General features: G+C 38.8%; 2 protein-coding genes across 2 annotated transcripts; one reads left to right on the top strand and one right to left on the bottom strand.

Moving 5' to 3' along the window:
• Nucleotides 1–40,662: 40,662 nt before the first annotated feature.
• LOC131069171 (urea-proton symporter DUR3) lies at nt 40,663–133,239 on the top strand. The gene is made up of 3 exons (XM_058004528.2): nt 40,663–41,064; nt 41,409–41,647; nt 131,964–133,239. The coding sequence occupies exons 1-3, from the start codon at nt 40,663–40,665 to the stop codon at nt 132,919–132,921; spliced, it is 1,599 nt and encodes a 532-aa protein (XP_057860511.1). The 3' UTR covers nt 132,922–133,239.
• A 6,876-nt stretch (nt 133,240–140,115) lies between these two features.
• On the bottom strand, nt 140,116–142,813 carry LOC131069160 (uncharacterized). Its single transcript, XM_058004514.1, has 4 exons — nt 142,170–142,813; nt 141,353–141,938; nt 140,267–141,103; nt 140,116–140,160 (listed from the first exon to the last, which is right to left on the bottom strand). The coding sequence occupies exons 1-4, from the start codon at nt 142,811–142,813 to the stop codon at nt 140,116–140,118; spliced, it is 2,112 nt and encodes a 703-aa protein (XP_057860497.1).
• Nucleotides 142,814–144,179: the final 1,366 nt, after the last annotated feature.

The raw sequence follows: 144,179 nt of genomic DNA, 5'->3' as shown, positions 1-144,179 counted from the left end.
TCCCCCATTCAGAATCCATACTAGGATCGATTTTCCACCAGATGATTAAATTTTGACTAAGTGTTGGGATTTTTCTTGACTACCTTCGTTTTTCCACTGGGAGTGTGATAAGGTTGCGGATGACTTTTATGATGATTCCTGACATGAATCGATTTTCCACCAAGACTTTTGTGACGAGATTTTGTGGATTTTTATGCGGATATTCATTCCAAACCCTAGGCGAATTTCCACTAAGAATGATTTTGATGATTTTGTGTCCGGATGAATGTCCAGACAGGGGTCGATTTTCCCCCAGGAGGATTTTTGTGCTAAGTTTAAGTTGGAATTTTCATTCCAGACCCAAATCGATTTTCCCCTGGACCCATTTTGTGCAAGTTGATGAATAATTTTGATAGAGATTTTTATCCCTACATGGTTCGATTTTCCCCCAAAGGGGATGTTTAATGATTTTTAATGAATTTTGTTGGGATTTTTATCCCAATGAAAATCGATTTTCCCCTATTGGTCATTTTTTATCTAAATTTTAGAATCTTTCAATAAAGTGACCCACATTTAATTGTTTATTTTAAAATGTAACGATTATTTAAAAATAAAAAACAATTAATAAATGATTTGCAATGAGCATTTAATAATTTACACCTTCTAGAAGCAAATAGGTTTTCTGCGAGGCAAGTATAAGTACACGTTTTTTATCCCACATTGCTTGTGTGGTGAAAGTTCAAGGTGAAAACAAGTTTAAAAGGAGGAGGCCAGCATTATTATATTATTATTCTTGCCAAGTGTGTTGTTGATTTGGGCGAATTTTCTCTAGCTGGCGAATTTGGTTGAGTGTCTGGTTGACACCATTGAGACTTGAAGTCCATTTCCTTGTGCATTTTCCTCCATTTCCTAGTTGGGCGATTTGTTTTGGCTGCCATTGGAGAGTGTTGGAGCTTCATTTTCAGACTTGTACGATTTTCCTAGAGGTGGCGCCATTTTGGAGGAGGGGAGATTTTGGTTTGGAGGAGATTTGCCTTCATTTTTGAGTGAATTTCTTCATCATTTGTGATGCCTTGGCTGGGAGATTGCTGTCAGACACTTTCAGACCTGAGTTGTGATGCCATTATTACGATTTTCTACTTCCATTGCTGGCTGGAAAATTGATTTTCAGACATACATTTTATTTCCAGCCCATTTCCACCTAAGGCAATTTTGCCTAGAGGCTGATTGGAGGCATTTTTCAGTGCATTTTCAGAGCTATTCATCGCTGTTGCAGGTCTAAGACTCCATTGTAGGGCGGCTGTCCTTAGAAAACTCCATTTCCAGCCACTTGTCATTTTTGGTGATCTTGTTTGGAAGGCGTTTTTGATCATTTTCAAGGATTTTTACTACTTTGCAAGGTGCTAGTAAGTCTGAAACAATTCATTTTCAGACTTGTCCTCAGAAAATATTCTTTTTACCAGCCATACTTACATTCCTGGGATTGATTGTTTTCACCATTGAAATCGGTTTTCATCAAGTTTGTGCACATTTGGGTGATTGCAACATGTTTTTAGAGATTAATTTGTGAAGTTGCAGGTTGTCTTTAGATTTGGTGGCAGCCATTGTTGACCTTGGAAGGTGACTTCAGACATAGTTTTGTGTGAAAACACAACCTTTCACATCTTTCCTTAGTCATTGTTTGATCCGGTATACTCCTTTGCACTATAGTTTGAATATAATTTCTAAGTATAAGGAGGTGTTTTTAATGAATTTTATGAGAGTTTTATACCCCAACCTTGTCACATTTTGCATTCTATTGTGAAATCTATTGAGAGTGTGGATTATTTCCTGATTTCCATACCCAAATTTGTCTAAATCATTAGGAAATCAGAATTTTTGTCAGGTATACTTTCCTAAGTTCTAACTTCTAGCTTCGTACAGGTACGATGTCGAAGTCCGGACTCAAGGAAAGGAGAGAACAACGGAGGAGTGTTGAGACTGGATTCTATCCAGAATCCAAGATGTCATCTAGATGGAAGGAGATTACAGACACGAACATGCATTTCCTGAACATGAGCCAGATGTGATAGCCGATGTTCGGAATTGGAAGCCAGATTCCTTCCTAGCGTATGTGAACATTATGAAGTGGCATTTATCAAGCCGCTGGATTTCCGCAATCCATACAGTGCAGTGAGCTTATCTTGGAATGTGCACGATGTTATGATCCTCGCTCCCGAATGATCAAGACTCCTAAGGGTGCCATCATTGCCTACCTTGCTGAGGATGCGATTGTTGAGGTGTTTGGAATTCCACGTGGAGCAGACATGAAAGATATAACTAAGGATGAATATGAAGACCGATATAAGAAGAAGATGGATGCGTGCAAAACCATAGTGAACAAGGAGTGGATGATTGAGCCTAGGACTCATCATTGATGGATGGATGTTCTATTTCATCCAGGATTGTCTGAAAGGAACATTGATAAATTGGTCTAGAATTATAAGTGACAATCTGGATTTTCAGCTTAGGAATGTGGAGTGATCCAGGTCATTTGCCATGACTCCCTATTTGGTGTACCTACTTGCACGATTTGTTACATACAAGGGATTGATATGCAGAGGTGAAGTCGGGAATGGACAAGGATACTTCAGGAGTTATGAATGCTATCCACAGCTGAACATGTATTGAATTGAAGATTATAAGAGAGTGAATGATGTATTCACAATGTACGTAATGTGAATGTTGCAAGGTGGAGTCCACAGGGGGTTGTCCAAGGAGGCAACAAAGCTGATAGAGATATATGGATTGTGGTATATACAGTTTCCCACTTTCACATACCTTAGGATTCATGGGTTTCAATCCGAACCCTACAGGCTTCCCAGGTATCCTTTTGACAGAGTGATTTTGTTGGAAGTGGTGAGACAACTTTTGGAGTTTGATTCTATCCAGAAGGAAAAACATATAATGGGCATGTCATTTCCTATTTCAGTTGGGAAGACATTGGAGGTTTGCCAATCCGCCTTAGCAGCCAGCACAGCAAGTGAGGAATTTGCATTCTATCGATTTGCAACATATAAGAAAAGAGAAAGGTTTGATCCAGATAAGAAAGTTGGAAGGATCAAGGGAGAAAAGTTCATCCACAAGGTAGACAGAAGATTATTGGGCCAACCTGATGGACGAGCAGGCAGTAAAGAGAAGAATGTGGTCCAGAATGTTAGTGGATTTAATGAGGAAGTGTGGACTTTTCCTCGTTCCTGACCAAGTGTTAGATGACAGGGATCATACGCATCCACAACATGAAAATGAGATGAAGAAGGCGATTCTATTGCCTAATTGGTCGGAGCCAGAAGAAATAGATATGAATGTGTTGATGAGATAGGTCTTGAGTTTCTCCTGAGCATGGGTGGATATTCAGATGAACAGATAAGTTGATACGGGTGTTACCTTCAGTTATGAAAAGATGAAACCGGAGGAATCCTCTTCCGAAGATGATCAGAGGACTATCAATTAGGATTCATGTGGATGAGGAGAGTCAAGCTCCCAAGAGAAGGAAGAGCACACCAGGAGAAGTCAAGGCTAGAGGGAAGAAGATTGATGAGGTTAGGAAGAAACAAAAGACTATCATTCCTTCGCCTATCATTCCTTCACCACCCCTCAGTGTCTCATCAATCAAGGAAGTTGAAGTGCCAGAACAAAACAAGGGGACTGAGCAATGTTCCAACACAATGATACTACTAGAGAATGTTCAGGATTTACATGCCATAGTGACTTTTGCTCCACCTAATGAGGATGATGATTAGCTGGGATCCCCTACTGTCCTTTTGGAGGTTAGTTTGGGAAAGAATGTATACGATTTGATCATGGATAATCCTGATGATGATGATGATGATGATGTTATCTCGATATTGAGAGGGCTTGATCGAGAGATGTGTCTCGATGATGGTATGGAGATGGCCACTATTCCTGATTGGTTGATGAAGAGTATGGAGAAAAGTAAGAAGATGGTAGAGGCACAGCCTATTGATGACATTGATGACTACTTAGCTAGGAGCAATAAGGAGAGAGAACCTAAGAGAGCTGAAATTTTGTCACATAGCTAGAGATGAGACAGGAATGCAGATTGCGCAGGTGGCTGTTCCTATTGGAGGTGTGACGACAAACATTGCTACTCCCATGGATTTCTAGATTACTTCTGTTGCCCTTGGCCATACTACAAGAGAGAAGGAATTTCAGGAGGTTGGTGATAACCTTAAGGCTATCAGTGCGAGATTGGATAGAGAAATTGAAGAAAAAGAGAAGTACAAAGAAGAGAATATCAGACTTAGAGAGTACATTGCAAGGATAAGGCGTGAAAATTCCACCCTTATTTCCCCTATTGCAATTGATCATGGACTACATTCACATTATGAGGCAGCGAGAGATACACTCTTGAAGGTGGAGAAATGAATTGAAAATACAAAGAGACAAACAGACGATTTCCTTACTTAGTTTGTCCAGGCATTTGACAGGACAACAGGGCTCATATTTAGAATACAGTATTTGAAGGGAGTTTGGGAAGAATTCCGACCTATTCAGGAGAAGACTATTCCACGCCTCAAAGCTTTGAAGAAGATTCCTAAGTCCACATTAGATAGGGAGAATGTTGTGCACAATGGAGATAGATACGATTTCCATGGCTTGTATTGTTCATTAGCCATGAAGAAATCAACTTATGAGAGCGCACAGTTGAATTGTGCAGAGATGGAAAGATCAATTCATGATATTCATTTGAAGATCCTTGCCTCAATTGAGAGTTATTGGGGGTTGATGTCAGTGAGGCTAGTGGTTTACACATAGCAGAATTAAGAGACAAGATGAAATTCATGTATTTCAATCAGTTTGACTCTTTGAAGAAGAGTCAGATAGATGATTTGGTCTCTTTGTTGATTCATGTTCATAATTCGCAGAAGCTTATGCCAGATTGGGAGAACACTTTGGATGCTTGCTCGGATGCTTTGGACGTGATTGATTTACAACAGGATACCTTACCCAGCATTTCCATGGAGTTAGATTCTGTATTGGCTAGATTCTTGGAGTATGCCAGAAGAGAGAGAGATGCAGGACGAAATCTTCTAGAAGATTCCCTATTTGATGACTAGGTGTCTTTCTATTGGGCCATATGTTGGTGGTTCCATTTTTTATGTAAACCCTAATTAGGGCAACTCTAGGGTTTTGTTGGATTGATCGTGTCCCTTGATTTAGTTTTAATCTTGGCCATCCATTTTGTATGAGACTATATATATACCTCATTGCCTCTCATTTGTAAGAGAGTTTTTGTAGAATTGTTGGTATATGCTGCAGCTTTTGAATATAAATCATTGTTCGACTTGATGGTGATTTTGTCTTTCAAGTGTTGTTTTGCATTCAAGGTTCTCAATTCCTCCAAGCTAGATTAGAATTTTCTTTCATATTTGTTAGATTGAATGAAAGAATTGTTGAGTATATTTGTGTGGAATCTATGAATCCATACCACTAGCCTCTTGCTGATTGTAAGTGTGCCTTGCGTGGTCAATTGGAAATTTATGCAAACTTAACTTCGATTATTACATATCCATTGTTATGCATCAACTTGGATGGTCTCAATGCTTGATGGTAATAGTTTGAAAAATCCATGAAGTATACCCTAGATGATTGCACTAAGCTCGTGTCAAAATTTGTTCGATTTGATGGTGACACCTTGCCTAGTTTGATTCCACTAAATTTGTTTATCATTTCCTACATGTCCAGAACTACATTGCCATATCCTAAGTTATCAGCACACCCATTCCATATCATGATAAATGAAGTTGATTTGAACAATTGTGTAAGTCCCCAAGTGAAAACAACAATTCACATCGACCATTGAGTTACCCACTCGTCGAGACCTGATTGTAGAAACCTTGGAATCTTTTTAGTTGATCTTATCTGTATCATCTGAGGTGATTTTGTTCAAGAGAGGGTAAAGTGCTTTGGTATTTTATTCTGAATGTTATGTGCATAAAACACACATCAACAAGACCCCAGATGCGACCATGGATGCATGGTTGAACCACTATAAGGTGACTCCCATGGCACCCATTGGACCTCTGCCTCTTTCACCACAGTAGCAACAGGTGTTTCCACAACATGATATTATGGATTTGGACGAGGGGAGTACCCACCAAAGGGAGTTGGAGTTGGACCCTCTACATGACATGGTTGTACTGGGAGGGGAGTCTAGGGCTCCTGGGCACAATCAGCAGGTAGTGTCCGAGACTCATGGTGAGTTGGGTGGTCTCGAGCAATTTTTGGTGGATATGGAGGCGGGTGCGCGGAGGATGGTGGCCTCGATATAGGAACTGGTCCTTTGGATGACGGATCAGGCATTGGAGCACCTGATCGCATTGGCTACATGGGGATGTGCTGAAGAGTTTGTGCGATGTTTTGACTATTGGGGATGGCCTACTATGGAGACGCCTGCCATGTTGGGGGAATGGAGGTGTCAGGAGCCAGTTGGGGAGAGTAGGACACTCCTTGCTCAAGCGGGTTGAGCAGGCATTTCGAGATGGGTACTATGAGCTCAGATGGGCCCAACATTCAGCAGTAGGGGCTGAGGCTGCGCGGCTGGCAGCTATTACAGCTCGGGAGGAGTTAGCCACTCGACTCCAAATGGTAGAGGATGAGCTAGTTCAGCAGAGGGCTCAGATGATAGCCTTGGAAGATCAGTTGGACCACAAGAAGGCTGAGTGGGCAACAATGGAGACTTGCCTTATTGCAGCCTTGGAGGATATAGATAAGAAGTACAAGGAGGTTATGGAGGCAGTATTTATGGTGAAGAACGCTAGGGAAAGACAACTGTTAGTCGAGAGGGATCTACAACGACGGTCTCAACAGATCCACCAGTTGAGGGAGCAACTGGCAACATCTACCCCACCTGCGCCTTCCTCATGAGGGAGGCTCTCTTGGCTCCCAGCTCCTTGATTTATTTTGTATAGTTGTATTCTCCATTTTGTTGTGTGTCGTCCGGAGATGATTTTCCTTTTTTGGGGGGATGATGTTGTCGGGTTAATTAGTAGTTGTTGGTTGTTGTCGAGGGGTCGACAGTTAGTCGACAGTTGCCAATGGTTGTGTTGGTTAACAGATTTTGCTCTCTTTGGAATGTTGTGATATGACTCCTAGCTCGGACTAGAGAACGAACCATTAATCAACAATTGGAGAAGTTGCGTTTTATTCTGCGACTCTCCTCTGAATTTTAGAGGTACAACTCCCTCTTATGATATAAATTTGGGGTTTTTCTGGGTTTGCTTTTGACCAAAAACCAAGAAAGGCAAAACTTCTAAACTGAAGGTCCTAAAGGTGAGATAACCAACCATATAGATAATGAAAGAATCCCACTGAGCAAATCATCAACTAACCATTGTCATACAGTACTGTTGTGACCATTTCACACATTGCCCCATTAGAATGGGGACCCCCTCTTTTTTTTAGGGTTTTGCTTTTCCTTAGTTAGGTTTTCTCTCTTTGCTTGCTGGGTTTGGAGTGAGTGGGTGGTCGCCTAGGCCGGGTAGATTAGGGTTTCTTTCCGAGGGCTCGTCTTAGGGTTTCTTTCAAGCCGAGTCCAGCTTGGTTTTGGGAAGTCCTTAGTTGTCTGCCTGGAGCCCTAGGTTTGCCTTGGTGGATCTTTTCCTTTCAGGGGAATGAAGATGGATAGGATGATAGGTCTTAGGTTAGGGTAGGTCTGGATTGGTGGTTTTCTTGTCAGAATCTTGTTTTCCTCCTAGTCAGAGCCTATTAAGCGGAGTCAGTGGTCAGAGAGAGATGGAAGTGGCGATTTAAGAAGCTGATGAACAAATGCACTTGATGATGATTGAAGGAGTTTTGAAAGGATATCCAAGGTTTGAAGTGTCAGAATAATGGAAGTTAGCCTGAAAGAAGATTTTCGCTCTGTTGGTGTCTGTTTTATCATCTACCAAACATTAGGATAGGATACCCGAAGGTATTCTATCCTCTCCTGAAAAATCACTACTGATTCCAAGGTCTATATGTGCAAACAAGCGACTTTAGTGGAATAGCTTCTTGGGTAGTGTATGCTGAAATTTTCAAGGGGGACTTACGTTTGACAAGTATTTTTGAACTGTTGGACTTATATGGATTTAGCAATTTAGGCTCTTTTTTTTTTTTTGGATTTTCTGGGATTTAGACTTTCAAAAGAAAGGGAAAAAGAGATCGGGTTTAGGAAGGCTAATCTAATCCTAAGAATTTCGGAGACGGTATCAACTGGGTGCTTTCGAGAAACCAAACCTTGCTTCGCCACACTAGGGACAACTACACAAGGCCGGTGCAATCTTCAATGGGTTGTGCTTATGATTGAGATGTTGGGATGCACAGGGGTTGGGCTCAGACTAACTTTGCACGGTAGAATGGAAATCATCCATTTACCAAAAGTATGAGCGGAAATACAACATCAATTGACACTTATCAAATCCTTCATTCAAATTAACAACAATGAAAGCAAATCTAAATTAATTCTAACTAAGTGTTGAGGCAATTGAAACCATGCAAATCATTCAAATAATAGAGATTACAAAGCAGCGCACATGCAATATATTATCTCGAAATGACCTTAAGCAACAATACATCAAAAACCTCACCCTTTTCAAATGAGAGGAGGCAACCTTATATAGTTTCTCAAAAATAAATGAATGGCCGAGATCAAACAGTGATCAAGGGCCAAGATTGAAAGTCCTAAACCCTAATTAGGGTTTCCTGCAATACTATTAGTTCAAGCAAATGAAAGAGTGACAAGTGGCGTAGCTGCTAATTTTACCGAGGTGAGTGGCCACTTTCCTCTTTCAGAGATTCAACGTATCTGGACACAATGAGCTTGACCTCCTCCATGGTGACACTTGGCAAACCGCCAATCTGGAAGTCGATGAGGTCCACATCGTCGGCGCATGTGGCAAGGATGCCTTCCCACTCCATTGCTTGGGTGAGGAAGTTGTCATCGATGGAGAGGAAGTTTGCAATCTTCGAAAGATCGCCTTTGTTAATCATCCCTGAATCTCGGAAGAAGCTTGCCTGAATCCTGGCTCTCAGGTTCTCTGCTTGTAAATGCTTCTCCCTTAGGCTTTCCTTCTTCCAGATCTCTGACGCCACACGGAATACCTTGCCCAGGATCTCTCTAACACTTGCCTCTATCTCAAAACACTTGGTCTCGGATTTCTTCAGAACCTCAATCCGAGTGACCAGAGCATAGTACCACGTGCCGAAATCGTACTTGTCGCCTGTCTATATGATGCCTGCATCCACTAAGCTCCTCTTTGACATGCCTCGGATAACCTTCAGGTGAGGGAGTATTTCATTTTGAATTTCATCTACTTCTTCCCAATTGGATGCTAGATCCTGGATACGATCAATCAACAAGGAAGTTGCCTCATGTGTCGTTACTAAGTTTTCTACCAGGGTGTCAGCACGTACCAAAGCGTCTGAAATCCACTCGTTCTCTTGAGTGTACAATCCCTTCATATCATCATAGTCCTTCATTGATCCCTGTTGAAGAGGCTGTGGTGGAGTAGCCGGGACTTCATGGTTGAGCAGGCTGGTAAGATGGAGAACATACTTCTTCCACTGTTGGTTCTCTTCTACCACTTTCTTCCTCTTTTCCTTTTCATGAGCCAGCCTCGTCTTTAGAACGTTGCAGGAGTCATCAAAATATTGGATCTCTTGATCCTGGGTAGGCTTACCCATCTCTATGGTGTTAACCTTGTAATCATTTGCGGTGACATTGTCCATAGTCTTCCCTTCTTTGGGCACTGCTATCTGGACTGTCTTGAATCCGGCACTGTCTCTCTGAATCAGGGAAAACTTCCTGGCTGGTTTGGGCGGTTTAGCTATAGCAGGTTCATTCACCTTCTCCAGGAATGCTGCGGTGACCTCCTCGGTTGAGTGGGCCTCCTTGGGAACGTTGGCCTTTATCATTGCTCTCAGCCAATCCGGAATGGTTGATTGTTCTACAGTGTTCCGATCAAACTCATCATCTACCTCTCCTGGGTTTGCTGGTATGTCATCCAAGAAGATTGTAGGGGCCTCAATCTGCTCCTTGTCTGGAGTTCGGAAGACCTTCTCCACCACTTCCTCAACTGGCTGGGAAAGCACTCTTACTTCATCATCAATCACACAGATGTTCATCTCTTGCTCCCCAATTGTACTCTGATCAGGCGCAATGGAAGCAGCACTTAGGATGGAGTGACTTTCGCTGGATTCTCTTCTCTCACCTACAACCCTTTTCCCTGTGACCTTTGTGGAGCTTCCACCCAACTCCTTCCTCTTTCGAGACCTAACACTTTCTGGATTTCGAGCATCATCGGCAGAGGTACAAGGATGGACGGACAGAGTATCATCTACTCCCATTAATTCATAAGTTAAAGCCACACCTTTGGCCTTCAACTGTTTTGTCTTTTCAGACGCCCACCACCTTGAGTACTCAACCACCGACCTCATGAGGTCTGCTAGATCTGATTTTTCTCCCTCTGTCCAATCTATCAAGACTAAGGGTTCATTCTTCATCTTCTCAAAACCTGGCTGCTGAAGTTCTAGGCTTTCTTCTACCTGATCGGCAACTTTGAATACTTCCGTTGCTCTCACCATACTCAAAGGAAATCTTGACCAGAACCTCTTCCGGATCTCGAAACTATCGGCTGCATTAGCCCAGTAGTCTTCTAAATCCAGTCTGTGCTCAAACGTTGTCCCTTCGATCTTCTTTATCCTATGGAATGGATCGAAATCCTTTCTTGCCTTGTATTGATAGAAGGGATACCAGGCCAGTTCTTTCTCAGCGGTGGCTGCAGCCTGTGATGATGGACATGTTTCCAGCCCATTACCAATTGTAAGTGAGGACGTCCCTGCCTTCTTCTGCTTATCCCTTTGAATCACTATATACTCCTCCAATTGTCTCACAACCTCGAGCAACACCACTCGGTTGGTAGGGTAAGCTGGAAGCTTGTATGGAGGCCCAGAGAATCCCTGAATTCGGAGGTAAGTGAACTTTGGATATTGGATGTACCAACACCTGAATCAACCGATGAAGTCCATAGACCCTTGAGAGAGCCTCTGGTGCAGGCCACCTTGAAGGGTCCGGGTAATGTGCATCAGGAAGGTATCATTCACCCTTTTGAAATGGAACTTCTCCTCCATGTGGAGCTGGGGATAGCAATCATATACTGGAAATTGGTTCTCCTTGTTCACAACTTCTCTACAAGTGAGACCTCTGTACCTGTAGGTCCTGGCCAAAGAATAGAACAAGTAAGAACTCATGAAGAAAGTCCTATTCGCCTCCAGATTCCTTAGCTGGCTGTCTAGGTTGTCGCTGATCATACGGGCCCAGTCTATCATTTTTACTCCATTGATTATTTCATTGAAATAATACATCCAGGGTTTGAATGGAGCTCCCTGAGGATTTCTTATTATTCTATTGAGTAGGACAATCATGTCCCCAATGTCCTCCTTGAAGTATGCTCGCACTAGGCTCTTCCTCTGGAGTTTGGAGGCGCCCTTCCTCGGCTTGTCTAGCCAGGAATGGTTAACTATGGCATCATATTCCTCCAGGTGGTCGTGGTACAAACTGTCAGCTTCGTCCTTTGTCATATATACTGCGTTGTGGTGCTCAGGCATCCTGAAGGCCTCTCTGATGGCCTCATCGCTGACATTCACCAACACTCTTCCATCAGGTGCAACAATATCCTTACTGATGGGGTTGTAGTGTTTGGCACATTCAACTACTAGTTCATTGCACTGCATGGTGGGGAGGAAGCCGGCAGCGTGCACAATACCACTTTTCATCATTTTTCGCGCAATGGTGGTAGGCACAAGGTTCTCCAGACCAAACATTCGCTTCTTAAACTCCCTCAGATTGATGTGTCCGAGGTTGGTGTCGCTGATGTTCTTCCACTTTGAAGTCATCCTCGATTCTGGAGGAGCATCTTTGTCTACCTAGAATTTCATAATGTATAAGGCCTGCAGACAAACAACGGAAATTTTAAAGTTAGAAAAGGATTTGCAAAGTTTTGAAAATAACGGGGCTGCGAAATGGCTAAGTGTTGGAAAATTTTCCCCTTTTTTATTCTCATACTTAGCCATAAAAATCGAATTTTCACCTTAAAACCCTCAGTCTTAAGGTTGGTTGTGGTTACCACCAAGTGTCAAAACTTTCAAAAAAAAATTCATACTTAGCCAAAAAAAAATGATTTTCTTCAAAATTTTTTGAAAAAAAATCATTTTTTAAATTCTGGAAAATATTCAGAAAATTCACAAAAGTTGCCTTTCTCCAGAAATCTGTAAACCTTCTGCCAAAAAATATTATCCCACTTCCAGCAATATCTAGAATTTTCTCCAGATGATCTTCAAACTGACATACTTTACTCAACTCTCCTTAGTAATTTTGAACTTCTTGGTGTAATAATGAAGTTGATAATGGAGTATTTGTAGACAAGGTTAAGCAAAACCTCTAAAATCATCCAACTCATACTTCTAATTCTAAAAAAAACTTTCCATTTTGATTTAAGTTTGAAGATATTCATCAATCCTCCAATATTCCCTTTCAAAAAAACTTTCCATTTTGAATTAATATCTCAATAATTTTCCAATATTCCTTCAATATTCTTTTCCTCAAAAAAAAACTTTCCACTTTGGATTTATTTTGAAGATATTCAATAATCCCTAGATATTTTCTTCATTTTGGATTTAATTTTGAAATCTCTGTGGATTTTGTGACATCATGTTGACTTTGTTTGACCTTCCATGTGTAGGTTGATTTTTCGAATTTTATCTCCATCTTCTTCAAATTTTGGCGGACTTTGGATACCTCTCCAAGGTATGGCGGACTTTGGTGACCTCTCCTCAGGATCCTCCTAGCCTATGGCGGACTTTAGGCATCTCTCCTAGCCTATGGCGGACTTTGGAGGTTGCTCCCAACACTTGGCAAGCTTGGGCGAACTTTGTTGTTAGCTCCCACATGACCTCTCTAGGGTGTGGCGGACTTTGGAGGTTGCTCCCAACACTTGGGAAGCTTGGGCGGACTTTGTTGTTAGCTCTCACATGACCTCTCTAGGGTGTGGCGGACTTTAGGCAAGACTCCTCTTGCTTGACTTAGCACGTTGGGCGGACTTCTAGCAAGGTTTCCACATGACTATGGCAGACTTTGGTGTCTTCTCCATCTTGGGCGGACTTCTAGTAAGGTTTCCACATGACTATGGCAGACTTTGGTGTCTTCTCCATCTTGGGCGGACTTCTAGTGCTTCTCCTTATTGGGCGGACTTTGATCACTCCTCCTCCTTAGCCTCCCAACCTTGGGCGGACTTTGGAGAGTGCTCCCACATGGCCCCTTTAACCTTGGCGGACTTTAGACTTGGCACCCACATGACCCCTTTAGCCCTTGGGCGGACTTTGAGGTGTGCTCTTTCATGGCCTCCATCAAGGTGAAAATTTGGCTAAGGCATTGGGGCGGACTTTGAAGGTCCCTCTTCATGACTCTCCTAAGGCATGGCGGACTTTGGCCTTAGCTCCCACATGACCTCTCTCCCACCTTGGGCGGACTTTAGGCATCCCTCCTCTTGCTTGGGCGGACTTTGGTGGTGCTGGCCATCATGGCCTCTTCAACACATGGCAGACTTCTGGCTTGGCACCCATGTGACCCCCAAAGGCATGGCGGACTTTGAAGTGAGCACCCATGTGACCTCCCAAGACATGGCGGACTTCAGGCAAGGCTCCTTCATGGCCTCTCTTGCATTGTGGTGGGGTTTGAACCTGCAAAAATACTTCAAAAACCTTTGTTAGCCAGACTTAGCATAATTTTCAGAGAAACTTCAAAATTTCACAGTTTAATCTAATTTAACCGGATTAACTTGAAATTTGAAATCCATGCTTAGGTGGATCATCTGAAGCAGCAAAAAGCCTAAAATCTAGGGATTTAGCCTTTTAGATCGAAACTTGGAATTTTCAAGTTCCGGTCGAAGCTGGTCAGTGGTACAAGTGTAAACCCTAGGTTTGCATCCCGAAAAAGCAAAAAGCCTAAAATCTAGGGATTTAGCTTTTTTAGGTCAAAACTTGGAATTTTCGAGTTTTGGTTGAAGCTGGTCACTGGTACAAGTGTAAACCCTAGGTTTGCATCCCAAAAAGCAAAAAGCAAACATCCCTAAAAAATAGGAAAAACTTTCTAAAAATAGCCATACCGGGGATCAGGCTGAAAATGCCAAAAACGAAACTTTTTAAAAAATAGGAAAAAGCAAAAAAAGCAAACTTTCTAAAAATAGAAAGTTGTCCAAATTCATCCAAATCGATTGCGATCTTCGTCCTTTGGCCTTTCTAAGCACTCTGGTGGTGTTCACACTTCGGAATCACATAACTTGCAAAAACTAACTTTCAATCGTCAGGGCTTGAAATGCTCTGAACTGGACAAGGCTTGGTGAAACTGCAACAAAAGGTCACAGGATGCTAACAAAACCCTAGAAAGCAGGAAAATCAGAGGGTCCCCAGTAGCAATGGGGCGATGTGTGGAAAAAGGTCACAACACGCTCCTGACCCTTCCAAAGGGTCCAGAGGGAAATCCTCACTTGACCCCCAATTTTGGCCTTAGACGTACAGAATGAAGTTTTTTGAGTCAAGTGGATGGCAAGTAGACATGATGATACTAGGGAGAGATAAAGTTGATCAAGTCTGGATTGAGGAGTGGAATTGAGTGTGAAATCAACCAAGAATAGAGATTTCGCTCCTGACCCTTCCAAAGGGTCTAGAGCGAAATCTACCCTTTTTCCACTTTGCTCAAGGATTTGACCAGAATTGTAGACTTTTGGGGCATGGATGAGAGAGTTGGATGCATGTTTGCCTTAGGGAGGAGGTTTTAGACCTTGTGATGATGAAAGCTAGTCTGAGAGGAGAATTTCGCTCCTGACCCTTCCAAAGGGTCCAGAGTGAATTCTTCCTTTTTTGCCTTCCTTTGACCTTAAAACCTAGTTTGACCTTGCCTAGACCCAGTTGGATGGAGGTTTGTCTTGATTGCGATGAAAGGAAGTTGATTTGACCAAGTTTGTGTGAGAATGATTTGAAAGGAATATGAAAATCAACTTGGGAAATGATTTTCGCTCCTGACCCAAGTTGATAACTAAAAATCAAGGAAAGGGTATGTATAATCAGATTTTTGAAAGCTTATTCAAGATTTAATTTGATTCTCCATAGCAATCCTTTGTAAGGTTAGGTCTTGCACAATCTGATTTAATTCACAATAAATATCAATTTGAAAATTCGTAATTCTAGGGATTTATCACATTATTTTCAAATTAATATTTATTTATTTTCTTGAGAAGACTTAAATCCATATCTTAAGGTATTATGCTCAAACCTAACTTTAAGCCTTTTGTGTAGCTATCAAATGATGAACCCCAAGGACAGTGGATCCACTACCCGGCAGGCTCTCATCAAGGAGGATCAGAAGAATGATGAATTGGAGACCAGGATCGTGTCCAAGTGGAGCAATATCGGAGACACCAATCTAGGAAACTTCAATGTGAAGAAGTTTCGGGAAGTGCCTTACATCGGCAAGCCGTCACCTGTTGCGAAGAGGATAATTGAGAGTGGCATCATCAAGGCTGCAGGTTTCCTTCCTACAGTCAAGTGTCACGAGTTGATGATCGAATGTTCCCGACACTATGATTCACATTCGAGGACGATCGTAGCCGAGGATGGAACTGTCTTAGCCTACCTTTCAGGGGAAGCTATAAGTGAAGCCTTTCATCTCCCAAAGCAGAGAGACATGATCTACAAAAGTCTAGAAGGAGCTAGGTCTGTGTACGAGGATGATCCTGATTCTTGCCTGAACTTCATCAACAAGAATTGGTTGCTCAAAAGTCGACCTCGCCTGAACAAGATTCCCAATACACCGCACAGAATTGATTTCCAGGAAGAATTCAAAGACTTGATAACCATGCTCAATCGGGTTATTGGTGCCTCTCAAGCCTTCTTCTTCGACAAATGGATGTTCTTCTTCATACAAGTGATTGTGCAAGGAAAAGGAAAGCTCAACTAGGCTAGAATCATTAGTAATAACCTGGACGTGCAGTTGAGGAGGCTAGCCCCTACCAAGTCTTTTCACATGAGTTCATATGTCATATTCCTTAGTCAGAAGTTTTGAGTACGCAGGGCTACCACACAGAGGAGTTGTTGGAACAGGACCCGGAGAAATAAGGGCTTGTGATTCTTATATTCAACTACATCATCCACCAAAGAATGATTACAAGCTAATCAATGATACCTTCACGATGTATATCACCAGGACATTGCAAGGAGGGATTCACAATCGATTGTCTCTGTAAGCGCAGGGGCTCGTGAAGAAGCATGGTGCATGGTTCATTCAGTTTCCAAAATTCACATACATCAGAGTTCATGGATGTCCTTCACCTCCCTACATGTTGCCGAGATATCCTACAGACAGAATAATATTGCTTGAAGTGACTAGGCAGTTGGCAGCTTATGCTAGAGCATCAAGACACAAGCATGGAAATGGAATTCCCATGCCCATCCTGCCAGGAAATTCAATTGAAGTGTGTCCTAATTCTCAAGCCGCAGAAGATGCAGAGGAGTTATCTCTATATTCATTCACATCCTTTGCCTCAAGGGAGAATTTCAATCCTCATGGTCATATAGAAGAGACAGTCGGGAAGAAGTACAAGCATGAGTTTCAAGTCGAAGACTTCTGGATGAATACTCAGGATGATATAGAAGTGAAAAGAAAGATGCATTCCAGGTTACCCTTGGATCTCATCAGGAAGTGTAAAGTTTATAGAGTAGCCGATCAAGCCCAGGACAGTGGTAGATACCTCCAATCATCCTATGAGAAGGAAGATAAAGAAGTGAAGATAGATTGGAATGAGCCAGAGGTTTCGGACCTAAGAGCATTGATGGCTTCTGTGTTAGCTTGTACTCGTTGATGGGTAGACGTACAACATCAGAAGTTGAAGGAGCAGAATGTATCCATGACATTCACCCTGGAGACAAGAACAAAAGAAGGAGAGGCAAGTGTGAGTGAGAATACTTCTCATTCCAAGGGTTCAAAGAGAAAAGAAGGACCTGAGAAGAGAGAGCCTTCCAAGAAGAAACAAAAGGTGAATCCTGATCGTCCACCAAGTACATCTTCTAGGCCTGAAAAGGAAGCAAGTCAAGGAGAAGATCAAAGGCAGATAGTGTATGAAATTGATGAGTCTATGGAATCCATGGTGCAGAATGATAATCGAGGTAAAGGACAGGCACCTCAACATTCATCTAGTCAATCTCTTCAGGTTGGTGCTAACGAACAACAAGAAGAAAAGAATGATGATGAAGCAACATCTCCTTTCAGAGAAGATAGACCTCTACCTAAAGAAATACAAGTGAGGGAAAGGAAGTCTTCCATTCCAGATTGGCTAAAAGAGAGGCTGACAATAGTTGTGGTCGAAGAGGAGGAACAAGTATTCGACTTGGAAAGTCTCATAGGAAGTTCTCATGAAGAGGTCGAAAAGAAGAAGGCCACCAAGATGTCAAAAGTAATTAGAGATGAAGTAGGATCCTGAAAGGTGCAGATAGCTACACCATTGGTAGACAAGTATGAGGATGAGATTCTAGCAGAAGAATATGATCTAGATACAATTGATCTTGGCCCACTTACCTCCGAGCAGGCTATGGAAGAAGCAACTGATTTAGTGAGAACACTTAACGACAAACTCAAAGAAGAAATGGAAAAGAATAAGAAACTAGAAAGAGAGGTCAGTGCTTGGAGGAATTATTTTAGCCATCTTAATCAACCTTGGATCCAGCAATATCTCCTTTGCATGCCCTTCCCCTTGAGTCAGTAAATGAGGCAGAAATAATGAAGAGCTTAGCTCAAATCATGAGTTCTTGGATTGATGAGTCTTACAAGGTTGCCATTGAATTTGCAACAAGGATGCTGAAGACAGTCCACCGGGCTATCCAGGTTCTTGAGATCATTCATAATCTATTAGTAACTGTGGATGCATTTGCTCACACTAGAGATGTTGTCATCCCGGTCTTGCAAGTGATAAGAAGGACACCAAGATAGATTCTAGCACAAGAGAAGATAATGAATGGAGAAGCCCATAGCCTTCTGTAGTGGTCAACTTTGCTCTTGATAGAGAAAGTTCTATTCGAAGATATCAATTCCAGATGCAGGCGAGTTGAGGGAACCATCCACCCTATTCAAGACAAGGTGTTTGAGGTATTGTGTACGATCCTTGACAGAAGAATTGAGATCGAGACGGATGTAGACATCCAGGAATTGGAAGACAAGATCAAGATCATCTTTTGCAAAGAGAACACAGTCACCGAAGAGCAGCGAAATCAGATGCATTCTACTATGTTCTTGATTGACAAAAACAAAAGAGATAGAACATGGATGGGAGTCGACTCTTCTCACTGCCTTTGATCAAGTCCTTCACTTGGAAGAATGGATGAAGAATCTTCCTGAGATTCCCATTGCTGAGATTGAGGCGATCACGTCCAGATTCATTGAATATGCTAGAAAAGAGCGTAGAAAGGGGAACAAAGTTCTAGATGAGAAGTTGTTATAAAATGATGTGGCAACTTAATTCCTATTGGTCTGTCTCCTCGTTATTTGTGCCAATTCCTATTGGCTATGGATTGATAATGCTTATCTAAATGGGGACTTTTTTGTAACAAACCCTAATTAGGGTTAGGTGTCAAAATCTCCACGATCGATCTTCTTTTGATCCAGGCCATTCATTGTATTTGAGAGTGCTATATAAGCCCTCACTCACTTCATTTTAAGGAGTTGAGAGTTGAAAGAAAAAGTAAGAGAGAGAGAGTTAGAATTTTTTAGAGTCTGATATTGTCAGCAACATAGAAATAAGTAGTGAAGAGAGAAAGTTGAACATTTGTTGTTTTATTTGACTATGAGATCAATGAAATATTGAAGTTATGGTGTTTTATTGCAATCCTTGTGGCTATTTTCATGGTTGTTTATCTTCTTGAATCATTCCTAGTAGAGATAGCATTTAAAGTTTTAAGTTTGAAGGACGAATGTTGTGCTTGATCTTTGATAAGACTCATATTCCAAACCACTAGCTCCTTACTGATTGTAAGAACGCCCTGTGTGGTCAACTGGAAACATTGAGATTGTTTAAGAGTTCAATCATTGTTGGAGGCATTGATATGTATCTTACTGATAGTATCTATCCCCTTAGTGATTTGAAAATCATTGAATCCCCTTAGAATATCGCACCAATTCCAGTGGAGTTGTAACCTCTTGGCAATATTGAAATTGGTAGAGTCCTATCAAGACCAATCATCACTGAGTCATTCTTATGATTAATTTAGTTTCGCCTCCTCAAAACCTTTATCTTTTGATCTTTTTGAAACATCAGTTAGCATTAGGGGAATCCTGTTTCCTCATTTTGAAAAGTAGTCACACGAACAAGCTTTCTCTGAGAGTATGTAAGGCCCCTTGAAAAACAGTAAACACAACGACCACTGGTGCTTATCCACGAGTAGAGAACCTACATAACAGAACCTCGAAGTTTCACCGATTGATCCTTTTTTGCGATATCTTCAGTATTCGGAAACTTTACTCGAGAGGATAAGATACCTCTGGGTATTTTATTCTGTGTTTGGTCATGTACAAAATACATCAATAAGTACTCACACAAAGATGAATGCCATATAACAACAAATGAATTTGGGGAAACAAGCCTTAAGTTAACTCATCATATGAAAACTTAGAACAAGACGCATTCACATAAGAAGAACACAAAATCTACTATAGCACAAAGTCTAATCATATAGATAAACTGTTCAAAATTTCCATATTCAAGGATAAACAATAAAATCAACTTGTCTCTTAAAAACAACACAAAGTCTACTTTTATAGTCTTTCTCCCCCCTTTCTATCTACTGATTATCCCTTTTTATATCTAAATCCCCTTTTCTGTTTTCAAGAAACGGTTCGTTTTCAAAGTAACGGTCTTGAAAATGACCTTTAAAACATGATTTCAGATTAAAACAAAAATTACCAGAACTAACACTCAACTCATATTATAAATAGCTGTCAACTTCACACTCCTTCCTCGGGCATTGGATTCCAACTGGCAATCTGATTATCGATCATCTCTGCCTTCGTCTCCTCTTCTATGAGTACCCAGAGGACTGCTGAAAATTCATCTTCATCTTCTATAAGCTCCCGAGAAAGGTTGGTCAGGTCGAAAAGGATGTCATCTTGCATGTGTTCAACATCCGGCTGTACCATGTGACCTTTCCCCTTGAGTACCATCTTCTTAGACTAATCACCAGGATTTCTTCTTGCAATGATTTCCTCTTCTAGGCGTTGTTCGTGATTTCTGGCTTGCTCTGCAATCTTTTCTAATAGAGCGATAGTCTTTCTATATTCAACAAAATCGGTTTGTTGTTTCCATGCAAGAGCATGCAACCCGTGGATGATGTTTCCTTGCTGATTTTCCGGCCAATTTAGGTCTGGGTTATCGAATGGCAATTGGTTATCATGAGGCAAAACCATTTCGACAGAGGGAGTTCATGATGGCATGTGTTACTTTAGTCAGTCTTCAAAGGTGGTGCATTTAATTCTGTTGGCAGAAAAGTAATAATATCAAGAATTACTGCTCATGCCGCTATCTTGCGCATGTTCTTAATCGTTTAATCTATCATTAATGATGGTACTTCGCAAATCTCCTTTGGTTCACTTTTGGAAATTGTGCATGGCAATGGACTGACTTACAGACTGATAGGAAAAGAGCTTGAAAACCTCTGATATTCTGATACCGGTTCGTGAGGGGCATTGGGTATTGGAGAGGAATACGAAGTGAGAACTGTGAGGATTGATTGGTCGCCGCTTGATAAGCATTAACTCTTCATTCTATCACGATATCGGGTGAAAGTGAAATTTGGGAAAATCAAACATAGCTTCAACATTTTAGGATTTCATTGATAGGGCAAGTGCGATAAGGAAGAACTTCCTATGGATAGGCAATTTAAAAAAATGAAGTAGTGGGCAACAACTGGCCCTGTCTGGTGAGAAGGACTAAGGGGACGCAAAGAATTGAGAGCTTTACACAAAGACCAGTGCCTTATCCGTTGGGCTACAGAGTCAGAAAATGCAGAAGGAAACGACATTACGTGGAGGCAAGTAGAGGGGCAAAAGTGCAAACTCAAAAGGAACAAGACAAAAATGAAGCAAAAAGAAATTGAAAAAGCCACACCAAAATCGCCCAAAATATATACAAGGTCATAAGACCCTACCTCAGAATGCTTATGAATTTGTTCATGCGAAGCCATTGACTGATTGAGTAAAATAGGAGCCTTTACGAAAAAATAAATTCTGATCATAGGAAATGGTAGGAAATAATAGCCACTTGACGACTGTTCCAATGTTGAGTCTTAGACAAGAAGGGCGCAAAGACTTCTTGTATGTATACTCATGCCCAAACAACCATTCTTCATTATAAATTTTCGGACTACCTCTAACTTCTTCTTTAGCTTTGTGCAAGATCTCCATAAAGTAACCAGGCTCACCATCACTTGTAACTTCATGGGTCTTAGCAGGACACAGAAAAGAATCATCTAAACTCAAGCCTTCTTTTTCTGAACTACACAATAAATCATCCTTTACACTTGCAGCCACTGGTTGTGGTTTCAGAATGCCACACTCTACTACTATGGGATCAAATTTGTCAGGGATGGCTTCTATTCTTTTTTTGCAGATGAAATCATCACTAAGGGTACAATGCATTCCATCTACACCTTTTCCACGCTCCTTCACCTCTTTTTTATTGATTGAAACATTATTATGGGTGCCGAGAAATTGGGACAGAATCTCCTGAGTTTGCATAATACCTTTTTTATGAAGAGAGTTTCCAAGATGGGGGGACATATTACCTTTTCTTGTATATCATCTTCTTTTCCTTCCTTTTTTGGAAATCTAAATGCCAGATATTCAGGTTGCACTAAACAGATATTTGTTTGGCCAATTTCTAAACTTCTTGATCCTTTTTCAACCTTATATGATACTGAATTATCATTAAAGATGAACGTTTCCATTTCTTTAGTAGGCTTCTCAAGAACATTATTCCCTTTTTCTTCATCTATATCAAAGGAGAAAATCTCTAACTTCAGAAACAAAAATGGGGTTAGCTATAGTGTTATTCATACCTCTTCTTACATTATGGAGGCCACTGGAAGATACATTTTCTTTAACTTCAGTGATGTGACCGTCTTCATCAGCAATTCCACCCAGAACGTCACTATGTGAACATTCCAGACACCAATTTGGAATAAAGACAACATGATTTTCATCTTGTACTGATCTTTTCTCAAGGTATAAATTACTGGACTCAGTCAATGCTTGCACAAAATCTTGCCTACCAAGAACAGTGAAATTATAAGAGCCACGGTCTTCACTTTTTGGTTCTTCTTTAAGAAACCTTAATCTTTCTACTTTTGCCTGTAACTTATGAATCTCTTGCTCAAGGTCTTTGAGCAAGTAATATCTATGACACAAACCCTTTGCCAATAGTGCGGATTTATAATCTTTAGATGGATGTAACCCTTTCCTTTCAGCCTCAAAGACACTCTGTTTGAAGGAATTCCAGAAAGAAAGGAGTACCTTATCATCCTTAGCTACTATTTCTTCAATTGTTGGTGTGGGTCGTCTTCTGGATTTATTTGTTCGGCATTGAAACATTTTTCTGAGATTTATGATCAATTAGAATCGCCAGCCTCCTGTTGGAAGCAAGAAGGTACTAATTCCCCTCTGTCCCCAGCAGAGTCGCCAAATCTGTTGGTTAACAGATTTTGCTCTCTTTGGAATGTTGTGATATGACTCCTAGCCCAGACTAGAGAATAAACCATTAATCAACATTTGGAGAAGTTACGTTCTATTCTGCAACTTTCCTCTAAATTTTAAAGGTACAACTCCCTCTTATGATATAAATTTGGGGTTTTTCTGGGTGTGCTTCTGACAAAAAAGCAGGAAAGGCAAAACTTCTAAATTGAAGGTCCTAAAGGTAAGATAACCAACCATATAGATAACGAAAGAATCCCATCAGGCAAATCATCAACTAACCATTGTCATACAATACTCACACAAAGATGAACACCATATAACAACAAATGAATTTGGGGAAACAAGCCTTAAGATAACTCATCATATGAAAACTTAGAACAAGATGCATTCACATAAGAAGAACACAAAATCTATTGTAGCACATACTCTAATCATATAGATAAACTGTTCAAAATTTCCATATTCAAGGATAAACAGTAAAATCAACTTGTCTCTTAAAAACAACACAAACTCTTCTTTTTCAGTCTTCCTCCCCCCTTTCTATCCACTAATTACCCCTTTTTATATCTAAATCCCCTTTTCTGTTTTCAAGAAACGGTTCGTTTTTAGAGTAATGGTCTTGAAAACGACCTTTTAAACATGATTTCAGATAAGAACAAAAATTACCAGAACTAACACTAAACTCATATTATAAACAACTGTCAACTTCACACTCCTTCTTCGGGCACTAGATTCCGACCAACAATCTAATTATCGATCATCTTTGCCTTCGTCTCCTCTTCTATAAGTACCCAGAGGATTGCTGAAAATTCATCTTCATCTTCGATAAGCTCCCGAGCAAGGTCGGTCAGGTTGAAAGGGATGTCATCTTGCATGTGTTCAACATCCGGCTGTACCATGGGACCTTTCCCCTTGAGAACCATCTTCTTAGACTAATCACTATGATTTCTTCTTGCAATGATTTCCTCTTCCAGGCGCTGTTTGTGATTTCTGGCTTGCTTTGCAATCTTTTCTAATAGAGCGATAGTTTTTCTATATCCGACAAAATCGGTTTGTTGTTTCCATGCAAGATCATGCAACCCTTGGATGATGTTTCCTTGCTGGTTTTCCGGCCAATTCAGGTCTGGGTTATCAAATGGCAGTTGATTATCACGAGGCAAAACCATTTCGATAGAGGGAGTTCATGATGGCATGTGTTACTTCAGTCAGTCTTCAAAGGTGGTGCATTTAATTCTGTTGGCAGAAAAGTAGTAATATCAAGAATTACTGCTCGTGCCGCTATCTTGCGCATGTTCTTAATCGTTTAATCTGTCATTAATGATGGTACTTCGCAAATCTCCTTTGGTTCACTTTTGGAAATTGTGCATGGCGGTGGGCTGACTTAGAGACCGATAGGAAAAGAGCTTGGAAACCTCCGATATTCCGATATCGGTTCGTGAGGGGCATCGGGTATCGAAGAGGAATAAGAAGTGAGAATTGTGAGGATTGATCGGTCGCCACCCGATAAGAATTAACTCTTCATTCTATCACGATATCGGGTGTAAGTGAAATTTGGGAAAATCAAACATAGCTTTGACATGTTAGGATTTCACTGATAGGGCAAGTGCGATAAGGAAGGAAGAATTTCCCATGGATAGGCAATTTAAAAAAAACGAAGTAGGGGGCAATATGTTGGCACTCTCAGTCGATCGACACCCTTATAAATGTCTATGTACTTATCTTCGGGTGATGTTATGTTAGACGGAAAATGCTGTTATGGAGATACATTGTAACTCTGTGATCAATGAATATATTTGTGAATTCTCTATACATTGTGGATATGTGTATTGTTATGTTATACTTGCATTCTGTTATGTTTTGAACATGTACCCTACGGGGCAAACAACAATCATTTTGCCCTTTTAATATGTACAACCTGCATGTTTAGACTTGTACGGCTAGAATGAAGACATAGAAATCAGTATCAAAATCCTTGAAACAATCAATTCCAAAAGGTATAGCCTGGTATAGGTGAAATGTATAGCTAGCATAAGGGATTTACTGAATCTCATTAAACACTTCAAATCTTCTGATAAAAACTCTAGACAAACAAAATCAAAATCTGCAACTTCAAAAGACATCAAAATCCTTTATGTCTGCAACACCAAAACTGAAGATGAAATCACACCAACTAGATGGGGGGGTTTTGTCCCTGAAATTAGTAATATCAAAGGGTTTTTTTCCTTAAAGATTTTGGAAGAACTTAAGTTCTCTCTACAACCAAAGCAAATAACATTTTATAGTTTACGCTTGCAAATGAGCCGTCAACCTCTTTTGGTAACTTTTGTGGAGGGAAATAACAATAATTTGAAAATAATAATTCCATTATCCTCCAAAATGACCTTTTTAAAAAATAATATTTATCATGTGCAAAAGGCCCCTTTCCCTAGGTGTCCATCTTGAAACACAACTGAACACCTTTCTAACAAGCTATTACACTAAGTTGTCTTTTTTTAATATTTCAACATTAGACAACTTAAATGAATAATTAATTACCCGAGATGTGAAAGTACTATAATGATGTAACTATGCAATTTTGATCATGCCAAAGTGATCCTGAAGTCTTAGAATGATGGTCTGAAGCAACTGGGTGACTTACTAAAGATACCTTGCTCCTCCAAGAAGCTAGAAATCAATTTTGAAGTGACACAAGGCTCACCAAGACCAACTGAGCTCATTGCCAACAACATCTCTGCAAGAAACATCTTGAGCACTCCAAGAACTTTGGAGTTCTCCCCAACTCACCAAGAAGCATACAGAAAAACTCAAAATCTAGGTTAGTTGCTTACAAATCAATTTTGCTTAAAATGGGGACATTACATGAACATACCAACACCTCAAATATTATTATGTAGAAGTTTTACAAATCCCACCTTCTCAAATATTATTAGGTAGAAAGTTTACAGACCTCTAACAATGCTAGTGCTATCAATATAACTTATTCAAGAAAGAGAAGGCTAAAATTTACAATAAAGTTGACAGAAAGTATTTGAACATCACAAACTTGTCCACCATCTCAAATTATGGATCCCAGGACATTTTCATTAGTACACTTTCCAGCGATGCATCTAATTTGTAATAATATTTCCTAGTGCAAGCCTTAATGCATATTGAGGTAGATGGTACGATGTTGAAAATAATTATGTGATTTGATTTGTTTTAGCTAATTTGAAGTGTAAATAGATCGTCCTTCCATTTTTAGTGGGCCAAATTTAAGCATGGCTAAGGGGTGCTCATCAATCCATCCTTAAATCAACTTGTGAAATATGGGCTTCTAGTGATATAGATAGTTAGTAACCATCATGATAATTTCCTTGATTGACAGTTTCTCCTCTGGCTTTTTAAGTTAAAATTTTGTGTTTATAATGGAAGGGAAGCCTTACACTTCTGTAATTACTTAGGTGCATTAATAAATTTGTTCTATGCACTAATATAGTGTGTCAATTAGGATTTATTGGTTCACGCTATGTTATTGAGTACTAGTAGTAAAAATTGGGTACACGTACTAGTACTCTGTCATGCCCCTGATTATGAATCCAATAAAATAAAAATGTAATAAGTAAACATTCATTATCATAACAATGTAATAAGTAAACATTCATTATCATAACAATGTAATTAGAAACAAATATAATAAGTAAATTCAGAAAAATATATTCAATAAAAATTATATATAATAGAATTGCATTCATCCTGATTGGTAACTTGCAAAATAAATAAAGATAATTATTAAAGCAAATACTAAGTAACTTGAATACACACTAAAGGATGCGATTAGTGAATGTGAAGAGCCACGATTGAAGAAAGGGATATGTCTACTCCAAATGAAGAGATGCAATCGATCAGACTTTTGAGATATTTAATACAGAACCCGTACCCATTCAGCATCATCGAATCTTTATATCTTTTATATATATCCTATTTGGATCGCTCAATCTGAGCACCGGGCCTAATGTCAAGAATTGGTAAGAAGAAGAGTATATCGACTAAGAATCAGGCTTGAGTCTGAATCAAACTGGACATCACCATGGATCAGATCATATCAGAACTTTTATTAAATTACAGGCAGTAACTGTTGGCATATGGACACTCCAATGAGACATTGTGTGTGATTGAAGGTTTTGTCATTGATGGCAACCTTGCAATCCTATGGCACTGACAAAGCATTACTTAGGCAACCTTGCAATCCTATGGCACCGGCAAAGCATTACTCAGGCAACCTTACAATCCTATGGCACCGGCAGGACATTTTACTGGCAAAGCATTACTCAAACAAAAAGTGCACCGACATCAGCAAGATCAATCTACACCGGCACCGGCACAAAAGATGTACACCGGCATAGAAGGAAATATGTATACCGACACAGAGGCCGACAAGATTTTTGATATGTAATATTTTGTTTATTATTGTAAGCCGACTTGGCAAATTGTAAAATGACTTGTATATAAAAGAGATCATTGTAGGCATTTGTAGGATAAGGATAGGAAGCATAAATAAATTATAAGGCAGACCTAATGTGCGAATTGTAGGTCAAGGGTATATGTAAAGAACAGAGCAAGAATCGGTACTGAATCTGGCATTGAAGATGCTATTGTAAAGCAGTACAAAATATTGGATTTGTGTAAATCCTCATTGTAAGTCAGTGTGACTTCTTATTGAGCAGTGAGCTCTAGGCAGTTGGCCTTCCTGCATGTGGAGGCCCCTATTGTAAGTAATATTCTCTTATTGGCCAGTAAGTGAATATTGTGGGTCACAAATCCCACCGAGGTTTTTCCCACACCGGATTTCCTCGTTAAACATCTTGTGTTATGGTGTTCTTTTCATGTGGATGTTTTTGATTCTGTTATTTGCATTAATTCTTGCATACCGGTATACTGTTACTTTATGTTTTGCATATTCAGTTTCAAGAAAATTTCATTACCGGTCAGATACTGATTCACCCCCCCCTCTAAGTATCTGTGGGAACCCTAACAATTGGTATCAGAGCTTGGTCCTCTATTTTCAGAAGCCTAACAGCTTGAGGAAGATCTTGACACCGGTAAAGATGGAAAATCTGATGAAGCAACTTGAAGGAGCTCTTACTGACTATGATGCAGAGAAGTTGAAAAATATCAAATTAGAAGATGATTTAAAAGCAGCTCAGGACATTATTCAGGCACTTCAAGAAAATCTTTCTGTTACAAGAAACAAGAGAAGAGAACTTTGTGAAAAATTGCAAAATGAGAATGATGAAAAGGAATCACTAAATGATATGATAAGCAAATTGAAACAAGAGATCATGACAACAAAAAATGAAATGCAGGATATGACTATGAGATTTTGCAAAGAGATTGAGGACAGAAAGAAGAATGAAGAAGAATTGACCAGAAGACTAAGTGATGCAGCAAATGAGAACACAAGACTTAGCTATGAAAATGACATGTTGAAGACAGATCTGATGCATACTTAGAATGACTCAAATGAACTAATGAGACAAAAAGAAATCTTGGAAAGGGAATTGGAAACTGCAAATCAACACAGAAAAATTCAAGAAAAGCTCAGAAGAACTTGGTACCTTATTGAAGAATCAAAAACCCAAAGGTGACACTTCTGGAGTTGGATTTGAAGTTGGAGAAAGCTCCGGTACTGCAAATACCCAGGATCAAAGCAAACCGGTAAGACCCTCTAATACTTACAAATTCAATGGAAAATGCTTTAACTGTAATAAATATGGTCATAGGGCAAATGAATGTAGATCTAGGAATTATCAGAACATCAATCCTCCCACCGGTCAATGCACCAAATGCAACAAAATTGGTCATAACTCTGAAAATTGCAGAATGAATGTAAGATGTTATGTTTGTGGAAGATTTGGTCATTTATCAAATAAATGCAGAACACAAACCGGCATAGGTTATGGGAAAGTTATTTAGAAAAATAATGTAACTTGTTATGCATGTAACAAGATTGGTCATATTGCTAAATTTTGTAGAAGTAAAGGTACACCGGTAGATAACAGAAGTACTAGCTTGAAAGGTAAAGAAAAGGTTGAAGAGGTTAAGCAAGAATTTTCAAAGCAATGGATTAGAAAAGGTGATCTAAATATTGGGGTTACTCCTCCACCGGTAGAACCAAGAAATGCTTCACCGGCAGGACAATATGATGCTCCACCGGCAGGACAGAGCAATGCTCCACCGGCAGGATGTTCTTCATCAAATTGAAGAAAATTATTTTGAGGGTTTGGCAATCAAATGACACATGTACTATTATTCCCTCGGTTAGAGAAAAGAAGTTGAAAATCTTTCATTACCGGCAAATAAAGTTGAGCTAATACATTACCGACAAGCAATTAACGTGGTAGATAGCAGAAAAGACCTTATAAAATAAGTTTTTTGGCTCCATTTCATTTCACCGTGAATTCAAACTTTCAGAGAGCGTGAAGATTTCCAAGCTAAGGCATTCCGAGCAAAGAGGCAAAGCACTTCATCAATCAATCCATCCAAAGGCAGAAAAAGGTATTTATCATCATGGCATCCTCCTCTGCACCTGAATTCATAGCAAACCCTATAGTAGTCGAGGTTATAAAACGACCTAGGCCTGTGTTTCAGCTAGTTCCCAAGGTAGCTAAGAAAGATGACAACACAGGTGCTTTTTCCCAAATTCCAAAGGGTGTTGTTTATGTAGAAGACCCTAGAATGTATATTCATTGCAACATAGAGGAATTAGGTGATGAAGAAATAAAAAACATGTATAAATCTGTTATATGTGACAATGCCGGAAATGTGAAACCTGAACATAAAATTGTTGAAACCCTAGGATTCACTGAAATCCTCTGCATTCCTGAATTTCCCAAGGAAGTGGTTAGGATAGTTCTAAGCAGGGTACATGGCTCATTCTTTTGGCTTGACTTAGTGCATAAAATTACAAAGGTAGCTGTGAAAGTAGTAACAGGGTTACCTTCCACCGGTACCAGACCCGACAAAACCAAGAAGGTCTCCAATGACCTAGTAATGAAATTAACTGGTGCAACATCCGACAAAAGATCATTGAGGGTTAATGATGTGACCGATACAAATGTGAGATTCATTAGCATGATTCTAGGTTACAAAGCAACTCATGCTAATAGGTTTAACTCTGTTTCCAGTTTATGCATAAAAAGTGCTTATGACATGGTGAAGGACAACGTAAAAATTGATATCTGTGAATGGTTAAAAGATGAGTTAATTGACAATTTGGCAAAAATCAAGAAGGATAAGAAAGGAACCTTTAGATTTGGAAATTTACTTGTATGCTTAATGCTACATATAACCCAACAGGCTCCCGGTATAGGCTATAAGGATTTTGGATTCGACATACCGGTAGGAAAACAATGGTCTGACTTATTCAAAAACATGGGTGAAAACAGAGAAAATAATATCAATGAGTATTTTCAAGCACTAAAGGTCAGAATGAATAAAAGAATCAGACTATCACAGGAAATTGTCAACAAATACAAGGATGATATATGCTTTGTAATCAAAAAGGATGAGATCTGGATGGAAGTAGTCATCCCAAGAACAATCTGGGTTACAGAGATGGGGTATGAAACAGATGACCACATAGTGGAAACTTATGCCAAAGCACTTCTGGAAGCCCCCAATGAACCAAAGGAAGAAGTATTTGGTAGTGTTGAGACCATCGAAAGTCACATTCAATCTAAAAAGAGAGTAAAGAAAGTTGAGGCATTTGTGAGGAAAGGAACCAGACAAGCAAAAGCCATAAAGGAAGATGTACTAAAGAAAACTGGGATAACAGAAGATGAGTTGGCAGCCCAACAACCTGAAACTCATCTATCACCGGTAGATACTTCCTCAGAAGGAGATATGCTAGCAACTTTCAAAAGAGTTGTTAGGAAAAGAGACCCCTCACCGGTATCCACTCCTTCACCTAGAAGGACAAGACAAAAGCAACAAGCTATGAGGTCTCCGGTCAAGAAAGCCACACCAAAGAAAAAGTTGACCCCCAAAAAGAAGAAGAAGACAAACACTGACTTGGCCCCTTTTGACATATTACTGAATGAGATCACAGAGGAAGGTAAATTGAATAACATAGGGAAAATCTATGACACCCTATCAGATGATGAGAAAGGACAAGTCGAGGAGAGTGTTATATTACACATGGACATGTATAAAAAGTTTTTGATGCAAGTCCTAAATGAAATTCCTGATGAATTATATAAAAGACTTGAGGCCAGAAGGCAATGAATAGTTGAGTTGGATAAGAAGATTAAAATAGAAAAATTACTTGCAGTATACCCGGTCAACTCACCTAAGGAAATTGATGATCTGATAGCTCAGGCCAACCGGACAGTTTTTTTCCACTGCACACCGGCAAATATCACTAATGGCAGGTAGAGTTACTGAAGTTTCAAAGGAAACAGAAGATGGTTGGGATACATTCTTGGTTGAAAAAGAAAAACAAGAAGAATATAGGAATCCCAAGCCCATTCTGGTATATCAAAAGGACAAAGGGAAAGGTAAAGTTGGTGGACCACCAAGTATCAAGATTAGAGACAACTTACCCCCACCTCCTTTAAATACTCCACTGGTAAAAACAACAACTGCAGAAGATCAACCAGCAGCTGAGAGCATGGACACAGAGGATAATAATCCTAATCCTGAAGTCCTATATACTGTGAATGTTGATACTCAGAAAATCAACATAGTGGTAGATAAGGATACATCAGAAAACAAAGAGCAACCAGCAACAGAAAACAAAGAGCAACCGGCAACAGAAAACAAAGAGCAACCGGCAGCAGATTCAGAGAAAAAGATGGAATCTGGAACACAAACAGAGCAACCAACAGATTTAAAGGCTCCAGAACAGATGCCATCGGTAAGAAATGATGCAGGAGCACCAGTGCTTAAAGAGATGGAGACACAAACAGACCTACCAGAGGTCAATACTAGCATGGTCACTTCCACCGACACCCAGTTTATTGGGTCACCATCAAATGTAACAGAGGTATTGCTCGAATCTATCAAGAAAATAACTGATTATAGCTCACAAGCTTATAAAGCGATAGATGATTCAATTCTAGTTTTGAAATCAATAGCTCCCAATTGTAATATAGCCAACAAAGATTCTTTAGGCCAGTTGGATACACTTTGTAAATATATTTCTGGAAATTTTGAGCAAACAAAGGTAGAAACTGTAAAGGAAAGTGTGGAAAAAGAGAAACATAAATTCTTTGAGGAAGGAATAAAGAAGTGTAACAGGGAATTTGACACACTTCTACCGGAACTGTGCAATTTATTGAAAGAATACAAAACTCTGTATAAAGACACCTGTAAGATAAACTTTTTGACCATGGATGTAGACAAAAAGATGAGCAAGGTACAGGAAGAGATCAATAAACTTGCTGATAATTTTGTTAACTCACCTGATACATTATCAGTTTTTGAGGAAAAGATAACAAATTTTGAGGAAGAATTGCTCAAATTAGAAAGAGAGAAAGAGAAAATAATAAACAAGGCAAAATTTTTGAGATCTAAACTAAGTCCAAGATTGGACTATTTAGCATCTCTGAGTAAGGAAATCTCAGAGGCACTAACACAGGGTAGCAAAACACCAGCAGAACACTTGTAGCATCTCACCGGTACAGTATACAGAACTGAGATAGCAATAAAGGAGAGCAAGAAGCTTATGGATGGCATAAACTTAATTTTGGGGGATATTCTTCAGATAATAACTACCCAATTACAAGGTTGAGGTTATGAATTGGTACAACTACAAAATCTACTAACCTTTGTCATTGATGCCAAAGGGGGAGTAGTAGATGAGAAAATTCAAAGCACAGGGATCACATGCTCAGGGGGAGCTCTCACATTTTTGGATATCTTTTTGAAATTTCTCATGAGTGTTGCCATCAATGCCAAAGGGGGCGATTGTTGGCATATGGACACTCCAATGAGACATTGTGTGTGATTGAAGGTTTTGTCATTGATGGCAACCTTGCAATCCTATGGCACCGACAAAGCATTACTCAGGCAACCTTGCAATCCTATGGCACCGACAAAGCATTACTCAGGCAACTGTGCAATCCTATGGCACCGGCAAAGCATTACTCAGGCAACCTTACAATCCTATGGCACCGGCAAGACATTTTACCGGCAAAGCATTACTCAAACAAAAAGTGCATCGGCATCAGCAAGATCAATCTACACCGGCACCGGCATAGAAGATGTACACCGACACAGAAGGAAATATGTATACCGGCACAGAGGCCGACAGGATTTTTGATATGTAATATTTTGTTTATTATTGTAAGCCGACTTGGCAAATTGTAAAATGACTTTTGTATATAAAAGAGATCATTGTAGGCATTTGTAGGATAAGGATAGGAAGCATAAATAAATTATAAGGCAGACCTAATGTGCGAATTGTAGGTCAAGGGTATATGTAAAGAACAAAGCAAGAACCGGTACTGAATCTGGCATTGAAGATGCTATTGTAAAGCAGTACAAAATATTGGATTTGTGTAAATCCTCATTGTAAGTCAGTGTGACTTCTTATTGAGCAGTGAGCTCTAGGCAGTTGGCCTTCCTGCATGTGCAGGCCCCTATTGTAAGTAATATTCTCTTATTGGCCAATAAGTGAATATTGTGGGTCACAAATCCCACCGAGGTTTTTCCCACACCGGGTTTCCTCGTTAAACATCTTGTGTTATGGAGTTCTTTTCATGTGGATGTTTTTGATTCTCTTATTTGCATTAATTCTTGCATACCGGTATACTGTTACTTTATGTTCTGCATATTCAGTTTCAAGAAAATTTCATTACTGGTCAGATACTGATTCACCCCCCCCTCTTAGTATCCGTGGGAACCCTAACAGTAACATTCTTGTTCTTGGTGGTATGCATGGGGATGTGCTTAATATGTATGCTTAATATATGAAGCCTGATAATGTTCTTAAGCAGAATTTAATAGTAATATTAATATAGACTGCAATATGTATGACATACATACTTAATTTCATATACATTCATTACATACTTAATTTCATATACATTCATAGTACAAGAAGATATTGACATATTCTCAGTCTCAAGCTCTTAACCAGTTCTAATTCCTTTTTCCTGAGGAGTGGTGTGATGCTATTAGGGTGAGGCGGAGTAAAACCATCTCATGATAGATGAACCCCAAGGGTGAAAGAACTCATGGACCTGAAATCTGGGCTGCGGGCCCCAAGGGTGAATGGACTGAGGTTCTGGTAATCTAGGCTGCATGAGGGAGATGGTATCATTGTGCCCTAGACAAGCAAGTCTCCCATCTAGGACTAGAAATTGGAAAGGGATTAAGACTAGGCTGAATAAGGACAATACCGAACTGTACTATGAGCAACCTTAGTCATTAATTCGTAATATGGTAGATAGTAATGTATGTTTCCCTTGGGAATTGACAGCCTATAAATAGGGGACATTACATACTCAGGGTCCTACCTAGGCGTAGTTTGATAGATTAAAACCTCAGTTTCACTTTTCATTTTGGGTATGCCATTTCCTTTATCCATCTAGTCCTAGCTGTATCATTACTTTGTAACAACATTTCATATCAAAATATGCCAACAAGAAAGGAATTAAATATCATATCACTTGCATTTGTGAGCTATACCTGTGAACATGGAGTTATTAAACTTTATATCAGCGTTAATGAGATTGATTCTAGTTGATTTACATTATGCATATGTAGCAGTTGTTTGTTTATGTTTTGTGAAATCACTTTCCTTGTATTGTTAATGACTTGGCCTTTTGTCAAATGTTTGCAAAATGAAATTGAACCAGCTTCTACACTTCATGCAGCTAGTGGGAGTTGCAATCCAATTGATTGTGGTTCAAATGAAATTGAACCAAATGTTGATATTGACCCTGATGCTTTTGATGAAGAAGAATATGAATATTAAATATTGATTGTGATTTGAATTTTCATTGTGTAATGACATTTTGAGAGTTGAGTATTTTCATTTTTGCAAATTATTAATATATGAGGTATTTAAAAATTCTATTTTTTGGCAATTATGAGTATCACTGTTCTTATATATATTCCTATACTACCCAAGGAAAAAAAAATGCTGTACCTTTGTACCGGGTTCTGATTCTTGTACCTGCATCCGCACCCGAACCAACAACGTAAGATTCAAGTAGATGCCGTGATCTTGTTAAGGATTTGATTCATTTTATTTAAAATGAAAAGTTTGAGTTTTCTTATTAATAAATATCCTAAGCAATAGAATTCTTTCACTAGAAATTTCTAGTTTGCAATGCATATTCTGTTACTCTCACAGAACCATAATACCGTTCTTAGATTTAGATTATTTTCATTTTCAATAAACATATTAATAGGTCTAATCACAAGGTATCTCCACCAAAATATATGTTTGGTTTTCTTTGCGTGCCTTACCATGAAAATTATGAAAGCTTTGGGATATGTTCTTTTATCATTTTCTTCTCAAGTTGTTCTGTTAATAGACTTACATTTTCATTTAGCCACATACTTTGCCTCAATTACCACCCTCTTGTTGGTCGTTTTGGCAATTATGCTCATAACTCAGAACCACTAGCATGATCCACACGCTTTTGACTAACCATGTATCAACATACACAAATAAACAACTTTTTTCAATCGATGCAATTACTTATGCCAAAATGTCTTCAAGTTGGATGATGGCAAGGATACTGTAACATGCAACAAACTAATGCAAATTTGATTTATTAACTTTTATAATCTTTCAACTGAATAGAGGGAAAAACGACCCTGTTTTTTTTTGAACATCAATAACTGAAAAGAAACTTTATATAACTGGAAGCTTGATATAACAAGAACTATGTTGTAAGAATGAACAATAGATAAGAAAGTAATTTAAAACATTTCATTTTTAAGGATAAAGAGGGGGTTTAGAAAAGTACATTTCATCTGATTCTAACATTCTGAACTTCATAACTTTATCAACATACCAGTGAGGAGGGAAAGTATCATCAGGGCGCTTTTCTGCCCAACCACGGACTTACTAGTCCCCCGTGCCATATCCGACTGGATTGGCCCGACCCTTTGCAGAGAGGTAACGGGAAGTGGAACTCATGCCATCTGCACTGGAGGGTAATTCTACACAGATTCCTAGTCGGTCATACACTATAGGCCACCCCTAACTTGTATGACCTCTGACTGGATTGTGTATCTGGATTAACATACTGGTTGACGCTTACAGCAGTAGCCTCACCTTGTCTAAGGGTTTCTATGTTAAAGCATTCATGCTAGATCATGAAGTTAATTGTTCGTCGTCCTGCTTGGTTGGATTAAATTCCTAAAGGTATCCGAGTTCTCATGTCTGTCTCTATGCTACTGCATTCTGACTCTATGAGACTCATTAGCTGTCATAAATGTTTGGACTCAAGTTTCCAATGCTGGTTAACAGACTCAAGATGACTTATACTCTTATAATGTAATCTTCCTTTGACAGAACCCTAGATTAATTTAATACAGAGTTTATACTTGTACCCTTGAGCTAGCAACCCGCTCTCTCACGAGTACAAGGTTGAATCCAGGTTTAAAGAACATGTAGAATTCACTATACTTTATTTGAACCAATGTTCTGTACAAATTTACCAGTCTAAAGTACAATGATTGAATAGTCCGTAATTCACATAGTCTCAATGCTGTTTACACAAGAGAAGTAGCCACACTTGGCCTTTAGTAATTGGCATCCGCCATTAAGTTGCAAAAGATTAACATACGATGCCCTTTTTCACACATGGATATTACATGATTATCGTACAGTCAATACTTCTCCCTAGTCCGGCATGTTTGATTGTATTGGCCGGTACTCTACCTCATCCTAAGGTTTAAGGCCTTATTTCATTTTAGTTGAAAATTGTTCCAAGTTTCTAGTTTTATTGTAGCATGGTTTAAACTGGTAATCTTACCTTAGCATGGAAAAGTTGAGATAGGCAACCAACTGCTATCTCCCTCATCAAACACTAGCTTCTATGTTCTGTGCATATTATGAGTATTCGTGCTGCTATTATTTTGTTCAGTGAAACTATTTATTTTTGTTGAATGCCAAACTGCATTAGGAGGCTGTGAAGCTGTGTATTTCTATGCATATGACTATCTGCATTAAGAGGTGTTATAAGCTCCCTTCTCTACCGAACCTTTCACACTGAGGTGATGTTTACTAAAAGTCTAAGTGTTCCTGGGATATTTATTATGCTCAACTGCCTTAAAGAGTATTGAAATACTACTCTTGCCTGTTGTTTCTTACCAAGCTAAAGATAACTAGCAACAGTCAAATCATCCAAAATTGGGTTTAATTGAATATATGGCCGTTATCTGATCTCATCCTGAGATTTACGACCGTAATAAGATTAGATGTATTAGTTTATTTCTAATTCCACAATCTCCAACTTAATCTGAAATAGTTTTCCTTAGATTGATAAAGGAATGACCGACTATAGAGCTACTCGGTCTCCTGTACATTTAATGTTTTGTATTCTGCATTTGAAATTGTTCTTGCTACTGCTGCAATTATTAAATGCTCTTAATCAGTTCCTAATATGCCCATCTACATTTAGGAGTGCAGAAAACTATTCAAGTTTGTATTCCTTTATCCAACTAAGATAAGTTATAACTCATTCCTTTGGAAGTTATTCTTAAGATTGTGTAGACAGTTAACACTGCTGAAGTGTAATTCCCCACTTAATGAATTTCTAAATGGCCGAGTTAAATTCTAATCATTAACAGCTCAGCTATATTCTTCCTGAATAACTTAGAATATTACACACCTTTGAAATGTAAGAGTTTGTTGCAGTTCCAACACTGTTCTAAATTACAAGACTGCGTTGCTAAATAAGCATTCAAGTATTCATTTATACTATTCCCATAATTCGACCTGAATTCAACCTTACTATAGGTTTCAATGAATATATCTTAATTAGTATTTATGGGGTTCGAACCAAGAACCACCAATATAAAAGTTTTGTGTTCCACCATTCCACCACTATATATATATATATATATATATATATAAGCGTGTATTGTTGTAAATATGCATGATGCATAAGAGTTTAACTCTGCTGTGTACCAGTTATAATCCATACTGATATACACTTGCAAGTACTTGTTATTGCACATTTACAAAAATACACAACTACAAATACATTCTCATTTCTGTTTAAGTTTTACCAGTTGCCTCAGATATTAGACCTTCAATTTAAATGAGATGAGTCATACTGTTCTTATTCGAGGGTTTTTGTTTAAATTCTCTCAAATATCATAATGACTGTTGCTACAGTCTAAGGATTTTAACTGTGAAAATTTATTTCACAAATAAACATAGAGATATATGCCAAATAGAAATCCTAATTAAGAACTCAGGTAGTTGCAGGTTACCCTCTAATTTCTTAATGAAACAGAGATTCTACTGCTAAAAAAAAAGGAGCTAACAGCAGGATTTTATCAAAACAATACATATATTCCCTTTTATTGAAGAATACACAAAACCCTTCTCAAAATCCAAGAGCAGTTAAGTTATTCAGATTTAATAGAAGGAAATTGGCAAATACATGACGTATATTCACTTTAAAACTGCAGAAGGTTAAAACCTCTTACAACATTCACAGCAATTTCATTATTCTTACCACAGATTGTGCTTAGTCCAGAAAAAAGAAACAAGATATAACAGAGAACGTTTTGCATTTCCTTCTTTTCCTTTAATCTACCATATTTTGGAACTCAAATAAAAAAAAGGACGGAGAAAACAACAAATTCGTAGGGTTCAGCCTGAATACATGACCTGGTAACAGAAAACGATAGGAGTTACTGTGCCTTGCAAATTAATAATTAATAATGATACCAGGTCAGGAGTTATTAATAATGATAACAACTAACTTGGAAACCATTCGATGACTTAGAGTCATAAACCCTAAAATCTCTGAACGAACCAGCTGGGGTTACTTACGTGACGGTGGATGAAAAATTACCAAGGTCAACATGAGACTACCTGACTCAGGGTTAGGGTTTTAGATGGTGCAAGTTCTTCTTCACCTTACCTCCCGACCTAATGATACTTCCCCTCCCTTCTCAGACGGCGACGAACTCCTACACACACTTGGCCCAGTTCAAACAATTAGTCTGAAATCTTGTCATAACTTTGACATTTCAAAAATATTATTAACATAAGTAAAACATCTTAAATATCAGACATCAAGTTTCCACAATCCATAAGATATTAATCTAGAGTGCTTCCGGATTAGATCGTTTATGAGTTTTTTTGCATCAACGTTTCGGATCACACTCCGTGATCCATCATCAGGATGAATAGAGAGCATCTTCTCATTTCTGCATGCTCTCTATTCATCCTGATGATGGATCGTGGAGTGATCCGAAACGTTGATGCAAAAAAACTCATACACAATCTAATCCGGAAGCACTGTAGATTAATATCTTAAATATCATCATGATAAATATCAAAAGATCAATCTAACCGTTGTAAGTCCTCATTTCACCGTACTGGCACAAATACCATCAAGGGCATCATTACTCAGTTAAAACATGAACATCTAGGGCACATTCAATTAGTTACAACTTACAACATAAAAAATCTAGGGCATGCTTAAACATCTCACAAATATAGCATAGATAAACTAGGGCACACATATAACATGGCGTAAAGTAGCATAAAAATAACTAGGGCAAAAATGGGATGTAACAGATACGCTGAATATGGATGCCAAATTCCCAATGACTGATAGATACCAGTGATCTGCCACTCTCAGTTTGTGTTTAGGCTGATGAAAGGAAGACCTTTCATGTTGCTGGCCCTTGATTTTATTATTGTTTCTTAGCTTGATCTTGTCTATTAACCTACAAATCCAAGATATTGAGTTTCTATACAATCACATCATTATTTTATTATTGAATTGTAACTTGATCTTTTCCATTAACCTACAAATCCAAGAAATTCAATTACTATACATTCACATCACTTTCAAGTGCAGTAAATCTACCATGTTCCTCCAAGTGATCAGTCTGCCCAATCGTACCAGACACTATCATTTGGTATTCACAAAACAGACTTATGCTCCTTACAGTTTACACTATGCAGGCCTCGTAGGGATTCTCTTAGAATGCCATACCACAAGACCATTCCATCACGATGATTTCTTAATGTGCTATGTAATGGTGTTGAAATTCCAGATTTATATTGCAGAAGAAATATCAATATCTTGTTTCTAGGTATTTATCATGTTGGAATATGGGCATTGCTTCATTCCTTGATTTGCATAAAGATTTTGTTGATCTAATTGAAAGATTGGAATCAGTAGTTGATGAAGGGAATGCTATCTAATTTGACTGGGAAAAAGTTTAAAACAATAAGGTAACAACTTGACAACTCTTGGGGTTGCTTTGAAGAATCTATGCTTCAGAATGATAGCCTCCCAAAGCAATAGGGCCAAGCACCTCTGATCAAGATATATCATGAAAGAGGAGAAAAATTACTCAAGTTTCTCTATAGACAGCAGTATCTCTCCCAGATGTCATAGTGAATAGGACATCTAAAAGTAAAACATTTCTCAGTTTCCACCTCTCGGAGGAGGCAGAAATGATAGATCATGTGGTTTATGCCTTTTTCTGAATGAGGATTTTATTTTTTCACTTTGAGAAACAATTTGGTTTCCTTCATAAAGAATTGAGATAAATGAGAAGAAAAGTCATAATAAAACTTAGAAAAGAAATAGAGGATAGAATTCTTTCTAAGTTAACAAAGCTTTTAGTTTACATGTCTTAGTCTTGCTTTCCTGCATATGAAATCAATGTTTTCCATTCTATTCCACTCCATAGCAATACCAATTGCACTGCAATTTATAAGTGCATCAATACATTATGTTTACATTCCTAGTTCAGAGGCATTGATACTAACAATTTGCACTTTGGATAGGGCAGTTCACGTAGTTTTGGTGGTATTTATATATTTAGTGTATACATCGAGCTCTCAGCTGGGGAGTCCAAAGATTGTGTATGAAAAACTTCTTATGGTGGCAAGCAAAACAAGGAACTGCAGAGAACCATTGTCACATGAAGGGCAGGCATGTGGTCCTGTAAGTGGAAATAATGGAGGTTCATACCTCACCATGTTAAGTACTGGGGGCCTTGTTTTTGGCATCATAAATATTGTTGGCAACTTTGGTACTGTCTTCGTGGACAACGTAAGAATCTGATCCTTGAAATTTCACACTTGAGCATAGATTGAAGGCTTCTGAAATTTATCTTTTAATCTGAAGAATTTGGAAATTATTGTTTTCTGTGAGTAGGAATCATTATAGCAGGATATATTAACTTGTACATGCATATCAGGAATCATCTGATTTTATTCTGTACTTTACAATATGAAAGGATTATATCAGTATCATCCAAGATAGGAAACACAATTGCAGGACATCTTAACTCTTCATTGTAGGTGTTGGGTTTTGTGAAATTTATGTTGATAATTTGAATGTAAACATATTTTACTTTTTAGCACAAAATTCTCAGGATAGTCTGTATTTTGCAGGGATATTGGGTCAGTGCTATAGCAGCACGGCCATCCTCTGCCCACAAAGGTTACTTGCTAGGAGGTCTTGTTTGGTTTGCTATTCCATTTTCATTGGCAACATCATTAGGCCTTGGTGCTGTAGCTCTTGATCTTCCATTGACAGCAACTGAGGCTAAGCATGGACTGGTGCCACCTGCTACAGCAATAGCTCTTATGGGAAAGGGTGGTGCTGTGTTGCTTCTTACAATGTTATTCATGTAATTTACTAATCTCTGATTTCCTTCATTTGCTTGAGCTAATTTTGGAGGGATTGTCTTACTGATGCAGAGAGAAGAAAATTCAAAGTTGTTGCATTATTTTCTTAGCATCACAATATTCTATTAAAATGGCCATAGGAAAATTGCGGGCTGAATCAGTATAATAAAATCTTTTACTTTTCCAGCTTAACAATCACAATAACATCAATTGCACAATATCAGTAACAAGAAGAACACACGATTTACATGGAAACCCTTATCGAAGAAAACCATGGCAAAATATTGCTTATATAAAATTGTCTTACAAACTTCATAGGCACCAACCCACAGGAGACACCAATCCCCTTAATTCATAGGCACCAACCTACTGGAAACACCAATCTCCACAATTTGTAGGCACCAACCCCCACAATTGAGCGCCAACTCAGTAAGAGACACCAATTTCTTCTGAATTGGAAGGCACCAACCTCTGCAATATCTGCTCCAAAACTTCAGTTATTTTTGCTTCAATTCTGCCTTAATCTTTGCTCCAAATCTGTCTTATATCTCTGCTCAAGGTCTGCAATAAAATTGATGTGATGAATGGCCTTTATGATTGCTCAAAAATGATGTATTGATTGCACCAAGGTATGCTCCAAATTCTGACCCAAACCTGCTCCAAATCAGGCATAATGTCTGCTACAAATTTGCAATGAATTCTTCACAAGTATTTGCACATGTACTTCATATACATCTGCACTAATTCTTCATACAAGACTGCATTTATTCTTCATAAGTATTTACACATATTCTTCATATACATCTGCATTTATTCTTCATATAAGGGCTGCATATATTCTTCAATATGGATCTGAAAGACTCTTCATAATTTTCTGCTCTTAGGTCTACTCTTAATTGAACTGACATATCATTGTAATTCTGCTTGTTATTTCCTTCCACATCATCTCCTTTTATATCACGCCAAAAAGTTGCGACTTATTGAAGGAGGTTGACCTCGAAATAAAACAAATACATTTTAGTTTAATCTTCAAATCACCTATTAGGGGGAGGTCGGCCAGCATACAAATAAAGCCAATTAATAATTGACCTGGGCACCATTCATGAGGTCGGCCCATTCTAAATGAAACTTGCCTTTACTAATAAGGAAGGGGGTCGGCCTCCCTAATAATAAACTTATTTATTGGCCTTTTTTAACTTGTATCAAACTATGGTCAGCCAGCAAGAAGGTGATGATATGAATATTAATTTAAATCTCTAATTTCATTTGACAACAACAAACTAATTTTTTCTTTAACATCAATGACAACATGCATCAATGATAACCTATCTTGCTTTGACATCAATGACAACACAATATTTCCAACAGGTCCAAAGGAAAAAATTATTTTATGAAACATGTTTAATTGTTTCAAATACCAAAATTTGTATATAATATTTAATTTAAAGGAGAGATTATTTGTGAAACCGTTCTGTTTTATTTTGTGCACAAATGGCATGCTATTTTTACTTTTTATATCCTTCCTCATCAAAAGCTTTCCCCCCCAAAAGGTATATATTAAGGATTAAGTAACTTTTTCGGTCCCAGTCAAGACAGCACTCTGAGTTTGGTGTCTATGTTATAATAACTTTGAATGTTGTATTTGTCAGAAGATCTGTAATAGTGACCAATGTATCGATTTTGCTTAATTAACTCTGCCTCACGTATTTGAAGTTGTACCATGTTGAGTTCTGGGTGGCTTCTCTCACTTGTTAGACTTTTAAGTATTGTCTTGATTCTTATATTAGAAACATTGGGTTTTCATAGTCCATCAAAATGAAAATTTGAAGCTTTTTGATAAAACTGTCTGGTATTTTTCAACATTGACATTTCAGATGACACTGTGTGATCCTTTATCAGGATTATATGGGCAAGAGAATTATCTCATCTTGATGAAGGATAATGTAGCGCGATCCTAAACTTCAATGCAAATAACTTCTACACAAGTTTATCCAAAAGCTTCAAATTTTCATTTTGACTGTTATGTTTCAGATTCTAGTTGAAATTTCAATGGATGTGATAAATTTTGTGTCTTCCTGAATTTATTTGTATCCAACTGGAATACTTGTATCAAAATGGCATGGAATCTGAAAAATTTAAAAGAAATAAATTGACAAATTAACAGTTTTCTTTAATGACAATAATGAGGAAAAGATTAATTCATCACCTCATAATTAGTTTTGTTACTAGGTGAGCAAGTAGGAGAGAGTTTAAGATAGACATGGAACTGACCCAAAGTAGATATTTTCTAGTCTAAACCTTAACTATTATTACATTTTTTGAAAGACATAGAAATCTTGAGGTTTCTTTAGGTGAAAAGTAACTGATGCTACTTTTATTTAACTACATTCATGATTTTGTAAGCTTGTCTTTGATAGACAAACAATTGGTAGGATAGAGAATATGCAATATATTTATTAGAAATTGTTTTGACCCTCACAAATTTTTCCTTAACATTGCAAATTTTCCGTTTTGGTTTATAGGCATTTTGTCAGAGAGTTGATAGAGCTAGAAGGATGTAATGTCCCCATTTTTGGTCACTTCAACATTGTAGTGAGCTTCGGCTTTCCTAGTGACCATAAATCTTGTCAGAGGGATGTTTGATGTTGGTGATGAGCTCATGTGATCTAGAGGACTCTTATGCCACTTTTCAAAGTGAATCCTAACTTTTGGTGGATTCTCCAAGATTTTTGGAGAGTGTGTGTAACGCCCTGCCAAGGAACCCTAGAGGATAAGAGCATAATATACAAGAAATGCATGGATTTTTTTTTTTGAAGTAATTAAGTGTCATCATGCGTAACACATACAAGTATAACGCTCAACCTCTAGATAAAGTCATCTATTTGTTAACCAACTATGCACATGCGGGAGCCTAAACTCTAGAAACTCCAACTGAGTTAACTCAAGTCACCTCTAAGGGCTCCCTGATGTCACTACCTTAGCAACGCATCCAAGATTGGGTCAATAACTCATGTCCAACCAGGAGATGACTAAATTAACCTCCAACACTAAACCAAACACATCTACATTCATTTTAAAACACCAATTGAAATGTTCCTACGATAACAACATGATATATCAAAAAATAATAAAGATACAATAGCATAGATAGTGTCCACTGTCCGATACCAACATCGGCACACAGGAAGCAATACTTATCCATACCATATTAATTACATCCATCTCCAATTGGAGTGTTTAATACATACATGATTGATGATACAATACATGCTTCAATATACAAATGATTACATCATACAAGAAAGAGAAGATAATGAGAAGAATCCAGTGCCGAGGAAGGAGGTAGAATCCATCGATTCGTTCATGAACCAAGTCGTCCGATCCCCAATGGTGGTTGGCAATGTGTAATGACCCTACTAGTTAGAGATCACTGTCCTGCAAAACAGATTGTTAGAATACAACAAATATATATATATATAACTAATCTAACTTGCAATTAAACTTCAATTACTTAATTAACACTAATCTCAATTCTTATTTAATAAAAAGGATACGAGTGCAGTACTGGGACATGTCCTTAGGTGGCTGTGAAGCTCGCCTTCTTGGAACCCATCTTGGTTCCAAGCCATACCAGGAAATCGAAGGTTAATTCGATTCCTGTCTTGGATGTAATTTATTACAGCCAAGCCATACCAGGAAATCGAAGGTTATTTCGATTCTTGTCTTGGATGTAATTTCTTACACCCAAACCATACCAAGGAAGACCATCATATATGATCAATTCCTTGCCTTGGATGATGCATCTCATCATCCAAGTCTACCAGAGAGGACCGACCAGATCCGTCTCTTGTTGGATGAACTTTGTCAACCAAGCCATAACATATATGCATATAGATACTCAGTATATATTGCCTACTAGGGATTATCATAATCCCTCCATTAGGCTAAGGGAATTTCCTCCCTATAGCCTCCATCATATAGTCACATTATTCATATTACATTTTACGATTCATTATCATTTTCCATTCCATAATTTACGTCTACATTTACATATTCTTTAATCCTTTATATTGATCCTAGATATACATAAATATTCTGCATGGATACCTATATTTATTGCCACATACATATAAGTAAACATTTAGTAATATATATATTCATAAATATGCATTAATATATATGTGTGTGTGTGGCACACATGTCTACACACATATGTACCTTATGACTCATAACACCTCTTACCTGTACGCAGATCACAGCCTACTGTTGAAGTTCGTAAACCGTAGTCGCCGTCTGCAGATTGAAGTCCGCAGTTTAGATTGAAGTCCTTTCCTTTTTCCTATTCTCTGTGCCCCCCTTACGGTCTCTGCGGTTGTCTTGTTATGTACCCGTGGAGGGGGATGGTCGTGTCCCTCCAAGGGGTCCCTTTCGTGGGAAGGGGTGTGACGGTAGTCGTAGCCCAGGCTGCGACTCCCATCCCACCACTTCCTTTCCGAGGGAAGGGGTGTGACGGTAGTCGCAGCCTAGGCTGCGACTCCCGTCCCATCACTTCCTGCGGGGGGGGGTTGGAGGGGAAAACCCGTGGTGTCTAACTCTCGAAGAATGCACTTAATCTTAATCTTATACAAACCACATTTCATGTAATATTAAATATGTTCATTTAATAATTCATATTTCCATCTTTTAATATATTTAAATATATTAACATTTTCTAATAGTTTATTTCATATATTAATTTTATTTAATATATTAATATTATTTAATAATTCATTTCATCTTTTAACATTATTTAATATATTAACATCATTTTAATAATTGACTTTATCACATTTCAAGAATAAATATTAATATATATTAATTAAATAATTTATTTAATAAATAAATAAACTTCAAATAATCATTCGTTGTTGATCATTATATTAATCAATAGTAATACTTGCCTCATTTAGGATATATATAACAATCAAGGAGGGGACATGACACAATGCCACCCGATCATGTGGAACCTGTAGGTCCACCCCATTGTGCTCATGGAGATAGCCACACGACTTGAACAATCATATACACATGCAAGGGGAGTAATAGGCCCACACAAGAGTAAACATAAAGCAACACTCAACATGAAGCACATCAACAATGAGAACATAATCCACATCAAGGTAAAAGATGGTAAGGCCAAAACCTCAAGCAGTCAATCACATGAACCAATAATAGTGTTCTCAACAAGGAAGAGTGACATCAGAGTATCAAGAAGGAGTCCACTCGTCAACCAATCATCAGGAGGCAATAAGGCCAAAGGCCAACATATGAGAAGTCCACATACATCCATAAAAGAGTACTATCAACATGGAAGGCATATCATCTTCCAGGTGCTACTCATATCTACAGGGCAAGGTACATAGAGAACAAGAGAGGGGAGTGTCATCGCATAGCTCAAAGGGATGGCTCACACGGAATTGAGTAGTCCTCTCATATAGACGAGGAGACCCAATCATGCTAGATCAATGCCCATAGACGACCAGGCCTTCCCAACTCATCCTTAGTCTATACGAGCACTCAAGGCATGCGAGGAGCATCCACTTTATCTTGGTTCATTTTGTTAATGTGTCATTAGTTTCCACTTGATTACTAAAATTCCCAATGAGTTATCCTGGTGGCCCCTTTGTGCCCCGACATCCATTGGACACCACTCCCATCATTGGCCCTATTACCTACCTAGGCTCAAGAAATCCAAAACATGAAACTAATGACTAGATACCAATATGCAAGACATATACTTTAGCCCAAAATCCTCAATACATATCAAATAGTATTCACATTTACAATGCCATGTGCACACATAACCATAGCACACTCAATTAGTGAAAATACCACAAGAACGGATCCCAATCGATCCCAAATCAAGGTTACACACAAATCTTCGTGCCACAACATAGAATCATACTTAAACTATCACAAATCACTCTCATCAAGGTCAATTAGGCCTTAGAAAGTAACCTACAGGCCAAACAGGTGCAAACGTAAGCTACAAATTAAATCTAGTCAAATGTGCCAAGCTGCTAATCAAATGCGCCACCCTACACATTAGATGCACATCACTGCTTTGGCAGATGTGCATTAGCATGGCAGATGCGCCCTTTTGCCTTGTTAGGTTCTCAGAAGCATCAATTTGACAAAAATGGAAGGGGGAAAGCAAAATTTGAAGGACACCCATTTGAAAACTACTACATGGCGCCCCAAAAACATGATTGAAAGACTATTTCACCCATCCCACAAAAATTTGGACAACATTTCTCTTCGAAAAACCATTGTTTTCAAAAATTGATTGAATCATCTACATACACATCCAATTGATCAAATACAAATGAAAGATTGCTCAAAAACATTCTACAAGCTACTGAACACAAATCGAAACCATTTGAACTGAGCAATAATAGAGGGAGACAAGAGTTGGTACCTCAAGTTGGGAGAAAATATCAAACTGAAAGAACACACCACACATACCGCATTTGGGAGAGATTTCCGAACAGCCTATGGAGATTCCCAATCCAATTCTTTTGAGCCATCGCCCGCAAAATTTCCCCAACCCAATCTCCCATACTAAACCAACCAAGTTCCCCAAGAAGTAGGGTTTTGAGAGCAAAAACCATGGAAAGTAAAACTGTGTGAAAACGAGCTCTCAAAACTAATTATAAGCTCACTTTTGGAGTGGGAGATAAAAATAATAATAAAACCAAATTAAAACTATAAAACCTACTAACTCCAAAATGACCCCAAGGGAAAATATTCTAATCACTTTAAATTAAATACATGAGGCATGGTGCACATTGAAATATTAAGTCAACATAGCAATATTAAAATACCATTACTATATGCACATTAAATAACTACAATTCACATAAGACCAACTATGCACAACAGTCTTTACTAGTCTTTCACAAATATGCAATAGGATGACTGGACATTACCTAAATGGTAACCGATGGTACAAATATGTGCAATTAGGGGTATCGTCCAAATTAGGAATGATGGCTAGGGCTAGGTCACATGAATGGCCAATGTGCTATCTCTTGTAACCATCGTCGGGGATATGGGCACGCTCAGAACTATGGAGCCAGATGGAGTCGATGCCCTGTACCTGCATCAACCAAAACATACAATACCTAGGCATACATATATAATATAATATAATTGAAACATAAGTAATCATTCCTCAATTGGGGTCACATAGCAATATCGCCAGTAACATGATAACTCATCAAATCCATGTAACATTTGCAAATGGAACTTTTACCTAAATTTCGCTTCCAGCTCAATTAGGTAGAGCTGGGATAGTGGTTGCACTAAAAGACTAAAAGTGCACATCTGATTATGTTCAGGTTGTCATGCAAGAGAGATGCTACCAAATGAATACCATGCAAGTGTTTACAAGAAGCAAGAGTTTACAACAGTATATGAAATTTGCTCTCTTTATTCATAAATTCAATTACAAGTGTATAGTTTCCCACGCAAGCCGTGGGATTAACTTATTCTATGCTATATAAAAATAGACTATACATTTGATGAACAAGAAAGGAAAAATCATAAGAAGTGGATAGGGATCCGTTATTGTTTGGAATGACGAACCCTGAAGGTCGCTTGTTGAATTTGGTCGAATTCTCCTGTGTGTTGCTCCGCTGTCCCTGGATACCTACAAGTGAATAGAAGAGAGATGTTAGAGCCTGGGATCACTATACACATCTTATACATCAGAAAATGCATAATCCATCCTGATAGAGCATTGAACAAGTTATACAAAAAACAGAGAACAAAAAGGTAGTGCAATGTCATAAGAGTGCTATAAGATCCTCAATGGAAGCCTCTAAGCTTCATCATATTTTATTTAATATTGTTTGTTTCCTTGTGTAGATGCAGGTGATTATGTCATTTGTCTTCATTCGATGTTATTATTACAGCATGTGGAGTAAATGGGCTCCCATGAGGGTTGAGCTCAGCATGTTGTGATATTAAGGATAGATTATTATGACAAAGATGCAACAATCTTTACCCGTCTCCTACGGTAGTCACAATAAAAGAATACTTGGCGCTCATGGCAGTAAGCTGATAGGAAAGTGTGGGTCCTAGATGTCAGTACCAGCATACTATCATAAACGAGGGGCACTCATTCACGGAGACCATCCTACAAGAGAGATAAGGAAGATTGCATGATTGTCATAATAATTGTAGTTAGAGGACAAGCATGGCTAGTAACCAATAAAGTCAACCATGGTCCTATCCAAGGGTCAAAATAAATGCTTACAGTCAATACCTTAGAGTAGCGATCAAAGGTATAGATGAGAAGTCAAGAAAGTAGTTTTATTCAATGAATCACAGTGGTCAAATAGTAATGAGAGACTCAAAAGCCTAAATAGTAGCAAAATGGCAGCCAAAGCATCAATGGTTAATGAAGATCATGTTCTAAAAATGACAATACACAGTGATAGATCCTCAAAGCAGCACTTTACCTTCAAAGACAAAAGATGAAGTCATAATGCATATAGAGAACCCAAAGGGGGGTTTGAAGATGATGAAAGGCATTCATGAGCATCAATAAATGATATCACTGTTATATGATCAAAGGCAGTCCAAGAATAAGATTGCAGTTATTGTTTAATGACCAGACATACCACAGTTGTATGATTGTTTTAAAAGACTGCAAATATATAGTCATAATGCACATTTGAAGAGCAACTATAAAAGGAGGCTGCCATGATGAAGAGCCAAAAAGATGGATGATAGGGGTTCTTCATTGAATAAGGTACAGACTTCAGATAAAAAGGAGATATGAGATCAGTCATCAGAGATATCTATGACACTCCATTTGGCAAAAAGATAACAGTGAGCATCAAATCACTCCCAGATTTAAAAAAAAAAACAGTCAAAGGCAACATCCTTGAAGACATTGTGCACTCAGTTGGACGGTATACAAGAACAATCAAAGTTGTAAAAGGACAGTGAATAAAGAGATTAAGACAATCAGGTAAGATATTAGTAACATTCTTAAAGAACAATATGAGAAGAACAAAGAGCGTTTACTAGTCACATACATCATGAGGGCAAATCTGAGATATTAGGACAGCTACAGCCAAGGAGATACAGAAGACAATTATCCGCTGTTCAAAGGATATTCATGGGGTGTCTTGAAGACTACAAAGATATCAGAACAGCAGAACATTCTAAAAATAGTGCTACAGTTAACAATAAATCTCAGCCAAAGGCAGATTTGATGCAAAGATCAGAGAAATGTTTAAAGAAAGAGCTATGAACATGATCAAATCCTGATATATATGCAGTCATAGAGCAGCTACTGCAGATCAACGATACCATCTCAGTTTTGACAAAGTAAAATCATTTCAAATCAAGGGTAGATCAGTAACATTCACTGTACAAGGAAAGAATCTGTTTCAACTCATAGCTTTACCTTCAACAGTCATGAGAGAGGGTTCCAGAATCATAGTAATCAAGTTGTTGGGTTGCAGTAAAAGGTATAGGGTCTGATCAATGTCAAATTACAAGACTATCATCCACAGTTTGTGGCAATTCATATTCACTGTTACTGGGTAATTTCAGTCTGTATGCTGGGCAATTTTCCTGCAGCCTAGCGTATGAATATCATATGGTTGGTCCATCGACTGAGAGAAATAATTCTGATACAAACAGAGCAATCTTATCTCCAGAGGACAGAGAATAAATGTTACTCATAAGTGCAGCACTACAATCAAAAGTGTTCATGAGGTCAACGTCATACAAAGAGAGCAGTAAAGTCTTTTTCCTTATCATTATAGTGAGCTGCTCATAAGGGCAGTCATAAAGAGTTTTGATAAAAATCTTCAGAAAGAACAGTGCCAACTCATTCATCTTATGATAACTTTCAAAGACAGTGATAGAGCAAATGAGACTAAGAGATTGCTGTCAAAAGTTTGAAAAGCGCATTGAATCCTACAAGCCAAACAGGAGAAACAGCAAGTTATCCATATTCAAAGGTATAAGAGCTCCCACAGTCCTCACTGTTACAGTCCCTTAAGATTGCAGTCGCTAAGCAAGTAGGAGTTGAGTATATACAATAAAAGAATAAGTGCAGGCTACGGTCCTCATAGGGCAGTGTTTAAAGCTTTGATTGAGGGTTTGAAACCCTAGGGTACAAGTTAGAGGTCAAGGAGTAGTGGAAGATTCCATGAAAAGACCTTTCAAATCCATAAGATTTAGTTCTCGGTCATAAAGCAGATTTATTGACAGCAACAATAATGAATAAAAGCAGTGCTTCTAGAAACAATGAAATCATGATATGTATTGAGTTTTGATAGTGCTTATCAAAGGAGAATAACCTGGCATGATCTCATTATTCGGTAACATTCATGAAAGAATATCAAAGAGCAGTATTGTCACAATAAGAGTATTCCAGCACTTCAAAAGAAAATAGATACAGCCTAAAATGATGCATACAGTGATACAGTCCCAGCATACTGAAGGAATCACGCACAGGGGCACTGAATACAGTTAAAACATGAACAAAACCCTTTGAATGTTTCGTGTGCAATCAAAACGTCTAAGGAAAAGAGCAGTTTGTGTAGATGCACAAAAGAATGATATTGTTAAAGTTTCAGACTGTTATTTTTCGCAAAAATGAAGCTTACCTAAAGCAGCCAGTTAATAAAGTGGGAATCTGCAGATTATTTCCAGGATTCGAACCCTCAGGAGGAGAAATCTAGCCATGGTGGCATCCAACTCATAGAAAATTGTCAAAATATGCCCTTCACCAATGAGTATCGCTTGCAAATTCTTCCAGAACCTCCATTCAAGCATTCGAATGAGCAAAACCCTCGACTACACATAGAGTAACGGCAGCGCCAAGAGATTTCAACGCAAGAGAAGAATGAAGATGCCAAATGCAAGGAGTGAAGTGAAGCGCTTTAGGGTTCTGTTGTGACGTATTCACACATTGCCCCATTGCAAATGGGGACCCCTGCGTTTTGCTTTCTAGGGTTTGTTTTCTAGGTCTTTTAGGGTTTTGTCTGTTAGCCTTTAGCGTTCGAGTGTCGCCAGGGGGATCACCTGGATAGCAGGTGCTTGAGTTAGGTCAAGTTGGTGAGTGATGAAGTCTGGAATGTCCTGATCCTGAAATTTGGCTAAGTCTGGAATGTCCTAATCCTGAAATTTGGCTAAGTCTGGAATGTCCTGATCCTGAAATTTGACTAAGTTTGGAAAACTGAAGAATCCTCCAAAAACTAGATTTTGCAATATAACTCTTGGAGGTCTGAAACCACTCTCAAACATCCTGAAAGTATATATGGAATATAACTTAAAGTATAATTATATTTAAATGTTATATTCCATAAAATTATCCTCATGGAGAGTCTAAAAATGTCAAATTTCGCTCCTGACCCTTCCAGAGGGTCCAAAGCGAATTTCGCTCCTGACCCTTCCAAGGGATCCAGAGCGAAAATCAACCGAGGACTCATTTCTTGCCTCGAGAGGGAGTTGGATGATTTCAAAGATCAAGATTTTGCTTAAAAAGTGATTTTCGCTCCTGGCCCTTCCAAAGGGTCCAGAGCGAAAATCAACCTAGGACTCATTTCTTGCCTTATTTGACCAAATTTTGATTTGCAAGGCATTTTGAAGGGAAAAGTGGACATGTTTGGACTTTGGAAATGTTTGAAAACCTTGAAAAAATGATGGATTCTAGCCTGGAAGAGGAATTTCGCTCCTGACCCTTCCAAAGGGTCCAGAGCGAAATTCATCATAAACTTCATTTGCCACCTTGTTTGAGCTTGAAACCTTGTTCCTAACTTGGAAAATGATCTAATTTTGCCTTGTGAAGTGGTTTGAAACCTGAACACTGAGCAATTTGGCCTAGAATGAAGATTTCGCTCCTGACCCTTCCAAAGGGTCCAGAGCGAAAATCTTATTTGAGCTTATTTTTCACTAATTTTGGCTAAATTGTGATGTGCAGGGTCTCTTGGAGTGAAGATTGGACATCATTTAAAGATTTGGAAGCATGCGAAATGAAGATTTTTGGACAAAAGAGGAATTTCGCTCCTGACCCTTCCAAGGGGTCTAGAGCGAAATTCCCAATAGCTCTCATGTTGCAATGAAAAAGGTTAAAGCATAGGCATGAATGGAAGAAGAATAGCTTGTTTTTGCCTCTTGAAGAAGTTTCAACTTTGAAGAATGAAGGATTTTGCTTAAAACCTAATTTTCGCTCCTGACCCTTCCAGAGGGTCCAGGGCGAAAATCTCTATAGGAGGCATTTCTTGCTCAGTTTGGTCGAATTGAAATGTCAAAGACATGATGAAAGGTGGAAAGAGCATGTTGAAACCCTTAGGCATGTTTGGAAATGAAGAAAATGAAGGATTCTGCCCAAGAAAGGCAATTTCGCTCCTGACCCTTCCAAAGGGTCCAGAGCGAAATTCCTTGTAAACACATTTTTTAGCCTTCCTTGGACATAAAAATTTATTCCTAGCATGGTGAAAGGTGAAATCCCACTTAGCAAAGAGGTTTCAAGGTTAAAAATGAAGGATTTTGGTCAAAATGGTGAAAATCACTCCTGACCCTTCCAAAGGGTCCAGAGCGAATTTTCTCAAAAAGCACTTTTTTGCTATCAAATTTGGCTAAGTCAAGTGGGGGATAAGATGAAACAAAGAAGGAATTGCCCCTGGGATTAAGTTGAGATTGGAAGAAATCATCAAAAGGTGAAGGAATTGAGCCAAATGGTGAAATTCGCTCCTGACCCTTCCAGAGGGTCCAGGGCGAAAATTCTAAAACCTATCTTTTCTTCCAAAGTTTGGGCAAAGCTAAACTTAAGCATGGGTTTGAGGAGACTTTTGAATTGCCTTGAAGTGAAATTGGATTGTTAAAAATGAAAATTTTGAAGCCAAGAAAGAATTTCGCTCTTGACCCTTTCAGAGGGTCCAGGGCGAAATCTCCAAATCCCCTATTTTGCCTTGCAAAAACAGATTAAGTTTGGATGGAGTAAATGAGGAAAACCATTGCCTAACTTTGAGTGAGGGATTCAAGACAAAATGATGAAGGAGTAAGCTTAAAATGAAAAAATCGCTCCTGACCCTTCCAGAGGGTCCAGAGCGAAATCATCAAAAAATCTATCATTCAACCATGATTGATTAAGTCCAAGGCAAATTGCAAAATTGTGAAGACAAAGTCGTGGAAATTTGCAAAAATGTAGGTTGAGAAAATTTCAATTTGATCAAGTGAACAAGCTTGGATGGGTTCAAACAAGTCTTGAAGTGAACCTAGACCTTCATCACTATTGAATATTTCAAAGCCTAAGGAGAAAGGAAGCTCCATTAAGCCTCAATCAAACCTCCATATTCCCAAATTTTCGCCAAATTTGCTAAAATTAAGACATTTGGGGAGGTAAAATTAAGTTCGCATAATTTGAGGCCTTTGTAATTGAATTGATTAATTTTCAAGCCTTAAAATAAATGTAAAAATCCACCCTTAAAGCTTTGAAATTAATTCAAAAAAATGAAAAAATCAAAATGAGCGCTCAGAAATCATTATTATGCCTTTATAGGCAAGTCGGCCACCTTTTCAAGGAATTTTTATTTATTTTTACCCCTTATTTGCCATGTCGGCCTTGAAGGGATTAGGATGAGCGCCCTATATAAGGAAGGAGTATTGTTTCAAAATTCAAATCATTCATTCATTCCTCCTTATGCGAATTTGAGGAGCACATTAGAAGAGCGAAATCTAGCAGATTGGAGGCGAATTTCTTACTAAGTTGGAGGCTAAATCCCAGAATTTGCTAAATGTTGGAGGCTAAAGAAGGTGAAGCTTTTGAAGGCTAATTGAGGTGTAATTCATCCAAAGGAAGACCACAATTCAACCCTTGTCTAGCAAAATCCGGTCTTCTTTCTTCATTTTCCAAGGTTTTATAGTTAGGCTTTCAAAGGAGAAGGTATGAAGAATCATTTTGAAGTTCTTATTCAAGATTTATTTTGATTTCATTGCCATTAATTTGAAAAATTAGAATTCTGGATTTATCATGTCATTTCCAAATTAATATCTTAAATCATTCTCTTGAAAGGTCCTAAATTCTATGCTTTAAGGTTTGATGCTCAAAGACTAACTTTAATCTTTTGTGTAGGCATCAAATGGCGGTCCCGGAGTCGGAGGATCAATTACTTGGCGGACCCTCATCAAAGAAGATCAAGCCAGGACAAGGACGACCTCCTCTAGTCCAGCATCAACAAGGACGACCTCCTCCAATCCAGCATCAACAAGGATGACCTTCTCCATCTATCTTCCAGTCCAGCATTTGAAGGAAGGCATCACCAAAGTGAGCATCAACCAAGTGTTGGACAAGGTGGCATCCCAGTCATCATTCCTCCATTCGGGTTGGTCCACCTCAGCATGTCCATATTCAATGTACCTGGCTCATTAAAGGTGGCACAAACTTTGATGTACCTACCCTGGCTATCCATTAGTCGATTATTCCAGAGAAGACATGTGTCCAAATAATGCAATTATTTCATTGGTCAGAATTAAGTTTGTTGTAACAAACCCTAATTACGGTTTCATTGTAAAATCTTGGCCATTGATCTCAAATTGATCCAAGCCATTGAATGGTATTGTGGGCACTATATAAGCCCCGACTCTTCATTTGTAAAGGCTAATAGTTAGTGAATAGGAGTCAGCAATAGTTAGTCAGTAGTTAGAAGGTGAATAGTTAGAAATAGTGAATAGTCAGTTGATAGAATAGCAATTAAAGTAGAATAGAGAGAGAAGGCAAAGAGTGTTGCCAAGATGTTGTTGTAAAAGACTTGTAAAACTTCATTGAAGAAATGGTGAAATTTATGGGTCGATTCAACAATTTGCATGGTCTCTATACTTCTCATATTTGATTTCATGTTATTAGATGAGTGGAAGAAATGTGTTTGATTGATGGTGAAATTCGTATATCCATACTACTAGCAGTTTGTTGATTGCAGACTTGCCTTGTGTAGTCAACTGGAATCATTTAGCTTAAGCTTAACTTCAATTGTCGCTTCTTCACTGATATGCATCAGCCTGATGGTGTCTATGCTTGTAGCGATGATCTGAACATCATAAAGCTTTCCTTCGAAGATCGCACTAACCTTGTGGAGATGGTCCTGGGATGTCAAAACAAGACTTAGTTAGAATTTCATCAAAGATTATTCATTGCTCCTACATTCTTAGTGTCCGAATTAGATCCTTTCCTCGCCCTCATCCTTTTCCTTTTTTTTCAAAATCTAGGCTAGTGAAATCCTGTGTTCCAGCAATGTTCAAAGCAAATCAGACGTTTAGTCATCAAGTGTAAGTCCCCTTGTGATTCTAGCAAAATCACATCATACCACAAAGAGCTTATCCACGAGTAGAGATCCTACAAAACAGAACCTTGGAGCTTCTCCGATTGATCCTTCTGTGATATCTTCAGCATTCAGAAGCTTTACTCAAGAGAGGATAAGGTACCTTTAGGTATTTTATTCTGTGTTCGCATGTGCATAAAAAACACATCAACAGGTTCCAATTACCCTATATGCATCGATTATTGCTAAGGCATTTTTTGCCTTTGATTTTTATTTTTCCTCTCTTCGCTAATATTCCTTGTGGGCATGAGGGAATTTGAGCTTTTATTTTTGCTATCTCCTAGTCTTTGTAAAAGTCATATTTTACTAAGTGATTTATAAATTTATCACTTAATAATAATTGATCATATGTAAAAAATATTTATTAAGTGATAATCTATGAATCACTTAAATAAATATTATATATGAAAATTTAAAATATGAATTTAAATAAATATAATAATAAAAATATTTATTAAAGTGATTAATTAATTAATTAAATCACTTTATTAAATATGTTTCTCATTATATCTATTAATGTCTTAAGTGTAATAAATTAAATAATAAAATTATTTATCAAAGTGATTTAATTAATTTGTCACTTTATTAAATAACTTTCTTATTTTTATTTATAAGATGGAATTAAATGTAAATGAATAAAGAAAATTATTTATTAAAGTGATAAATTATAAATCACTTTATAAGATATTTTGCTTATTCATATTTATTAGTAAGTCAAGAGATATTTTTTGCATTTATGAGGAGTTGCAGGTCTGTTCAGAGATATTTAGGGGCTATTTATTGTGCAGTTAAGAGCTTTTATGGCAGGGGATAGGGTGGCTTGACTTTTTTCTCAAGCAAATCCCCTTTTAGACTTGTTTTAGGCCCTGGAAAGTGGGTTTTTTGAGGCTGCTCGACCAAGAGGAGGTGGAATCTGATTTCTATTGACTGTTTTGTAAAGCATATATATCTCCAAGTCTTCATTATTGGAGGAGTTCTTACTTGTTCACTTCTGGTAGCCTGTAATTTTCAGAGTTCTTTCTGCAGAAAGTGAAAGCTTTGTAACTCAGTTTTTTCAGATTTTGACAGATTGTAACACCTTTTTGCAGTAATAAGCAGTTCATAGCTTCCCATATTCTTCTGTTATTGTGGGTCCTTAGTGTTAGTACAGGTTCTTGTGGTATTCTTTGTCCTTGGAGCTGTATTTCATGTTGGTACCTTTATACAGGAATATAATTATTTGTAGGTTATAAGCTGTGTTCAGTAATTATCAGTCTTAGGTTGTGAAAAAAGCTTTTTCCTCTTAGGACTGTGATTATCCAGCCTTCTTATGAATCTTTGATGCAAAGATTATGAGCTATTGGGTTGTGTAGGAGAGCCTTTTATCATTGGTTTTACTGTGTGTTATTTGTTTGTGTAATTTCAAAATTATCATTTTGGTGCATCACCTTAGACTATAGGTTCATTTTTATGCATTCTTTCTTACTCTTTCCTCTGCAAGAAGTGTTAGTTTAGGTGAAGTACTTAGAAAGGGCCAGCTTACTTTGGAGGTCCACTTCGTTTTTAGGTAACCCACAACCTTGAAGTGTTCCCATGTATCAATAGGTTGTTGAAGTTCATAGCTTTAGTAAGGGTGCAAGCTTTATTGATAACAGGAACATACTTAGCTACTACATCTACCATCATTATCATCATCAGTTTTAGTTATGATCATTGAATCTCTTTAATGTAGAAAATTAAAAAAAATAACTCCTTGCTATTAAATCAACTAATTAGGCTTCACCACTTGTTCAGTCCATTCATTAATCAAATCAGCATCCATATCAACATCCCACATATAGTAGTTTTGAATCATTACGTTAGTCCATCATAATCATCAAAGGCACAATAGGTCATCACTCATCTCAATGCAACTGCATAATCATAAATCACCATAATGTAATCCAACGCATCACGGGTCCTTAACAATCACAGGACACATACACCAAACTAGGCATAACATAGGCACTCAAGGCCATACATTGAAATCAAACAAAGCATCCAGAATAAGTTCAAAGTACCACAAAATGATCCACATCCAATTGTAGATGGCACAACCACAGGCACACAACCAAATCCACATTAGGAAACAAGAATGCAGAAGAGCACTGTGGAGGGGCATTACATCCTCCCCCCCAAGGGCTAGGCTTACTCCTGGAAGCCTACAAATCAAGAACAAGTCACTTTCAGTGCAATCTAACAATCATATAGAACATACAAAAACGACCATCTGACTCGCTCACTAGTCTAGGTCCCATCACACAACTCTCTCACCATCACCGAATCATCAAGAACTAGACCCACTATTCAATCCACAAGAGCATCGTCAACTCACTAACCCCGAAAATGAGTCATAGCACGGTGCTAGGAACTCCATCTAGCCACTACTCTAACAAGAACAACACACAACTCTGAAATGTCCCCCCTCAATTTTTTCACACAATACATTCACCTGTTAGTGTTAGCATAATAAAATGATGAGAGCAATAGAAATTGGCAGTTGGACGGTGGACCAACCACTTCCACTTTCTAGCTGGATAGAGAAAAAATGGAACTAAACCACTATTTGGCAGTGTTACCAACCAATTACAAATCCAAAATAACTGAAGTAAAAGAGACAATCACTCAACCACTTATTCAGTGGGAGGATTGAAATGATAATAACAATCCACTCAACCGCTTGTTCAGCAGGAGGACAAAAGTATAATGAAATAAGATAGGCGGCAAAGCGAGCCTCTTCCACTTATTCAGTGGGTGTTGTGATACAATTCAGAAATAAGATAGCTGTTAGTACTACTAATTAGCCTTGCAATACATATCATAGATTTTCAGATCAAAGATATTGTCGTCGAAAGTTGCAAATAATGTTTTATGGACTTCACAAGCTACAAGAGACAAACTACCCCAAAAACAACCTCACACTCCAAAATTCTAAATCTGATATACTTTTCCATCAAGTTGAATAACACAGACCAACAACTTCTAACCACACTAAAATGCACATAACTCCTCCAAGACTTAGCGGAAAGACTCAAGACTGATTGCAAATGAATCCTAGGAAGGAGGCGACCTGGTTAAGACCAGCAAACAAGTGCAAACTCGCTCAAAACATTAATGCACACATTTCTAGACAACCCTAGCATGGTACAACCTTGGCATTAGGGCAATTTGCAATATAAAATCCAAAGCTTCGAATTACCCTCTGAAAATTTGCATAAGATATCGCCGAGGCCTAAGGAAAATTATTAGAAAATACCCAGATGCAAACAAAATTCACCCTTGGACTTATGATGACAAAACTACTTCAGCTCTACAACCGACCTGCAACTTGAAAACTCACAAAACACCCCAAAACACATCAAAAAACATCAAATGTTACTACATCAATGAACTCCATCTGTTCTTTAGTGTAAAGAACTGTGTCATAATCACAACTAGTTGCTATCTTTCAAGCAAGAAGCCAAGAACCAACTAGGAGGTATGCATTCCTCGAAGCAATCACTCTGAATTTCGGCAGCACTTCGTTGCAAATAAACATGGATAGTCTCAAATGAAGGCCAAGGCACTTATTTATAAACTTCTCCCCAAATCGAACTTCTTTTCCCTCCAATATGGGATTATACAACGACATTCAAATTTCCTTTAATTTGCATTTCATTTCATCCCCTCACCAAATCACCCAAGTGCTTAGACAAGTCATTTTATTAAAATGCAAATATTACATAAAGTGAGTGCCCAATATATACTCAAGGAAATGACTTTAAATATCAATATAACTTAAGCAATTCCCCTTAAATAAATCGTCCAACTTTGCCTTAAGTTATAATTTAATTTAAAACACCATTTTTCATCAAATAATAAACTTGCCAAAACAAGCTCTTAGAATATGGGGAATCAAACTGAGAGAATTGCCTTGCCAGATATAGCCACTGCATTAAGTTGCAAAAACCCTGCCAAAAATAGTACTTCCTTTAAATAGCACTTACTAAAAATAACATACTGCTAAAAATAGTGTGTTTAAAGACATTTTAACCACATTCTGAGCAGCCCTTTCAACTTACTAAAAATAATAAGTTCAAAAAAGTCTTCAGATTTGTTTGCATGTTACATCATCACGAAGCTCTCAGAAAACCCAGAAAAAACCTAGAGAAATAAGCTACCCTCGCCTCCACTTACTAAATATAGTAAGTTTGCCAAACTCTGCTGCTTGCTATGCATGCACCATTATTGCGAAGCTTTCTAAAAACCCAAAAGGAATCCAGACCCAAAACTGACAAACTGGATCCAACATGCAGGCCACCAAAAACGCTGAAACATCCTCCTAGAGGTAGGAAACCCTAATTTTTGCTCCAACTAGCCTACGGATCTCTGGAATAGGCTAATGGTCAACTAAGCTGATTACTGCTGAGAAGGGGACATTACAGTTTGCCCTCCCCAAGATTGCTTGTCCTCAAGCAACCACAAGTATGGATGCGGCAGAATCTCCTCATTCTCCCAAGCAGCATCCTCCACAGGCAAATTCTTCCATTTCACCAAATATTCTTTGATTGTCCTTCTCCTCAAAGAGCATTCTCTGAAATCAATGATCTCCTCTGTAATCAACACCATCCTTCCTCATCCAGGGGAGGTAAATCTGAAGAGACCACAACATTGTGTCCAAGTGCCTTCTTGAGGCGTGACACATGGAAGACATTGTGCACCCTACTACGCATTGGTAGTTCCAACTCGTAAGCCACTGCACCAACTCTCTTGATGACTCTGAACGACCCATAGAAATGTGGCTTGAGTTTCTCTGCTCCACTCTTCTTGAGAGTAGACTGTCTGAAAGGCTAAAGTCTAAGATAGACCATGTCTCCAACTTCAAATGAGCGCTCTACACATTGCTGATCAGCGTATAACTTTTGCTGATTCTGTGCAATTTGGAGGTTATTCTTCAAAGCCTTCAAAATATCTTGACACTGTTGCACCATGTCCGTTGCTTGAGGGGCTTTGCTATTACCAAACATCAAATCAACAAAGCTAGGGGCCTCGTAACCATAGTGTGCCATGAAAGGAGACATTTTGATGGACATGTGATAGGAAGAATTGTAGCAGTACTCTCCTAAATGTAGCCATCTCACCCATGCTTTCTGCTGCTCCGAGACATAATTTTTGAGATAGCCTTCCAACTACTTGTTCACAATCTCCGTTTTCCCATCAGTCTGTGGGTGATAACTCGTGCTTGGAGTGAGCATTGTACCACACAATCTGAAAATCTCTTGCCAAAAGGTACTTAGGAACTTGCTGTCCCTATCACTTACAATGTTCTTTGGCATCCCATGCAGTCTAAACACCTCACGAAAGAACACATGAGCAACTTGAGCTTCTGTAAATGAGCTAGTGATGGCAAAAAAATGAGCAAACTTGGTCAATCTATCCACCACAACATAGATACCGTCCTTGCCATTAGCTCTCGGCAACCCCATGATGAAGTCCATCAAAATACTTTCCCATTTTGATTGGGAATAGGCAGAGGTTGCAACAAACCAGCTGGAAGAGTGTGCTCATTTTTATTCATCTGACAAGTGTGTCACTCCTTAATGTAGCTCAACACATCATTTTTCAACCCCTTCCATGAGAACCTCTCACAAATCTACCTATAGGTCTTGAAATAACCCTGATGACTACCAAGAGGAATGTCATGGAAAGTCTGCAAGATCTTCTTCTTGAGCTTAGATTCGGGCAACAAAAAGATTCTACCCTTGTAGAGTATCAACCCATCAACCACCTTGTACCTTTCATCATGAAAAGTACCTTCTAATATGTTGGTTGCAAACTGATTTTTGGCACAATCAGCAAGCAACAAGTCCCTCCAATCAGCAGTAAGCTCACACAAAGAGCTCAAATGGGGCCTTCTTGAAAGTGCATCTGCTACAATGTTGTTCTTGCCCTTGACATACTCAATATCAAATTCGTAAGCCTGTAGCTTACTTACCGATTTCTGTTGTTTTTCATTCAAATCTTTTTGGTGCATGAAGTGTTTGAGACTATTATGATCCGTTTTGACAACAAATTTGCTCCCCACCAAGTATTGCTTGAACTTGGCCAATGCATGCATGATTGCAAGCATCTCCTTGTCATAGATAGAGTAAGTCCTCTCAACTCCTCTTATCTTTTTTCTCTCAAACACAATCGGATGCTTCTCTTGCATCAAAACAACACCAATACCTTCTCCGGATGCATCACATTGCAACTCAAATGGCTTGGTGAAATCTGGTATAGCCAAAAGTGGGCATGAGCTCATAATCTCCTTGAACTTGTTAAACACTACTTGTGCCTTTTCTAACCAAACAAAAGCCCCCTTCTTAGTGAGATCCATGAGAGGAGCAACCATCTCAGAGTAGCCCATCACAAATCTCTTGTAGAAGCCACAAAGACCCAAGAACCCCTTGAGATGTGTCAAGTTCTCAGGTGGAGGCCAATCAACTATTGCCTTGATCTTCTTAGGATCAAACTTAACTCCTTCTGCACTGATGATATGACCAAGGTAGAGCAGCTCCTTCATACCAAACTCACACTTAGACTCTTTAGCAAATGATGATTCAGACTCCAAAATGCTGATTACTTCATCCAAGTGCTTCAAGTGCTCCCTCCATGACTTGCTGAAAATGAGGATGTCATCAAAGAAGATAAGCACAAACTTCCTCAACCGTTTTTGAAAGATCTCGTTCATACAAGATTGGAAGGTAGCAGGAGCATTAGTCAACCCAAAGGGCATGGCTAGGAACTCAAAACGTCCAAAGTGACATCTGAAAGTAGTCTTCTCAATATCTGACTCTCTCATTCGAATGTGATGATAGCCTGATCTGAGATCAATCTTAGAGAAGAAAACAACTCCATGCAGCTCATCAACGAGCTCATCAATCCTGGGTATGGGGTACCGAACCTAGGACATGAACCTAAGAAGAAAACAAATCTAGATGTGGATTTCCTATCATAAAAAACACTTGCATAATTTGCATCTATATATCCTGCCAAGAAGAATTAATCATTCCTTTTATATTGCAAACCATGACTCATGGTACCTTGGATATACCTTAGTACCTGTTTTGTTGCTTTCCAATGGCACATCTTTGGTTCTTGCATGAATCTTGAGAGATAATTAACAACAAAATATATATCTGGTCTAGTGTAAGACAAGTAAATCAAACCTCCAATCATCTTTCGATAGAGAGTCACATTTACCCGAGGAGATGGATTAGACATAGATAATTAGCTAACCTAATTCCATAGGTGTAGACATGGGTTTGGAATCCATCATTCTGAATTTCTCAAGAAGTTTCTTGACATATTTTCTTTGTGATACAAGGATATGGTGATTTGTTTGCCATACCTTTAAGTGAGACAATAGTATAGTAGCCCGAGATCTATCATATCAAATACCTTCTTGTGATCATTTTTGGTTGTCTCAAGACTCTCAACCATTGTTTTTGAGCTGCCTGTGATAACTAAGTCATCAACATGTACATTAATGATCACAATATCCGCCCCCTGATCCTTGAGGTAGAGATTTGGATCATATAGATGCCTATTGAAACCATGTTGTAGCAAATGTTCATCAATTTTAATATAGCAAGATCTAGGAGCTGCTTGGAGACAATATGGGGACTTAACAAGTTTGCATACCTTGTCTTCTTTACTAGATGCAATGTATGCTTCTGGTTGGGTCATATAAACCTCCTCTTTAAGGTCTTCTTTAAGAAATATACTTTTTACATCCATTTGATACAGTTTCCATCCAAATTGTGTAGCTAAAGCAAAAATCATTCTAATTATTTTTATCTTGGTTGTGGGAGTGAATGTTTCGTCATAGTCTGTCCCTTCCTTTTGGGCATAACTCTTAGCTACTAGTCTGGCCTTGTGTTTATCTACACTACCTTAATCTTAAATATCCATTTACATCCAATTGCTTTCTTACTAGGTGGTAGATCAACAAGTTCCCAAGGCTTGTTTTTCATGATGGACTGATACTCTACATTCATAGCCTCTTTCTAAGGCTTTGATTCTAGACCTTCTTGAACATTACATGGATCAAAATTATCAACTACTGAACTCATTAGTGCTAGATTTACCTCATTGCGAGCCATGCTACTAGTCCTCGGTCCTGAAGTTGAAGTGTCTGGGACTCCATTGAGCTTTGTATCATGAATGGTAGTAGCATACCACTTAGGCATAGGTCTTGTGACATTTGTGGGTGTTGAATTAGATTGACTATCAACATTCCCATCCAAGATAAAAATAGAAGCATTATCTGGAGCAGATGATGATGTGGAAGGTGGACTTAAATCACCATTCTCATAAAAAATTACATCTCTGCTGATATATATCTTCTTAGTGATAGGATCCATAAGACGATATGCCTTGGACTCACTACTATAACCAAGAAGAATACATTTCATGGATTTTCATTAAGTTTCTTTCTTTATTGTTTAGGAATGTGCATCTAGGCGGTGCATCCGAATACACAAAGATGAGAGATGGATGGTGTTACCCCTATCTAGGCTTCTTCCGATGTGATGCCATCAAGTGCTTTGGTTGGTGCGCAATTCAAAAGATAAACCTCTGTATGCACAACTTTAGCCCAATATGAATGTCCTAAGTTAGAATCTTTCAATACGCTTCAAACCATTTCCATTATGATGAGATTTCTTCGTTCAACAACTCCATTTCGTTGAGGTGTATATGCTGCGCTCAGTTGACACCGAATTCCATTTTCCTTCAAATAGGTGGAGAAATTTGTGCTGGTGTATTGCCCCCCTCAATTTGAGTGGAGGACACGAATACAATGATTTGTATCTTTCTCCACAAGTTTGTGAAACTCGTTGAAGTAAGAAAATGCTTTATCTTTATGTTGCAAGCAATATACCCACATTTTCCTTGTGTGATCATCAACACAAAGTTGAAAATACCTAAATTCATGTGAAGAGTGTAATGTATGGAATATTAGGAATTAGTGTTTAAGATAATAAAAACATTAACTAGCCCAATTAACCCACATACATTGAAAGAGGATTGAACCCAATAGATCTAGGTTCAATCCTAATGGGAAAGAGACTGAGATTTTGATTGGATTCAACTGGTTTGTTTGATTTATCCTCTATCTAAGTTGAATTTGATTGATTGTGAAATTAGGGCAAAACAATGAATTATTGAAGCAATCTGACATAAACAGTAAGCTACAAATATCCCACCGAGCCACAAACTTGGATCTGGGCAAAAGATGTGTCGGACCTGTTCCCAGAAGTTTGGCTTGATGTTTCAAGACCAGGTAGTACAGATTTGCCCTAGCCCTTCGAATTTTCTACCGTTGAAAGATGAATCTGTTCGTCATTGTTTAATTTGTTAGATTTTCTGAGTACAACTCCGCACCTATTGCCTGCACACAGAAAGAAAGGGAAATATGTTGGGAATAGGGGTTTGCCTTAGGTCAAACCCTGGTTTTGGAATTAACCATGAAATTGAATTGACAAATGTAATGAAAGCCTGCAGTAAGGTACTTTTCTTTTGAGGGAAAGACTAAATTTGAAATGTAATGCTTGAAACCACAATGTTTACCTTGATGAAGTTTTGTTTGTCTCCACACAAAGCTTTTAGGGTTTCATGTAGGATGTCTTCATAAAACATTAATCATTAATGCCATCTTCAATGCTTGAATTTTACTTCACTTTTGCTTCAGTGCTTGATGAATGACTGATTGCTTGCTCACTTGAATTTGCTAGAGTGTAATTGAGATCGTAGGATCATTCGTTAGGTTTAAAATGAGAGGGGTAGACCTCCTTTTATACTTGACCATCGAAAATCAAATTGAATTTCGCAACAGGTCAACACAGGATTCAAATTCCTGCTCATTAATGATGATTGTTAAGAGGGTTCAATTTGGGGCCTAATTAAGAGGCCCAGGGTGTACCATGCCCCGGTCCTAGAAATCAGGACTCCAAATTGGTGATAAAACTAAGAAATTGATGAAAATGCAGAATAGATAGGTGGTGTGAGCAGAATCGGCATTACATTAAGGCCTTGGAAATTGGAACGCCAAAGTGAGGCCTAGGTGAGGACAAAATTGTAGGTGAGTACAATTTAGGACACTACATTTAGCCCCCACTTTAGTGGGAGTATGAGACTAAGCATACTCACGGTAAATTACAAAGTTGCATTGAAAAACTTCTATCAAGATATCAAAGAGACAAAACACACTAAGCCCCCAGGGACTTTAGGTTCTCACTACTCTAATATCGATATAAAAGGGACAACATAAGAGAGAAGAGAGAACACATGACTGCCCTAGCCTAGTAAGATTCCCGTCCCAATCATAAGTAGAAGAGAAGGCATAAGGATAACCACTAGTTAGAGCTTGAACACTTCCCATACACAGATACTGATTGCCCCAACTCGCCATACCTCTCATTGAGACCATAAACCTGTCCTACCAGGAGATTGTGAAGTCTGAAAAAGAGTACACCAACAGCCCACCAAGTCTGAAATGATTGACTTGAGATCTGATCTTAGGAAAATCAGCATCCAAGAAGATGAACAACTGCTACAACACAGGAAATCGTCATCCAAAACAAAACATCTGCTCACATCCAAGGCTGGAAATATCCTTTCTAATGACTCCAACTCCACATAGAACCATCCTCTGGTCAAAATATCTTCCCAATCCACTAGTTGATGAGCAAAAGGAACCATCAAATGGCTGGTAAAGAAGGGAACAACACCATCAAAACTGAAAATTTGTTCCTTATCCCTCCAAAGATCCTTCTTTCCACATGTAATAAGCTCCTTCAGACCATGTTGACGATCTCGAGCCTGGATACCCAATCGAAAGTGATTTTCAACACACTGAAAAGAAAACTCAACACATCCCCAAGTGCTAGTAAGGACGGAGTGCATACTTAAGAAATTGATGTCTCCTCTAGTGAACTTTTGAAGCCTAACCATGAAAGCTTCAACAACATTGGAGTATGGAACAAATGTTGTCCTCAAATCCAACTCCCAAAATGGACTAGTATGAGCCTTATTATCATTCAACCTAAGGAATAGGTTATCAAGCATGCAATCACCACGTTCTGGTCCTTCTTTCTCCCCTACTTCATGAGTAACAAGTCTGAAATCTTCACTCCTTGCTACTACAATGAAACCTTGTACGACAACTAAACTGTGTTTCGACAACACCTTGATGTCAAAGATATTGAAATTATTTTGATTCAACACTTCCCAAGTGGAGTCTTCATCCTCAATCCCACTTATGCATTCAGTATCAAGCAGCCTTGGAAGATTACTAATCACAAAACGTGGCACACTCATGGTTTGACATCACGTCATCCATACATTGGAAACCATACTCAGTCTCATGTTCGGTCACTTCACCACATGTATTATCATCCATCAGGAAGAGAGGGTTATCATAACTTTTCTCAATACCCAATTCAAAGAAAGGGTAATCAAGAACCTGGAAGCCATCCCTTTGCTCTTGCTCACTTCCATCTTGTTGATCCGAATCTACACATGTAACTTTAGTTTTTCTTGTGAAGTTCTCGAGATCAAACTCTTCTTGAAGACTATCAAGCTCACCAATTACTTCCTCGATTTCTTCAACTCTTGGTGCATTCTCTTGCTTTCTAAAAAGTTTGAAATCAACAAACTGACCTTCTACCTCCATTACAGCCAACTGAATGTTTTCTAACATGTCCTTTGTTGATTCAAGCTTAAGAGTAAGCTCATTGACCTTTCTCTCTTTTCCTTGGAATGCACTAGTGGTCTTCCTTGTAAGTTCAAAGGCATAATCTCGATCTTCAATCAAGGGTATGTAATCTGATTTCAATATATCCAAAGAGTCTTTGATAAGTTGCAGATTAGGGAGAGTAACTTCATCCTTAACCCCTTTCTGTCTCTCATCAATTTGAGCCTTTCAGTAGAGTTCTTCAATCGAAATATTTGTGTGATCAAATTGGGATAGAGCTTGCATTTCTCTTTCAACAGACACCTTGAATTGACCATCCCACTCATAAGAATACAGAGATGGTGTACTGCTGATAGGCTGCAAGATAAAATCAGAACTTTGTTTCTTGCAATTGCTACTCCCATAGCTGCTCCAAGACTCTTGTCTAACTCCACCAACTAGTTGAAAATGCTGAATATCTTAAATAGGATTAGACTCCACTAATTCTTCGAGCCTTTGATTACAATCAAAATTTCCATTCTTGTTTTCAACGACTCCTTGGTTGTCCCTAGTCTCACACCCCCACATCATCCACGTGATGACATTGCTCAACATCAAGATGATGATCAGCTTTGTGCACTAATAAATCTGATTTATGTTCTAGAACAACAACAAACCCTTCAATATCAGGAGCCTTATAGACTTTTAAATCTGCTTCCACGTCATTGTCACTTTGATCAAACGAGAAGGCAGCCCCAAGATCAAGTGTAACGTCACCATTGTTTGCTGATATAGAATCCTCATCAAGTTCCATTTCATCATCCAGATCAAAGGGAAATTCATCCCACAATAGTTCCTTGTCATCGCTAGGTGCCATCACACCCGGATCCCAAGTGCTAAGGGGCTGATTGTTCTGATCAAAAAGAAAGTGCTCATCATACTCTTGGAGTCTTGACTCATTGAATAAGTCACCTCCCAATTCACTTAAACTGATATCTTCATAAGTATCTCTCTCCAAAAGATTAGTTTGATAATCAAACCCAAGACCACCCATGTCACCAACACTATAATGAAGCAAAGAGTCATCAATGCTAGCTGTTTTGAATATTTTATCCCCTTTGCCTTCAATGAGGCCACTATCTATAGGTGTATCTTTGATCTCATATTTAGTAGTTGTTGTCATTTTATGACACCCTTGGTCCATCAGTAAGAACTGATCAGAGATATGATCCATGGACCAGCGCTGCCCTAGTTGATCAAGGAGAAAACAGGAGAATCATGGAGTGTGAAGTGTTGTCTCGTCCGGAGGAAGTTCTTCCCTTGGCCTTTTCTTCTTTCCCCAGAACTGCGAAACCCCGAGGTTCCGAGGTTCTTTCCCTTTTGCCTCCTCTCGCTTTTCTTTTTCCAGAACTCCGGAACTCCGAGGTTTCGAAGTTCCCTCTTCGTTTTCTCCTTTCTTCGGAACTCCAAGACCCCGAGGTTCCGAAGTTTCTTCCCTTTTCTGCCTCTCTTTTTTTTTCCTAGAACTTCGGAAACCTGAGTTTCCAAAGTTCCTCTCTTTCTTTCTTTTTCTCTTTTGTTCCTCGGAACTCCAGAACCCCGAGGTTCCAAAGTTCCTTTCTTTTCTTCTTCCCTTCCCTAGAACTCCGGAACCTCGAGGTTCCGAAGTTCCTTTGCTCAGTTCCCCGAACCACGAAATCTCGAGGTTCCAAGGTTTCTTTTCCTTGCCTTCTCCGGAAACTCGGAACCCCTCCTAGCCTTCTTCCTTCCTTTCTCCGGAACCCCAAGGTTCCGAAGTTCTCTTCCTTTGCTTCCCTTTCTTCTCTCTAGAACTCCGGAACCTCGAGGTTCCAAAGTTCTTTCCCTCCTTGCCTTTTCTCTCTAGTTCCCCCGGAACTCCGGAACCCCGAGGTTCCGAGGTTCCTTCCTTAGCCCTTTTTTCAGTTCCCCAGAACTCTGGAACCCGGAGGTTCTGAAGGTCCCTGCTGCATCTTTTTCCTCTTCCTCGGAACTCCGGAACCCCAAGGTTCCGAAGTTATTTCCTTGTCTTCCCCACTTCGGGAACCTGAGTTTTTGAAGTCCTCGGACTTCTTTGCGACTGGCGACACTTCCGAATGGCGTGATCGACACTCAAGGCTTTAAATGCTCCGACAGTTTTGGTGACTTATGGACCTTTTGTGGAGCCACAGGGGTGCATTTAATGTTTTGGCAAGATTTCCATCAAGGGAGGTACGGGGCCATGCTTGTTGTGGTGACTTATGTCATGTCTGCATACTCTGACTTTGGAAGGTCAGTCAATCCACCTTCTCAGAGTTGCCTTTTGTGGGTATGGCTAGGTTGCTTGCATGTACACAATGTCAGGTGCATGCACTTCCCTGCACTCCTAGACTGAAATACAGGGGTCATGATCACCCTTGTAACCATTTTTCTATATAAAGGTTGTTAAGCCTCATTGTAAAGGGTTCTCTCCCTGCTGCCTTGAGATTTCCTATGCTCTTTCTCTTCTCTTGAAGACTTGTAATTATTTTTGGATTTCAGCAATTGTAAGTTTGGCCTTTGGCCTTTGAATGAATTGAAATTACATTCTTGCCTTCCTTCAACTTATGCATGCTGTGTATGTTTCCTTACCTTCATCATAAGAGTATCTTTTGTGGCTCTTCTCTCCATATATGTTGTGTTAACTTGTTTTTCTGAGTGTGACTTGTGGGAATCCTTCTCCCCTCTTGACACTTGGCAAATTCTAACCTCCATACATGCGTTTGGGTCACTCATACAACTGAAGTTTGTGCATCTCCTGGGTATTTCAGTTGATTTTTTGTGTCATTTCGGGTAGGGAGAGGAACAATCTTTTCTTGGTGCATCACCTCTTTTGTTTTAAGCATTTCTCTCTTCCCTTTTTTTCTGCAAGTTGTGAGGATAAGCTTAGGAGTAAGTTTTGAAGTGTTGAGTTGGTTCAACACTTGCACCTGGATTGAGAAGGAAGTCGGCCTTCTCCGGAGATTCAACCCCTTGCGCAAGGTCCCACACTTCGGGGTCGTTTCTATGTTTCACAAGGTTGCCGAGTTGATAGCTCAGCAAAGGTGCGAGCTTTTGTGATAACAGTAGTCACATGCATACCAAAGAGCTCTTCTTGTGAAAACTCTTGGGAAGTTGAGGCAGCAACAAGAGGAGAACCATTTATCACCAAATCTTCAACATGATTATGTACAAGCGCATTGGAATCGTCACCAACATCATCACTTTGGTACTGGTCATAAGATGGTTCAATGATGCCACCCAAATCATCCTTAACATGCTCTTCATTAGTGAACTCATCATGCACAACCTCAACTATTGATTTTTCTTCTTCTTGAATGACAACCTCATCAACAGTAGTTGAATGCATCACCAAAGAGTCTTCATGAAGCATTGTCTCAAAGTTATGTGTAAAATCACCAACTCCATCATTTGTCTTTGTATTAAAGATATTATTTTCAGACTCTTCCTTATGTTTGGATTTTGCAAGAACCTTTACCAACCCGCTTCTAATATTTGGATCCTTCATCAAATTAATCAATCTTTGCATTAACTCACACATAGACTTATTTGTGGTAGACATTCTTCCTAACTCTGATATGCAACCAAAAACCCATGACCCAACAGGATGGCAGGGAGAACTTGTCCTCTGATCAACTTAACACACAAGATGGCAGGAAAACTAGTTTTGATACCACTGCAATATACCCCTTAATTTTTTTTGATTTTTACAGAATTCACAATCAACAGCAACACCCGTTAGGGTTAGATAATGAAAAATCAATACTGCTGATAGTAACCCTTTTACTTTCTAGTCAGCGAGAGCCCAATGTGGGAAGGTGAGAGCATACAGTGCTAAGGGGATCGCTAGCTCAATGATCTATTGGAAATTACAATGCAAAGTACAAACTGGGCGGCAAGCCAACCCCTTCCACTTATCTAGCGGGTGATAGAACTTCCACAGCAGTTTGGCGGTGCAATCGACCAATTACAAGATTACAAGGAACTGAAAATAGCAACAATCACTCGACCACTTATCCAGTGGGAGGATTGAAAATGGAATTGCAATCTACTCAACCGCTTATTCAGCGGGAGGACAATGTTACAATAAATAAAGAAAGGTGGCAAGCTAGCCTCTTCCACTTATTCAGTGGGTCCTGAGCAACAATCCAGAAATAGATAGCTGTTAGTACTACTAATCAATTTTACAATGCAGTGTTACAATAAATAAAGAAAGACGGCAAGCCAACCTCTTCCACTTATTCAGTGGGTCCTATGCAACAATCCAGAAATAGATAGCTGTTAGTACTACTAATCAGCTTTACAATGCATAATATGGATTTTCTGATTATGAGATATCGCTGTCCAAAAAATAGGCGGCAATGTAAATGTAAATAGACTGTGTTGGCTTTCAGAACAATCAGAATTCTGAGACAATGAATTTATACTGTTATCTAGTGATGGTTTGAAGAAATATAAAACTGATTTTTATGTTTTATCAGTTTGCCTCTGTAGATACGAAGACCAAGCACTTATATCTTTTACCACTCACTGCATGTATCATTCTTATTGTTTTGTTTAATAAAGGTGGCAGATATATATAACTTGTCTTCATTGGATCGTGCCTCCACAGGGGGTCACGATCCTATGTGGAACCACGTGGTTCCACATAGGGTCGTGACCCCTGTGTGGAGCCACGATCCTTCTACACTGGCGGGATTTACTTAAACCAACCATTGCATTTAGCAACTTAACATGTTAGTTTAATACTAACTTAAATGAATGTTAATAAATCGCAAGTAACACAAAATCGAGTTTCTGGTGCTAATAAACAGATTACGATTTTACGACTGAGACTAATTTTAACACTCCCTCTTAGTCTTAGGAGTATAGACCTAAAATTAATTACATCACCTAGGTGTGAAGAATCAGCTTGTGATTCTAAGGATATACTCACTTTGATATCCAATTTTAAGTATCAACCTGTGATACTAAGGATATACCCACTTTGATATCCTTGTATTAAGTATCAGCCTGTGATACTAAGGATATACTCACTTTGATATCCCTGTTTTAAGTATCAGCCTGTGATACTAAGGATATACTCACTTTGATATCCCTGTTATAGTATGTGCACCAACATTAATCCGCTTACATAATGTCTACTATAACTTATCATATTACTGATATTCAAATTGTCTGATTTTCAGTTTATATGATCTTCCAAACATTTATAAGATCGTCACCTTACAATGTTAAAATACAAGTGTTCATTAACTAAAGAATTGTCATCCTTTAGGAATGAACACAGGGAAAGGTTACATACTTCATATACTCAAATATATGACCAAGAAGTTTACATAATTTTTAGACATCAATTACATTTTAACCATACCAAGATACCTCCTGAAGTGATCAATTTTCACTCTTGCTAGGGGTTTGGTGAGAATGTCAGATGTCTGATCTCTTGTATTGACATATTCCAGTCTTATTACCTTTCTCTCTGTCATGTCTCTTACATAGTGATATGGGATCTCAATGTGCTTGGATCTATTATGGAAAACTGGATTCACTGAAAGTTTAATGCAGCTCTGATTGTCACAATGAATGATAGGAGGCTTCAGACTTTCACCAAACAGTCCTACTATCAATTTTCTCAACCATACGGCTTCCTTAGCTGCCATGGATGCAGCTATATATTCAGCTTCTGTGGAGCTCTGAGCTACAGATGATTGTTTTCTGCAGATCCAAGATACCATAGCTGATCCTAAGCTGAAACAACATCCTGAAGTGCTCTTCCTGTCTATCACGCTTCCAGCCCAGTCTGAATCAGAGTATCCATGTAGGTTCAATGCAGTGTGTTCATAATGCAGTCCATAGTCCAAGATACCTCGTAGATATCTCAATATATGCTTTATTGCAACCAAATGTATTTCTTTGGGTTCAACCATGTTTTGGCTGAGTGCATTTACTGCATAACATATATCAGGTCTGGTATTGACTAGGTACATTAATGATCCAATAATCTGTTTGTATAATGTTGAATCTGCAAATTTGGAATCTGCTATAGCTTCTTTTAGTTTATGTAGGTTTGTTTCCATAGGGGATGACATTGGCTTACAATTCATCATTCCAAATCTCTTCAGAATGTCAATGGTATATTTACCTTGATTTAGATAAATACCATCTGGTTTTTGCCATACTTCTAATCCAAGGAAATAATGGAGTAGACCTAAATCCTTCATCTCAAACTCTGAAGCTAGTTCCTGTTTGCACTTTGCAATGAGATGATCTTCGCCTGTAATTAATAAGTCATCTACATATAATATGAGTATCAACATTTCACCTTTGATTATTTTGAAGTACAGATTTGGATCAGCATCGTTCTTAGAGAAACCTATTTCTAATAAGTAACTGTCAATTCTTTCATACCATGCTCTGGGAGCTTGTTTTAATCCATACAGTACTTTCTCTAACTTGCATACATGTGTTTTAGCATTATTTACCTCAAATCCCTCAGGTTGCTCTAGATATACTTCTTCTTCAATTGTTCCATTCAAAAATGCAGTTTTTACATCCATTTGATGAACTTTCCATCCTTTAGATGCTGCTATAGCCAGGATTGTTCTGACAGAAGTGTATCGTGCAACAGGTGCAAATGTTTCTTCATAGTCAATTCCTTCCTTCTGTGAGAAACCTCAAGCAACAAATCTTGCCTTATGTTTTTCTATACTGCCATCAGCAGCATGCTTAATCTTAAAGAGCCATTTAGAAGATACAACTGATTTTCCTTTAGGTCTAGGCACAATTTTCCACACATCATTCTTTAAGATAGATTGATATTCCTCTATCATGGCATCCTTCCATACTTGCTGTTTAAGAGCCTCTTCGACACTTGAAGGTTCAGCATTTATGAGGTCTGTCATTAGAGTAACATAGCTAGAAAACTTTGAAGGTCTTTTGCTTTCTCTAAATTTTCCTCTAGGTGCTGCAAAGGATTTTGCTTCCTGTACTGTTTTAGTGGCCCATAGTGGTCTCTTCCTGGGATTCTCTATTGTAGTGTTCTCAAGTTCCAAGGTGTTATCCTCAGGATACTCCCTCTGAACTTCAGAAAGAGAATCTTTTTCCAAATTAATGGAATTAGTTGGGATTTCAGGTGTGATGGAACTCCTTGTTTTGTTAATAGCTATATCTTCCTCAAATATGACATCTCTGCTTAATTCTATTTGTCTTTGACCAGGGATGAATATTCGGTAGGCTTTAGATGTTTCACTATATCCTACAAAAATCCCTTTCTGTCTAGTAGGTTCTAATTTAGTTCTTTTCTCCTTAGGTACATGAATATACACAGGACATCCAAATATTTTGAGATGGCTAATATCAAGTTTAATTCCAGTAAAGACTTCTTCAGGAGTTTTGTCACCAATATGAGAGTGAGGACATCTGTTTTGAATGTATACAACGGTATTAGTGGCTTCTCCCCAAAGTGCAGTTTCTAGGTTTTGATCTAACAACATAGCCCTTGCTGCTTCTACTATTGTTCTATTTTTTCTTTCAGCAACCCCATTTTGTTGAGGATTGTAGGGTACAGTGAACTCCCTCTTAATCCCAACATCTTTACAAAACTCTTTAAATACTTCTGATGTGTATTCCCTACCATTGTCAGTCCTAAGGGTTTTGATTTTCCTACCAGAGTGATTTTCTGTAATAAATTTGAACTTTTCAAATTTCCTAAGAATATCTTCAGATTCTTTACTTTTAAGGAAATAAATCCAAGTTTTCCTAGAAAAATCGTCTACAAAGATTACATAGTATAATGCGTTTCCTAGTGATGGTTCAGACATAGGCCCACATAAGTCAGAGTGAACTAGTTCTAGTACTCCTTTAGTTTTTCTAGAACTGCAGGGAAAAGAGCTTTTAGTGTTTTTCCCTAGTGCATATCCTTTACAAACATCTGAATGAATTGGCTTTAGTTTAGGTAGTCTTGTGACTAATTTCTCCATAGAGGGTAGAGCACAAAAATGTAAGTGCCCTAGTCTTCTATGCCAAATTTCTGCTTGATCTATGACTTCATGAAGTAAGGTTTGATTTGGCTCATTACACAATTCATATAGGTGTCCTTGCCTGTAACCAATCACTTGTGCTCTTTTGAAGGTAGATGTTTTTGGCCATGCCGTTACCTTTCCTTCTATGAATGAGACTCTATATCCATCATCCTCAAGTGCAGAGATAGAGACTAAGTTCCTTTTGATGCCTGGTACAAATAGTACCCCGGTGAGTTGGATTGAGATTCCAGACTTCAGTCTGATTGTACATGTCCCGACACCTTTTACAAGATGTGCAGAGTCATCCCCTATTGTTACCTCTTCATTTGATCCCTCATCCTTTGAGTCTAGTAATTCTCTGAATCCGGTGACATGTCTTGACGATCCACTGTCTATCACCCAAGTGTTAGATTTGTTTGAAGCTTGACTTGATAGTGCTGAATATAATACAAACTTCTCAGATTCAAGTTCTGTGTTCCTCTCTACTTTGGCGAATGATGCCTGCTGTTTTATTTTGTCAGGACAATTAAATGACATGTGTCCGTACTGATCACATCTATGACATTGGATTTTTGACATGTCTTTCTTATGAAAGATTTTCCCATGATGGAATTTTCTCTTCTTGAAGTTTCTCTTCTTGCCTTTCTTACGAGAGTCAATATTCAGAATGTGGAGGTCCTCATCTTTAGTTTTGTGATTTCCCCCTTTCATTTGCCTTGACTCTTCAAGGAGGCAGTCATCCCTTAGTCGATCAAATTCTGTAAATTTATCCCTTGCATTTATGCCTTGTTTGAATGATTCCCAGGATTCAGGTAATCCGTCTAGGGTAATCATTGATAGTTCTTGCTTCTCAACATGATAATCAAGTTTTTGCAGTTGATCTTTGAGTGAACCTATCCTCATGAAGTATGAGTTTATTGTTTCACCTTTATTTATACTTATGTGGTTCAACTGTCTTTTTAGAGCTAGGGTTTTGCTCGGATTGTTTATCTCATACGTCTTTTCAAGGGTTTTGAACATTTCATAAGCATTGTCATATTTTAATATAAGTGGTATTATGTGATCCCTTACTGCATCTATCATGATTTTTACAGCTTTATCATTTCCCTCATTCCACACAGTTTTCTCAGGTTCGTCTTCAGGTTCAGGCTTGTCTTCTTTTATGAATTTGATTACTTTATTCTCTTTTAAGACTATCATAATTCTGACTTTCCAAGCCACAAAATTTGCTGCTCCTTCGAGTCTGTCCTCGAATTTGATTATGTTAGCCATTTTAGAAATCTTCGATCTGATATGTAAACTTCGCTTTTAGTCTATTCGGATCTTATGTAGTTAGGCTCTGATACCATGTAAATGTAAATAGACTGTGTTGGCTTTCAGAACAATCAGAATTCTGAGACAATGAATTTATACTGTTTTCTAGTGATGGTTTGAAGAAATATAAAACTGATTTTTATGTCTTATCAGTTTGCCTCTGTAGATACGAAGACCAAGCACTTATATCTTTTACCACTCACTGCATGTATCATTCTTATTGTTTTGTTTAATAAAGGTGGCGGATATATATAACTTGTCTTCATTGGATCGTGGCTCCACAGGGGGTCACGATCCTATGTGGAACCACGTGGTTCCACATAGGGTCGTGACCCCTGTGTGGAGCCACGATCCTTCTACACCGGCGGGATTTACTTAAACCAACCATTGCATTTAGCAACTTAACATGTTAGTTTAATACTAACTTAAATGAATGTTAATAAATCGCAAGTAACATAAAATCGAGTTTCTGGTGCTAATAAACAGATTACGATTTTACGACTGAGACTAATTTTAACAGGCAAAGCCAACCTCTTCCACTTATGCAGTGGGACTAAGAGTAATCAAGAAACTTGCTATTAGTACTACTAACCGGCATTACAAGATGAATATGAATGGTAAATCAAGTGCTGATAACAAGCCCAACAACTGCAAATAATAACTAGTACCTTTCCTACTAAACCAATGAACTCACACACCCGAAAAACAACTCCAACCTCGAATTCGAAAATCTGATATACATGAACAACAAGCTGGAAATGCAGACCAACAACACTAAACCCCACAAAAAACACTTCTAACTCAACCCACACTTAATGGAAAGATCCCAAAACGGATGCAAATGAAAGATACAAGGCAGGCGATAAGGTTAGAACCAACAAACTTCAGCCAAAACCCCCAAACGAATTTATGCACGCATTCCCAAGCAGCCCAACATAGTACGACTAGGGCAGAAGTACAATTTGCATTTAAAAAAATAAATACTCAACACTAAGCACTACAAACTTACAAGCATAATTGCTTGGGGCATAAGAAGAGAACGAGCCACTACCCAGAATGAACTGACACACGAACAGAGAGTTATGAACGAAAACATGCTACAGCCACACCAAAACCAGCAACTTGAAAATCCACACACAACACTCTAGAATTTGAACACTCGAACACACACTAGCAATGAATCCATCCATCCTTCTGAGTGAAGAACAATCACCAAACTCAACTAGTCGCGATCTTTCAAGCAAGAAGCTAAGCAAATAGTCTAGGAGGTAAGCATTCCTCGAAGCATTCCAACAGTATTTCGATAACACTTCGTTATAAATTTCTTGGATACCAAAACAAAAGCCCAACACTCTTATTTATAGCCTTTTTTGTCTCCAAATTCAATTTCACATTCCTTCCAAATGGATGCCAAACCCAAATGCACATTCACTTCATATTATTTTGAAATTTACATTTCATTTCTCCTTTTCCCCAAATCGACCTTCACTAAGAGGCAAATATACTTCATAAAAATATCAATAAAGCATAATGTGGCGTCCAAAGGTGATAAAGTGCATTATATTATAAAATCAACTTATTCCTCCTTAGGCGTCTAATATGAATAAGTGAAATATATTGCAAAATTAACTTATTTCTCCCTTATGCCTTAGCTAATATTTCACTTAATAAAACATTTTTCCTCAACAAGGAATCGCCCAACATAAGCGCTTGTTTACATGTTTTTAAAGATTAAAATTTTTAATAAAATATTTTTAAGATGGACGCCCTCAAAAAGCAGAAATAACTTAAGTCATTTAATTAATAAATGACTAGGTCCATTTGATCATATAATCAAGCTGAAGAAGCTGAAGCCAATTTGCTTGCCAAAAATAGCACTGAATCTCTAGATCATCATGCCAAGCTAGACTACCATAAATAGCCTGTGCTGCACTGGCTCAACCCAAAACCCTAAAAATAGTACTTACTAAAAATAGTAAGTGTCTCCAAACTCCGTTAGGGCACAACCGGGAAGCAACTGTCACTTACTAAAAATAGCATACTATTAAAAATAGTATGTCCAAATGCAATTTAATCACATATTGAGCACCCGCCACAACTTACTAAAAATAGTAAATCCGGAAAAGTCTTCAGATTTGTTGCATGTCACACCATCGCGAGGCTCTCTGGAAACCCAGAAAAACCCAGAAAAGTAAGCTATCCTTGCCCCCAGTTACTAGAAATAGTAAGTTTACCAAACTCCGCTGATTGCTAAGCATGTACCATCATTGCGAAGCTTTCTGAAAACTCAAAAGGAATCCAGAATCAAAACTATAAAACTCCAACATGCAAGCCACCAGAATTGCCAAAACATCCTCCTAGAAAATAGGAAACCCTAATTTTGCCTCTAACTGACCAACGGATCTCGGGATTGGCCAACAGACCCCAAAACAAACTAGAGCGGAAAAGGGGATGTTACATATGCTTTATTGAGAGCAATTGCTTTAAGGTGGCATGCATCCAAAAGACCATAGTTTTAATACTCGGACTAGCCACGAACTCGGCAAACCAAATATTGGACTCGGACTTGGACTTGTGAAAGACTCGCGAAAGGACTCGGCAAAAAAAAACCCGTAGTTTTACCAAAAAAACATAAAGAAATTAATGCATTTAGAGAACATAAGAGCCATAATTGAAACATTACACATGTCATATGATCTCCAAACACTCAATATTTGAAATTTCATCATTCATATTCATAGTTTCAAACTCTAAAATGTATCATAGCAACACAAGTTTATAAATGTGTACAAAATTACATATAATGATATGGCCAAATGTGAAAAACAACAATGAACAAACTAAAGAGAAGATTACATTTCTTCTTTGCACTTCTCCTAATATAGCTCAATTTTTCAAGCCTTGAGCTCAATTTAATCTTGTTTCCTCTCCTCCTTCAAACCCTACAAACCTGTTTTGACCAAGAAACAAACCCAAATGAATGAAAAAAGTTAAAAAAAAACACTTTATTAGCTTGCTGGGCGTGTTTTCTGGATCGCGCGATTCCAGTCAAAAGACTCGAGAGTCCAAGCGAAAGTCTTGCACGAGTCCATGGGAAAGACTCGCGCTCGCCAGGTTTCGGCTTGCGAGTCCTTGGTGAGTTGACTCGGCCCGCCAAGGGACTCGCGAGTCCATGGCGAGTCTAGGAGTTTTAAAACTATGCAAAAGACAAGCTTGTTACCATAATGAGATGCCCCCAAGAAGGACAAATCAAAGGATAATGGTCAGAAAACATATATGAAAGAGTACATAAGGGATGCACTTACTCTAGGGTCAGTATGCTCTTATGATAAATAATGTATATCAAGGATATTTGTATTGAATTGATCCCATCCCCTAAAGGTAGTGGAACAATGGAAGAAGGGAACATATGTCTTTTTTAGTCAACATGGAAGAGACCAAAAGAGATCTCAGTACTTTTCATCGTCCCCAAGTAGACAACATAAGGGACAACATGTAGAAGAATTGAGATACAAATAGAAGAATGTCACAATAGATTCAGCCTCTTTATTAGATTGCACCAACAAAGTAACAAGGGTCATCCAAAGAGAACCTAACTTAACACAAAAACATATCAAGCAACACATCATAGGGGAAGCACATTACAAACAAGTAAACACACAAGAGAGGATCTATGGCACGAATGAAGCTAATCAAACAAATCATCCACCTCCCAATCTTGCTGAACATTATTTAAGGAAGGTGGACAAGATGCAAGAGGAGCTAATTCGAGCATAGTAGATGGAGCTATTGCAAGTTCCAAACAAGGACCATGCTCTAATGATGAGTTACTTTGTTTCTTGCTAGGAGCTAGGGTTAATGCTTTTGAAAAATGTGAAGATAAATCATGATTAACATCAATAAGCTCATACATATCATCAAAATCATTAGAATCAACATTGTTAGCATGAACAACATCATCATCCATATCATCATCTAGATTAATAAAAATAGGATCTCGAATGTGAAAAGAGCATGAACCATCATCTTTCTTAAGCATTTTTAATCTTGGTGATTAAGGTTGAACTTCCCCCTAGGGCTAGGCGAAGGCTAGACAAATGGTATCGAGTCAACATTTGGTGTCTACGGAGAGGAAATGGTTAGGGAAGCAACTTCATGAGCCTTAGCACGACGTCTTCGTCGGTGCTCTCTCACACAACGATTCCTTTTAGTTTTAGCCGAGACTTGTGAAGGTTGAGGATCAATAGACATAGGTTTCTTGTCTTCCTTTAAAGGAGGAATGAGAGAAGCCATACTAGGTTGAGACATAGAAGATGCCAAGCGCTTTCCTTTGTACGATGTAGGAGGTGGGATTGAGGCATATATGGGAGGAATAGAAGTAGGAATAATACCAAGTCCATTATGAGGAGGAATATCTATAGGTATAGGATATCTAGGTTTACTCAAGGACATGATCACCTCATTTTTCCATTTCTGATAAGATAAGAAAAGGATGTCACTTCGAGGCTTAAGAGGTTCAGGTTGTTTTTCCGAAAGTAATCAAGGGTGAAATTATCACGCTTCACTGTGGGTTGCTAAAGGCTATGATTAATTGTTATGATAGTGCCATTATGCGGGAATTTCAAACATTTATGGATTGTAGAAGGAGTAGCTTTCATGGAAGAGAGACAAGGATGTCCCAACTTCACACAAAATTGATCCGATGTAGGAATGATAGCAAAAGTCACATCTAAGCGCTTAGTACCAATCTCAACAGGGAGAGTAATAGAACCAATAGTAGGACAAGAGAAACCATCACACACCTTGACCATCACATTAGATTTATCATATGTAACTTGATGCAATTGTAAAGTATAAAGATATTCTTCAGTAGTCACATTCACCATACACACTGGATCAATGAGCACTCCTCGTGAGATTTTGTCTTTGATCTTCACAGTGATATACAATGGGCCATCAGGTGCAACAATAGTCTCACTAGGATCAAAAGTAATGCACAGATCTTTAGGAGGCATAGGTTTATCCACAAGATTCACAACATTGTTAGATTCCATACCAAGGTCATTAGGAGAAAAGGCAAGAGACTCAAACTCAACAACATTAGTAGAGTGAGAAGGCAAAGGATTGGTGAAGATTTGGAGGTTTTGATTAGGATGAGCTATAGACTTGTTTCCTTTATCATTCACACCAGCTATAGATATAGTATTGTTATCAATGTAGTCTTGAATCTAACACCTTAATGTATAACATTTCTCAGTATCATGGCTAGGTTCACGGTGATATTGATAAAAGGTTTTGGGATCATGATAAGATGGCAATGGTTTAGAAGTATCGATTGGCTTGATGGGAGGAAGTTTTAACACATTAGCATTTTTCAACTTCGACATTATACTATACAAAGACTCAAATTGAGGAGTAAATTCTTTTCTAAAGTATTTTGATAAAGGGGCCACACTTGATGTCATGGCTGCCACTTGAGTGTTGATATTGTCATTTATCTTGATGTAACCCTTGTTCGGTTTGAAAACCCTTGTTCGGTTTGAAGTACACAAATGATTGCTGAACACCCTCATTCTTATCAACTTGAGCCATTGAAGGAGCTGATTCAAATTGACTCACTTGAAGATGATAATTATGGAGCACTGCACACAATTGCGTAAAGGAAGCAAACTCAGAAAATAAAAGTTAATCTCTAATGTCTTTTTGTAAATTAGCAATAAAAATTCTTTGAACGTCATAATCAGCCACTTGATAAGCAATTTGAGAATACAAATGTTTATAGCTACCAATGAAATCAGTCACTTTTTCTTTAACTACTTTCTTACAATGAATCAAATCAGTCAAAGTAATTTTAGGACCAATATTATTTTGAAATTGTTGAATGAAAGCATTAGCCAATTGTTGTAATGATGTAATAGAATAAGGAGACAAAGAACAATACCATTGTAAAGCTTTATCTCTAAAGGTTCTAGTAAACAATTTAGCCATAAGTCTTTGGTCATAGGCAAAATCACTACACAAAGTTTGAAATGTCTTTACATGAGTCAAGAGGTCACCTTTTCCATTATATAATTTCAATTGAGGGACTTCCATATGTTTAGGGGGAACCACACAGATAATATCATCGGATAATGGGCTTGCTACATCAAATGTGGGCACATTAAACTTGGATTGAGTAATGGAAGCCAATTGTTGTTGAAGGGATGTAATAGTTTGGGTTAGATTATTGATGGTTGCTTCGGTGGATGGATTGAAATTGGACATGTTGGATTGGGATGGAGGAGTAACATTGTTATATGTAGGTGGAGGTTGAGAATAAGGAGGTGGAACATAAAGGTGTGATGGTATGGGAAATGTTTGGGATACAAATGGAAGACTCACAGAAGGAGGTATGTAAGAATATTGATTAACAGGATTGCCTCCATAACTAACATGTGTAGAATTAACATTTTGTGTGGAAGTAGCCATGATAGGAGATGTAAATGTAGGCACACTAGGCAAGGATGTAGGCATAGGAATGAAATAATTGACTTGACTAGTGGGTTGAGAGTAACCAAGGACTTCAGCACAACTTTTGATTGGCATGATATCAGTGTCAACAATATGAGCAAGGCCACACAACAAATCAACACCAATTTTATCACTTTTCACCATTCTTTTTAATCCTCCAATTAAAGGGATTGCCTCACTTTTCGAGTATTGTTTACTCATCCATTGTTGAAGATTTTCAAATTCATTGTCAGTCTTCTCCAATTTGTCAATAGTAACCCTAGTTAGCGATTCATCCACATCATGAGAATTATGAGGAGAATGGGGATAAATGATGTTATTAGTTAGATTAGAGGAAGCACCAACATTCTCATGGAATAAGTGATTCAATTGAAGTTCCATACCTTTAGTGATTAAACTTTGGGAAGCCTTAATTCTACAACTTCTCATGGGAATATTGTATGTAGGAGTAATTGTAACAAAACTCATGCAAAAATGAGGGAAATTTGAATGCAAGAATTGAAAACTATGATTAAGCAATGCAATTTGTTGTAAAAATGATTGATTATCCAATTAATTAAGCAACTTGATTTGAGATTTGGAACAATAAATGCCTTTAAATCATAACATGTCGTAATAATCAGATCTAAAAATACACTTGAAAAATTATGCAACCCATAAGTTAATTTTAGAATAATAATTTAGGCTTTTTGTGAATTTAACCTCTAAATTTATGAAATTCAATTTATGAGTGCAAATTTGAATTTTAAAAGGCATAAACAATCAGATTTGAGATAGAAAATCAGAATTAAGCATGCAAGATGTTGGGTTCACCAAAATGTAATGGATGGAAAATTAGGAATTAGGGTTTAAGATAATAAAACAACTAACAAACTTAATTAATCCAATTACATTGAAAGAAGATTAAACCCAATAGATCTAGGCTCAATCCTTGTGGGAAAGAGATTGAGATTCTGATTGAATTCAACTGGTTTGTTTGACTTATCCTCTTTCTAAGTTGGATTTGATTGATTATGAAATTAGGGCAAAACAATGAATTATTGAAGCAATTTGACACAAACAGTAAGCTACAGATATCCCACTGAGCCACAAACTTGGATCTAGGCAAAAGAAGATGTGTTGGACCTATTCCCAGAAGTTCGACCTATTTTTTTGAGACTAAGTAGTATAGATTCGCCTTGGTCTTTCGAATTTTCGGCCATCGAAAGCTAAACCTGTTCGTCACTTTTAACTCTGCTAGATTTCTTGAGTACAACTCTGCACCTATTTTCATTTCATTTATCAATTCAATTTCATGGTTAATTCGAAAACTGAGGTTTACACACAGAAAGAAAGGGAAATATGTTGGGAATAGGGGTTTGCCTTAGGTCAAACCCCAGTTTTGGAATTAACCATGAAATTGAATTGACAAATGTAATGAAAGACTGTGGTAAGGTACTTTCCTTTTGAGGGAAAGACTGAATCTGAAATGTAATGCTTGAAACCACAATGTTTACCTTGATGAAGTTTTGTTCGTCTCCACACAAATCTTTTAGGTTCTCATGTAGGATGTCTTCATAAAACATTGATCATGAATGCCATCTTCAGTACTTGAACTTGACTTCACTTCCGCTTCAATGCTTGATGAATGACTGATTGCTTGCTCACTTGAATTCGCTAGAGTGTAATTGAGATCTTAGGAATCGTTCGTTAGATTTAAAATGAGAGGGGTAGACCTCCTTTTATATTTTACCATCAAAAATCAAATTGAATTTCCACAACAGGCTGAGACGAGATCCAAATTCCTGTTCATTAATGGTGACCATTAGGAGGGTTCAATTTGGGGCCCAGTTAAGAGGCCCAGGGCGTGGTACGCCCGGTCCTAATTTGGGACCAAGGTGTGGTACGTCTTGGTCCTAGAAATCAAGACTCCAAATTGGGGGTAGAACTGAGAAATTGATGAAAATGCAGAATAGATTGGTGTTGTGAGCAGAATCAACATTGCAATCAGGCCTTGGAAATCGGAATGCCAAAGTGAGGCCTAGGTGAGGACAAAATTGTAAACAAGTACAATTTAGGACGCTACAACTAGGTGCCATGGGCCCACAAAGATTGGCATGCACTAGCTGCAAAGGTTGGCTTGCATGATGCTCACTAGGATAGAAGGGTTTACGATGTTGTTTTCCAGCAATGTAATTGGAACAAATAGCACTCAACTTCTCAAATGAGGGAAGCCCTTTTACCATACTTTTCCTACAAGTGTTAGCAAGTAACTAGTACTCAAATGACCAAATCTACGATGGAAGAGCACAACAAGATCATTATCCTTAGTCATTAAGGCTTGATTATTAGCAATTGTATCAAGCCTAAATATTTTACCAATTTTAGTAGCACTTGCAACAATTTTTGCATTTTTAGACATATTTGATAAGACATACCTTTTTGTCTTGATTTGTATCAAATTCAATCCTAAGGTTGTGGTCAAGAAATTGATTGGTAAGTCTTGGTAAATAGAAAACTTTAGTGAGCCTACAACGATGTATACCAAACTGCAAAGAGATGTCACCAATACCTTGGATGTCATAGGTGGCATAATATCCAAGAGAGACTTTTCAATGTGAGAAACCACTCCTTCTGTCTAGTCACGTGCTTTGTAGCACTTGAATCCACATACTAAAATGAGTTTGATTATGAACTATCAGATGTATTCCTCGTCCAAAGAATCTTCTTCTTCAACAACACTGCCTTATTGTTTCTAAATGTTCTTCTTCTCCCATCGTGCATTGCCACTTTGAAATGTCTTCTTTTGATGTGATTTATTGTTGGATGATCCTTTGGCCAAGGAGTTGTGCCAACAATTTTTCACATCATGTCCAATCCTTTCACATATTGGACACTTATTTTGAAATATGGATGAATTACTAGATTTGGGTGGTCCACCAGACTACTTCATAGGCTGCTTGTCTTTATGACGTGTGGTCATTGCGTGATCATCCTTACCATGATCCTAACTTATAGACTCTTCTTTCTAAAATAGATTCACTAGCTTCTCAAAAGTGAATGTTTGTTATGTGACATTCAAATTTATCACAAACACTTTGTGTTTGGAAGGTAGTGCCCACAGAACAATAGTGCCCACAGAACAATAGGCACTAATATTGCATCATCAATTCTTTCTCCTAATGCTTGTAGGGAAGCTCTCAACTTAGCAATCCTCTTAAAAAGGATTCCAACTATTCTTGGTTCTTCATTTCTAGTCCATGTAGTCGACTTTGCAAATTCAAGATCTAATTCTGATTCTTTGCCTCATACATTGTTTTGAGATTGTACCATGCATCTTTGGCTGTGGATGAGTCTCGGATGAAAGGTTGAACTTCATCAGACACGTTGAATGTAATGATCATTTTTGTCTTTCTATTGGCTTGATCAAATTTCTTCTACTCATTAGCATCTGTCTTGTGATGTATTGTGGTACCATTGACCACATCCCACACTTCTTCAAACTTGAGTTGAGTTTGGTCTTCCAAGTAGAGTGGTTATTCCCATGCAACAATTGAGAGTCTAGAAGAAGGAATTTTGGAGAACTTCCTGCCATTTTGTTAGCTAAGAGTCTGGAACAATTTATTGTAGAGGAGAGAAGATAAGCCGTTGTATGCACAACTTCAGCCCAATATGAATGTCCTAAGCGAGAATCTTTTAACATGCTTTGATACCATCACAGCATCCAAATTGGAAATGGCATGGCTAGCAGCTGACAATACAACATAAACTTTGCCATGTTGTCGAGAATAATCATTATGTTGTGTTGTCGTTGGTAATTATGGGTTACGGCAGTTAGTTAGTCTTCCCGAAGGGCAGTTGGATGCGACGGTTGATCGCACCCCTTCGAGTATTATAGATTGCATACCTTTCCTTCGAAGTAGCATCATGATGGTCGTATCAGGGTGTGATGTTATAAGCACTTCATGTATATGGATTGCTGAATTAATACAGGGACTGGTTCTTTAATATATTCCCATTATGTTCTGTGCATTTACTTTTTGCATTTAAACGTTGACCCGTATGTGGCAAACATCTGGCGCCGTTGCCTAGACATACTCGAGAAAGGAAGGAGCGGATGGCGTACATACACGATGGGCCTACCCGTTGGTGAGATTAACCTAGAGGCCGACGACGCGCAAACGGAGCTCTACGATGGAGAAGACATTGCAACGAGGGAATTCTCAATCCTGCTTCAGGTGGCCATCGAGACCTACATCCGAAGAGAGGCCACGGAGGCTGATGTCCCAACAAGTGCCGTGTGGACCGCACTGGAAGTTAGCCCCACAGCGAATCGGTTGATGAACCACCTCCCCCGGTTGCTTGCACAGGCATCACTGGCACAGTGAACCCGCTTGGAGGAGATTGCACGTGAGGAGCGACGCCAACAGGTCCTCCGACAGTATGAAGAAAACAATCGTCGTTGCGAAGCGGAGCGTGATGGCAAGAGGCGAAGTGGAAATTGAACCCTGAACCTCGAGGAGGAATAAAGAACATTCTATACTATAATAATGGTGTCGTACTATTGACATAAATTGTATCCGATGGGATGAATTAATAAAGAAGTGTTCTATTTTTTATGTGTGGTTACTAATTATGAAGATGTACGGGAATTAATGCCCAACTTATTAAATAAGGATAGAAATAAGAAGGCACAAAGTGAGGAGTGGGAGGCCGCACAGAGAGCCTTGATTTTGGAACAAGTAGAACGTAGACGGAGGTTGAGGCAACTTGCCGAAGGACGACCTGCCGAAGGGTTGCCCGAAAAGAACCAAGGAGGTGTCATGGAGAGTGCAGGAGTAGAAGCTGAAGGAGATTTCTACGTGTTGCCAGAACACCGTAGGGTGAGAAACTACGAAGAATTTTTGGAAGAAACAAGGCTACGAAGAAATTTGGTTGAAGAGACCCGAGATCAGTTCAGGAACTTATCCCTTACGCCGCGCATGGAGGACCATTGAAGGGAGCGAGCAGAGGACGAGGGTGAGAACGGGGGAGAGGGCAACTGTACGACCGTAGGTGCGGAGGAGGCACAGGCACACGACAGACAGGACCCCCTCTTGGGACCCATCACACCAAGCACGCGGGTACAAAACACCGTAACCCCATTCACTCAAACAGGAAACACCACCGGGGCGGCAGGGAGTGGCATGGGTGCACGACAGACACAGCCACCTCTGGGGACATGACCCCCATCAATGGCTAATAGGTAGAAGCTGCCGAAATTCACCGGCGACGGGAAGGAGGATCCCGTAAGGCACTGCAGAACCTGCGAAACCATATGGACGACCAATGGTGTCACGAACCAGGACGAATGGACGACGCAATACCCAGCGACATTACGGGGAGTTGCCATCAACTGGTACTCGGATATTGATAAAACTGCAGTGGCCACATGGGACACGCTGCGGAAAGCCTTCGAGAAGGAGTTCTGCCTACTCCAGATGATAATGAAATAGTGGCAGAGATATACAGTACGAAACAAGGACAAAAGGAATCAGTTCATGCCTACAGATGGCACTTGAAGGAGCTAATTGGGAAAATGGAGAGTCAGTCGGCCGACGGACTCAAGAAGAGGTGGTTCGTAGAAGGCCTAAAACCCAGTTTGAAGAAGAAAATGAAGATAGTCCCTCCTTCGTCATACGATGATGCATACAATAGGGCTATGGACTTAGAAAGTGAATACAAAACGCCCAAGAAAAAGGGAAAGTCCTCCGAGGAAAATGACTCTTCCTCTGATGAGAGTGGTAACGAGGGGTCGAAAAAGAAAGTGACGGCCCTGCAGAGGGACATGGAGCATATGATGAGGGAATTTAAAGCGATGAAAGGCTCTACTAGCCGGACCGAAGGAGACGTATGGTGCACAGAGTGAAAGGAGGAAGGACATACGAAGGGTACATGCCCGAAGAAGGCCTTTTGCGAAATTTGCCAAGTAATGGGACACTCCATCAAGGAGTGCCCATACAATATGAAGACCCGAAATATGCAAGTGCTGCTCACTGAGCAGGCCACAACATCCGCACCAGCGGGTACGGGCCAGCAAACCAACACAACGGTATCATCTGGAGGTTACCGAGACAACAGACGCGGCGGCAGAAGGAATAACAACAATAACAATACCCGAAGCCATGTCCAGTATGACGCCAAGGGCCGACCAATGATCCAATGTAGGGCCTACAATCAGTGGGGGCACTTCGCCCGGGATTGCATGAAGGAAGCCACCCCTCAGCACCTCTGCCGATGGTGTGGGCCAGGCGACCATGAGGATGCAAATTGCTCGAAGCCAGGAGTAAACCTTTTGAACATCGAACCCACGAAGACAAAAGTGTTGGCAATCACAAGGGCACAGGCCAAAAAGGCCGCATACCCAGATCCTCGCACGGAGACCGAGAGAGTGCAGGAAGCAAGGGTCGAGATCACAAAGGAAATGGCTGCACAAGGGCAAAACAGCCACGACGCCACAAGCCCGTCATAGACGAAGGGAGAAGAGAGAATCCTACGGCAAATATTGCAAACAGAGGTACCCGTGAAGATTCAAGACCTCCTGGAAACCATACCGCAGTTGAAAACGGCTATGTTGAACTCCATACCCACACAAGCTAAAACGAAGGATGTCGTAAGCCCCACGGTCGACCCTATGTTGCTAGTAGTCAACAGCGGACGCCACCCTGCGGTGGTAGAAATGGGCATCCTGGGGACTACCTTGACGAACACCATTTTGGACGGAGGGTCAGGAGTAAATGTGCTCCCAGAAGAGATATGGAAAAAACTGGGAAAGGCTACGTTGTGGCCCCCCATGTTCAACCTGCTAGGGGCAGATCAACACGGGATTAAACCCCTTGGTACCCTCATGGGCCAGCGGGGGATGATTGGCACGCAGCCATTCGTGCTAGATTTTATAGTGATTCCACTGAAGCAGAAAGGGTACGACGCCATTCTCGGACGTGGGTGGCTAATTGCGGCAAAGGAAAACCATAATTGGAAGCAGAATACGCTCTCCCTGGAAAGTGTGGGGAGGAAGTACATGATCGATCTCCGTATGCAGATGGTGAATGAGGAGTTGGCATCTTCCTCCGAGTTTGAATCTGAAGCAGACCAGTTGGGTGGGGATGAGGACCGACACAGAATGGAGCCCAATGACGAAGGGGTATTAGAATTGGAAGCATGCTCGGGGGATGAGGGGGACTCCATGAATGGCCTCTTCTACTGGCAGATGGAGGATTATGAATTGTTTACACCCTCTAGCAATGTATTGAGTATTGAGGAAGAACCAGATATATTTCCTCCAGAATACGGAGAGTACAAGGAAGGGAAGGCCTCTGTGAATGACACCCCCGCACACCAGTTCCCGAAAGGCGAACCTATTAAATATCAGGAAGCCAATTTGAAGGAGACAAATCTTAGGGAGACGAGTGACCCCAAGATCATCCTTGTCGGAGATGACTGGAATCCAGTGTTGAAGGCCGCAGCCTTCAAAATTTTCCTCGAATCCTTGTTTTTGCATGGATGTACAAGGACCTGAAGGGCATGCCCCCAGAGCTATGTGTACACTGCATAACATTGGTACCGGGAACCAAACGGTAAGGAAGCGGCCTTACCATATGAACAAAAATTATGTTGCACAGGTGAATGACAAAATTGAGCGGATGTTGGAAGTGGGCATAATCTTCAAGGTGCAGACAAGCGAGTGGGTGTCTCCCATTGTGATTTCTCTCAAGAAAGAGGCCAATCAGATCCGGATCTGTGTAGACTTTCGGTGTCTGAACGCTGTCACTATTAAAGACTCGTTTCCCATACCCTTCATTGACAGCATCCTTGAGGAAGTGGCTGGACATGAAATCTACTCCTTCATGGATGGGTTCTCTAGGTACAACCAGATATCCATCGCCGAGGAAGATAAGTTGAAAACTACCTTCGTGGTGGAGGACGGGGTGTATGCATACAACCGAATGCCCTTCGGCCTATGTAATGCACCGGCGACCTTTTAACGCATCTTGCACATCTTTGACAAGATGTCCGTAGGGAACTTCAAAGCTTTCCTAGATGATTGGTCTATTTACAACGGGCAGGATATCCACCTAAAGGCCCTCAAGGAGTGCCTGGAGAGATGTAGAAGGGCACGGGTGGCCCTTAATCCGAAGAAATGTAGATTCATCGTACCACAGGGAAGATGGCTTGGACACATTGAGTGCAAAGAAGGATTGAAAACGGACCCTGACAAGATTCGGGTCATAGTAGAAATGGAAGCTCCTATAGACGTCACTGGGGTAAAGTCTTTCCTTGGTCATGTAGAAGGATTGAAAACGGACCCTGACAAGATTCGGGTCATAGTAGAAATGGAAGCTCCTATAGACGTCACTAGGGTAAAGTCTTTCCTTGGTCATGTAGGGTACTACAGGAGGTTCATCAAGAACTTCGCTGAGGTGTCCCACCCGTTGGATAGTTTGACACGGAAAGGGGAGCCATACATTTGGACAAAGCCACAGAGCGACGCATTTGAAGAGATGAAAACGAGATTGATGGGAGCACCCATACTCGCATACCCGAACTGGGATAAGGAATTCCACGTTCACGTGGATGCTTCAAATTATGCCATTGGGGCTACACTAGCCCAGGTAGGGGGACACGGGTTGGACCATCCGATTTATTTTGTGAGCAGGTTGCTCTCCAAGGCCGAAAAGAACTACAGTACCACTGAACGCGAAGCCCTCGGTATGGTCTACGCCGTACAAAAATTCCGACATTACCTACTTGCTACACCATTCACATTTTACGTAGACCACCAGGCACTAATGTACTTGGTAAACAAGCCTATTATCCAAGGGAGGATAAGCCGTTGGCTATTGCTACTACAGGAGTTCACGTTTACAATTGTGGTAAGACCAGGACGAAGCCATGTCATAGCTGATCAGCTGTCCCGGATCAAGTCGGGGAACCTCCGGAGGGAGTAAATGATGACTTCTCGGATGCACACTTGTTCCATATAGCCGTACTCCCTTTGTGGTACAAGAAGATTGGAGAGTACCTGTCGACGTCCTGATTCCCGGAGGACATGCCCCCAGGGGAACGAAGGAAGCTAGTATTAAGGAGCAGGACCTTTTCACTGATCAATGGCTAACTCTACAAAATGGGACCAGACCAGGTACTAAGGCGTTGTGTCATGGAGGAGGAAGTCCCCAGTGTATTAAGGGAGGCACACGAAGGGCCTGCAGGCGGACATATGGGCTCGGACACGACGGCACGCAAGGTGTTGTTGGCAGGGCTGTGGTGGCCAACTGTACACAACGACGCCAGGGAGTGGGTCGTGGGGTGCAACACTTGCCAACGGGCGGGTAAACCTTTGAAGCGAGACTTCATGCCCCTCAACCCTTCGCATGCACAGGAACTCTTCGAATGATGGGGACTCGACTTTGTAGGGCCTCTTAAGGCTAGCCGTACACGACGACGCCGTTACATTGTGGTCGCGATAGAATACTTGACTAAGTGGGTGGAGGCGAGGGCTCTCCCAGACAACTCTGTAGTAAGCACGACGAAATTTATCTATGAACAAATTATTATGCGATACGGCATACCTATTCAGTTGACAAGTGACCAAGGGAGCCACTTTGTGAACCATGTCATACGGTTGTTGACCACAGAGTTTAAGATTTTCCACTCATTATCGAGCCCGTACTACCCCCGCGCTAATGGGCAGGCTGAGGCCACTAATAAAATATTGGTGTCGGTAATCTACAAGTCCTGCGGGGTAGAAAAGGAAGACTGGGAGGAGAAGTTACCCTCCATATTATGGGCCTACAGAACAACTTACAAGGTGACCACCGGTCAAACTCCATTTCAACTGATGTATGGTCAGGAAGCAGTGGTGCCTGTGGAATTCATCGTGTCGAGTTTGCGAATAGCAATTGAAAATAGACTCGGAGACATGGCAAGCCTACGGGAGAGGCTTTACAACTTGAACAAGCTGGACGAGCGTCGAATGGTGGCGCAGTGGGCCACGAAGGTCGCACAAGCCAGAAGAAAAGTATGGCATGACAAACATTTAAAACAGGCAAGATTCACCTCGAGACACCTGGTTTTGAAATACAATGGAAAAAACGAGATCAAACCAGTGAAGTTTAAGGTGAGATGGCTAGGACCCTTTCGAATTCGTGAAGTCGGGGCCAACAGGGCCATCCGGCTGACAACGTTGGATGGAAAAAAGGTGCCCCAGGTTGTGAACGGCTCCAAATTGAAACCGTACCACAAGCGACAACCGCACCAGCAAGTCCTAAGTGGAAAAAAGAATTGAAAAAAAAAAAATAAAAAAATATTGGAAAATTTAAAAATTGAAAAATTGAAAAAAAAAAAAAAAAGAAGCCACGGTAGAATTACCGAACGGTGGGACCACCCACGATGGGAACCCTGTGCGGTGGAAACCACCGCACAAACCACCGCCTCAACAGCCCGTGACCACAGCGGCATAAATAAGACGCAACCCGCACAAACCAGCGCACACGCAGCCACACACACGCACAGCCCGTGCTAAGCCACGCACACACAGCCGTAGTCCTTGGGCCTGAAGAGAAAGGCAACGGTCCCGTGGAAGAAGGGATTCCTGGCATATTCGCCACGACAGAAAGGGGCCGTTGCAGCCACATGGGTATGCAACCATTGCCGCAGGGAAGGGGAAGTGGTGTAACGGTTCCACGGTTAGCCATATCTCAGTTGGCACGTTAAGGAGAGGCAAACTACAGGGAATGCATTCAGTCGACAAACGCCATTGGCAAGCAAAGTTGCAGACAAACATGGACAAGACCGCGAGGGTTTTACCATCCGGAGTTCGAGTTGCAGGAGGCATGGATACAAGCACCAACACCAGCAAACAGAAACACAGGCCAAAGATAGCCACAGTCACAGCCACGGGAAAGGTCACCACTGACACTATTGTGTTCGAGGGTGTGAATGGAGCCGAGTGCCGCAAGTGGTGGCAGGAGAATGTTGCCGATCACAAAGTGAAAAAGAATTTACAGCAAGTAGGAGTTCATTGGGCTATCCAGATGCCTGTTTTCCCCATAAAGAAATTCGAGATACCATTGCGAATGATGGTCGACGTGTTTGTTCGACTATGGCAACCATAGGCTAAGGGTTTCCTTCACAACGGTCGACTTTACAAGGGTATTTGGCATACCAGGCTGCAATGGGAAGAAAGTGGAGATAAAAGCTAAGAAAATGAATAAGGACACAAAGGAACACTGGGTGAAGATGGTTTCCCGCAACCTTACATCGGCTGAACTTGCCTCTATGACCAATGCCACAAAAAGTAGGGGAATGAAAAAGTCATTTGTAGCCGAAGGGCCTTGGCGTTGTATCATGGATGTCGTGAAGAGACGACTTACTGGGTCCAGCCGTGCATCGGATATCGCCCTACCTCAGATTATTTTGATGAATGGACTTATGAATGGGGTGCAGTACGACTGGGCTACAGTACTTGTTGACAGGATGTATGAGTTCATGACTCTACATCACCGCACCTTCTACATGCCGCACTATGCCATTGGGTTGTTCCTGGAGGCCATGCGTTCCCAGCTGCCGGAGGACGAAGTCGACATCAAACCGGTAGGTAGTCTGGCACCAAGTGAGCCACCCATCTTCTATTGGCGACATATGGATATAGGGTTGACACCTACGACAAGGCAGAAGAGGTGAAGGCAGGATGTGTCCGAGTCTGACGACTTTGATAGCAGGTGGGAAGAGACCTCGGAAGCCTCGAGTGATTCAGACGGAGATAGTGGGGCAAACTTAGTCAAGGTCGTACCAGCATCCACACCCCCACCCCAAGTCTTGTTCGCCACACCCATGCTGACCGCCTCAACACATTTGAGTCCGCCTACGGGTGGCATTGCGTCCATCTCGGCCTTTGGGGAGCCGAGGCCACCAGTAGTAATGAGGCTACCATCAGGGACCGAGGAAGGGAGGACAGAGATAGTTCCATCAGAAGAAGTGGGTGAATCCGTACCCACAGGGAAAGTGCAGGGGCACGATCAGACAGCGACAGCAGCAACACTAGGCGAGGGGATACTACACCCCCTCGAGGAGGACAGTTGGTTGAGTAGGGAGTTCGAGATGACACCCATGTCGCCTAGGTCGCTTACTACCATTTCTCCCTCACGGGCTACCCCCGTGCGCGGTGACCCTCGGGAGGACTTAGACGCAGAGGTTGTGGACTTAGATAGTGAAGGTTCTCCCAGGGATGTGACACACTCGACGGAGGTAAAGGGTAGGGAGTTGGCACTGGAGCAGATGGCGGAGGTCCATGTGGACAGCCAGCGAGGCAAGGTAGAGAGCCACACGGAGAACAGGCAGCCAGGCCGGGTAGACGTGGAGGTGTACCTCCAAGATATGGTGGGCCGAGGGCAGACTTACTTTCAGGAACTGGTACAGACTTATCTGCAGGAGGAGGTCCGCGGAGGCCGGGAGGTTATCGCCTCCCTTTAGTCAGAGGGCCTCGACAACACCCTCCAGGAGTTGGAGCGGTTGCTCAGATTTATGCAGGAGAGTTGTCTGCAGGCATTTGCTACCTGTTTTGAGAGAGGCGGATGGTCAGAAACTGAGACGGCAGAGATGTTGGCTGCATGGGCAGTGAGCACGCCAGTAGTGGAGAGTGGAGTGGAGTCTCTCGGGAGGCAGATTGAGCAGACCTTCAGGGAAGGGTATTACACTCTTCGCCGAATGGAGTCCGTGTTTGCAGGACATCTGATTGCAAGGGTGGTCGCGGAGAGAGCTCGGGAGGAGTTGGCCACCTAGCTTGAGGCGGTGCAGAGAGACTTGGATCACCGGGAGGTGGCGTGGGAAGCCGAGAGGGCTCAGTTCACTGCCGAGAAGGCATGTTTAGTTGCAGAGTTGGAGGACACAAGGGCATAGTAGGCAACCCTGAGCACTAGTCTGGTACAGGCGCAAGAGACAGTGGATGCCAAGGAGAGAAAGCTCCTGGAGGTTGCCCGGATGGTTAAGTCTGCAATTGAGCACAGAAAGGTTGCTGAGCGGGACTTGTAGGTGCGGACACAATAGGTGTACGATCTACGTGCATGACTGACACCAGCATCGTCATCAGCCCTACCACCTGCTGCTTCAGGGACGCCCCCTCCGCCCCCTTCTTCTTCTATACCTTGATTCTGTTTCATGTATGAACATCATCTCTATTTTGTATTAAGTCGTCCAAAGACGACTTCTTTTCTTGGGGGGGATGATGTTGTCGGGAATAATCATTATGTTATGTTGTCGTCGGTAATTATGGGTTACGACAGTCAGTTAGTCTTCCCGAAGGGCAGTTGGACGCAACGGTTGGTCGCACCCCTTCGGGTATTATATATTGCATACCTTTCCTTCGAAGTAGCATCATGATGGTCGTATCGGGGTGTGATGTTATAAGCACTTCATGTATATGGGTTGCTATATTAATACAGAGACTGGTTCTTTAATATATTCCCATTATGTTCTGTGCATTTACTTTCTACATTTAAACGTTGACCCGTATGTGGCAAACATGCCAAACATGCCAAACATGTGGAGGTTATTCCTCCAATGAGAGCACTGCCTTGGAATTCGCTGTGGAGGATGACAACAATTTTTTCTGTCAATATGGTGCTACAAAATGATTCCAAATCCCTGAACACCTTGCAGACTGCTCACAAAATAATTACCTATTGTTGCTCCATCAAATGTTGCAATAATAAAAAGAAATCATATCCAAGAAAATCAGTGCCAATATTATCTCCTCATTGCAAAATAATAGCCACAAAGAATGATCCCACTCTGATACAATGAATCAAGCATTGCCATTGCCTCTATTTTACGCACTCCTTAGGCACTTTGAAGACTGAAGCCAACTTAGTGCCCTGCTAATATGTGACCTTTGTGAAGACCCAATGTGGCTCTCGATGAGATGCTCATAGATCGTGGTCAGACCTTGAACTGACATTCCAAACAATATCACCGAGGCATTGGAGGACTCTACAAATGGTCGTTAATGCTTGCCTTTGTATGGCTGGCTCCAAAATTGATCAACTATGATCTCCAAAAGAAAACAATCTAAATTGGCTCTCCTTCTACACTGATGGCAACTTTAAAACTCATGATGCCTGTCATAAATATGCATATCTAGTAGTTTATTTCTGTGTGCAAGGAAGGGGCGCAAAACTGGACTTCTTACATAGAGATCTCGATCAATTGACACTCAATAAATTTGTGTAGGCCTTCAAATAACTCGATTTGAGCATAATTAAATTAAAATGTTACCAAATATATGAATGAGGCTGCCTCCAAATACTCAACTTTATTGCCTGCTAAGAAAGTTTGACCTTTACACTCATGACCTCACATAGGACGGTCAACTCTTTTCCCTTGCACTAATTCAGCTTGCGTGGCTATAGCTTCAATCTTTGATTAGAACACCAAAATTGTTAGTGATTAGAAAAGCAAGATTTTGACACCAATGCATCGCCTCCGCCCTCGGGTTAAATCCACCTTATGCACTTCTAATGAATATGCACAAAAGACAATTTAGCATTATCACTAAAGAATAGGCATATAAAACAATTTTTCTCTGATACCATATTAGCATTTTTCAAGATAAACCGGATGAATTCTTTGTATTAGATGATGGTTAAAAATACCCAAATAATATAACCAATTATGTTGAACCTCTTGGGAATACCATACACTAAAAACCAACTATCAACATATAAACAAAACAATAACAAACATGATACGAATGATGGAGTATCCAACACTTGCATCCCTTTCCTTTGACCTTTTTATTTGTTATTTCAAATTGTGCCTACAAATTGGAGTGGACGGTGTCCCAATCTGGTCGAACTCTTCTTTCTTTTTTTTTTCTTATTCCAACTCGTAGTCAGCACCTAGAAGATATGTTCAAGTCATATAACTTTATTTCTCACAATTCTATGCCACTCCAATACCAATCCATCAATCCTCCAATGGAAGTCAATGATTGAGAATTATTACAGCTGATCACAGCCCACTCGTAGGAATATCGACCCATGCCTTTTAACGCCCAATCTTTGATAGCACTTAAGCTTCTAGATATTGGTGGCAAAACTAAAAATGAATAATAATACAAATAATCGACCAACTCTAGAGATATCTGATTTAACAAATTTATATTTGCTATAAAATATCTATAAATTTGTCACCTGCAAAGATGTATTGTTTCAAATCTCATTTCTTATTCCTCGAACATTCGGTATCAAGGCAACTTCTATATGAAATTGCTCCAACGGAATCTAAGGGTTTTCATCCCCAAACTTGAAATCTTCAACTCATTGTTGATCCTTGGATGGAACCTCTTTGTTGAAGGCAAAGAGCTTTTGTTTGAGCTTCAACCTTTTGGATTTTCATTTGTCAAGAAGCATTGGAGTTTTCATCCCACCAGAAGGATTTTGGCCACATGAACAAATTTCAAAAAGAGTTCTGAATGAATTTCTTTCTTCTCAACTCCTTTAACAACTTTCTCATGAGAGAAAATTCTTTAATTTTCCTTTTAAATCTTTTTTATTTTCCCACAAAAAACATGACCTTTAAATTGGATTTTTGGTCCTAGGGGCCTAACGACACAATTTAGGTCACTTTTAAACACAATTTAGGTCACTTTTAAGAACACTTCTAATTGATTAAAATTAGTCGTCTTTTAGTTATTTATTTTTTGACAACTTATATCTTTTAGGTTTATTTTGAATGAACCCAAGATAACAACTAGAGCACTCCTACCATTGTTTTTTACTATAAAGAAAAGAGACTTTTTATTAGCTTTCAATTTTTTTATGGCTGGTGGTCTATCTGCCACCTTGTTTCTAGAGGGATTTGCAAAAAAAGACTTCTCATAAGGGATGGGGGGGTGTGGGGATGTTGTTTCAGGGATGGCAAAAGAATTCCCAAATTTTGGGGATGGTGATATATATAAAGTCATTTGAAATTTTGTGATGATCTAAAATTTGAAATTAATCAATTACAAGTTTACAAATGACTCTAAGTTCACAATCATTAATAGTTTTTAGTAAATTTATAAAATAGTTAATAATATTAATAATAATAAGTAAATATTTATATTTATATATTATTAATAGTAGTTTTACTTAATATTCTCTATGCAGCCTAGTAGTTTAACATTTTCAGGCTCTTCAATTTAAATTTTTTATTTTATTTTTATAAGTGCATTTGTTTCGTGTTTAGACACAATGACACTGTATTATTTGTGGCAAATATGGACTGTTGTACACTAGGTCTAAGAATTAGAAATCATTTGAACATTTCCAAAGCCATACAAAAACCTCAATAGACTCGGTTCAACTTGGGCATAATGCTTGTGAAGGCTATTTTGGTTGCTTACCATAAGAGTTTTGACATGCATAATGACCTCAAGATTCATCCCTACATAGCCATTTCAATCATTCCTCTTTTAGGATCATCTCCATTGTGGATAAGTGTAGTTTCCCTAGTGCAAGACAAAACAAGCCAGTCTTGGGTTTTAAGATAGAGAGACATTTTTTTTTCAATAATTTCTTGCTGCACCCCATGATATTCAAACACGATTTCAGTGTCATAGGAGTTCCCAAACAAGGGAGTGTCTCAGGAGCTCTCCCCATCTTGGCTAGATGTCTTGTGGATGTCCTTGTTTGTAAAAAAAAAAAATTGGAATCTAGAGGAGATGTTTTGCCCTTGTTCTTGAAACCTTGTAAAAACCCCAAGGTCGCATCCTTGAGGAACATTACATGTAATAGACGTACATTTTTCGAAAATTATTGCAACTTGACAATGTAAAGTTCAAAGTTCAAAGTATAGATACCCAATAAAGGGACTGATAGTAAGAATTTAACTGGCACAAGGAGATTGGTCCATCCGCTAGATAGAGAGCAACATTAATTTCTATAGGGCTGCTCAGTGTCAATCTTGGACTTGCATGAATGGGAGTTAAAAAATGCTGGACAGATCTTAGCTTTTTGATGTTTTCTAGATCTAGGAGAACTAACAAATCACAAAGGGTGAGGCTCTAGTAGTAGGTCATTGAATTTGAATGTTAAGGATGTTGAAGTAAGAAGGAAAATTTGTTGTGGTCACTAGGACGATGCAAAAGGATTGCTGCTTAAAGTGGAGATTAAGTGGCTTAATTTAGTTTAGCTCTCCTAAAATATTTGGCAAATAATGGAGATGGAGTAATATTTGGGAAACCATATTTAAATGGTTTATATCCAAATAATGATGATATAGAATATTGGTAGATCAAGGAAGATAGTGATGGATGGTTGACCACCATGTCCAATTAATTATATTTGATATTGGGGCTTTAATGAAAAAGTTTATCGCAAATTCCATTGGGGATTTTGTAATTAATCTTCAACTTCATGAAAATCGATTGGATTATGACAAACAAAAATATTGATCGCAATGCACATTAATGTAAACACAGTGGCCAATGATTAGCTTATACTATGATTCATCCACTGCACACAATTCAAACCAAACAATCCAAGGAAACAAGAATTCTAAAGAGATATAGTATAAAAATTTGTGTTCCATGGGGACGCATCCCTACCCCTAAAGCCCATGTCCTCATCCCCCATGGTGTTTTGGGGATGGTAGGATGTTTGGGGACGTCCCCCTGTCATCCCCTTGAATTGCCAAATCGTTGGAAACGTCTTGGAAATAGGAGGGGACACCTGGCCGTCCTAAGGATGGCTAAGGATGTTTGAGGAAATCGCCAAGAGTCCCCCACAAATGCAAGACGGTTTATCAATTTTTTTTTTCTTTTTTTGCTTCATCTTTTCAATTATCCATATTTTTTTTCGGAGGGCATAGCCCTTTAACCCCCACTTTCCCCCACACCCCCTCTATCATTGGGTTTTTCTCACATATAACACCTTGTGTAGCTTATCATTGATGCCTCTCAAACCCATTAGGGTCTCCAGTCCCAAACCCCCACTAGTTAGTGGGATCTCTTGTCATATAAGAAATTTGATTACAATGAGGGGGTCTGGGAGTGGTGTAATGTCCCCTTTTCTAGCACGCATTGTATGATGTTGTCGTTAGCGTATTTCTCCATGTTCCTGTAGGCTAACCAGGACATTTAAGGGATCTTGAGGATATTTGGCCTAGGCAGTTTTAGTTGTAGGCGATTTTGAGGTGTTTTGATGTGTTTCAAGGATACTTACTATTTATAGTAAGTGAGTTGGCTAGGTCAAGATCATTAGTGGTTCATGAATAATATCCCGTCAATGGTTATTGATGATATTGATTTGAGATTTTAATAATCATTTGTGATTATTGATTAATTTAGCAATAAAGTTAAGTTATAAAGTTAAATTAAAATATTTAACTTTATGGATGTGAGAACTTAAGTTAAAAAAAAGTAATTTAAAAGTTCCCTTTATTAAAGTATGTGGAGACATGAATGTTAAAGGGAAAAATATATCTTTTATCCCACTTTGGTTGGAAAGTGTGTGAGCTCTCCTAGGAAAGTTATAAAAGGCTCTTAAGAGCACATTTATGGACATGCTTGGTTAAGTGATAATTTGATATTGGAATTTCTCAATAGTTGTTGGCATAACAGTGACAACCATTTTCAAGGACGAAAACCCTTGGGAATTTGTGGGTTGGATGGAAACCCAATTCCACATAGAGGGGTGGATTCATCTAAAATTCATCATTGAGTTTATTTGCAAGTTTGGAATTAGTTTGAGCTTCAATTAGCTTGGGTTTGGCATGGATTTTGTGAAGATTTCGAAGCTTTAATGAATAGTGACGTGAATAGTGCCACTACAGTGTCGGTTGCTACAATGTCGCGCTATAGTGTCGTTCTACAGTACCCGCTACAATGCTCGCCTCCATTGTTAGCCTATTGCTGGTTATTCATTCAGATTTAAAGACTTAATTTGGGAAGAAGCCTCAGATCCAAGGTTTCATGGTTACATCTCTATCTCAGGCGGCTATTCTTGGTGAAGATTTAGCACTTGGTTTGGGCTCTTATTTGCTGCCCAGATTTGTATCGAAGGTGTTGACAGTCCATTTCCAGCCCTATTCACTTCATTGTATGTCATTTCATCAAGCAGGGATTAACGGGTATGTAATAAACTGGTTGTATTCTTGATTAGTCATTGAAAAGTGCTCTTTGGAATGAAGTTATTAGTCTGAGACAAGTTGTAACAGTCATAAATAAATCAACTGTTAGTTCTGATTTTTCTTTTAAAAGTTGTTATTCCTTGGATTCCTACTGTCTGAAATTTGTGCACTGTTAGTTCTTATTTCATTACAATATTATGTGATTTGGCATGAATCATCAAATCTCAAACTCAAAAAAATAAATAAGAACTCAAAAAATCAGACCATGTATGCAAATTGTTTGACCAAATGTCAAGCAACACAAAATCTAAATTAAGGGCTGAACTTGAAGGGGTTTCTTATAGTGGTATTAGAGCTTGGGTGCCAATTGTTTGACAAAATTAAGAAGATTGAAAGATTTAGGTGCAACTAGGGCAGGCCATTATAGTGGTATCAAAGCAGGTGTATCCTGCCATCTTGAAGGGTTACTAAAAAAGATGAAGACTTATGAAGAGTTATTAGAAGCTCTTTAGTACTTGCGTGAGCATCCTGGTTGGTTTAGATCCATTTTTAAAAAGAAATCAGAAACAAATGAAAAAGACTTCTTCAGTGACCAAATCAAGAAAGTCGGCAAAAATGAAGAAAGAAGAAAAGACACGATGAAGGATGTACTAACTACTTTAGAAGGTGATAAGGAGTTAGGCAAAAAGGTGTCTATTGTAGGAGAAAAGTGGGACACTTATCTCTATCAAAAGATGATCTTCTCAGCTCATTGGAGGATGTGGCAGAGTGTTTGCAATAGGTGAAACAGTCACCCTCTCAGCTGATCCAAATAGCAATAGCTCCAACAGTGAACTCTTTGGGAGAACATAGATTGCTGAGACACCCAAATAAGGAGGTAAGACTAGTTGTTTCTAATTGCCTAAGTGAAATTATAAGAATTACAGCTCCTGAAACTCCTTACAAAGATGATAAAATGAAAGAGGTTTTTCAAGTAATCATTGAAAGTTTTGAAGTGTTAGGAGAAATCAGTAGACCTTCTTTCAGTAAAAGGGCTATGAATTTAGAATTGATGGCAAAGGTGAGATCATGTGTTGTCATGATTGACTGCAGTTGTGATGATCTTAGTTTTCAGATGTTTCATCATTTTCATTTTGCTATCAGTGAAGATCATGTTCAATCCATTCATGATTTCATGAGAATCATTATGACTACAATTATTGTTGAATTTGATGTCATTTCCCGACCTCTCATAACTTTCTGATTGGCTGTATATAAACAAGAACTGGTTATATCTACTACTGCTTACAATTTGGTCAACAATGTATTAAGTCAATGTGATAAATTTAAACCTCTCATGGATAAAGAGAAAGCAAAGGAAATTGAAAAATATTTCTTTTGTGACAAAATTCTGAAAGTGAGCAAGAATGAATTGAGGAGGCAAAATCTGTGCTTCTCTTGCAATAAGGATTGGAAGCCTAATCACCAATGTATGGGTGAAAAGGTATTGGAAGACATTCCATCTACTTCCAAGTCTCTCTTGTCATCATTTGAAGAGGAAATATAGGTTGCCAATACAAGTTTGCTTCTAAATGATCATTTGAACAAGGAAGCTGATCCTAAGGATGAAGTTGATTCTCCACGTGCATCTACCATTGAAGATATTCTTGAAGATGAGGAAGTTTTGTCCAACAATGAAGAGGATAGTTGCCAATATGATGAGTCAATTTTTGCTCCAGGTAATGGTTGCATGAACCTCTTTGTGGGTGATTTAGAAATTATTCTTGACAATTCCGGAAAGGTAATGGCTTCTTTTGGTGATTCCATGACTCATGCTATTGCTGCCCCACTTTCTCCACTTGAAAAGATTGGTCCAAATGTTGATGATGGTGATTCTATGTTTGATTTTAATGCTGCCTTGGTTCTAAATCAGCAACAGTGCGAAGAAGATATCATAGAAGAAGTTTGCAATGAGAGCCAAATCCCTCATGGTAAATGAGCTATTTCAACATATGAATCTAATGTTGTTAAGTCACACAAACTGGAGAACCAATTTAAGGTCAATGAAGATAAGATAGTTGCAGCGTTAACACATTTTGATGACATGCACAAGTTGGTTGAACATCACGTTTGGAAGGCACAACTTGACAGTAGAGAAAAATGGGGTAAAGATGAATCTACTCAAGCTGATTTGCAGGTAATCAAAGAAGGTATAGAGACAATGAAGTCAAATTATTTTCAGTTACTTTCAGATTGTGACCACCTCCTTAATCTTGCGGAAATTTATTCAGCATCATTGTATAGGAAAGAAGAAGAGGTTGACAATATCGCCCATGAGTTTGTGGATACTAAGGATACCTTGGAAGCTACTCAAGAGGCTCTACAAAGAGCAGAAAATCAGATTGACAAGCTTAACTTGGAGCTGAGTTTGGCACAATCTCAATCAGAAAATCAGTCTTTATGGCAGCCACATTAGAAGAGACAACCACCATTGATGAGCAACCGATGTTTGAAGAAGAATGGATTGAATGCTATGAAGATTCTATGAAAGAATTTGTATCAAATGCTGATTTGTCGATGGTGAATAGCAGACCTTATGCACTTGTTTGTCATAAGATGTCAAATATGAATTTTCAGGTTGACATGGATTTGGAAAATCACTTTGCATATACCCAAGAGTGCAAGCTTAAGCATGAGGATGTCTTCATTGTTTCAAGTTTCTCACAAGGTACGAACTTCCCTTTTTATTTGAAGATTAGCATTCAGATGGAGCATGAGATATACAAAGTTCTTGTTTGTATGGATATACCAAGAAATTTGAATGAACATGGGAGTCATAACATTGAAGAGTTGACAGTTAAATGGTTAGCAAATGGTCACACTCTCTCTCTAACCAATAAGAAAGCATTATATTTGTTGCATGAGCCATATTCTAGCAGCCTACAACCAATTGGGAATGAATTTTCAGATTTGGTTTCTTGGCCTCCATCTCACATTTCAATGTATAAAAGTTCTCCTATGATGCTAATCATTGAATTTTCAGATCATGCAGTGATGATAACAACTGGTTGAATACATTTGAGTGCACATAATGATCTCTACAACACTAGGGAATTGGATGTTGATGAGAATTTACCAGTCCATGAGAGCAAAGGCATTCCGGAAGTGAGTAAAAATCAGTTTTTCAGACTTAATTGCTGCTGAAAATTGTGAAGAGATGTGTGTGATTACATTTGGAGATATGCTGAAAACTATTCATCATTCCATGCTGAGTATGCTCAATGACATAAGAGATTCAGGTACATACATGGGTGATAGGCTTGCACATGATAGCAGAGTTTCAGTTTATGATTATATCAGAGTGGCGCAATGTCAACATGGTGGTTCCTTTTTGAGGTTGATTTGGAACCCAGGGATCACTTTGGTTTGCAGTTCAACAATTGAGGATGAGGAAGCCAATGTTGGCTTACTAGGGTTTACTCCCATGGTGTTCCAATTGAGTTTTTTCGGAGAGCAGTTTCCTGAGGAGTTAACAAAGATGGTGCAGTATTTGATTGCTCTACTTACTAGTTGTTATTAAAAGGTCTCTTGTGTTGGCATCCAACAGGGCAATGTTTTTAGTGGTTGGTTCTATAGATCTCCTAGATTGGATTGGGACCCTGGGATCATACTCAGTTTCAGTTTTCTTTAGGACAAGCATTTTTGGGAAGGGCGGACTATAATGTCCCCTTTTCTAGCACACATGATGTTGTCGTTAGCCTATTTCTCGATGTTCCTGTAGGCTAACCAAGACATTTAAGGGATCTTAAGGATATTTGGCCTAGGTAGTTTCGGTTGCAAGTGATTCTGAGGTGTTTTGATGTGTTTCAAGGATACTATTTACATGTATGTATGTATATACCAAAGAAACGGGACTCGGACTCGACTCGGACTCGAACTCGGCGTCAAACTCGGTTGGACTCGGGAAAGTGAAAAACTCAAGAAATTTAGAGATTTTTAAAGATTTAAAACTTGTTTCAGACACCCTTTATTGAATACACCTTAAAGACACAAAAACATCATCAAACTCGGCTCATTTGATTACATACACAAGTATACATCAATCACATAAGCATAAACGCAAATTGTAGCTGAAGAAAATGACAAACATAGATATATAAAATTATAAATATTGTCAAATGTATACAATATTACAAAACTCATGGAATAAAAAATCCATGTCATCATATGATCATCATCAAATGTTTCATACAAATACCAAAGGTAAATACTAAATACTAAATACAACTACAAGTGTACAAGCCTATGGCTCAGAGGGCCGTGCACCCTCTCGCCCTGGCCCCCTGCGAAGGCGTTTAAAGTAGGTCCTGGATGATTCAACAGCCATAGTCGCTCCCCGTGACACCATGCCATGCTCACCAACATCAGGAACAACTGTGTCACTCCAAGTCTCAGTATTTCCTGTCTCTGCTCGTGCTCTCTACTCCTCCTCTGCCATGGCTACAACCTCAACCTCTATATCTACTTGGTCGATCCAATCAATGTCATCATCACTAAAGACAGTTGTAGGAGTCCCAAGAGTTGTCTGATTCTCATTGGCCCACTCTGCTTCAAGATCAACCTCATCTAGAATGATAGGAGAGATGTCAACTAATGCATTCTTTCTCATTCTCAGGCGGAGGTTGTAGTGAACAAAGACGAGATCATTCATCTTCTCCACAGATAATCTATTGCGCCTCTTGGAGTGTATGTGCTCAAACATACTCCAATTGCGCTCACAACCTGATGCACTGCATGGTTGGCTCAAGATGCGAATGGCCAACTTATGAATATTTGGTGTCTCTGGGCCAAAAAAGCTCCACCAATGATCTAAGTTTGAAATGAGAAAAATAAATAAAATCAGTCTCACTCATGAACTCATTTAACAAGTTACAATATAGTATTGAATAAAACTAAAATTAAACCTTACAATTTATTTTTACCTGGCATCATAGTTGTCCTGCCGTCTTTGGCGACAGGACGAGAGAAGGTCTCCCCTTGTGCACTTGAGAACAACTGTAGCTCTCGAAAAAGGTCTATCTGAGAAGTACCAGTAGGTCCCATCTTCTCCATGATTGCGTATGCCCATTAAGGACCTCCACATTAGCCTTGAAAGAAGGGATAAAACGGAATGCCGGATTCAGATAATAGGCTGCCGCATGGATGGGCCTATGAAGTTGATGATGCCATCTCCTATCAATGATCTCCCAAATGGGACCATACTTGCTCTCATCTCCTCCATAGATGAATCTGATGGCCTCCTTCGCCCTATTCATGCCCTCATATATATAGCCCATTGTGGGCTTATCTCCATCCGCAACTCGCAACAAAACCACCAAGGGCTTAACAAATTGCAAAATTGAAAATATTGTGTAATTTAGAAAAATGAGCAAATAAGAGAATACATATAATAAGTTATAAAACATGAAGTTAAAATATAAATTGTAGAATTTATAAAAAAATTACCTTCACTATCTCATCACAAGGGACCCAAAAGCCTTGCTCATCAAAAATGCAGTCTGCCATATCTTTCCCTGCAGGGGTGGTAGCATAGGATGAGGAAGACCACTCCTCACCAACAATCATACGTCTCAAGGCAGACTTAGACCTAAGCATGGACTGCAATGTGAGGAAGTTTGTGGCAAATCTTGTGATTCCTGAACGAGCTAACTCCTTCTGCTCTGTGTATTGTCTCATAAGAGCCAACACCCATGAATGATTATATACAAATTTGCAGACATTTCTTGCCCTTTCTACACATCTCTTGACCCATGGGATTTTTCCAATATCCTCCAACATGAGGTCAATGCAATGAGCAGCACATGGAGTCCAAACTATAGATGGGTGCCTCTCCATCAATAGTCTACCTGCAGCAACATAATTTGTTGCATTGTAAATTGTAATTAATGGAGGTACAAACTACAAGATAGTAATTAATTTGCAAACAAAATTAGTTTGTAATCAAAAGTTTACCCGTAGCAACATAATTTGCTGCATTGTCGGTCACCACCTATACCATGTTCTCCTCACCCACATCTTCAATCACCTCCTCTATCTGCTCACATAGGTAGGTGGCATTCTTGCAATGGGCGGAGGCATCAATGGACTTGATGAAAACGATGCCCCCTGAAATAAAAAAATAAAGCTAGGTCAATGATCATTCAATAAACCATTAGATAAAAAATAAAAAATTAAAGACTATATGAAACTAAAATTAATCAATCACCTGCGGAAGAAACAAGAAAATTAAGGAGAGTTCTATTTCTCCTATCCGTCCAACCATCAGTCATGATGGTGCAACCTTTAGTGCTCCATAGCTGGCATTGTTCATCTAAATCCTTCTTCACATCATCCACCATTTGAGGCAAAATGGGTCCCCTCAAATCACTTTCACTAGGGGCTTTGAACCCCGCCCTGCATATGGTAATGGCATCAACCATTTGTTGCCAATAAGGAGACCTGTCGCAAAGAAACTCAATGAGATAAGTGAAGTATAAAAATTCAATGAGATAAGTTAAGTATAAAATTAAAACAATCAAAGTTATCAAACATAAAAGTTAGTAAAACATTCACCTGGCTACAAAGAATGGAATACAGCTATAGCTCCAAAACCTGCCAACTGCCATTTTAGCAGCATCATGGACCTCCTTGTTCCAACCCATGCCCTCAAGCGACGGTTGGGACCCAGGAGTAGTGCGAGGCACAAAGAAGGAATCCAACCTAGATTTACGAATCCTAGGTCCAATGGCAACACTCCCACTACAACTACTAGTGCTAGGAGCATGAGAAGTGGCGGTGGCACTGCCACTTATAGAAGCAGAAGCAGAAACAGAAGCACCAGCAATAGCAAACTGAGTGGGACGATATGGAGGTAAGGAAGAAGGGCCTCCAACACAACCTAACTGTGTCCCTCTTCCTAAAACTGTCTCTCTCCCAATGGCCGCTCGATCCTCCTTTTGTTTCTTTTTCCTTTCAATCTCCTCAACCATTACATAACATTCACGTACGGCCTCAGGGACTGCTTTTAGGCATAGTTCGGCATCATGTCCACGCACACCAACAATATGGTATTTCAGCCTATATATACCTCCATGGAATATTGTTTTGCAAAACATACATTTTGTTTGCCCCTTTCCTTGCCCTGGAAAATCTTCATGATATTTCCAAGCAGGGTCCTTTCTAATGGGGGGTCTAGAAGTTGAAGTCGACATTTTAGGATAGTTTTGTGAAACTTGAAGTTGAGGCAAATAATAAAGTGAAGTTTGCTGCAATAAAACATTACAAATACAAAATAAAATTAATACATATTACATACATTCAAAAAAACTAAAGTAGGGTTTGTCAAACCCTACTTTTAAAAAAAAGAAATTTACAAACCCTACATAGTACAACACTACAATTACATACTACATGCTACATATAAACATACAAAAGATTTTGAAAGAAAATGTAAAACTTTCAAAATAAATGAATAGAAAATGGAATTTTTGCATACGAGAAACAAACTAATCTTCAATAAAACAATCTTACCTCTTACAACAATCTTGAAATGAGCTGCAAAGTCTTCCTATCCAACTCTTGATGCACCAAATCGAAACACAATGCAGCTCCAATGTGACAAATTGAAGAAAACTTGAGCTTCCTCCTTGTTGGTTTTTCTTCTATGCACCCTTGTTTTTCTTCCCAACTCACTTTACTCCTTTTTTTGCAAGTGAATGAAATGAAAGTCACTTTTAGGGATAGAAGATAATTAACAAAAAAAAATGGACTCAAAAAAACATTGCAAAATAATTTTTTTTTGTGTTTTTCTTTTGGCTTGACGCCGACCGAGTCTGGGGCTTGGGACTCGCCGAGTTTGGTGAGTTTGGGCCAAACTCACCAACTCGGTGAGTCTGGCGAGTTTACTTGCCAAACTCGGACGAGTCCGAGTCCGAGTCCCTGGGACTTGCCGGGCCTGACTCGTACTCGGACTCGCCGAGTCTGGGCGAGTCCCGTTTCTATACTATATACATATGTATGTGTTTCAAGGTATATATATATTTACATGTATGTATGTATATACATATACACATATACATATATATATACTAAACTTAGTAGTAACTCTCTACCGCTCTTACGGTTTTTGTCAAACATTCAGCTATTTATAGAGAATTATCTAGTTAGGGCTTGAAGCATGGAATTAGGGTTGTGTGGTATAAATTTAATAGCTTTAGGGTTTATAATTCGTTATTGCAGTTTGCTAGGTATAGTCTGTATTAACGTTTTTTTGGGAGGGTACCAACGGACCATACCGGCTCATCCTTTTAAATATACAATTTAGAGTTATATATATATATATATATATATATATATATACACATACACATATATACATATGTTTGTATATATATACATTCTTATATATATATATATATATATATACACATATATACATATACATATAAATATATTGTTGTCCCACCATCATCCCCAAAAAATGGCCCTTAGATTGTCATCTTCGAAATGTATCCCCTACTATCCCCCCGTCCGCCTCCTGAAAACATTATGGAACTTAGATAAATATGGATCCCAATGTGGTGGAACAAGAAGACTAATATTGTTCTATTGCAAAGAAAAAATGGAAGTTCTCAAAGAAGCAACATGTGATGGAGTAGATGGAGTAAAGATTTCAATGCATTCCATTTGACTACTTTGCTTACCCTTGCAAAATGTAGTTGCAAAAGATGGGCTAGAAGAATCTAACAAGCTAATGCCAATTGCAATGCAAAATTGTCTCAATCAATTAAGTTAGTTCATTATGAAGTTTCAAATCATCAAGTTTCTTCAGCATGCATTCATCTATTGTATGCTTTTTTCCTCACAATAATCACATTCGATTTTCTATTGATTTGGAAGCATGATTACAACTAGCAAAAATAAATGCAGAACAGATACACTAAAATGAAGTCCACCCTAAAAGACAAGACTTCTCCAGTTGCCAAGATGTACAAGTTATCAACCAAAATGCGTAAAACCAACAAAATGAATAAAAGATACTTGGGGATGAATTTGGAAAAATTACATGGATGGTTGAGAAGAGCACCTCAATACCTTTCCATCATTGAAAGTATTACAAAAATTAGATAAATTGATAAAAAGACATGAGCTTAGAAGTTAAAATGGATGATTGGACTTCAATGATCAAAAAAATTCTCTAGCAGCAAAATACGGAAAAATAACTAGCACCATTGGAATTATGCTGAAAACTAGTTTTTTGACACCTATTCATTTTTGAAAATTCGATATTGTATGCCTAATATTGCTAGAAAGAAAAATATGCCTCATTTAGGCAAGCAAAAATAACCAAAGGTGCCCCCCTGGTGGTTGGGCGGTGGTGCTCCAATGGTTGGCAGGCAATTGGTGGTGGTCAAGTTGAGCACCCCTTGGCAGTAGATTAGCAGTTGTCGTGTGGAGATATTGTGTTAGTAGCTCTGAAGTAGATCAGTAGTGAAAAATGTTGGTGTCTCTCACTAGGCGACATGGGATTTAAAGTTTAAACCCTTCTTGTTGATGTATATGGGTTGAGCTCACATATGACCGCTGTTAATGCATGGTAGCTTATGCAAGATAAGATCTTCCTAACCTTCCTTGTTCTGTTATTTACATGCTTCATGTCAGATTTATATTGCATATGATTATCGGATTGTACAAACATCACTTATCATTATGCTATCGGGCTAACAACCCGATAGCATATTAATGTCAATTATTAATTGGCATTAATATGCTATCGGCGTATTAACCCGATAGCATATTAAATGCTATAAGTCATCGGGTTATTAGCCGATACATACTTGCTATCGGGTGCATAACCATTGGCACCGGTTCACATCTGTTATCAGGCGTAATTATATCGGGCATATTTGTTATCGGGTTTAATGAATAGACCGCTTCATTTGGAATTAACATTAGTTAACAACTGCACCTGTTGGATTACATACATCGTGCACTTTGAATCATCGGTGTTTATATGAACCGATTCATTACATTGATCAGTCATTATATTATGATATTACAATATGCTATCGGGTGTTTTGAACCGATAATCAGCATTGTGTTAATGGTATAATTACAAAGGCACCGATCAATGGGTGCATTGATCGGTCATGCCTAAAAGGCATGACCGGTCAATAGACCAATTGACCGGTTGCCTAAATGATATATATGCCAATTGAATTCATTTGGAGTAAATATAGAAAATATTAAATGATCTCTCTCCTTCAGACCTGCAGATAAAATCAGAATTATCAGACATTGACATAATTCCTCATATCCATTTATAGCATACATAGTTCATAACTTGTTCTTTAATTGAAATTGAAATAACTTTACATGGTATCAGAGCCAAGGTAATCGAACCTAAGGCTATTCAATTTTGATAAAATTCAAGGACTAAGTTACAAACTACATCACATTTCCATAATGGCCAACGCTATCAGATTCGAAGACAGACTCGGAGGTAGCGAAGATTTTTCAGCTTGGAAGTTTAGAATCAAAATGATTTTAAGAGAAAACAAAGTTGATTCATATGTCCAAACTGAAAGTGCACAACCAGAAGATGAAACCGAGAAATCCACATGGATCGAGGGAAATGATAAGGCCATTAAAATAATAGTGGATGGGGTAAGAAATAATATAATGCCCATCATTAGAAAGCAGGAGACGGCTTATAAAATGTTCAAGGCACTTGAAAAGACCTTTGAGATATCAAATGCAAGTTGTACTCTAGCACTAAAACGAGAAATAAATCATATCACCATGAACAAAGGGGAGACAATCAACACCTACTTCATGCGGATATCGGTTCTAAAAGATGAACTTGCAACTCTGGACTACGAGATCCGAGGCAAAGAACTAACACTCATTGCTTTAGATGGGTTGCCTAGTGGATGGAGCACATTCGTCCAAGGCATCAGTGCAAGGTCTAAATATCCTAAGTTTGAGAGACTAAGAGATGACTGTCTACAAGAAGAATCCCGATTGAACAAGGTAGGAATAAAACAGAAGAATATAGATGAAGACTTGCAAGTCCTAAATACAAACATCAATAAAAAATACAAAAAGAAGCAATTCAGGAAAAGAAAAGCTAAACAAGGCAAGAACACTTCTAAGAAAGACCTATCACATGTTCAATGTTATAGGTGTGACAAATTCGGACACTATGTTGCAAACTGTCCAGAGAAAGGGAAGCAAGCCACATTTGCAAAAGTGAAGAAATCTAGAAAAGAAAATGACTCCGAGAACTATGTCCTCTACTCAGCACTTACAAGCCATACTTCAAACAAATCTAACTCATGGGTGATCGACAGTGGTTCATCCAGACACATCACCGGCTTTAGAGAAATACTAGACTCCATGATAGAGAAAGATGATGAGGAAGTAACCATCGGAGACGATTCTTCACATCCAGTCAGAGGAATTGGAACCTGCACCATCAAACTGAAGTCAGGCATGTCACTACAACTTGAAGAAGTACTATATGTTCCAGGCATCAAAAGAAATCTAATCTCCATATCAGCACTAAAAGATCAAGGATACAGAGTGACCTTCATGGAAAACAAGGTGTTGGCTTGGCCAAAGAGATCCTCCATCAAAGACGCTAAGGTCATTGGTCGAAGACAAGGTTATTTGTATGAGCTATGTATAGAGCCCAATCTAGCATTGATCCATGAAGTAACTAATGCAAATAAAGTATGGCACAGGAGATTAGGTCATCTGAATTATAGAGCTTTGTCAACCATGGGAAACCTTGTCACAGGTCTACCTAAGTTGAAGCAATATCATTCAGAGGCATGCAAAGGGTGTGCCTTAGGTAAAAATACCAAAAATGCATTTCAGAATAGTACTAGGAAAACTAGCAAAGTTTTGGAGTTAATTCATTCTGATGTATGTGGACCTATGTCCGTACCCTCGCTAGGGGGATTTTTGTACTATGTAATTTTTGTTGATGACTACTCTAGGAGGACATGGATCTACTTTCTGAAATATAAAGAATCAGAAGAGATCCTAAGTAGGTTCAAAGAGTTTAAAACATTAACAGAAAATCTCTCTGAAAACAAAATTAAAACCTTAAGAACTGACAATGGGGGGGAATACACATCAGAACTATTTAAAGACTTTTGTAAAAATTCTGGGATTAAGAGGGAGTTGACAATACCTTATAATCCACAACAAAATGGAGTAGCTGAAAGGAAAAATAGGACCATAGTAGAAGCTGCCAAAGCCATGATACTAGATCAAAATCTAAACTTGAACCTTTGGGCAGAAGCAACTAACACTGCTGTGTACATACAAAATAGATGTCCTCATTCACACCTTGAAGATAAAACTCCTGAGGAAGTCTTTACCAAGACAAAACCAGATATCAGCCATCTTAGGATATTTGGGTGTCCGGTCTATATTCATGTACCTAAAGAGAAAAGACTAAAACTAGAACCCTCTGGAAAAAGGGGAATACTTGTAGGATACAGTGAAACTTCTAAAGCCTACAGAATTTATGTACAAGGGCAGAGAAATATTGAACTCAGTAGGGATGTAATCTTCGAAGAAGATTTAGCCTTCAAAAGGGCCCAAAATACAATAGAACCTGAAATTCATAATCCTACTCCTAACCTAGAAGAAGAACTTACTCCTGAGCTTCAAAGGGAGTATCTTGAGGAAACTATAAGTGAAACACAAGACCCACGTATAGATAATCGCAAGAAAAGACCACTATGGGCCACCAAAACTATAGTAGAAGCTCAGAAGTTCGCTGCTCCTTCAGGAACCTTCAGGGAAAGCAAGAGGCCTAATAAATTCATCAACTATGTTGCACTTATGAATGATCTATCTAAAGCTGAACCTAACAATGTTTCAGATGCACTCAAACATCAAGTATGGATAGATGCCATGACTGAAGAATATCAGTCCATTATGAAGAATGATGTTTGGGAGATTGTTCCTAGGCCAACCAAGAAGTCTGTCGTGTCTTCTAAATGGTTGTTTAAAATCAAGCATGTTGCAGATGGCAGTATTGAAAAACACAAGGCCAGATTTGTAGCTAGAGGGTTCTCACAGAAGGAAGGAATAGATTACGAAGAAACATTTGCACCTGTTGCCAGGTACACATCAGTAAGAGCTATCCTAGCCATTGCAGCAGTAAAGGGGTGGAAGGTACATCAGATGGATGTTAAGACAGCATTCCTAAATGGCGAGATCGTGGAAGAAGTCTACTTAGAGCAACCTGAAGGGTTTGAAATTCATGATGCAAAGTCTCATGTGTGTAGACTCAAGAAAGCTCTTTATGGGCTCAAACAGGCTCCCAGAGTTTGGTATGAAAGAATTGACACCTATCTCTCAAAGCTGGGTTTCTCTAAGAATGATGCAGATCCTAATCTCTATCTCAAAAGAAATAAAGGTGATATGTTAATGTTAATTTTATATGTTGATGACTTATTAATTACAGGAGATAATCACCTAATAGATCAATGCAAGAAAGATCTATCCACAGAATTTGATATGAAAGACTTGGGGCTTCTTCATTACTTCCTAGGATTGGAAGTATGGCAGAATTCTGATAATATTGTACTGAACCAAGGGAAGTACACCTTGGACATATTGACAAGATTTAGAATGCTAAACTGCAGACCCATGACCTCTCCTATGGAAACCAACTTCCACAAACTTAAAGAAGCAACAGCAAAATCAAGACCTACTGACCCCACTCAATACAGGCAGATGATTGGGTCCCTGATGTATCTAGTAAATACAAGGCCAGATATCTGCTATGCTGTTAATGCCTTAAGTCAGTTCATGTGTGAACCTAAGGAGATACACCTGGTTGCAGTAAAGCATATAATGAGATATCTACAAGGTACCCTAAAGCTTGGTCTTAAATATGAAAAGGTTGACATAGATCTACATGGATTTACAGATTCAGATTGGGCTGGCAGTGTGACTGACAGAAAGAGCACTTCAGGGTGCTGCTTCAGTTTAGGGTCAGCCATGATATCCTGGATCAGCAGAAAACAATCTTCAGTAGCTCAGAGTTCCACAGAGGCTGAATATATTGCAGCTTCAATGGTTGCCCGAGAAGCAGTATGGCTAAGGAAATTGCTCGTGGGATTATTTGGAGAACCTATGAAACCTACAGTCATTCAGTGTGATAATCAAAGCTGTATAAAACTTTCTATAAATCCAGTATTTCATGACAGGTCCAAACATATTGAGATCCCATATCACTATGTACGAGATATGGTTGACAGGAATGTGATAAAGTTAGAATATGTGTGTACAGGAGATCAGACTGCAGATATTCTAACCAAACCACTTTCCAGAGTGAAGGTTGATCACTTCAGAAAGGGTTTAGGTATGATAGAAAGGTAATCTGCTTTGTAATCTATACTTACATATATTTAAGATGTTTAATGTGTAAACTTCTTTGCCATGTCTGGACTATCTCTTGGCTTCTTGCCACCTGTGTTCATATCTAAGAGGTGACGATCTCTTAGACACTGAACACTTGTATATAGACATCATAAGGTGACGATCTTATGATAGTCAAACCAGTAATCATGTTGGATCACTGGTAAGTCATGGATGTGTCATGACTATGTTGTGATACAACATTTGTACAAATGTTATTGCATTATCACAATTTGGATATAATGAGAACTTAAACACTTCTCATATGGTTATCCTTGTATTGCGTGTTAAGCAATACTGATATCACGTGTAGGTGATATCTCAACCATTGATCATGATTGGATCTCTGGTAAGTCATGGATTTGCCATGACTATGTTGTGATAAACATTTATAAATGTTATTGCACTTATCACAACTTGGATATGATGAGAAACTAACCTTTCTCATAGACTTATCCTTAAGTATTGCGTGTTAGGCAATACTAATGTCACGTGTTAGGTGATATCTTGATGAATCTTACAGATCACATGTTTTGATGATTTCTCACATGATCAGGTGATGATTCTCTTACTTTTATCACATGTTAAAATAATACTTTATGTCACATGCTCAGGTGATGTTCTTCTATTTTGTATCATATGTCTTGATGGTACTTCTCATGTATAAATGATTTTTTGCTGACTGACATTATCTTAGTTATGAAAAGGAAATGTGATGCAGGTTGCCTTATCTATCTTCCAAAGCTAAGAGGGAGTGTTAATGCATGGTAGCTTATGCAAGATAAGATCTTCCTAACCTTCCTTGTTCTGTTATTTACATGCTTCATGTCAGATTTATATTGCATATGATTATCGGATTGTACAAACATCACTTATCATTATGCTATCGGGCTAACAACCCGATAGCATATTAATGTCAATTATTAATTGGCATTAATATGCTATTGGGGTATTAACCCGATAGCATATTAAATGCTATAAGTCATCGGGTTATTAGCCGATACATACTTGCTATCGGGTGCATAACCATTGGCACCGGTTCACATCTGTTATCAGGCGTAATTATATCGGGCATATTTGTTATCGGGTTTAATGAATAGACCGCTTCATTTGGAATTAACATTAGTTAACAACTGCACCGGTTGGATTACATACATCGTGCACTTTGAATCATCGGTGTTTATATGAACCGATTCATTACATTGATCAGTCATTATATTATGATATTACAATATGCTATCGGGTGTTTTGAACCGATAATCAGCATTGTGTTAATGGTATAATTACAAAGGCACCGATCAATGGGTGCATTGATCGGTCATGCCTAAAAGGCATGACCGGTCAATACATTAATTGACCGGTTGCCTAAATGATATATATGCCAATTGAATTCATTTGGAGTAGATATAGAAAATATTAAATGATCTCTCTCCTTCAGACCTGCAGATAAAATCAGAATTATCAGACATTGACATAATTCCTCATATCCATTTATAGCATACATAGTTCATAACTTGTTCTTTAATTGAAATTGAAATAACTTTACAACCGCGACCAACGCCAAATTAAATCTCTCACTCTAAACTATTAATTGTTGGAAAGAAAATCAAACTAGAGTATAAAACCTTCTCACATTCGTCAGTAAAAATAATTAACCTATTTAGAAATAAACACAAGGACTTTTTGGAAAAACCAGCAAACCCAAAGCCCAAGTATTGCACGGACTTGTGCATCGATGTACGAAGGTATAGATTTTGTATAATTTACTTAAACTTCATTGATGAAAATCAAGACCCAAGAAAACATTTGCCTAAAAGTTTTCAGGCTCTAATTTTGCTGTTTCAATAGGCAATCTTGAGGTTTGACACCTTCTGGACTCATTTGTGAAGTTTGTTTCGCTCTAGGATGCATTGATTACAACTTCATGACTAAAACCATGAAGAATTAGAGAAGAAACTTATAGATCTGATGCTTTGTTACCATGTTAGAACCACAAAATTTTGTAATATTTCTTCTATAATAGATAAAAAGCATAAAAAGAGGTTAACGATGCAATCAAATGCAATTCATGGGCATTAATTACAATAATAAATATATTCCACATAAAGCAATAAAGAAAAAAACCATCTTATCACTTATTGACAATAAAATATAGAAAAATAAATTCCTAATTATGACCTGCTAATTAACCAATGATAACGTGAATATAATTTCACATTAACAATGATTGGTTTTCATATGCATATTTTCTACATTTGTGGTTACATACATCAGCCACATGCATATTGCCATGTTTGAGTGGAACATTTGATTGTATTTTGCCCATGGGAATTTTGTAGACAGTGTAACAAATGGCATTCAAAAGAAGAATGTAGTATTAAGAAATTTGAGGAAGCGAAATACATTAAAAAATTTCAATTCAAAATGCTTGTAGAAATGAAAAAATTGAGTGAAAGAATGGTTGTGATAAAAATAGATTAAGAGCATAAGGTTCTGCTTGCTGAAGTATGAGTTGAGAATGCATTAGAAAGAAACCAGCGGCTAAAACATGCCTTGGGTGATGTAACACCCAAAATGAGCTATAAAAAATTAGAACTATTTTGTTTTGTTTTGTTTTTGCTATAGTTTAAACATGTAATATATAACTCATGGTTCCTAATATTTGTATAACCTTGGCTTTAGGATATAGTTCAACTGGACTTCAACAAAATTTAATTAAATTGATGATTTTGTTTTCAAGCTTGTGGGGCTTCAAACATCTCAAATAGTTTAGGAGGATTGATATTGCATAGAGAGCCCCACAAACAAAAGATAATTCTTCCCTCCGAATCAGTTAGACTCAATTTCATTGAGTTAACCTCTCTGGACAAACCAGTGCTTACACATAGCTACTCAACCTTATTTTTGATTGGGATTTGACTCTATAGATGATAGATAGTTGTCAAAATTTGATAGGGTGAGGGATGACATATGACAAGGTTCTGTTGGTCCGAATTTGGACCTCTTGCGCTCCTCGGACTTTTTGTTCTTCTTGGACATATTTGTGAATGTCTAGAGTCTTATTGCTCATGTGAATTCGAGTATTCCATAAAATTTGGCTTTCTTGGGTTTTTTGGTTCCAAGATATACAATTGGAATCTTTTAAAGAATCCTATAGACATGAGATCACCATACATTTTGACATAATTTGATTTCATTTTTGGATTTCTCAAGAGAATGCTTCCGTGAGTCTTACAAATGTAAGATTTTATCATAGTTTGACTTATCCAGATATCAGTTTTGGAATTCACAAGGCAATTTCATTCGATGAATCTCGTGGAGCGATAATTCTAAAAAAATCAATATACTTAGCTCTTTGGTTGAGCCACAGACCCTAAATATGTTTCATATGATTTGAAATTGCAAAATACGAAAATATAAGTTTTTCCAAAAACTGAAAAATTTGTATTTTGATGAGTTCCATGTCATGGCAACTCCTCCATATTCCTAGGAAGCGCTTGTCATATGACCTTTCAAATTCTTGAGAAGATCTACTTCACATTCTACTTTTAGTTTCCTATTTTCTTGCTAGGAAGTTACACGAATATTTGAATTGAAAAAATTAAAGAGCAGTTTTGTACCAAGACATTCTTTCACAGAGATTAATGTCATTATACATAGCTCTCTCATATCAATAAAGATTATTTGCCATTGCAATATTGTTCCTCCCTTTCTATATTATCTACTAAAATTTCATCTTTGCTATGACATTAGATTTAATCATTATGTATGTTCTCCATGGAGTTGCCCATTAAATCTAGATCAGTGGTATAAGAGTGGTTTCTCTCATGTTTGTGTATCCCATTTAACAAGGTCACTGTAAGGAAATACAATTCCCATTGAAATTATTTTCTTTGTTGTTCAAATAATCTCAATAGTAGAAAAAGAAGGAACAGGAGATCCTTTCCTTCTTTTGTTCATCAATCTCAAAAGGAACAGGAGGTAGAGAATGGAATTATGAAGCAATTCAGCCAAGTTTGGTACAAGTCAATTTTGATATCCCTCCTAATGTAAATTCATGCTGATGTAGAATAATGGCTCGACTAATTAGGATCATTTTCTGTTGTCAATAGTTTGGGTCATCTGGGAGGCACGTTACATCACACGATAACAATTACAATGCATGACCCGTAAACTAGTGGCAATGTTGGTAGGGAATGGAATAAGCTATACCATTTTGGGGGTTTGCTAGCTTGGGGGTGTTTTTCCAGCATTAGGGACATGTTTGCATATTGCATTGTAATTGATTTAAAAAACCTCCTGTGGTAATTTCAATTCATTTCTCATAAATCTCTGCTACATACAGTCTAAATGTGTAAATCGATCTTCTATGTCAGTTCTATATTTATCATTTATTGAACTCCTATGAGCCTGTGATATTCAATTATCAGAAAAAATGCCGCGTTATCTGAAATATCTGACTCATGGCTAAATTTATTAGATTACAGAAATACATTCCATTGCCTCTGTTTACATCTGAGTTGGTGAATTTGCTTAAGGCCTCTATTAATACTGAACGCTTGTTCAGTTTAGATATAACAACCCTATACATTACAAACTTCTCCTTTGAATGACATCTGGCTGAACTATGAATAATTTCTATGTTAGAATCTACATTCATGAGCATATTTTTAGTTTTTAATCAATTTTCTTATAGTTATTTATAATAATTATGGGTATGTACTTTAGGCAGTCATATAGCTATTGATGATTTTTTTTAGGGTGGTCATTGAGGGCATTGTGAAAGGTATAGTCCCCAACTTATCAAGATTGGCCACATCAAAGCATTGATATGCTGAATCTGAAACTTTTAAAGTGGATAGAAAGAATACAATCACTATACTATTATAGTGAAACAAAATCCTCAACTACTAGAATAGCCAAAACCGCTTGCTATTAGAAACTTGGATTAGCTCTCGTCACAACAACTACAAGCAAGATGAATTCCACTAGGGATGACTGCAAAATTACTAGAAATGTTGGTGAAAGGGGCAGAAGAAGGGAAAGGAGAGGAGTGGCTTAAACTCTTTCAGGCATTTCACTCTCTAACATCTTTTTCAATTGACAATGGTTTTTGAACTGTTATTGCCTTTAAAATTGTTATTCATGCCTGATTATTAACACACACCCCTAACACATGATTTTAAGTTTTAAGTATCATCATAGAATTAAATCCTTACTAGCCAAGTATGCCTCTTTTAAATTGCTTGTAGTTAAAAATTTGTGTTACATTCAGTGTTCCACAGGGACGCGTCCCCCCCCTTTTTGGGCGCGTCCCCTCGTCAGAAACGTCTCAGGGACGGGGGGACAGGGACGGGGACATGACGTCCCCCGCCGTCCCGCCACCGCCACCCAAGCGCTGCTGGGACGCGGAGACGTCCCCGCGTCTCCCAGGGAGACGTGGAGACGTGGAGACATCTCCTTGGGAGATGTCTGGGCGTCTCCCAGACAGACATGGAGACGCCTCCACGTCTCCCTGTCCTTCGAGAGATGTGTAGACGTCTCTCCAAGGACGGGGAGACGCCCAGACGTCTCCTGTCGCCCCTCGTATATGCAATGTTTAAAATTAAAATTTAAAAAAAAAGTGACTTTTTAAGTTTTTTGAGGGTTAAGGGGTAACTCTAATTGGATGTGGGCCGATAGAAAAATAACACCCGACGCCTTTAGATAATAATAAAAGTATTTTTGGCCTCGCGGGGCGCTGCCCCTTGACCCCGCCCTGTATCGCGACAGGGAATGCGCAAAGGGCACTGCCCCTTGACCCCGCAAGGGGCGATGCCCCTTGACCCCAACTTGGGGGCGCTGCTCCCAAACCCCCGTTGAAAAATATAGGGGGAAACCGCGCCGATAGAAGTAGGGAAAATCTAACCTCCGAGTCTGATTAGGCTCCATATAACAACACAACTTAGAAATCTTGGTATTTAGATTTAGTATTTCAAATTTCCTATAGTCTCATTTGAAATGTAATTCTTACTCTGTAATACTGTCATACATCTTTTCAAAACTAGTTTTTCAAGTACTATATGTGTTGGTTGAAAATTTTGTACACTTGGAGAAATATACAAAATTGTGGTTTCAACCACAGCACACGAGTAAAAACTCTCCTAATTAAGGGAAGGCTCCCCCTATCTAACTACAACTTGGAAAGTAAAATGGGATGGGACAGCAATCTTTCTACTTTTTTCAAGAAAGACAATATCCTTTTCTCTTCACAGAAAAGGATAGCGATTGAATAACAGCAGTAACCACTTTTAAGTGAAATAGGAGAAAGGAAATGAAGTTTCCTGAAAGTGCAAAGACTTCCGTCACTTCCTTCGGGACGGGACAGCAATATCAAGCTCAAAGACTTGACTATTGGAAGTCCTATCTACCCTTTGCTATACTAAATTTTTACAACGAATAAAAGATAACAGCTCAAAGACTGGAATAATCTATTCTTTCAACACAAAGACAAGAATTAATGCAAGCTCAAAGACTTGCTGCTATTTCTTATCAAACAGTAATTTTTCCTCAAGAATGGACGCAAGCTCAAAGACTTGTTGCTCCCTCAAGAGAGTTTCCTATTTTAATTAATCTTCTCTACTTGCAGCTCAAAGACTTCAAATCAGATTGGACTAAGCTCCTTTAGAAACACTTTGCATAAAAGAGATAAAAAGATTCAAACTCAAACATGTAGCTCAAAGACTCAAAACTTGAGTAATCCTTCTTTATTATTCTTCAAAACCTTCAATTCACATACATAAGCTCAAAAACTTCTTGCTGTAAATTTGGCAGAGTTTTTGCTTGCTTTCCAAAAGATGATAATTACAATGGACCTCTCAAGTATTTATAGAAGAGGAGCCTCGAGAAAAAGGTGGGAGGATCCTAACTAACTTGAGAGATTCTCTCAACCACCAAGACTCATTCAATAAATAACTGAGACTTCATTAACTAAGAGTTACTCTAACTAACTAAGACTTATTCCAACTACAGTCCTAATCGGACACAACTTGTAGTTGCCTTACATGTAATTACAAAAGTGCAAGTAATGTGTAACTTGCATTTTACAAAAAATACTTTTACATGTAACTTGTCAAAACAAAATTACAACTAAAAATTACAAAAGAGGGAAAATCCAACTAAGTGTTGAAAACACTTAAGTTGCATTTTGTGAAGACATGAATCCTTGAAATTTCCGGATGCTCGCTTGTAGTTCCTCGGGATTCGGTTCATGGGTGTTCTTGGCAACAACCATAGTCTTCACAATAGTGTCGTGACAACGGAGGAGCGCGGAATTGTTTTTATCCAGGATAGACTGGATTTCATGCAAAAAGGCTTGATATTTCGTCAATGCTTGAATTGAAGCTGCCGAGAATTGTTCGCTCCTCCATTCATTATGAATCCTCATCTGTAAATCAGCAAGAACTTCTTCTTCTGGAATCAGCTCTCCATCCTAACTTACTATATTGCAAGAGGCCCTTTCACAATGTGAGACAATACCTCAATAAACTTCATCCCGAAATCTCCTTGCTTCATCCCGAAATCTCCTTGCATCACCAATCTCCTCAATGAGGGATTTAAGAACAAGGGTCTTGTTTTCCATGAGTTCTTCAAATTCCAAGTACATGACCCTGGAAGAGATGATGACGTGCTCCTGCAAAATACTCAGCTGTTGTTGGGGCATGGTACGCCAGATTGCCAAACTTTTCTCAACACTTTCCAGATTCTTTTTGAAAGTGTTAGAAGTCTGATCCAGTTTCTCCTCAATGGTTTCCAACTTAGACATTATTTGAAAAATGTCTTTTACCACTTGTACACATTGATCATGAAGCTGATCAACCCAGGAATCCAGTGCTTGTACTTTCTGAGCAGCCCTTTCCACTCCACGAATCGATTCTTGGGAACCAGAAGAACCTATGGAGTTACTCCTTTCAGTAGCAGGTTTTGTGATTTTATGAATGGCTGCCATAAGCTGTCGGTTTTCCTCTTCTAGTTTGTCTTTCTTCGCAAGGAGATCGTCACACCTTTGCACCAGTGAAGCAACAGAAAACTGAGCATCATGTTTAATGACCTCATGTGTTTACTTGCCCAATTCTACCCTTGTAACCTTATAATCAGCAGCTGACATTTCATCAAGTGGTTTATCTGCAATAGGTTCCACAATTTCAGCTACTTTCATCTTGTTGCTATCAACAGTTACCCTAGAGATAGTCTTGGCCTTCTTAGCAACTTTGGATCTAGACTGTTTGAGTTGCTGGTAGTCAAAGGCATCAGGTGAGATCTCTTGCTTCTTCCTTTTCGGGGTGAAAGAACTAAGCCATGGAGGCAAAGTCATCAACTCACTTCCAGTAGCAGCCGTAGGCGAAGGAGAAGCAGTTTTTGTTTGAATTACTGTGGTCACCCTAGGAGGAATATCTGTTTGAACAGCAACCACGGTTTGCTCGGTTACCAATGGACATGAAGATTGCCTCATGAATTCTTCAAAACCAGAAGTGGAAGTATCAATTTCTGATAACTGAATGCAAGTGGGATTATCTTCAGGAACTTTCAACACACTTTCTTGTTGTCGATCAGGAGAAGGTTCGTATGCTGAAATGGGAACTGCATTCTGAGGAGACTCATCTACGAGCAAATCATGAGGAGAAAGAGGCGTCTCAATGGAAACTGGAGGAATGACCTCATGAGGCGAGTCTGAAACTGGAGACTTAGGCACATCGTCAGATTGCTGCCCCTCTTCTGGATTATCCAGATCGATCACCCGAACATGGAACCGTGATTTCTCCTTCCCACGAATAGTCGTCTCCTCAGGAGGAAGCATTACTGCACGACTGACTCGTAACTTGATCCTTGTGCCCGAAGATGAAGCACCCTCCTTGTTATCAATCTAAATCTCATACTTTCGTCCAAGAGGCCCCGTAGAATCATCTTCTTTACCAACCTTGATTTTGATAAGTCTAACAGCATTACTTTTCAGCCATGCGTTAGTGTTGGCCAAGATAGGCTGAAATCTGTCAAGGATGGAGACACACTCCTTGTGTGACCATTGGATCAAAGGAAGTGGAGCTTCCTCAACCCTTCATGAAGTGTATTCAGAATCAAGTATATGCCCGTCGTCGATCATCCCTTGTGGGATATCCGCCAAGTTCAAGTCAACAATTTGCTCAACAGTGAGCCTGCAGTAATCCATCTTCAGAACTTCGGCTTCCGTGCGGAGATCTACCCAAATGTCTTCAATGCGATGGACATGCACAAAGGATTTCTTGATCTTCTCCTTCATACCTCTATAATCAAAATCAGCTCTAGGTTTGAACCTCTTAAGCTTGATTTCCTGCAATTCAGCCTCCATGGCCTTAGCCTTCACAGATGTGACAAGGGAGTATCGACCAATTTTCAATGGGTTTGTGGTAGAGATCCCCATTCCAACCTTGTGTCTAGCAGACTGAAAAGTATGAACAGCCATGATTTGTCTTCCCAACTCCATAAGAATTATCTTATCGGTTGGGTATCTTGGAAGCATGTATGGCTGACCATCATAGCATCGAATCCTCATATAGGTGAAGGTGGGAAATTGCAGGAACAAACACCCACACTCAGACACCTTGACCCATGCCTCATCTGATACTCTTTTGTTCCTGAGATCCATGTCAAACTGACACATGAAATATCCGAAGAATGCATCTTGAACTCTTCTGAAATGCAATCTGCTAGGTTTCAATGGCAACTGGTCATAATATTCCCAAACTGGTATAAGCGAGCGATCACCTTTGGTAGAAAGACCTGGAAAGTGTCTAAGTGATGCTACTAAATATACCAAATAAGAATTCATGAAGAAGGTCATAGTGGTAGGAACTGCTGCAAGTTGTTCGCACAAGGCATCGCCGATGATTTCACCCCATGAAATGTGATGTGACTGTCGTATGAACATAATGAATTGATACATCCATGGCTCAAAGACATTGGAGTGCTCAAGGCCCATCATCCTGCTGAGAAGAGTGATGGTGTCTCCTATCTCCCATTTGAAATCACAACGGTACAACTTTGCCCACCTTGAGAAGGAAGGACGTGGCTCTTGGATCCACCTATTGATGTGTCGCTTGCAATCTTTTTCCCTTTTCACATAATACTCTGCTGCACTTTCTTTGGTGATTTCCATATAAACAGGTGCAGGAGGTATTTTGAAGACCTTCTCGATTGTATCCGCATCAAGACGAATTATAGCTTCACCATCATCATTTTTTATGACTCTCGACTCCTTGTCAAAATGATGGGCGCATGCAAGAACAAACTCAGGTTCTAAGGCAGCCACTGGGAAAGAAGATGCATGATGGATATGGCTGTCCAATAGCCGCTGCAAGTTGTTATCCTGTGGATCTTCTACCCTGTTGATGAATTCTGCCATATCAACGTGCCCTATCTCCGCGTCCCTGATGCGATCCAAAGGAGAAGAAACCTGGGAAGGTGCAACCTCATTCTGATATTTGTCATATTTGTATTTCATTTTCTTTGGAGTTGGAAATGCCGACAAATCTGACATTGATTGTGAACCTGGAATGCTGTGATGAAGACTTAAAAGGGTTAAGGCAACATCATAGTCAGCTGCAAATATCATTCTTCCTTCTTCAAATGGGTAAAACTTTGATTTCTGAATTTCATGGTTTTGAGAGAGGAAGAGGGGAAATATGTAGAAATGGGAAAATCTTGACTTTGACCAATTTCGGATCTTGGGAGAATTTTCGCAAGTATACAAGTTGGAAAGGACATACATGCAATCGGGATTTTAAAACCCGAATACAAGTACACTTGTAAATTCGAAAATGGAGAAATGGATGAAAAATGAGATTTTGACTTGCGGGAAATGATGGAAATGGAAAGTACGGATATGGGGAACATGAATGGATAGAAATGGGAATATCCGGGAAAGTCATTTTCATGAAAATGGGAAGAACTCTTCAACATGTAATCCGGTTTTTAAAACCCGAATTTGCAAGGGAGGGGTATTTCACACTTTTCAACTTGGAATTTTAACAAAAAATGATTAAATTCCTTAACCGTAGGGGAAGAACAAGAATTTCCAGCGAACTTGTAATCGAGATTAAAAATCTCGATTACAAGTAAAGAGGAAATTTTGAGAAGAACAATGCAATTCAACAATTGCATTCCAAGGGGAAGAACAAGAATTTCCTTTCACAAAAACCAATTTTGGGGGAAGAACAACACATGCCAAAAATGCAACTAATAACGAAAAATAAAGAAAACAAGAAAATAATAAAATGAAGGGAAGAAAGGAAAGAGAACATACCTTTCTTAAAAATGCAAATGCTTCTCCAATAATGCAACAATTCTTGGAATGAAGAAGCAAAACCGGTAAAAAGGAGCAATCTGGAAATTCAAACCCTTATCCCGTTTTTTGCAAAAATGCCCCAAACTGATAAATGTAGCAGCAATCCCAATCTTGGAGGACCAAAATGCCAATGAGAGAGTGCATCCAAGTGGATTAGAGCAAAACGCCTAAGGAGGAAGAAGAAGGAATTATGCCAAATGTTGAAAAACGCAGCCAAAGGGAATCACGTGAAAAACGTGGCCACCATTTCAAACTCCAACGACATCATTAAATGACTCGAAAATCCTCCCACCCTCCACGCCTAGGTAGGAAAGGGCAAAACGATTTAGGAGAGTGGAGAAAAAACGCCCAAAAAGTGGATTAAAAGAACCACGTTTTGCTGATTTGGCACCAAAAACCAGTTTCAAAAAACTCTAGGCATCATTAAATGTGTTTGTAAATGCATGAGAATAGGATAGAATCCTAAACGCCTTGCATCTCCAGCAAATTTCCCCAAAAAATCGCTTTGACATCTTCAACAAATCCATTTTCCATGCAAATCAGGTTTTAGAAGACAAATGACAAGTTCGAATTGCCCAAAATGAAGCAAATCGAGTTTTAGAGAGAAAATAACAAGTTTTATTTTCACTTTTTCCACTTACATGCCAAAATTGAGTTTTTTAAGACAAATGACAAGTTTTATTTTTTACTTTTTCACTTATCAAGTCAAAATCGGGTTTTTTTGGACAAATGACAAGTTTAAAATTGTCAAAAATGCACTTGCAAGGCAAAATCGGGGTTTTTTGACCAAACTACAAGTTTAAAATACTTGTAAAAGGGAAATAAAATCCCTATAACAAGTTAGAAACACTTGCACATATGTAATGGGGATTTAAAATCCCTATTACATGTGAAAACCATTAAAGTAGGGGTTTTTTGACCAAACTGCAAGTTTACTTGCAGTTGAGCTAAAAAATCCCTAAAAACTAAAAATGACCAAAAAACAATAAAAAGATAAAAACATCAAAGGGGAAACTTAAAATAAATTACAAGTAACATATTTGAAATAAATGTGCACATGTAATTGGTCAAAAATTCCCCTACAAAGACCAAAACAATGAATATCATTAAAACTTGCAGTTTGAAGAAAATTCTCCACCTGTAGTCGGTGTTTTAAAACCCGAAATTGAAGGAAAGGCATAGCAAACGAACCCAGAATTGGACGAAATTCGAAACGTAGTTCGAGAATGGACTGAGGATTAAGCCAGTCCAAGGATTAGTCGAAATTCTACCTCGGGAAGCATGCCATAGAGTAAATATTTTCATTTTTTCATAAAAATTTCATCGTAGTGGTCCTTCATTTTTGGAAATAAAAATGAGGACAACAATATGTATATGTATAACTATATCAGCACCACCACCCCGCCACCCCCCCCGCCGCCGTCCCCCCCGCCGTCCCCCAACTTAGGCCCTTGGTCCCCCCGTCCCGGAAACGTGTCCCGCCCGTCCCCCCGTCCCCAACGCCCATGGAACACTGGTTACATTAGACGATAACAACTGCGAGCTAGAGAAGATCCAGAAGGCATGACTGCGAAACTGCTGGCATGTGAATAGGGGGAGGAAAGAGGTGAGGAATAACCTACACTACTATGTCATAAAAAGATATTATTAATATGATTTGATAGGAATGAAATAAATATAGAAGATTGTCCAATTATCCTGGTTTCATAGTAAGGCAGAGCTGCCACTATCATGACCTGGGTTCAAGCCTCACCAATGTTAAAGAGGATGTGATAAAGTAGCCCACAAACATGAGGCTGGGTGCAAGTCTGGTGGAAGACTCCACGGATGTGGCATAGTAAGGTACTCTAAGATTGATGGTGCATTCCCCTTATTTAGCTGACGAGGAGTTAGTGAAAATAGAAACCTCCAATCAGCAATGCATTGAGAAAGAGGTGGCTAAATATTGGAAAGGATTTGATGGCCACCATTGGAAAGAAATAGACAGAGCAGAGAGAGGTTCAAATAGTCCATGGAAACGTACAATGAACTATGCATTGAATTTTTTCTCCTCTAGGATCCATTTTTATTTTTAATTTAATGTTTTGCTGCACTCAATTTTAGAGTCTTTCTCAACGAATCTCAAAGTTGCATGTTGGTTTTTCTCTTAACAAAAAATCTTTTGTTTTGAATTTAACTCCAAGCTCTTTAGCAAGAATTAGAAAACAAATGAATGAAACAACACAAAGATTTTGCAATTATTCTTTGGCTATGTGTATGATTTTACATTTTCCATGGTTTTGAACTTTTTCAGACATGTTTGGAATCTCAAAATTTGGCAAACTTTCAAGCTGCCCTACTTTTCAAACACAGTAAAAATGCTGATTCCCATTTTATGCAATGCAGGGCAGTGACATCTGCTGGTTCCTCGGAGCTCATTGCAGTGTCTTCACTATGCACATATGACATCTACCGAACTTATATCAATCCCAACGCCAATGGGAAGCAGATCCTCAAAGTCTCCAGGGCAGTGGTTCTCACATTTGGATGCCTTATGGGTGTCCTGGCAGTGGTACTGAACAAGGCTGGAATCTCCTTGGAATGGATGTACTTAGCCATGGGAGTGCTTATTGGTTCAGCTGTAATGCCCATAACTTTCCTACTCCTATGGAGCAAAGCCAATTCAGTGGGAGCAATAGCAGGAACAATAGGAGGTTGTATATTGGGCATAAGCACATGGCTCTCCGTGACAAGTATAGAATATGGAAGGGTAAATCTTGATACAACAGGAAGGAATGCACCCATGCTTGCTGGGAACCTGGTGTCAATACTATCAGGGGGGCTAATTCATGCAGTCTGTAGTTTTCTTTGGCCCCAAAACTATGACTGGGAAACAACCAAATGTATTACTATGGTGGAGATGGATGAGATATGCTTGCCTGCAGAAGAATATGAGGAGGAAAGGCTGAGGAGAGCCAAAATATGGATTGTCAAGTGGGGCATAGGATTTACTGTTGTAATTGTGGTTTTGTGGCCCATTCTCTCACTCCCAGCTAAAGTTTTCAGCTCGGGTTACTTCACATTCTGGGCTGTCGTCTCCATTGCTTGGGGTAGTATTGCTTCCCTGGTCATTATCATACTTCCTTTGATTGAAAGCAGGGGGACTGTTGGGACTGTGCTGTTGGGCATGTTTACAAATGATAGTGTTGTGGAAAGGCTTGAGGAAATAAATTCCAGACTCTCAGCAATTTTGCAAGCAATGCCTGAAGCAGAGAGACTATATTTGCTCGAAAAGGAAAGGATCAACAGAGGACAAGTGATGGATGCATTCAATGTTGATTATGCAAATCCAAATCAGCTCTGAATATGTGAAAACGAGAGATGGTTAGATTCAAATTTATATTTAAAATGAATGAACTTCGGGGTAACCGTGTATAGTTATATCGGACGTGTATACTGCCAGATCTTCAACAATAACACCATCTATATAAAAGGGGAATGAGGAAATAAAGAAACGTAAATGGTTAATGGGAAGGCAGATAGAACAGCCCAGCATAAATGATGAAATCAATAGTAATGTATTTCATTAGTTCCTGTGCTAGCCTGGCAGTTATAAGAATAAGGTTTGTTGTATTTTATTTCATGGACGACTCGTTAATTAAAGGTTATTGTTTTTGTTGCCCTTTTTTATGTTTGAAGAGATGCGCATTTTTTCCTCAACCAGTAATAGCCAAAATGTGATTTATTTCCATGGCTATTAGTTGAAAATTTAAGTTTTGTTTTCTACGGACAACTTTTTCATAGGAGAGCAAGAACAATAATACTCAAATCTCATTTACAGAATGGTAAGTAACTAATTAATGCAATGATTATCAGTTATATTAGGAAAAATACCTTGAATGGAGAGTGAATAAGAAAACTTGTGCATTAGAGACTCGTTGGACGAGGGCAAGTGTAGTGAGGATGGGGACACACTCGGGTCTGAATCTTGTCAGATAAGATTTGTAAAATGTAACTTTGTTCTTAATTATTCTAGTCATTCAACAATTCTTGTGTCCTTTGTTGTATAAGGAATTCCGAATTAACAAAGCATCTTTCATTAGGATCATAACTTTTTTTCCAAAGAGTGAATAAGCATTTCAACCTCTCTCAGATTTAAGTTCTTTATTTTAATTGAAGCTTTAATTGAAGCACTCCAAGATCAGACAAATATTTAGATACTTCAAATGTATACACATTATAATTTATATACCAAATGCTAAACTTATTATGTGAAAAATCATTTTTTTTTTGCGAAAGTTGTATCCGTCTTTTGTAAAATTAATTGTTTTTCTATTGATTGTAGTGGGATAAATATGTATTAATCTTTAAAGATAAAAGTCAGTCTATTTCTTCTTTAAAGATAGATATGAAATACATAATGAAGATGTAGGAGCTTGTTTTTTATTAAGGTAAACGGGTTTTACAGGGACCCGAAACCCAAAGTTTTACAACCAAAAGAACAGTCACAAAACAGACCAAAACCAACAGCTAACCAGCAGGCGAAATAGGGGTCGAGCCCACAAAGTAAAAAAACTACAAAAAACAAGCTATGCACAAAACAAAACACCAACACCCTATTGGAAAGAGTGCACCAATTCCGAGTTCTTCTGGATCATCTTCCGATTTATGTCTTCAAGCTCTTCCATAATGAACTTGGAGGTACCTTGCTCCTGATTCCTGCTTCTGGTTCTAGTATACGGTCTCGTCATAGTCTGAGAACCCATTCCTTGCACACTCGAATCTTGTAATTTCTTCTTCTGTTTAGTCTCCAATGGCGGGATGCTGGATAAAGACCGAGCTTTGTGATCAACAATCATCGCATTTACCTTCTTGAGGCCCTCCGCACTGCTATTCATTGCTTCCTTATTAATGTCCACTAAATTCCTCAAGCTCCCTTTTATTTCTTCCAAGCTTGATTCCAGATAACCAATTCTACTCTCATGGTCAATCTTCATAGTCTCCACATCTTCAGTTAATTTTTGTGTCATCTGGAGCAGCTTATCAGTTTTAGTTGGCTTAGGGTTATCGGTAAATGTATCAATGATACCCTTGATACCCTATTTCAGCATGTTAATTTCCTTACCAACCCGAAGGAAACAATTCTCTTGCCCACTAACATAATTTGGATTAGCTTCTCCACCATCGAGTCGATAGTGGCCATCCCCTGTTTCCCTTGGTCAACATTAATAGGGATGTCAAGTTTAATTTCTCGTTCCTTTCCCTTGTTGTCACCATACTTCCCCGACAGTGTCTTTTTTTATTTTGGAGGGTTAGAATCCTGCGGTTTGGCTCCAAGAGTCTTATACTTACTAGCCACCCATCTAAGATGTTTGTTCCTCCTCCTACTGCTAGTCCCAGGGGTCATGTGGGTGGGACCCTCCTCTTGAGTGGGACAATAGTCAGGGTCTTCTGAAATCTTACCATCCTGCCAATCCATGGCCATTCCACTCTCCTCTCCCTCCATTTCCGTATCCAACACCACTTGAATGTAATTCTTGACTTTTAGAACATTCAAAATTCTCAACTTAAAAGTTAAACCAAGAAATGGTTTGTATATTATTTTTGTATGGTACCTTGGTGTTAAACTAATTTTTTCACTCTCATTCTTTCAAACATAATTTTTTTTTTTTTTTTTTAAATAGCCCATTGCCCATTCAAAATGTATATTCTCATTCCAACATTCAATCTAGAAAGTCACCATATTTCTCAATATCTCTTTTGCTTCACAAACCAATACAATATTCTAATTTATTTAGATGGAGAAACACCATAAAATATATTAAGATGGCATTTAGGAGGCATTTAATTCTATGAACCACTTGTTAATTGAGAGAAAGAGAAGATAAAAATATAAATCTTTACTTTTTCTATTGGCGGAGTTTCTATATTTTCTTACTTGGTGAATCTTGTATCCTTATTTTAATTAGGAGTAAAGCTTGTTTCCTTTACTTTAAGTATTGTCTATTTTCAATATAATTTATACCTTAAGAATTTAATTATCCCATACAATGATTACAATTTCAAAGGCTTTTGATTATATTAGAACTATTATATATTGTAAATATCAATATTAGTGTTGATTAATTTAGAATAATTATTAATTGATTGATGTATTAATAAAAAAATAAACTTATCTCCCTCAAAATTGTATATAAAAAACAATATGCATTTCAATAATGTTACCTATTTTTTTAGAGAAGAATCTACATATAATTTATCATCTTGTAGTTCAATTAGGTAAGATATACTGTATTATACTGCAATCATGCCAATGACATCTTATCTTTGTAAGAAAATTGAAAATTTAATGTCTTCAACAATATTATTATAGGCTAGAAAAATTTATAATATCATGACACATTTTACAATCAAGAAAAAGATTCTTACAATAATGGTTAACTTTTAAATGTTGGAGTTTTTGGAATTTGTTTGTAGAGGATAAAAAGTTGTCTAACAAATTTCTTTATGGGCACTTTAGTGCATAATGAAAAAGTATTTGATTAATAAATATTAATTTATGAGAATAAAGATCTTGAAACTAACAAAAATGAAGTAGTTAAGACAAATAATTGATATAAAGAACCATTGATTAGAAGTTACAATTGTTAGGAAAGTATTTTCATTCAATATCTTTTTAAATGATAAAGAATTAATAGAGATTCCTACGAGATGTGAAATAATAGAGAAAAACAATTGAACAAAGTACATGGTAGGTTTGGCATTAAAATTGTTAGGCATGGCAATTTTCATAGGCCTTCCTCATTGCTTGTCATTAAATTAGAACTTGATGTTGATAATGATAATTATATAGGTGGTGTATTCAAACCATTGTTGGTAGCATGTCTTGTGCAAGATTGACTTTTAGACCATGAGATAGGTTTCATTGTTTAAATTGGCTTATAGTTCACATAGGTTGGTTTGAATATATGTTCTTTAAGTGGAAACTAATCTACCTCAATCTCTATTATAGGACAACTAAACTAATCTCCATCAATCTCTATTTTACTTAGAGAAGGGCTCTTGGTAAGATGCAAATAGTTGGGGGCATTGGGTCGATTTTCTACATTGTGGCATTGTTATTGTGCTTGATTGTAATTTTCTATTTGAGTTAGTATATTTGTCTTGATTGTAGTAAATTTTCATGATTAGTATTCAATATATATAAAGATGGTAAAAAATTAGCTAGGAAGGATAAGAATCATAAGGGATATATGTCCCTAATGTAATAATATAAAGATAGTAAAAAATTAGAGAGGGATTAAAAGAAAGGATATAAGAAGATATTGAAAAATAAAAAAATAAAGAAAAATGAAGTAGATAATATATTAAGGACTAGGTATTTGATAATTTAATCTATAAATAGATAAATGAATATACACCAAAGCTAAGTGCATTACATTATATATTATAGAGTATAAATAATTATATTTTATTATTTATAAACTCACTTATCTTATTATAGTTTATACATTTCATCAAAAAGAATTGACTATTCTTAAATTATAACCATTGCGGTAATTACAACTTGTAGAATATTAGGATTCACAACTCAAATGTTTGAATCTTTTTTTCTTGCCAACAAACACAAATAAAAAATAACAAAACTTAGTAATGCTTGAAATTATAGCACCATTGAGTTAGGTAGTAGTAGAAATTATGAAGGTAATATGAAGTATTTACTATAATTTTCATAGCTATAGAAAGAAACTAATGTCTTATCATATTTATACCACATTCAAGTTTTTTACGACAAGTCTGGTAAGAAGTTCAATTACAACTGTTACTTTCAGCCTTCTATTGTCTTGCTCGTAATGGTGTAATGAAGTTCTAATTTTGGTTCTTATTCTAATCTTTTGACTATCTCTTATATAACTGATTGAGTTTTTTAGTGTCTTATTGATAGTCTTTAAACTACCCCTCAACATTATATCTTTATTTATTTATTTATTTTGATAAAAGTGGATGAACCACTGAAATTATATTAAATCTTTATATTTTTTTACATGGTGTCTGGTTCAATGAGCATTGAAGGGAAAGAACCGGTAAGAAAACCCTTCAGTATTGCTCAAGAGAACAAAAGCCTATCTACCCATTACAAAAGCCCATAAGCATCCCAAATAAAAACCCCCCAGTTACATAGCCAACCACATTAGATATAAAGGAAGCTGCGAGAACCAATGAAGAAGAGAACATCCCAAAATGAAGCCACCACTGCCTAAACATAAGCAGTGCCATCACCCCAATAACCAATCTGTCTATGCACCACATGAATCCAAGGCTCTGAAGAGAACAAAACACAAAGCTAGAAGGGAACCAAGAAAAAACAATCCTGTCAGCATAAAAATGGTGAGCAAACATATGCCCATCCATATAAGAAGCAGAGAAGGATGATGAACACCCACAGGAAGTAGGATGAGACCAATCCACAAAATAGTCCATAGCAAAAACCATAATAGTAACAACAGGATAAGAAACCATTTGCACCACCATATAAACGACACTTTCCAGTTCCTCAAAAAATGCCACCAACCACAGATTTTGCCAAGAACTCTCCAAACAATGCAGAGCATTTGTGTTAGAAAGAAAATACAAAGATAGAATGAATGCCATATTTGCACACATCCGGAATATAACAAAGAACAGGATAACTGGATCATGATTATCTTTTCATCATAAGAGAAAACACCAAGCAAGAGGCTACACACCAAAAGATGAAACTACCTCATATCTCACAACAATCCCAATCATTAAAACAACTCCTTAAATAGCAGAACGCCCACAATGCGAAATGATTCAAAAGAAGGACCAAATCCAACCATTATGATACGAAACCTCATGGCAAAGTCACCCACTTCCGACCGTAAAGATAAATGATTACCAAAAAAGCAGAGGATCAAAAACAAATATAACTTAACAGACCCTTGCCACGAAACTAATGATTAGCATGAAATGAGTGGAGATGAAGTAAGGTCGATACCAAAAACAGTCCCCAAGATATCCAATGGAAACCGAGATATCCATCTACAATGATATCCACAGAAACCAATCATGCAGCCACATAGGACAAGACAATAACAATCCAAAAGCCCATTCAATACCAAAACTGCCAGCCGATCATAAGTTGACCCACTTCTGACCATAAAGAAAAATGATTACCAAAAAAAAGCAGACGATCTAACATTTATAACTTACCAAGCACCTGTCATAAAGCTAAAGATTAATATAAAGAAAGGCCAAAACCAAAAAAGTCTCCTAAATATCAAATGGAAACGAAGATATCCATCAACAAAGATATCCATAATACCCAAAAATGCAGCCCCACAGAACAAAATGATAACCAACCCAAAGCTCATCCAATACCAAAATTGCCAGCCGAGCATAAAATTGCCCCTCCATCCTCCATACTTAATGAGGAGCTACTACCAAATATAGCTACAACAGAGATGTTGCCATAAGGCAGGACAACATCCCCCCTATAGCCATATAGGGAAGTGAAAAACCTCACAAAGCATGGAGAAGGGAGAGAACAATCGAATAAAGGAAAGCTCAATCTAATAGAAGTAGCCACAACAAACTCTCTACTTAATGAGGAGATTCTCCCAGTAAATGTCAACAACAAAGATATTGCCCTGAAGACCAACACCTTCATTATAGGCACTTACGAAAGAAAAACCACACCAAGTATAGGGAATGAAGGAGGTTTCTGAATGGAAGGTCTGCTAAGAAAGAAACTTCATGCAAGAAACAGGAATGTCCGAAGGAGCAACTTCTATATAATCAACACCCTCAACAATAGCCTTGTTTGCTAGAAAATCCGCAAAGACATTGATCTCTCTGAAATAGTGAGAGATAGAGAAAGTGGAAAAGCCTTTTAACTGCAGAAGAATGTGATCTAAAAAATACTGCAAGTGCCAAGAGAGACATTTTTTGCTAATAACCGTCTGAAAGACCAGCATTGAGTCACCTTCAATAACAATATCTTTAATGTTTAATGAAAGAGCGAGATCAAGCCCAAAGGATAAAGCCTGGAACTCAACCACATTATTAGTGCCTTGACCAATATATTTTCCCACTGCTTTGATGATCCTTGAAGAATGATAAAAAATAATTACACCAACACCAGGCCTCCCTGGATTCCCCTTAGAATCCCCGTCAAACTGAAGTTTGAATGAAGGAAAGGGAGGAGGACTCCATTTAGCCATCTTGCGCTTAACAAAAGAAGAGAGTCCATCTGATATAGCCCCATGGGAAGGCATCAAATGAAGCGAAGACCATCTCCAAGTGACCCAATTATCCCAATGAGAAAAAGACCTAAGGTGATCTAAATTTTTATGGATGAGAGAAAGCACCACCTCACTAATGGAGATTTGGATTTTACCAATTACATCAGTCAGGGTAGCAGATTTATGTTTGAAGATTCTAGAATTCCTTTCAAGCTAGAGATTCCAGACCACCAGAGATGGGCCGACAACCCAAAAAGATGAGTAGAACGAAGAGGGAAACAACAAGGGCTAGGTCATGAATTGCGAGAATAGATTCGAGCAAAGAGCAGAAGACCATCCTAGCATACCAAATAGCCAATACCAACATTCAGTAGCAAATGGACATAACAAGAAAAGGTGATCCATCGATTCCATACAATAACCACAAAAAACACAAGGAAATACTGTTGTAATCCCAAGTCTGTCCAATCGCATCCTAGTAAGGACTTTATCTTGGACTGCCAACCAAGCAAACGCCCCTGCCTTTGGAAGACAAGCAAAATGCCAAAAAAGCTTAATAGGCCAACAAGAGGGTAAAGAGGGCTGAACCAAAGAATTATACCCATCTTTTATTGAATAGGAACCTGCAACATTCTTAACCCAGACCAAAGAGTCTTCCTTATTATGAAAAACTAGAGGTCTTTTATGAAGTTCTTCCACAAAAGCAAGAATAAGATCGTTATCAATAGACAAGGGAGGGATATCCTTCCATTTAGCCACTAAACATGGACCTGAGGAGATAATGTTAAAATAATCTGCAACAAGAGGCCCCCAAAGATCCGATAGAATACCAGGCAAAGGGGACCAGTCACGAATAGCTGAAAGAGCGGGATGCCCATTCCAAACTTCATCCCAGAACCCGGCCTTTTCCCCACTATGGACAACCCAAGATAAATGTGGTAAGACAACCTTCCTACAAGAAACCAAAAAATTCCAGAACGCAAAACCCTTCGGAAGAGATGTTGTAGTAAAAATCCTTTCTCTGGATGCTCCCCTTAAATACTTAGTGAGCATGATGGAAGCCCATTTACTATGAGGGTCTGCATATAACTTCCAAATCAATTTCGCCCCCAACGCTTTATTTTGAACGACTAAATCACGAATACCCGCACCCCCCAGCTCTTTGGGACGACAAATTTTATCCCAAGCAAGAAGAGGGATCTTCTTTCTACCTCCCAAGTTATCATTCCAAAGGAAGGACCTAAGGGAAACCTTAATGTCCTTAATGACTTGAGAGGGAGCCTGCAGGATAGACATCAAATATGTAGGGATGGCATTCAAAACTGATTTGATTAAAAGGATCTTACCAGCCATTGTAAGCCACTTGTGGTTCTAGGAGGAAATTTTGGAGGTTATTGAATGAACAACTTTATCCCAAAAGGAGGCCTTCTCTGACCCCAGAAAGAAAGGAATGCCCAAGTACATACACGGAAAAGTCCCTACTTGGAAACTCCAAAAGCAGGCAAGTTTGTCCCTAACTAGAGGGGAGACATTCACGAAAAAGACTTTGGACTTCTGATTATTAACTTTTTGTCCAGAAAAAGCAGCATAATCAGAGATAATTTTCTTAATAACTCGAGCTTCCCTCAGAGAGGCCACCCCAAACAGAAGCGGGTCATTAGCAAACAAGCAATGAGATTGTGAAGAAGGGAGGCCATCCACTCTGATGCCTGACCATAGACCAGATGACGTAGCATTAGAGATGGCCCTGCTTAATGCTTCCGCCAAAAGAATAAACAAAAAAGGAGACAAGGGATCCCCTTGCCTAATTCCCCGGGAGGAAGCAAAGAACCTCGAGGGAGAACCATTAATCAAAACTGAAAAGTGGGTAGAGGATATACATGAAAACACCCACTTGACCCAGCAACGTGAAAACCCCAAACGATACAAAACCGCCACAAGGGACTGCCAATTAACACGATCATAAGTCTTAAGCATGTCTAGTTTAAGAATCATGGCTGGGACCTTTTGCTGAGATATGGAGTGCATAATTTCATGAGCTACAATCGCACCTTCAAATGTCTCCCGACTAGGCACAAAACCACCCTGCTCCAACGAAATTATCCAAGGAAGGAGCCTAGAAAGCCTAACCGAAATTGCCTTAGTAAAATTTTTACATAAGGTGGTACACAAGGCAATCGGACGAAAGTCCGAAAAAGAGGTAGGGTTATCCACTTTCGGAATAATAGCAATAAGAGTGGTGTTAAGTTATCTCAATATCGACCTATTTCTTATGGATTCCTCCAAGGCTAACAACACATCATTTCCTATAAAGTCCCAACACTTTTGAAAGAATAAAGTCGTAAACCCATCCAGTCCCGGTGCCTTTTTCGGATGCATGGAAAAGACTGTCTCTTTCAGTTCAGCCAATGAAAAGGGGGCCATAAGCATCTTATTATCCTCTTGAGATACTAAAGGAGGGATCAAGTTCACAAACTCATTATCTACCACCACCGGCTCCGCTGTAAGAAGAGACTTAAAGAACCTAACAGCTTCGGCAGCAATATCATCCTCATCAACCAGACTGTTGCCATTAGAGTCAATAATACAGGAGATCCAATTACGAAGTCTCTTAAGCTTAGAAGAGGAGTGAAAGAATTTAGTATTTCTATCGCCTTCGGAAAGCCAAAGGTCTCTAGACTTCTGCCTCCAATAAGATTCTTCCCTAGCCAAGATCTTACTCAATTGAAGATTCAACAACTTTAGCTTATCATACAATAAGGGGGACATACCTGAAGCAACAATGTTCTTATTAAGCTGCTCAATTTCTTCCTGGATCCTGGCCTTTTCTCCAAAGATATTCTTAAAATGCATCACATTCCAATCCTTAATCCTTAACTTTAAAAAGCTCAGTTTCTTAACAAGCCGAAACATCCGAGACCCAGGAAAAAATGGAGCCGAACTCCACCATTGTTTAAGTGAAGGTAAAAACGATCGGTCCCTAAACCACATTGGCTCAAACTTAAAAGGTAACTTCCTAGGAGCCCTATCCTCAAAAATAGTAAACAGAATAGGGAAATGATCAGAGTCAGTGAAGGGGAGAATTGAGGACACAAAATCTTGTCCCGAATTGAACCAATTATCCGAAACCAAAAAACGATCCAGCCTTTCAGAAATTTGACAAAAGTCTCTTCGCATGTTGGTCCATGTAAATGACCCATTAAGAGGTTTACAATCAACCAGATTCAAAGAATGAATAAAGTTGCAAAATTCTGACATAGAATGCTTATTAGGGATGATTCCCCTAGCCTTTTCATCCAAACTAGCAATTGCATTAAACCCCCCCCCCCAAATCAGAAAAACATTACGCAGAGGAGCAGCAAGAGAGACCAAAAAATTCCAAAGATTTCTTTTTTCTAGAACCACAGATGGATCATAAACATTAAATAACCAAAATTTTAAATTTGACAGCCTACTCTTAAATAGGCCAAGCATCCAATTGGATGAGGAAGAAATTAATGAAAAATGCACACTAGAATCTTTCCAAAGGACTGCCAACTTACCTGAAGCACCAGAGGAGGGAGTTGAACAAAAATTCCATACTTTCCAAGAAGAAAATAACATATCAGTCGATGATAAATTTAACTTAGTTTCTTGTACCAGCACCACATCACACTTCATTAAGTCCAATTGTGACTTAATTAAGCGTCGTTTGTTAGGGACGTTTAAGCCCCTAACATTCTAGGGTATAATCCTCATTGGGCTTGAGGGGAAGTATCAACTCCCCTCAAAACATCCAAAGAAACTGGAGAAACCATATCTGCCAAAAAAACCTTATGCAAACTTCGTTTAGAAGCCAAGGCTCTTGTGAGAGGTGAATTAAAGGGCTTTTTGATCTTTTCTTTCTGCAAGTCTCGAAAGAAGAAAGAATAGTTGTTTGAATTCCTGCATCAATTTCTAATTTAGTCTTAGTATGCTTGGGCTTGCGGCCTCTTTTTCCTGGAGTTGACAAGGGTGAGGTAGGGGAAAAAGGGGTTTGAACCAAAGGAAGCCCGTTAGTGACCAAAGGAGAATCCTCGGGCGCCTTATCTTGAATGGAACCTACCCTAACCTCCTCCCTATCTAGGACAGTGGGAACCAGAGATGGCCCAAACACTGAAGCCACCAAAGCCTTATCCGTGTTGAGTAGCTCAGAAGAGTTATTAGTGGGAAAAGCAGCCAAGTCATTCTCCAGACTACCCAAATCAACCAAAATTGAAGAAATTACTTTATTAGCTAAAGGGGAATTAAGAGAGACCTTATTAGCATTAACAATATCTTGCACCTGGGCAATGAGATGCTCATCTGGAACAACTTCAACATCCACGGGTTTTTCAGT

The sequence above is a fragment of the Cryptomeria japonica genome, chromosome 5 (genome assembly GCF_030272615.1).
Source record: "Cryptomeria japonica chromosome 5, Sugi_1.0, whole genome shotgun sequence".
Taxonomy (NCBI): domain Eukaryota; kingdom Viridiplantae; phylum Streptophyta; class Pinopsida; order Cupressales; family Cupressaceae; genus Cryptomeria; species Cryptomeria japonica.
The sequence above is the reverse complement of the archived record's forward strand: the minus strand, read 5'-3'. Positions and strand labels throughout refer to the sequence as shown.

Bases quoted from the DNA above. Each gene is read 5' to 3' on its own strand.
- LOC131069171 (XM_058004528.2), top strand. From the start codon at position 40,663: ATGAAATCAATGTTTTCCATTCTATTCCACTCCATAGCAATACCAATT. The intron at 41,065-41,408 runs GTAAGAATCTGA...TGTATTTTGCAG, and splicing joins GTACTGTCTTCGTGGACAAC to GGATATTGGGTCAGTGCTAT. The intron at 41,648-131,963 runs GTAATTTACTAA...TATGCAATGCAG, and splicing joins CTTCTTACAATGTTATTCAT to GGCAGTGACATCTGCTGGTT.
- LOC131069160 (XM_058004514.1), bottom strand. From the start codon at position 142,813: ATGTGGTTTAGGGACCGATCGTTTTTACCTTCACTTAAACAATGGTGG. The intron at 141,939-142,169 runs GTTTACGACTTT...TAGGCTTTCTAG, and splicing joins AAGGCACCGGGACTGGATGG to GCTCCTTCCTTGGATAATTT. The intron at 141,104-141,352 runs GTCTCCCCTCTA...TCTATCCTGCAG, and splicing joins CCAAAGTCTTTTTCGTGAAT to GCTCCCTCTCAAGTCATTAA.